The following is a 121,896-nucleotide window of genomic DNA, read 5'->3' as shown; positions in this document are numbered from 1 at the left end:
CCGCCAGCTCATCCAAACAGTATGGCAAATCCCGACGTAGCCCATCACATGATCACGACCCCCATCACTAACACTCGCGCAGCCTATCGCCGGTGTGGTGAAGCGGGGCATGGGGCATACGACTGCCATAAATCTTCGATCCTATTCTGCTGAGAATGTGGCAAACGCGGCACACGGACCGTCAATTGCTGCCGGGATAACGACAAATAAAGCTGGATACTTCATGCCTCATCATCCTGTTATTCGCATAGATAGTTTGACGACCAAATTACGGGTCGTATTTGATGCCTCTTGTAAGTCTTGCAATGGCTTGTCGCTGAACGACACGACCTTATTTGGTCCAACTCTGCAACCAGATCTATTCGAGACATTGACCAGGTTCCGGTTCTATAGATAAGCTCTAACGGCCGATATCAAGAAAATGTACCGACAAATATTGGTCGAAGAACCACATAGAAACTATCAGTGCATCTTATGGCGAGGCAACGTTTCGGAGCCAATCCAAGTGCTACGCTTAAATAGGTCACTTATGGGACAAATTATGCACCATTCCTGGCAGTACGTTACCTGTATTACTTGGCAGATAGGTACGCGGAAAGATTTCCATTAGCTAGAGAGGCGGTGAAGCGAAGTTTCTATATGGATGATATGCTCTGTGGAGCGGATACAGAAGAAGAATTGACAACTTTGACAGGGCAAGTGACTGCATTATTGGGCCTAGGGAAGTTCGAGCTGCACAAATGGCGCAGCAATTATCAGGGAATGGACAACAACACTGACCTAGAGCCTTTAATGCTAAAAACAGAGGACGCAGCTAAAACCTTAGGAATATATTGGTCAAGTCTAGAGGACAAATTCCAATTCTCTTATAACATAAAAATCTCCTCGATCGCCACGAAACGATCAGTGTTGTCCGAGCTGGCTCAGGTATTTGATCCGTTAGGGTTCTTGAGTCCCTTGCTAATCTTGGTCAAAATCTTCATTCAGGAACTTTGGTTTCTAAAGCAGGATTGGGACGAGGAGCGTCCAGCGCGCTACTCAACGCAATGGCGTCGATATATGGAAGAACTGAAACTAATTGATAAATGTTCAATCCCACGATCCTCCATTCCAATTACGGCAGACCTATGCATGTTAGAGCTTTTCGGGTTTTCTGACGCATCCAACAGAGCTTACGGCGGCGTCATTTATGCTCGTCTAAGGGATAAAAGTGGAGGAAGTTCGGTGCGACTAGTAACGGCCAAGTCCAAGGTCGCCCCTGTTAGGGTAACATCATTGCCACGGCTATAGTTACAAGGAGCACTGTTAGTGTCCAAGCTAATGGAAAAGGTTTGCTTCTGTCTGCATTTACAGGTAGAAAGCGTTATTCCACGGATTCCACAATTGTGTTGAATTAGCTATCGTCACATGCCCGTCGTTGGACCACCTTCGTTGCCAACAGAGTGGCTCAAATACAAGAGCTTACACGGGTACAGGATTGGTTCAAGGTCGACACAAAGTCGAGCCCTGCAGATATTGTATCTAGGGGGATTATTGGTGACAGAATTAAGCAAGTCAACGATGTGGTGGAACGGTCCGGACTTTTTAATAGATTCAGCAGATGATCTGGCTAAGTTCAATTGGAGTGAAGAAATAGAAGCCATGCCTGAGGAGAAGAAATGTAAGTTTTCGCTGACAATTAGAAAGGTAGAGAGCAGTGAAAAGGTCGATCTTGTGGGGAGATGCAAATTTGCAAATGATTTCCTCAAATTGCAGCGAGTCTTTAGCTACATTTTTCGCTGGCGTAGAATATTGTTGAGATCGAACTCAAATGAAACAGGCAACCTTACTGCAGCTGCAGCTGTTTACAATGTGCAACAGTTGAGTTTGCACGAAGAATTCACTAAGCTAAAAGAGGAAAAGGTGATAAAATCAGCAAGAATTTAAAGTTTAAGTCCTTTCTTAAGAGAGGAGGAAGGAATAAGTATTATTGGAGTCGGGGGAAGGTTGACCAATGCCGAATCGCCATTTGACACAAGGCATCCCATCTTAATGCCTAGTAACCATATGGCGGTGAATGCGCTCGTTGAATTCACACATCGAAGGAATTTACATGCCGGGGCACAATCATTATGCGCCTTTTTGCGGCAGAGATATTGGATAATCAATTGCAGGAAACTTGCCCGCAAGGTGATCCGTGGCTGCATACCATGATTTCGTCGTCGACCGGTCTATGCAACACAGCTCATGGGAGCGCTGCCTGCCAATCGACTGCGAGGCAATATCTACCCATTCGAGCGAGCGGGACTGGAATTTGCTGGGCCTTTATGGATGCACTTCAACATGCGATGAAAACGCCCAGTCAAGGTGTATCTGGGCATATTCGTATGCTTCGTAACAAAGGCCTGCCATATAGAGATCGTGTCGGACCTAAGCTCAAATGCCTTCATCGCGGCACTCAAACGGTTTTTCGCACGACGTGGATTGAGCTCAGATCTATTTTGCGACAACGCTACCAATTTTGTAGGCGCTTCACCAGAGCTAAACAGAGTCAGCAGCTCATTGACGACGAATGCAGTCAGCGAGTAGTCAAGTTTCACTTCATCCCCCCGCGCTCCCAGCACTTTGGATGATTATGGGAGACCGCTGTGAAGGTGGCCACACAGATGCTGGTGAACTGCACCAACAGTACAGCACTGAACTACGAGGATATGGCGACGGCCATCGCTCAAGTAGAAGCAGTGATGAACTCTCGGCCTTTGCATACATTGTCATCGGACCCCAATGACTTGGAAGCGCTAAGCACGCTGGTCGAACCATTCGACGAAGCACTGTTGAAGCTGTCCATGAGCAACCATTGGAAACGCATCCTGGTGGTACACAACATGTTCTGGCGCCGCTGGTCATCGGAATATCTGAAGTTTCTGCAGAAGCGAACAAAGTGGAACACTATAGCCAGCAACATTCAAATTGGCACACTGGTCCTTATTGCTTAGGACAATGCGCCACCCGGACAATGGCTGCTGGGAAGAGTTGCAGAGTTACACACAGGAGCGGATGGGGTAGTTCGGGTTGTAAGACTCAAGACCAAAATTTGACTCTTTACGCGCAGCGTACACAAGCTCTGCCCACTGCCGACCGATACAGATGATCTTAATGTTGGAAGGAGCTTCCAAGGTGGGGAGAATGTTGACGCCACTTAATATATTATATCAGCTTAATGAACTTTAGCAATGTTAGCATGAATTTGTCAATGAATTTGAATTTGGCGCTAAAAAGAAAATGTACAAGAAGAGAAGCGCAATCGATATTATCGATTAAAACATGTATGAAGATCTATGATCACTAGAATTAATATAGAGAAAATAAACGAACGAGCAAGAACTAACATCGAGCGGATTGGGGAATATCAGGATTGCTGAAGAATTCCACTACGAAACTGTTGGAGGGACTTGGCTCGAACAGTTTCCTTTATATCCTCACAAGTGCAGTTCCACACAAATTAGATCTTGTCGCGTCTACCTCATCATTGACATATATGTGCCTATAGTGTCTGTGCCTTAGTGTAGTAAGAACACCAGTGGAAGGTCGCGTGTGACTTAAAAGTCGTAGCCATGTTAACGGGATTGTAAGGTGGTTACCCAAAACACTGCTGCTTCTTGTGTATATTGGATAGTAGAGCTTGAGAACAGAATTACTCAATTATTGTCGGGAAACGACATGCGATCAGCCGGGACACGGGATCAGCCGGGAACGACGCCTCCTCCAACCCGCGACTAAAGAACTCTCTACACGTCAGCAACGGCCGGATAGTGGCAATGGTGACCATAGGAGGACACGCAACGGAGGCTACCATAGACATACCACAGAGAGATCTCACAAGTTCTACTGGCGCACATCAAGCTGGTTCAACGAGAGGTTCAAATCCCGCTCCTGGTCCTGCCTAACATGTTGGGACAAGTTATTGTCGGCATGGACTTCCAGGTGCCACCGAAACGAGGATCCAATGCTACGAGCTACGAGACCGTCGCCCCAGGCCCACTGAACCCGTGCTTACTACCATCCACGTACAAGACGCCGAGCCCTGATACCAGAAACCCCAACAAATCGCAACGAACAAACGTCCACGACCTAGAACACGGAGAACACGAATCCAAGGTCAACACCAGCAAACAGCAATCAAGAAATCGGGAGAACGAGTATCACGGTCACTACGGAGCAAGCGCGTCCTAGGAAGCCCAGGTCCAAGACAAGCAACAGAGCAAGCACGCACAGAATCCGCAACGGAAGAATTGAACACACGGACACCCTCAAAGTCGACCACCAGCATCGAACAAGGACAACAGCAGCCACCATCCGACAGCCCAGCAACACGGGAAACAGCCACGCTAACCCCATGCTGGTCGGGGCCCATAATTGAACTGATATCCACAGAGCCCCTCAACGCGGTCCCGGAGACCAGGCCGATGACCCCACAATACACCGACGGCCGCCCTGTCGTACCACCGGCCGACGCCACAGCGATCCTCGCCAACCCACTGGAGTACCTTCCGCGTACCGATATGATTCTTAGCGCCATGCACCGAGCCATGACCGTGATCTTCCTCGCCCAAACAAGTCGTTGTTGCGATACCAGAGGCGTCATCGCGACTCACCTGTTTACGTACCAGTCTGGCTGTAGTATAACACGAGTACTACACCCAGCATACCAAAATATCGTACCCATGGACGATACCCAACCCATCGTCGCCCACATAAGCGACTACCAACGGAGGATCGAAACGCCCAGCGCCTTCGAAACAACCCTCCTACCAGCTCTAGCCAGCGGATATATTCAAACTGATATACACAGAGCCAACAAACCATGGTTTAACCCCGGTATCCACAAATAACGGTGTGTCAGCACCTCCGGAAAATAAAAAAGTCTTAAGCAACGCACGCAATTACTAAAATTAAGAAATCTCGATCAACAACTCTACCCCTTCTTGTCCACACACCAATTTAAAACAAACCACCTCTTGTATTATGTCGCAATCAGCGAAGACAGCACGAAATTCTCGGTCACCCACTTCTTGGTGATATTTCACAACTCGGCCTCGAATCATCGACCTACCATTCAGCTATCCCCTTCTGCGATGCAGAGTTATCAAAACCTCATTTCCAAACCCAATTCCCTACTGCAGCCCGCACCTACTGCGATGCAGTCTAAGCAAAACACTTTCCTCAAACCCACTGACCCACTAAAAATTGTCAACGAAGCACCCAGCTTCGACCCACTTTTATTATTACCACAAATATTTTCACCCAATAATCATAAGCTAGCAATAATTAATTATTTCCGGGTCGAAGATCGCCAGCTGCATAAAAGGGCCAAGATCGGCCGAAGAAGTCATCGTTCGTTCTCTTTCGTAGTGACCAGACTTGTTTTTGTTTTGCGCTCCGCATTTGCCTTTTGTTTAACTTAAACAGCCGGTGTTTTTTATCTATAATTTAACTCTCTAACTAATTTACATTAAAATCATACTTTTACCGCGGGTGCATGCCTGATAATTGTGTAAAAACACAACTTATTTAATAAATTTTGTGCGTCGGTTAGTCGTGTGTTTGTGTTGTTGCTTTTCGTAAATACGCCCTCTCATTACATTTAGCCGCTCTTTGTCGTAGTTATTGCCGTCTATCACTCTCTCTATCACCTAACTCTCAATAACTCTTCTTTCGCTCTCGCTCTTTGTAACTTTTTGTGCAGTAACGCTCTCACTTATAAGCTGTTGCTGCAACCACTCTCCTCTCTCATCTTTTACCGATTTCGCTTTAAGCATTGCTCTAAGAATTTGCTCTGCACAGTGGTCTGATTGCTATTTGTTTTGAACTTTTTTTTCCCAAAGTAAAAAAAAATAAAAGACATAAATATGGAATTTTCTGTCGTCTGTGCCAAAAAAAACCTGCAAGAAGCAGATCACCCATGACCAGCTCAATATCCCCTGCTGGCTTTGCGAAAGCGTAGTGCACGCAAAATGTGTAGGGATCTCGGGCCGTGTAGGAGACGCCATTTCCCAAAACAACGGCCTAAATTATAGTTGTGAGGAATGCCGTGCTGTGGAAAACGACATGCGTTCGTTCATGAGGCAGACGCGGAGTGGCTTCAAAGAGCTGATCGTAGGCTTTAAACAGCAATATGATCGGCTCTTGGCCATGAAAACTCAGTTCAGCAGTTTACAGCTGCCGGCATCTGAAAAACTTACTCCGACCACTCCCTTAGTGCAGCGGTTGATTACGTTTGCTACTCCAAGGGCAACGATCGCTGCTGGTGATGCAGATTCGGGAGCCGAATGCGTCACTTCGGAGAGTATGCTGTTCGAAATGTCTGTAGAGTCCGTGTCCAGCGAGTCCGCACCCAACCCCTTAACTATCCCCTCAGTTTCGCTCCCACCAGCTAATAGATGTCCAGGACCACCGGATACTGCCAACACAGGTACTAGGCCTGTGGTGCCAAAACCACTGGTAGGAGTCCCACCAAAGCGACAAGTTTTTGTCTCGCGGCTAGCCCCTGACCTCACATCCAATGATGTGACCGCTTTTATAAAAAGCAAAATAAAAGCCGTTGGCTTAAAGGTGGAAAAATTTAATATTTCTTACGTCAGGGAGATATCTTCCTTCAAGATAAGCGTCTCCCCAACTCAATTTGAAACCATTTGTTCCGCCAAGCTTTGGCCAGAGCATTTGGTGGTTAAAGAGTTTAAGAGTTTCCTAGCATTCAGACCAGTGCTCCATCTCCATCCTCATCTTCCACCTCTACTTCCACCCATCCAAAAAACTAACTTCCTCTCTTGTAGTTACCTACCAGAATGCTAGAGGCTTGCGTAGTAAGCTCAGCACTCTTTTCCTTGAGAGTCTCGCATTCTCATCCCACGTTATTGTGTTCACCGAGACCTGGTTAAAGCCGGACATCCTTAGTTCCGAAGTTTTGGCAGGTCGGTACACAATTTTTAGAAATGACCGTTTGTCTCGACGTGGATGTGGGGTCCTTATTGCAGTGGACTCAAACTTCACGTCGGAACATTTCATGGTCCAGGTTCAACAAGACCTGGAATTCCTGTGCGTAAAACTGATTCTCCCAGGCTTTTCCATTTTCATTACTTGCTCGTATATTCCACCTTCCTCGGATATCTTAATATACGAGCATCACCTGTCCGCTTTAAAAACTGTTTCTTTTCTCGCTATCAGATAAAGACCATATGATAGTTCCTGGTGTTTTTAATTTGCCAGGTACTGTTTGGTCTTCGGTAAACGAGTCTAATAACCTTGTGCCCATGTCACGACATGACTTAACGACGGCTTGCTAGACCTATCCCTGTCTCAAGTCAACCATGTGAAAAATTCCTTGGGTCGATTGCTTGATCTGTGCTTTGTCTCGGATCCGACCATAGCGTTGTTAACCCGAGCCGTTCCGCTCAGTATACCTAAAGACTCCTACCATCCTACATTCGAAGTGTCGATATTGGCCCTACTGTATTGGATCGGCTATCTGAACGTGTCCGCTGCTTTCATAAAGCCGAGTTTACGAAGCTGAATAACCTTATTAGGGATTTTGATTGGTCCGCTCTGTACTTGTGCACTGACGTTATGAAAGGCACAAGCATTTTTTACAATGTACTTGATACATTTTTTGATTCTTGTGTCCCACTTTCTTGTCCGGTTAGATCTGGAAAGCCTCCTTGGTTTACCAAAGAGTTATCCAGTCTAAAAAATTTAAAATCAAGAATTTATAAAAAATTTCGAGAAGTTGGTTCTCCCTCTTCTCTTTCTCACTATGTAATAGCTCGGTCAAATTTCTCCGTTCTTAACAGTCAATGCTATAAAGACTACCTTTCTCGATGCAGGATACGATTTTCACAGGACCCTAAACAGTTTTACAGCTTTGTAAATAGTAAGCGTTGAACGTCCGCACATCCATCCTCGTTATCTTTTCCCAATATGTCAGCAAACAATGATCAGGCAATTGCCGATCTTTTTGCCAAATTATTCCAAACAACCTATTCTTATGAAAGCTACTCTGGTCAGCCGTATCCATACAGCTTACCAAGGTCGAATGGCATCTTCAGCCCCTTGTTAAATGAAAGCTCACTGCTTCATGATCTTCGACTAGCTAAGCCGGTGTTTTCACCAGATCCCGACGGAGTTCCCGGCTGTGTACTTAGGTACTGTGCCGACGCTCTGTGTGGACCCTTGCTTAAACTATTCAGCCTATCCATTAACTCTTCATGCTACAACTTATATCTAAGTTATCCGCTATTCCTAAAATGTTTGAAAAAATTTTAACTCCGCATTTACAACATCTCTGCAAATCACTTATATCTCCGTCCCAGCACGGATTTATAAGGCGACGATCAACAACCAAAAATTGATTAGAGTTTACCTCTTTTATCATTAAAGGCTTTCAAGGTAACTTGCAGACGGATGTCATTTACACTGATTTTAGTAAGGCATTCGATTCTGTAAGCCTTTTAGCACAAAAACTTGACCTTTTAGGGTTTCCGCCTCATCTTTTGAGATGGATTTCTAGCTACCTTCGTTCTCGGTCTCAAAGAGTCCTCTTCAAAAACTCCTTCTCTTCACCTGTTAAGTACCACAGGGCAGCCATCTAGGCCCCCTACTATTCACACTCTTTATTAATGATCTGCCTTCAGTATTAACAAACTTTCGAGTACTCATGTATGTCCAGTATAAGGACATTTCATTTCACTCTTGCTTGCAATCCCATCTTAATAACTTTCAGTCATGGTGTTGTGCAAATATGTTACACCTAAATGCCTCGAAATGCAAAGTAATGACATTTCATCGCTTCAGCCCCCTTTCGGCTCCCTATAGCCTCTGCGGTGGTTCTCTTGAGAGAATTACCTTGGTTGATGATCTTGGTGTTAAATTAGACCCAAAGTTGAAGTTTTCTGAACACATTTCTACCATGGTAGATAAGGCCATGGGTGTGCTTGGGTTTATAAAGAGGTGGTCAAAGGAATTTGACGACCCCTATATAACGAAGACTCTCTACATCTCGCTGGTTCGTCCGATTTTAGAATACGGCTCTTGTGTATGGTGCCCCCAGTACAAAGTACACCAGGACCGTATAGAATCAGTCCAGAAAAACTTTTTACTTTTTGCTCTGCGTGGCCTTAACTGGGATGCAGGTGTGAGACTGTCATCTTATCCTCGTAGATTGCTTTTAATAAACCTTCCAACCTTAGTCGTAGAAAAATGCTTGTTGTGATTTTTATGCACAACCTGATCAAGGGTGACGTAGATAGCCCTGACTTGTTGAGCCGCATAAACTTTACGATTCCTATTAGATATACTAGAAACTTCATTCTTTTGTTCCTTCCGCTTTGTAGATCGAATTATTCCTTGCACGAACCATTTAGGGTCCTTTGCTCGGACTTCAATTCCCCCTTACCACATAATATCAACTGCTAATTCCCTTCCTCTTCTTAAATCACTAATACTAACATACCTTTCCCGTAATTAGTTATATTTTTTAGCTATCTTTGCATGTTTAGCTCTTTGAGTTGTGTTTAGCTCTAATTTTCCTCGAATTTTAGTCTAACACCTATCTTTCCTGCATGCTCGCGATCGGTTCGGTAACACGCGTCGCGCGTCATGCGGCAGCGCCCCTCGGTCGGTTGGGCGGGAGGAGGGCTGCGTTTCTGCCTGGGTTCCGCGCGTAACAACGTCCAGACAAAAAAAAAGCAGGCAGTCCATAAGCCCCAACCCAAGAGGCTGTACTAGGCAGTCCATCAGCCCAAACCCAAGACACTGCACTAGGCATTCACAAACGCAAGACACTATACTAAGCAGTCCACCAGCTCACAACACGACCAGCGAGACCAGCAGGTCTCGAAATTGTAAGCAAGTAAAACGAATAAAAGCATTAATAATAAACAAAAACCACAAAAGCTACCGCGTCATCATTCTTCCCACCTTGCCTACTGCTCTTTCGGACATAGCGAGGCCAGCCCCGAGCCTTTAGTTCCCATACATCTGCAAATTTCTTGTAGAGGACCCTGGACAGGCTGAAGCATATCCCAGCCTGAAATAGGTATCTTACAAATTTAGGGCGGGTGCGTGCAAGCTCTGGACTTAGAACAGCTTAGCTAAGCTTGAGCCAGTGCAGTGCAGCGCACTGCTCTTCCTTTCCGATTAGATCCTTAGATCGTATTTAAACAGATCAAAAGGCCAGGTCGTTCTCCTTAGGAAATTTCTAGGCTGTGGATCCGTTCTAGTGTTCACAAAACTCTTGGCGGACAGGGACAAACGCTGCTTGCAACAGTTGCTGCAATGTGTCCAGAAATTGGATCTTGATGCCATGATGCCGTCAGCCGAACAGGTGTGTAGCAAGCTCGGGCCACTATGTCAGTTCTCGAACTGCCAAGTCCCAGCCAAGCCAAGCCCCAGGGATATGCCATATATTTATTTTAAAATTACTAATACATGCACTTGAACTCGATACACAAAAAATTAAATAAAATTTTTTGGTATTCCGTTTTTCGACAGACCAAAGCAGATCAGCGTCTGCGGCATACACAGAGCCACCAGCGGATTGTAAGAGAGAGGTGCTGCGGGAGAAAGAGGCGCGAGAGAACGCCCTGCTAGAGGAGGCCAAGTGTGAGTTCGAGGAGGCGGAGAACGACACGCGGTTGCATTTGCAGCGCAACGAGGTGGAACTGGAGATCACACGGCAGCGGAACGAGGAGCTAGAGTTCAGCAAGGACGCATTGGGGGCCAAGTACAAGGACTTCCGCGCCGATTGCCTGATACTGAGAGCGGATTTGGGTGCAGCGGAGACGCAATTGGAGCATCTGCACGAGGAGCGTCAGCGAACGAAGCGACAATTGGAGGTACTGCGTCGATCTCTGCAGTTCCAAATACTCGCAGCCAAGAATCCTGAGGACATGGGGCAGCCAGAGATGGAGCATAAACAGCAACTCTTTTCGAGGCGACGCAAGCGGAAGAGTGCTCAAACGGTTCATCTGGAGCCGCATCTTTCACGGCCGAGTGCGCCGCCGTGCGCTGCAGCGGAGTCTGTCGAGCAACAGCTTCTACTCGATGTCTTCCCTTCACACCGTCCACTCGGATACATCGATGCTTTCCTTCCGTTCGCAGCATGCGAGTTTGGAGGCAGCGCCAACTGCCACGGCCGACTACGTGTCCATTGTCCAAACGGAGTCAATATCCACTTGCGTCCAGGCGGTGCAGACCGAGCTCGAGACCTCAGATGTGACCGTGTGGATGTGGAGCAGCGTCTGCTGCTGCTGCCGGAGCGGTGGGGTGGGGTGGCCTATTCCTAAGGTAGAGGTAGCTAATAAATATTAAAAATTTCGAATTAAATCAGTTGCGTGGAATGAGTACGAACCAAGCTTAACCAGCGCTCTCTGTGTCACCCATCTGCGTTGTGTCTGCTGTGTGCGAAGTCTACTTTGTCCCTGTCCCAGCACAATCAACAGTGTGCTCTGCCCGCATATGTAAATTGATTCTCTGTTGCAAGCAGCTAGACAGCTACTTCGATTCGAGGTTTGTGTCGTTCTGAGTACTCTGATTGAATGAAACTGACTGAAGGGGAAGGACCAATCTCAGTGACAAGAGCAGCCTCAGCCTCCTAGATATATTTATTGCAGTATCCATTTCCGAAGCAGCTGGCAATGATTTTCCTTTCATTTGAGAGACATTTCATTTCTGTCGAACGTCTTGGCAATGACACCGAGCCCGTGTCTGTGCCTGTGCCCATGCCCATGCCAGAGCCCTTGCACTCCTAATATTTGAAGTGGCTTATAGCGTCGAACGTATTAAGCTTTCACCCAAAAGCAGGCTACAAGGTCCAAGTCGGGAAGTGCATACAATATAAATATCGCTGTACATAAGCGAAGAAAAAACGAGAAGGAACGTGTGAGTCGCTTCTAGGGACGCGACTCTACTTATACCCGTACTCAGTCAGTATATACATTTTTGAGCTTGATTTTTTTGAATTTTAGAATTAAAAAAAAAATTTTACATTTTACATTTTTTTGCTACATTTGTTATCTACATCTCATCTACAATGTCTATTCTACATCTAACATGTAGATTGTACATGTATCATTTAGATTCTACATCTCCTCCGCTAGGGGTTGCTCGCGCACTGAACGCGGCAGAGTGTGCGAGCGAGAAGGAAAATGAGTTGCGTTGTCGTTGGTGGGAGGGGGAGGGGAAGCAACTGAAAATAATTTCTTCATTCTGGCTATAATTATGATCCGATCTGATTCAGATTCGGCAATCTGGTAGATATGAGCATTCTCTACGATACTGCGGTTTTAGTTTTATCGTATCTTTAAAACTGTGCCTGCCACAGATTTTCGTCCCTTGTGGTGCCGGAAGGGGGCGGGGCGAAATTTTGAAATACACTTGTAGCAGTGTGATATCACATGAATCTGAAAACCAAATTTGGTTTCTCTAGCTCTTATAGTCTCTGAGATCCAGGCGCTCAATAAGACGGACGGACGGACAGACGGACGGACAGACGGACATGGCTATATATACTCGGCTATTGATGCTGATCAAGAATATATATACTTTATGGGGTCGGAAACATTTCCTTCTCTGCGTTGCACACATCCACTTTTACCACAAATCTAATATACCCCTTAACTCTTTTTTGAGTACGGGTATAAAAAAACTCTTGGCGGGACAAACGCTGCTTGCAACAGTTGCTGCAATGTGTCCAGAAATTGGATCTAGATGCCATGCCGTCAGCCGAACAGGTGTGTAGCAAGCTCGGGCCACTATGTCAGTTCTCGAACTGCCAAGGCCCAGCCAAGCCAAGCCCCAGGGATATGCCATATATTTATTTTAAAAAAATTACTAATACATACATTTGAACTCGATACACAAAAAACTAAATTAACGAGGCGGAGAACAACACGCGGTTGCATTTGCAGCGCAACGAGGTGGAACTGGAGATCCCACGGCAGCGGAACGAGGAGCTAGAGTTCAGCAAGGACGCATTGGGGGCCAAGTACAAGGACTGCCGCGCCGAGTGCCTGATACTGAGAGAGGATTTGGGTGCGGCGGAGACGCAATTGGAGCATCTGCACGAGGAGCGTCAGCGAACGAAGCGACAATTGGAGGCACTGCGTCGATCTCTGCCACTGCTGTTGATCTGTCGCCTGTTGGCTCTGGCCTAAATGGGCAACGACATATTCACCGCTAGTCCCAGTGCCCGCCTCTACTCCGGACAGTGTGCTGATATCGATGCCAAACCCGAGGACACACTCAAACAGAGCGAGAGTCCACGGCATAGCTGTGACGCGCGGGAGGTCAGCTTCCTGCGGGAAGAGGTCAAGGTGCTGCGCAGCCAGCTGAAGGATCTCGACGCACGCCACTACGAGGCCATGGAGTCGGCCGACTCGGTCTGGGCTGAACAGGAGCAGGAGCGCAAGGATTCGCATGCGGCAGCGGGCCTGAAGACCTGCCTGGTGCGACTGACCAAAGAAGTTCACGATCTGCTCGAGGCCCAGGAGCAGCTGGAGGTGGAGCAACAGATGGCCCTGGAGAACGAGAAGCGACGCTGCCAGGCGCTGATCGATGAACTCAGTTTCGCCAAGAAGCTGCAGGCGAGCACCGAGGAGGCGCTGAAGCAGGAGGCCGAAGCTCTGCGCAGCCAAATGTACGATCTGCGCAAGAGCTTCATGCACAACGAAGTCACCAATGGGGAGCTCAAAGAGGAGGTGGGCACGCTGGAGAACAAGATCCGGCAGATGGAGTCGCAATTGAAGGAGTCCGAGGAGCGTGCCCGCTGCCTGGAGGATGAGCTGCGCACCAAGGATAAGCTGTGCCAGCGCATGGAGCGTGAAATTGGAGTCTTCCCGGAGGGCTTTAGTCTCGCCCACGAGCTCTACGACAGTCCGGCCAAGCGGGCCAAACGAGAGGAGATCAAGGATTTGCAGTCCGCAAGCCTTCAACTGGGCTGTGTTCTGCGCGACATTGAGGTGGGTAAACAGGAGACGAGTGCCACATGTGGATGAGACTTATAGTTTTTTCTTTTCCCTCTCTCTTAACAGCGGCAGAGCGTGGCAAATATTCCCCCACACAAGGATTTCCAGTTGATAGCATGCAGCGTGAAGCAGCTGGCGGACCAAATACTCGCAGCCAAGAATCCGCCCGAGGTGAGTACCATGTTTTCCTGCCCCTCCAATGAGACGCTCACTGCAGCAGAAGAAGCAGTGGTTGAAGGTGATCTGCGCGGTGTGGGTGGAGCAGCTGTGGGTCAAGTGTCCAGCCACGGGTCTGCCAAAACGCTGCCAGCACTACGCAGATATCGACGTTTGCATGCTGCTGCTAATCCGAGCAAGACCAAGGATAGATCAGAGCAGATCAGCGAGGCTCTCGACAGTCCCAATGGGTTGCTTCTTGTTGGCACGGAGCTTCTCGGCGAGCCTCCTGTGTCCATGGAGACTCTCTGCGAGTTTCCTGCCCCAGCATTCAACGAGGTTCCTGGCTTAACCATGGAATCATTCTTCGTCGCTGATGACATGGAGCAGCCAGAGATGGAGCATATACAGCAACTCGATTCGAGGCAACGCAAGCGGACGATGCCCAAATGTACCGACATCTGTAGCCGCATCTATCGCGGCCGAGTGCGCCGCCGTGCGCTGCAGCGGAGTCTGTCGAGCAACAGCTTCTACTCGATGGCTTCCCTTCACACCGTCCACTCGGATACATCGATGCTTTCCTTCCGTTCGCAGCATGCGAGTTTGGAGGCAGCGCCAACTGCCACGGCAGACTACGTGTCCTTTGTCCAAACGGAGTCAATATCCACTTGCGTCCAGGCGGTGCAGACCGAGCTCGAGACCTCAGAGTGTTACACTCAATGTGACCGTGTGGATGTGGAGCAGCGTCTGCTGCTGCTGCCGGATCGGACGCGCCGATTTGTGGAGCTGCTGCAGTGCGAGGCGGAGGATGTGCAACGCTTCAGGGCCAGTCTGCTACAAATGTGGGAGAGCAGCGAGTCCTTTCGCGAACACATCGAACTGGTGCAGGATCTGTACTGGGCACAGCTGCCGCCACCCGTGGAAAGCTTGGAGGTATTTGCCAGTGCGATGGGAGCTGTGCGCGACTTGGCAGCGACCATGCAGCCGAAGTCTTCATTTACGCTGAAAAAGATCGAGCAGCGTTTCAACGATCGCGTGCTGCACTTGCACTGCGAGATGGCGAAGAAAACCGAGCCGGAAAATCCGGTAAAGGCGATGCAGCAAATGGGTCTGGTCTTCACGCATGTTGCACGACTAAATCCTTTATTCGAGTTATTGGGTATAGCGTGTAATCCGAAAAAGGAGTCAGCCAATATATAAATTTTAATTACAGAGCTGCTGATTCGTTTGTCTATCGGTGCGGCTATCGATTCCTTTCGTTTGTCTATCGGTACGCTTATAGTTGGGTGGGGTGGCCTAGAGTTTACTTTCGCTCTTCCCTGATCAGTGTGCGTGCGCCACCTGGCGGAGTGAGCGAGATATAACGGCCGCATGCTGATTCCTTTTGTGGGTAAGAGTCAAACAAAGAGCCGTAGAGGTAGCTAATAAATATTAAAAATTTCGAATCAAATCAGTTGCGTGGAATAAGTACGAACCAAGCTTAACCAGCGCTCTCTGTGTCACCCATCTGCGTTGTGTCTGCTGTGTGCGAAGTCTACTTTGTCCCTGTCCCAGCACAATCAACAGTGTGCTCTGCCCGCATATGTAAATTGATTCTCTGTTGCAAGCAGCTAGACAGCTACTTCGATTCGAGGTTTGTGTCGTTCTGAGTACTCTGATTGAAAGAAACTGACTGAAGGGGAAGGACCAATCTCAGTCACAAGAGCAGCCTCAGCCTCCTAGATATATTTATTGCAGTATCCATTTCCGAAGCAGCTGGCAATGATTTTCCTTTCATTTGAGAGACATTTCATTTCTGTCGAACGTCTTGGCAATGACTCCGAGCCCGTGTCTGTGCCTGTGCCCATGCCCATGCCAGAGCCCTTGCACTCCTAATATTTTAAGTGGCTTGTAGCGTCGAACGTATTAAGCTTCCACCCGAAAGCAGGCTACAGGACCAGTACCCAAAATGTATCTCAAATTGGGGAGAGAGAGAACGGTTGGGCTCAAGAGCAGCGAGCGGGAGTTCGGCCACCAAAAGAACCAGCAAGGCGAGGGGCACTTCGGGTTCGAATTGGGGAGAGTGGGTCTCAGGTCGTGGATCGAGGTTTGCTCGTTCTGAAGAGTTCTAGTAACGTATAGAGCCGGACAGAAAATATTGGTCCAAGTCGGGAAGTGCATACAATATAAATATCGCTGTACATAAGCGAAGAAAAAAAAACCGTGTGTTTGTGCCAGATTCGGTAGGACCAAAGCTAAAAAAGTGCCAGTTCCCGATCCTCCGCTACTTAACGTCGAGCACAGGGGTGAGTGAAGCAAATGGGCTGTGCATGAGTATGTCAGCCTATATATGTCTGTATGTGCTTGCACAGTGGTGCCGTCAGCGACGAACATGCCCCGAAATTTGGCTTGAAGTCGTTTTATGTTTATGTTTGTGCTTGCGGCAGGGGAATAAATAATCAATTAATTGCAAGCGCACACACAATCGCTTTTGGCTCTGTTTGTAGTATAAGTTTAAAAATGTTTAGCTATAAGAAGTCAGAATTAAAATTGTTTGTTTTAGTAATATAATGAATTGCTAGCGTCCTAATATTCGGGGACCAGCATTTTTCTGCCTTTCTTTGAGAAAAGTGATGTTCTAGACGGTTTGTCAACGATTGACATATCATTCTCGGCGGGTCCAGACAAGGTACCAAGTTGTATTTTAAAACACTGTGCCCAGTCCTTATCTTTTCAACCTATCATTGGAACGGTCCTGTCTTCCAGTGATTTGGAACGAATCCTATATCATTCCGCTTCACAAAAAGGGTTCAAGATCTCACATTTAGAACTACCGAGGTATTGCTAAGCTTTCCGCCATTCCAAAGCTGCTTGAGTTCCTCATTACCAGGCAATTGCAACACCTATGCAGGAGTCTGATATCTCCATCGCATCACGGATTTTTTAAACATCGATCAACATGGACAAACCTTCTCGAGTTCTCTTCTGCAATTAACCGAGGATTTCAAAGCTCCCTGCAAACAGACGTAATTTTCACGGATTTTAGCAAGGCTTTCGACTCCGTGAACGAATGGTTCTTCTCATTCACAAGCTTTCTTTAATTGGTTTCCCCACTAATCTTCTAAACTGGATTTCGTCATATCTTTCTAACCGCACACAACGTGTTTTGTTTACTAATGTGTTGTCGAATGTCGTTAATGTTAAATCAGGAGTGCCACAAGGTTTAACTGAGACTCGGATAGAATCTTGCCACCTTATCAATCGAGGCTACATCTTTTAGACCTCCCTTCTTTGCGCCATCGCAGAATTTGTAACGGCGTTATATTTGTACACAAGCTCCTAGTTGGGCTTGTTGACTCAGAAGCACTTCTTGGTCTGCTTGACTTTTCTGTTCCCCTTAGACCTACCCGTACCTTTCGTCCGTTTCGTTTACCATTCTGTAGGTCTAATTACGCTCAACACGACCCTTTTCGAATTTTATGCTCTAATTATAATAATCTTTATCACACCCTATCCCCTGAATTATCCCTTAAAATTATAGCCAGTAAGATATACCTGTTCTTACAATCCACTAATTTTTAATTATTTCCTATATCCACTTTTTTTTTTTTCCTTTAATTTTAATCATAATGTATGTTAGCAGATAATTGCTAGTCTTCAATAAATAAATAAATGCTGGGAAGGAGGGATCAATAATGGGAGTGGTTAGGAGGCCTCAGGATAGCCTTCCGGAAGGGATGATCGGACTAGCCGAAAGCGGTGATCATGGTAGGGTGGGCATATGTGGTCGCAACAACACCGTGACCTGAGGCTGTATGTATGTAGGTGTCCGTGTGCTTGGTTAGGTGTAGATTTACTCGTGTTTGTGTTTGTACCCAAGTCTCTTGCACGTGAAATATTAATGAAAGTGTTAAAAGTGAGGCGTCTTTAGCTGCAGCAATAGGCAGCAATGGAAAAGTGTGCTACGTTTGTCCCGGAACCCATGGATTGAAAGGGTGTCTAAAGTTTGAGGAATTGTCACCGTTACAACGTTACCAGGAGGTAAAGAAGCACTCGCTGTGCCTGATTTGCTTTAGTAAGCGACATACAACTAGAGGCTGTAGCGGTCCGCGGTGTAAGATTTGCAGCAAGCCTCACCATGAGCTCTTGCATCGAGAGGTACTAGAGGCACCTACGGAGTCAAAGCCCAAAGGACAGGCGGTGCAGGAACCGAGCTCACTACATAGCTCCTTGTTGTCTAGATCGTCCACAAATTTCCTTGCGACCGCGGTGGTTCAAATCAAAGATATAAGCGGAGGATATCGCAATTGCAGATGCGTATTAGATTCCGGTAGTCAATTAAATTTTTTGACGGCTAGGTTAGTCTGATGACCGGGCCTAGAAACGCGCGATTCATCCATGCAACTCAGTGGAATTGGCAATGCAACATCTCAAATTATTGGAGAGGTGCAAGCGACGTTTAAATCAAGAGTCACTAGATATATGGCGACCGAGAATTTTTTTGTGCTAGAGGAAATAACGCAGTATAACCCAACCAGCTCAGGAAGATTCCCGAAGTGGGTTCCACCCAAGGGAGTTACTCTGGCCGACCCTACATTCCAGCCCGAGTATTGACATGCTAGTGGGTGTCACTCTGTTCTTCCTTTCTTCCTTTCTTCCGAGCTTTTTTGGGGAAAGTCCCACCCCAGCCCGCTCTTTGCCTGCTTGTCACACGCCTGCTGCCCCTGCCACAGTTAACTCCACCTGAGCGAGCGAATGAGGTGGTGAGGGAGGGCGTTGTGGGCAGTGGGGAGTCGAGAGCCATTGAAGTGGCATCAGGGGGGGGGTGGCCGTGGGTAGAGTCGTGCTGCAGGTGCGTGCCGCGTTGCCGCGCGTGATTCCCCGTTGTTGCTGTTGCTGTTGTTATTTGTTTGTTGTTTGTTCGAGTGTGTTCCAAGTTTCCATTCTCGCCCGCTGGCTCTCGCACATATACATATATATGTAAAGAGTAAGGGTATCAAGCGGATAAGACATGACATTAATCTTAAGATACTATCGGTAAGATGTACCGATATAAGGTAGAAGGCGATAGCGCAAGGCGATAGGAAGAAGTCGATAGTCAGAGTCGGTTTTTGGAAGCAGCAGCGGAAAGTTGTACGGGAGTTATAAGAACAATTAATCAAGTTGAACTATTTTCTAAATCATGTAATCTCTAACTGTATTTGAACTATAAGCATAATAAACAATTCTATATTATAAATCTTACATATATATATATACATATATATTTTTTCAATTTTTTTTTTACTGTTTGCTGTACGATGCGTGCCACACAGCACAGCGCAGCGACTGTGCTACACGTCTGTACGCGTCTGCTCGAAAGGTGTTTAAACCCGCTTAAAAGCCGCTCAAGCAGCAGGACCAAGGAGCCAAGATCAAAGCAGGCCCACCAGGCCCAGGCCATAACGAGCTGAGAAACTTAACCAAAATCATCAGGCCAAAGGAGCTCAGCTCAGCTTTCACCTGTGCCTATGCAACTGCAACTGCCTCTGCCTCTCATTCTCACTCTGAGTCTCCCCCGATCTGCGCCCAGTGTCCCTGTGGAAAAGTCTGTGTCTGTGTGTTTGTTGTTTACCTTAATTAATGCACTGGCAAACGGTAAACGGACACAGATACAGTCGCAGCTACAGTTACAGTCACAGATACACAGAGACACAGACAACATAATTTGCCTTTGGGGCGCCACTCCAATCCACTCCAAGCTGCAGCCTCGAGCCGGAGAGTAGAAAGAGTAGCGGAGAGGCCTAAAGAGCTTGCAGCAGCAGCAGCAGGAGGAAGCAGGCAGCGGGCAGGCAGAAGGCAGAAGGGCAGCAGGGTAGCAGGAGGAGGAGAAGGAGAAGAAGGAGGTGGCGACTGCCTAAAAGCTTAAAGGAGGAGAAGGACGTAGGACGAGGAGCAGTGCATCTGCGGGCCCAGCTAATTAATATTTTAGCCAAGAACCGAAACAGAACTGTACTGAACAACTCCACTGCTGCTTACATAAGCCACTCGTACTTCAGTTTCTATTCCCATTCCCCAAACCATTAGCCACTTCTGCGAGGCAGGCTTTGCCACTTGCCGCATGCCCCTGTCCGATGCCCAATTCCAATTCCAACTCCAATTCCTTGCCACATCCATTTGTACTTCTTCGTTTGCGAGCCTGATAAACAAAAACTGGAAAATGGGAAATTGCTCATACGCCGCGTTGTCGCCGTCAAAAATGAAACAGTCAAAGGAGGACGAAAATGAAGAGAGAGAGTGAGTCAATGACGAGGAGAATGGGTACGGGTACGGATGGACAGGATACCAGATTAAAAGGAGCAGCAGACTGAGATGAAGCAGAAGAAATAGGCAACCAAAGGGAAGCTGGCCCAGAAGAATCTGTCCAAAAATAAGTTAAGCCAATGAAAAGTCAGTGAATTAATTCGAATAGAAATCATCCGAAGGAGAACAGTTCGTCGTCTATGAAGAATCAGCCGTAGTCGTCGCAGAGCCGAAGAAGAAGAAGCGTAAGCAATAAAGCAAAATGAGAGCCGCAGCAGGGTGCCTACACTGGGTGGGTAAAGTGGTGGTACGGGTACAGGGGCACATTAAATACGTGTAGAAGTACGAGTAACTGCTAAGGCAGCAGCTGAAACAAGAACAAAAAAAAAAGTTGACCCAATTTGCAATTCTAAATCGAAACCAAAGTCAAAGCTATACAAAAATAACAAAGAGCGGCGGGGTAGCGGTGTAGCGGGGGATCGGTTAGTACAAATAGACACACACACACAGAGAGAGAATATTGTTTCAGATGCAAATTTCAGACCTGCTGAGAGCAGTTGGCAGCATTTATTGAAACTCTTCTTGCAGCATTAGTTTGGCAACAATTGTTAGAGAAGAATTCTTCTGCTTTTTCTTTCAAAGTCGCAGTTTTACACTCTCTATAATATTTATATATTTAGTCCAGTTCTCCTCTTTGAGTATTTAAATACGTAAAAATAAAAAATTGCAAAAAACATTTCCTCACCATCCCATCATATATCCTGTTCTTCTTTGTCTTCTTTGGCTGCTCTATTCTCTGCCATCCTCTTCTCCTGCTGCTGCTCCCATTCCACTATGGGGAAAATTCCCATTTTTCGGGTATTTAGTCATTGTAGTAGACAGAGGACAGAAGAACCCGGGTAGTGTAGTACGCTTGGATGTTATAATTGTTATGATTGATTTTTATTTAAATGAAGCTTATATTTATACAAAATCGTTGGGGCGAGTTGCCTCCATGCAGGTGGGAAACAAAGCCCTGTTGCGTAAGGTTCCCACCGTCAATATGCAATATTAGGCGTCAGCTTTCGGTCAGCGGTGGTACCTGCCCAATGCCCGTTACGTAAGGTTCTCACGGTTTAGATGCAGACGCATCACTTTTGGGCAGTGACAATGACCGCCGCCGAAACTGCATCATATTGCAACTTGGCCTTGGGGTGGTGCTTAAATTGGTTAGGCCAAGCACACTGCATGAATACACTACACCTCCCTTTTTATAGGAATAACGTAATATAGTAATGGAGTTATTCTAAGGTGTTACAAGGTTTTACAAAGTGTGTTTGTGTGTGTTTAAATATATTTGTGTATGTATAAGTAATTTTATATAATTATTATTACATTTTTTTTTTTTCTATGCCCATGAAATGGTGAAAAAGAACCAATTGTTTATATTTTATTTTCTTTATATACTTTTAATCTATTTTTGTTTACGTTTGTGGTTTTATTTCTATCCTTTAATATGTAGTTATTCCTATCGTCTATTCCTATTACCTTATATGGGCCCCTATATTGGTTATCTAGTTTATGACCTGTGTCATTTTTAACTAATACTAAATCTCCTATATTTATTTGTATGCTATTTAGGTTCCTGTCATAATATGCTTTTTGTTTGGTTTTTGCTTTTTCTAATAATAATTTTGATCTATTCGTAGCTATCTGTAATCTATATTTTACTTCCTTATCGTATGCTTCATGGTTGTATACTGGACTAACCTTACCTTCTTCTAGAAAGTCATACGTTTGTGGTTTTTTACCAAAAACCAGTTCAAATGGGCAATACCCATGTACTGTTGATGGTGTTGTATTGTAGCAATATGTAAAGTACTTTAGCCATTCGTCCCAATCATTCTTTTCACTAGAGATGTACGAGCGAACATACTCGTTGAATGTTCGGTGTGTACGTTCTACTGCACCGAGTGTCTGATGGTGATGGGCTGTCGATGTTCTATGTTTAATTTTTAATAACTGGCATAATTCGGAAAAAATGCTGTTTTTATATTCTGTACCCATATCCGTTATGAGCGTCCTCATAGGACCATAGATAAGAATAAAGTTATTAAAGATACTACTGGCTACGACTTTAGCATGCTTGCTAGGGATCGGTATTGTAATAAGGTATTTAGTCAAATCGCATAGAATTGTAACGGCGTATTCATTATTATTTTCTGACCTTGGTAGGGGTCCTATTGTGTCGATCTGAACCGTATCGAATGCTTTCGCTGGCGTTGCAGTTAATTGCATTTCTTCTTTGTTGTGTTTGAGAGTTTTGTTCTTCAAACATTTGTCACAATGTTTGATATACTTTTTTATATCCCTTGTCATGTTTTTCCAGTTGTATTTTTCTCTAATCTTGGTAATTGTACGATTGACTCCCTGGTGGCCTCCAGTAATTGGGTCGTCGTGGAATTGTTTTAATATTTGCAAGTATGTTGTTTTTGGCGTTAACGCAATTGTTATGTCTGTAAGGTTTTTATTTCCCATTTCTTTAAATTCTTCTACCCGGGTATATTTAAATATTCTGTCTTCTAAGGACAGTTGTAATTTAGTGACGCCTAGATTACCGGCTTCTAAAGTAAGCCTCTTGAACAATTGTCCTAAGTCAATTTTCTCGTTAATAATCAGGTCATTCACTATAAATTGGCTACAAATTCGTTTTCCCTTTTTGAATAGTAAATTCGGAAGGGTCAGAATGAGCTCGACATGTCGTTTTACTTCTTTTTTATATAGCGCTTCATATATTTTTGGGACCTTAAGACTTTCTTTACCAGTCGTATTAAGAGTGTTTTTTGTTTTTACTTTTTCGGCTTCTGACCGTGTTGTTACTTTAAGTATTTGAGCTGCCTTGGCAGTTAAGTTTTTTAAATCTGATATTTCTATGCGGGATAGCGCATCCGCTACATAGTTTTCTTTTCCTGCTATGTACTCCACCACAAAATCATATTCTTCTAAATCTAATCGCATTCGTGTTAACTTAGACGACGGGTTTTTCATTGAAAATAGGTATGTTAATGGGCGATGATCTGTTTTCACCAGGAATTTTGTACCGTATAGGTATGGTCTGAAATATGTTATAGCCCAGTGAATTGCTGCTAATTCTTTTTCTATTGTTGATTTATTGGATTCGCCTTTTGTGAATGCCTTAGATGCATATGCAACTGGTAATTGCTTACCATCGTACTCTTGGCTTAGTACTGCTCCACATGCGAAACCGCTGGCATCTGTTGTTAAGCAAAATGATTTTTTGAAATCTGGGTATTGTAAGATTTGAGGGCTTATAAGAGCATTTTTAAGAAAATTGAAAGCTGTGTTGCACTCTTTCGTCCATATAAAGGGTGTATTTTTTCTACTTAATCTTGTTAAATTACGAGCTTGCTCTGCAAAATTTGGAATAAATCTTCTATAGTAGTTACAAAATGCAACAAACCTTTTTGTTTCGTCTGCTGATGTTGGTGTTGGGTAGTTTTGAATTAATGTGAACTTAGTGTCGTCTGGCAATATCCCTTTGTCTGTGCATTTATGGCCTAAGTATGTTACTTCGTGACTAAAAAATAAACATTTGTCTGGGTGCAACTTTAGATTGTATTTTCTGCAGATAGTGAACACATCTCTAAGGTTTTTTAACATGTGTTCTTCGGAACAGCCTAATACGACCAAGTCGTCCATGTATAGGAATGCCTGTGCAGGTGATAATCCTGCAAATGCCATGGTCATCATTCTTTGGAATGAGTTTGGGGCTATTTTGAGGCCGTAAGGCAATCTTTTGAATCTATATGTTCCGTTATCTGCCGTAAAAGATGTGACATTTCTTGACTTTTTCTCTAGTTCAATTTGGTGGAAACCAGATGTTAAATCTAAACAGGAGAAATATTTTGATCTTCCCAACTGGTCCAAAATATCATCTATTCTGGGCAGTGGGAACTTATCGGCTATTAGTTTTTTATTTATGCCCCTATAATCAACTACCATTCTCCATCGTTTTTGAGTTTTTCCTGGTAGTGATTTTTTTGGTACTAATAGCAATGGGCTGTTGTATGCTGATACTGAGGGCTCTATTATGTCATCTTTTATAAGTTTCTTTATTTGAATATTTATTTCGTCTTTTTGGCTATGGGGTATTCGATAGTTTTTTATGTAAACCGGCTCATCGTTTAATAGTTTTAATTCCTGTTTGTAAAAGTTGTTTACTGTTATTGGTTCACTCTCCATGGCAAATATATCAACGTATTCAGAACAGAGGGTATTCATTTCCTTTTTTATAAATTTCGGAAAATTCGTATTAAGTTTTTCCATAATTTCTTTATTTTTGTTTATTTTTATGTTTTTATTGTTAATTAGTTCATAATCCTCAAGGTTTTCCGTTTGAATATTTGCATCGGATACTGTGCAATTATTATCAGTTGTATTGATGATTCGGACAAAAGCTTGTTTGCTTGTGGTAATTGTATTTGCAATGAAGATGCCTTTGTGAATTTCCTGGTTCGGTATGAGAACTTCTTTGTGTTCTGAGCATATTTTCATTAAACGGACAACTTCGGACCTAGCTGGAATTGTTATTGTATTTATATGTTGTGAATTTTGCATAGGAATGGCTATGTCTTCGTGAAAGTCGTGTGGTCTCAAAGTTAACCAATCTTGATTATCTTCGTAATCTAGAATGCAATTATATTGGAAAGTCATCTTTGACAAGATGAAAAGTATGTTTTATTAAAATATTGCCGCATATCAAGTCCGCCTCCACTATTCCTAGCGTATTAATTGTTCCTTTCCCTATACCATTGAGGTTCGTTGTAATTGAATTATTTATTTGTATATTATTTGTAATTTCGCCAATTTTGAAAATTGAAATATCAGCCCCTGTGTCTACCAAAAACGTTGATACCGCATTGTTTAGTGAAGTTTTTGTTGATATAAAACTATTGAAATGTAAATTGAACACGAATATGGATTTTTTAGCGCTATTTATTTTTGTGGGGGAGTTTATGCGTTTTCCGCATTTTCTGTACTATCTACAACGCGGACATTTTGGTGGCCTCCTCGTCTATTATTTTGTTGATTATTTCCGTTTCGGTAATAGCCACCGTTATTGTACCGACCGTTGTAGTTTCCGCGGAACTGGTTATTACCACGACCTCGGGTACCCTGGAAACGGCCTCTGTTTCCACGATACCCCCTATTTGAATAGTACATTACGGTATCTGCTCGTCCAGTTGCTTCGGTGCAACTGGTAACGAATTTTGCTACCGCTTCGCTCATGGTCGAGAAAGTTCCAGCCTGCATGATAAGTTTGACCTTATCATTGGTGCAGTTTTGAATCATTGCCTTGACCGCCTGCTGGGTACTATATTTTTCTGCCTGCTCATGTGTCATTCCGTCAGAAATAAAAGCGCATTCCAGAGTTTTTGTTAATTGCTCAATTTCTTTTGTGTACTGGTTAGCGGTCTTACTCATCTGACGGATGTTCATTATTTTGGCAGTTATTGAATCTATTGATTCGCCTTTTACGTTTGTTTTAAGTCTATTTATAATGGATACAAGTGTGCATTCTGTACTAATTAAATTCCTAACAGCACCTTTAAGTTTGGTTTTTACCAATGACACTGCTGTGGCGTCATGTTCACCTTTGATGGTGTTAACCAAAGATAAGGCATCCAGAAAACTTTGTAGGTTTTCTGCCCTACCGTCAAACTCTGGGATGAGTTTGCTGGCTGTATTAAGAAATTCTATTATAGTTTGAGGCATATTTGAACCTGAAGGTTTTTCACCTTCTGAACTATCGTCGCTATCTGAACTATTTTGCAGCAGTTCTCGTGTGAAAACTGCTGGGTTATTTAGCGCGATTGGTATCACTAAATGCAAATGGTGTCTTTTGTTAATGTTCTCAAGGCACTCTGTTAGCCGTTTGAGAACATCTGTGACCTGGCCGTTATGGAGTTCAGAAAGGTTATGGTGGGCTGCTTTTATTAAGCATTTGATTTCGTTGTAATTGTGAACAACGATCTCAGTATGCTTAATTAGCGTTTGTCGCTTAATGCGCTTTGTCTTATTTAGACATTTATATGATTTATCAAATTCCACCCTGAAGTCTCTAATTTTTTGTCTTAATGTTTCCCATTCCATTCCGAGTGGTAGCTGGGTTGCAGAATTTTTATCAAGAGTTAAACTAGATTTTATCTAGTGCATCAGCGCGAGACATATACCTTTTTTTCAGGCTTCTATGATGCATGTTGTAAATTTTGATTATTAGATTTATTGCTGCCATGATTACTAATATTAACAGAAGAAACCACAATTCATTGATGCTATTTGTGTGATCGACAATTTGTATCTTGTTCACCACATTGGCATTGGGGTTTTCTACTTTTGATTGCGTTTTCCCCATTGTAATTATTAATATTTAGTATTTAAAAAAAAATATTTTTTTTTCTTAATTAAAATTTTTTTTTTTTTTTTATTTGTTTAATTGTTTAATTTTAGAAATATTTTTATTTTATCATTTTATTTAATACTTATACATATAAAAAGGAAAAATATTATATATATATATATAAATTTAAGAATTAATTTGGGGTGCTGGTTTGTTTGGCCAGCAGCCGTTTCTTCGCATCGCGAAGCGCCAGTTTGGTGGCGTCCAGCAGCTCTTTGTAGCGCCTCTGGTCATCCGGTGATCCTCGTGCGGCCTTTTCGCACTCGATTAGTAGGCGACGAGTGCGGATCAGGCGAGCCTGTTTTCCTCCTCTCCTTGCCTTCGGAACTGTTTTACTCGGGGTTGCTTCCTCGCTCCTTTGCTGCTTGGCTGTCTTCTGCCTTGCTTTGTATTCCTCGATGGTGAGTCTTTTTGGTCCTGACTCCGGGTACTGCTCCAGTACCTCCTCTATTCCTGGTGGGTCCTTCTGGATAGAAGGCTCCCCTGTCAAGAATTGTATCTCTCCTTCCGATGTCATGAATTTTTATTTATTGGTTAGACCTCGAGTCTTTTTAAGCAAAATGTAGAATGTAACCAAATTCCACCAAGGAGACTATGGACTCGTCTGTGAAGAGCTGCAGCTCCTTGAAGCGGCACAAAATATCCTTCAGGTAGAGGGTTTATGACTTCTTGTCGCCGTAGACGATGGTTCAGCACCTCATCGACACAGGACTCCACATTGATTTTTCTGCTGTTATCGACCTCCCCGGCAGATGCATTGGCACCCTTGAGATTGGTTTCTATATCTGTTATAAACGGTTTGGCTGATATTATTATATTATATATTATTATATTATATATCTGGCGCTATAACGCCGCTGATATATATATAATAATGGCAGGATCGCCATGTAGTAGACAGAGGACAGAAGAACCCGGGTAGTGTAGTACGCTTGGATGTTATAATTGTTATGATTGATTTTTATTTAAATGAAGCTTATATTTATACAAAATCGTTGGGGCGAGTTGCCTCCATGCAGGTGGGAAACAAAGCCCTGTTGCGTAAGGTTCCCACCGTCAATATGCAATATTAGGCGTCAGCTTTCGGTCAGCGGTGGTACCTGCCCAATGCCCGTTACGTAAGGTTCTCACGGTTTAGATGCAGACGCATCACTTTTGGGCAGTGACAATGACCGCCGCCGAAACTGCATCATATTGCAACTTGGCCTTGGGGTGGTGCTTAAATTGGTTAGGCCAAGCACACTGCATGAATACACTACATCATTTTCTCAAAGTATTAAAATTGGTTTTTATACCCGTACTCAAAAAAGAGTTAAGGGGTATATTAGATTTGTGGTAAAAGTGGATGTGTGTAACGCAGAGAAGGAAACGTTTCCGACCCCATAAAGTATATATATTCTTGATCAGCATCAATAGCCGAGTCGATAGAGCCATGTCTGTCTGTCCGTCTGTCCGTCTGACCGTCTGTCCGTCTGTCCGTCTTGTTTGACGCCTGGATCTCAGAGACTATAAGAGCTAGGGCAACCAAATTTGTTTACCAGACTCATGTGATATCACACTGCTACAAGTGTATTTCAAAATTTCGCCCCGCCCCCTTCCGCCCCCACAAAGAACGAAAATCTGTGGCAGCCACCATTTTAAAGATACGATAAAACTGAAAGCGCAGTATCGTAGAAAATAACCATATCTACCAGATTGCCGAATCTGAATCAGATCGGATCATAATTATAGCCAGAATGAAGAAATGAATTCTCTGTTGGTTCCCTCTCCTTCTCCAGCGCTGCTGACGCAACTGATTCTCTTTCTCGCTCGCACACTCTGCCGCGTTCAGTGCGCGAGCAACCACTAGCGGAGGAGATGTAGAATCTAAATGGAACACGTACAATCTACATGTTAGATGTAGAATAGACATTGTATATGTAGATGTAGATAGCAGTTGTAGCAAAAAAATGTAAAATGTAAAATTTTTTTTTTTTTTCCAAAATTCTACAAAATCATAAGCTGTATATACTGACTGAGTACGGGTATAAGTAGAGTCGTGTCCCCAGAAACGACTCACACGTTCCTTCTCGTTTTTTTTGGTAACATATTAAGAAAACTTCAAACTGTAAAGTCCAATACCAAACATGTTATATAACATAGAACTGTTAAGTTTAACAGCTGTTAAAGTCAGCTGTTGCTGTAGAAAAGCACTTGCTTTAAGATTGCAATATTTTTGCAGCCTATTTTCAAAATGCCACTATTCAAACGCGAAACATTCTTTTTGTGAAAATTAAAAAGGATAGCAATTACACGGGTTTTAACTATGTAATGGTTGGGAAGAAGAGCTCGTACTAAAATTTTGGAAGTGTGAAGAAGTCCCTGAACCAGTCGATAAGTTCACAGAGGAAGAAAAACAGTGCAAAGATTGTTTTGTTACGCATGTTAAGTAAGAGGCCTCGCGACATTTAGTGGTAGCTCTGCCATTCAAAAATCCTCAAATTGAATAAGGAGAAACTGATCAAATCGCTCTAACCAGGTTCCTAAACTTAGAGAAGAGGTTGAATCGTAGCCAAGCTCTGAAGGAACAATATGTTCAATTTAATGAAGAAAACAGCCAATTATTGCATTTAGAGGCAATAAGGACTACAGAGAAAAATAAAGTTGAATACTTCATGCCTCATCATCCGGTTATTCGCCCAGGTAGTGTAATGGATAACGATTTGTAGGATAGATGTTTTACCCAGAGATTGACCAGCACGCTATTATTCCGGCTACTGTCTCGTCGGCAAAAGGATGGTATTCTTTTCTTGTCAATTCTGAGACCTACGCGTATATATATATAATTTAAGAGCGTGCGAAGAGAAAACAAAACTGATGCCCGATAGACTCTATTTATACCCACACGTAACACAAACGAACTTACTCTTCCTCAGATGGTATAGAGGAACACGCCCACCCTTCCTAGGTCATATTTTTCCAGTGCTATCAAATCACTATGACCCCTTTATCAAGGCCGAAAACTACAGAGGCTGGGTATCGGAGATCATAAGATATTTTTTTTTATCTAAACATTATAAAATTGATTTATTAAAAGTAAAATTTATATTTAAATACTAAAATCTTAGCTCTAAACATTTATAACTACAATGATTCCCCCAGAAATATTCTGTCTAGTCAAACGTTTCATTTAATTCCCCTTCTTCGAAATTCTCTTTGCTTCCCCGCTATGCTGTACAACAGCTGATCGCTCTCTTCGGAAACCCCGCTCTGGGCTCGTTCCCTTATATGGTCATTGACCTATGTAAACTTATGCTTCTACTAAAATTTGGTATAAATGAAATAGATTCACATCGGTGAAACCGATTAGAAAAATTATAGGCCCTATTTAAATCTTACTCACTCTGTTGCGGTCCATCGGCGAAAGCGCTTTCACGATGTCTGCTGTTGGTTTGGAAGGTTAGCGATTTGTTAAATGGTTTTCACTGAATTCAATATTTCATTTTTTTTCCTTGCCTCCCAAAAAAAAATTCAAACTAAAGAGAATAACGCACTTAAATTTAAACTATTAACTAATTCTCTAAGTTATATCGTTCGAGGTTCTCCCTCCCTTCTATTTCCTTCTCCTCTTTACACGCACGTCGTATGCCGAAAATTCGAACTGCTTATACCTCTCTCTCTCACTTTAAGCGCTCTGTGTGGCACCGTGGGACAAACTCATAATTTTAATTTTTTTTGATAAATTTTCATTTTTTTTCTCTGTATAAATTTTGTTTTCTTTTATGGTTGCCACTAATTAATTATTTTGATCCAGCATCTGAAGGCATGAGAGGAGATAACCTGCACTAGGGAGTTCTCCTCTACCACAGGCCATGTTGCCTTGAATTATTTCTTTTTTTAGGTTAAAAAGAATTTTTTTTCTTATCCTCTTTTATCACTCTAAATGGGTTCTACTTCCACACTTTTCACGCATCACTCGCTTTTCGTTTAATTATTCTGGTGGATTACTGAATTGTTAACGTTATCTTAATCAGAAACCTCGAAATGGGCTTAGCCTATACCGCGCGCTGCTGCTCCACGCTGGAGTCTGTCCCGCTCTTCGGAGCGCCTCTGCCTAGCTCGACTTTTCGAACTCGCTCTCGCTAGCGCCGGCCGTTCCCCTGCATTAAGTTTCCCCGCAGCTTTACATTCCCCTGTTGATTAATGCACGGATGATCGTTTGAGGCTTGCCGCTGCTTTTGCTTGCGTTAAAACTGAAAATTGGGTGCCAAACCTAAACGGGAATAAACAATATTCTCTTTAATTCGACTTCTGCCACCCCTCTCGAAATTTTTTTTCTTGGATTTCCTTCCACTTACCAAGAAAATAATTGAAATTTCTTTCGGTCGACTGCTTCGCCTATCCCGCAATATCACTGATTTGGCTAAAAATTGAACTTTTGAGATTTTTCTCCACTATCTTTCACTTGTTACATACCTCTAGTAGATGTATGTACCACGAGCACTGGTCTTCACTGGTCAGCGTCCACCAAAGAAAAGAAAGATCGCCATTCTGCATCGACTCTCGGAACCTACTTTTCCTTTTCGACCCTTCCACTGTCAACTTTCGCTCTCCTTTCCCCAAATGTACACCTTGACCAGTAGGTGGCGTTGCCTTACCCCTTCCGCGCTGTTAAGGCGCACAGATTTAGAGCCACTGGGTACTTTAAATCAAATTTAAAAAAACCCCCAACAGCTACGGGCACCTTACAAATCCCCCCTGCCAAAATCAGACTTGGGGTAATATGCTAGATCCGTCCATTGACTGAAACCACAAGGCTGATTAAACCCGTAGCTTTGACGCCACTACTGCCGCATGTCTTTCGCATGATACTTTCCAATGCATTTTCCCTGCAGATCTTCCAGTTCATAGATCGAGTTTCCTATTTTATTTCTAACTCTCGCCTTTACAAATACATTGCCAAGTTTCGCATTGTAACCAGCCGGGAAACTGCTTTGCTTGAAGTTTCTTCTAAACACCTCCTGTCCCACTTTATACGACACTATTCGCGATCTCTTATCATACTGCCGTTGATTACGCTCGTTTTGTTTTTGCATAGCATCGGTGGCCTTTTTACGGACTACCTCTAGCGAACCTTCTTTCGTAAATGTTGCGTTCCTGTCTTCAAGCAATTTCAACGACCTTAGAAGTGAATATGTTCCCCCCGATGTAATCATCTGCTGCCCAAATACCATATAATAGGGAGTCGTGCCTATGCCCGAATGGATTGCTGATCTCAAGGCACAACAAATGCTGCTCAGATGCTCATCCCAATCCTTCTGATCCGGTCGGATATACGCTCGAATGGCAGCTATGACCGATCGATTTACGCGCTCCGATGCATTTGCTTGCGGAGCATGCACGGCCGTGAGCGTATGTTTTATTCTGTGCGTTCGCAACAGAGTTTGGAAAGTGTCTGCTCTAAACTGGGAGCCATTATCCGAAAACACGATTTCCGGAACGCCAAAAGTGTGGAAAAGTTCTTCCTTCAGATATTTTATAACCACCTCAGCTGTTAGTTTCTTGACCGGTTTTAGAAAAACAAACTTCGAGTAATGATCTAGAACGATAAATATTCCGATGTGACCGCTTCGTGATCTCGGATACGGACCCAAGAAGTCAATGTAAAGCCTTTGGAAAAATCTCTCTGACTCCGCCGGTGTCCCAATAGGAGGTCTCAAAGTGGCATTAGGTGGTTTTGTTGACTTGCATTGACTACAAGCAGTAATGTATGTTTTAACGTCGTTCACCAGTCCTGGCCAATAATAATACCGCCGGATACGCTCTAACGTCTTATGTATCCCTCCATGAGAAGCCAAGGGATGGTCATGTGCTTTCTCAAGCACTTCCTTTACCAACTCTTTTGGTACCCAAAGCTTCCACGCATACGAATCATGCACCAGATCCCCTGTCGAGTGTTCTGAGCGACGATAAATAAACCCATCAACCACTTTCACATCAGGGAGTTTCGAACTATTGGCTTCTACACGTTCGATTAGATCTAAATAATCGGCTGACTTAAAATGTGGAGAATCCGTATCTACCAATAACCCATGGTTCAACTCAATTGCCGCTATGTCTTCCTCATGGACTCTCGATAAAACGTCCGGAACTACATTTAATTTTCCTTTTCTGTGCTCAATGTGAAATCGAATTAATTTAATTAATTTCTCTGTGCCCTATTTAGCTTTTTGGATACAAAAGCTATTGGTAGTTCCTCTCCATCCTCCGTTTTCTGTACCAATACTCCTCCCACTCCTGATTTGCTTGCATCGCAGTGAATGAAGAATGGCTTAGAGAAATCTGGGCTGCGCAAAACTGGAGCACTGCAGAGTAATTCCTTTAGCTCAACAAAGGCTTTCCTCCCATCTTCGGACATGACAAATTTCTGCTTTTGTTTCAAAAGATCCGTTAGCGGAGCTGAAACCGAAGCAAAGTTGAGAATAAATTTTCGATACCAACCAGCCAAACCCAAAAAGCTTCTTAGTGCTCTTAACGTTTTTGGCAATGGAAAATCGGTAATAGCCGAAATTTTCTCGGGATCGGTCTTAATGCCTCCCTCACCTATTATATGTCCGAGATATTTAACTGATTTCATACAAAAATTACTTTTTCCTATGTTTATCGTTAAACCAGCCTTCTGAATATGCGATGAAACCGTTTTCAGTACTTCCATGTGTGAGTTAAAACTATCCGAAATTATGAGCAATTCATCCAAGTACACGAATACTTCGTTGCGAAGGGAACACGGAATTACTTTATCCATTAGTCTCGACATTGTTTGGGGTGCATTACACAACCCGAATGGCATGACCCTATATTGATACAAAGGTCTACCTGGTATAGTGAAGGCCGTTTTAGGTCTTGAGCCTTTTTCGAGCGGAATTAGCCAGAAAGCATCTTTCAAGTCCAAGCTTGATATAAAGTTTGCTCTTGGCAGTCTGCTTAGGATGCCATCAATCTGGGGAAGGGGATAGGCATCTTTTTCCGTTACTGCATTCACCTTTCTACTGTCCAAGCAAAGTCTGACTTTCCCTGGTTTCTGAACTAAGACAACTGGCGAGGACCATGCGCTTTCCGACTCCTCAATTACTCCTAGATTGAACATCCTGTCTACTTCCGCGTAGAGAAGCTTCTCTACTGCCGGTGAAACCGAAAAATGCCGTTGTTTAATGGGCTTGGCGTTCCCTGTGTCTATAACATGGGTCATAATAGATGTCTTGCCAAGACCCGAAACAGCAAAGGAAGGAAACTGTCCCACTATAGTTTTTAACGCGTCTTCTTGGGCTGGTGACAGGATGTGTTTACCCGGAGATGCATTGATTTCTGCTATCTGCAAAGGCGATGGCAACAGGTTAAAGAGGTTCCAAAAATCTATCCCTAAGTATAAGTCTTGACTTAGAGAGGGAATGATAAATAGCTCTATCTCCTTGGACTCTCCTTTAAACTCTATATTAGTTCTTAATTTGCCTACAATTTGCTGGCTATTTCCATCAGCCGTACTTGCGCTCGACATTATCTTCTTAAATGGTCTTCCGCTACATATGATTTCGTTCGCTAGATGACCCCCCACATCCAGCGCCCGTATCCAACAAACCCGTTTTAGCTTCTTCGAACAATATAACTTTTGCGTACGGACGTTGGTCCCCATTTTTTCTTTTTAATGGAGTTTATATATTTTGCGGCTTTCCAAAAAGCCTTTAGACGCTTCGTGCTTCGCGAGACGGTTTTTATCAGATTTGACTTACAAGGTAAAACTAACTTTCTAAAACTATCTATCTTTCTATGCCAGTAAAAAGGTATTTCTTCCGTTGCTTGAACCAATTCGATCGCCTTTTCTGGTCTTTCCGGACGACTGTCTGCTTCTAATCCTGCTTCGTCGGTTGTCGTTGTGGAACACCCGTCAGCGGACGAGTATCTGATGGGTTCCCTTTCCCGTTTTTTTGACATCTTTGGCAGGATGGTTTGTAAGTATTGGGGATACCACAGCCGTAGCAGAATATCTTTCTCTTCGCTGCACAGTCTTGGCCCTCCTTCCGACAGTTCCAACAAACTAAAGCCATCGCCCCGATTTCTACATCCGCTTCACCCTCTGAAAACTCAGTTGCTTCGTCGCTGATTGATTCCTCGACGAGCTCCGCGACCTGCTTTTTGAGAGGTGCTGCCTTTTGATAACCGTGAGTACGTTTCACTTCTTCCAAAAAGCATTCCCTCTTTCTGCAAATGTCCCGAAAAGTTTCAATCGAATAAAGCTGAATGTTTAAGATTTCGTGTTGAATCTCCGGCCTCAAATTCCTTCGAACAATTTCAATCAAGGTATTGTCCGATAGGGGCTGATCTAGCCTGTCAGTCAGCTTCTGAATAGAATCAAAAAATACCTCAAACGTCTCTTTTTCTTTTTGTTTCCTATCTCTTATCATTTGCCTTATATCGACGTCTGTCCGAGGGTCTCTGAAATGCTTTCTTAAGGCCATGCAAAGGTCTCTCCAACGCACCACTCCAGCAGTCTTGTGGTACCGCCAATAAAAGTCGGAAGCTTTACCTTCAAACAAGGTGTTTGCGTTGCCACATAAAAGAGCGAAATTTCCATCCAGAGTTTGATGGATCAGGGCTTCTAAACGATATATAAAGCTGTCCACACTCAACCCATCTAAAGCTCCCGAGAACCTTAGTTTCCAATTGTTCATGATGTGTCCCACTTTATCAGGCCTTCGAGCTAAGTCCGTCCCAGAAGATCTCGATATAGATCGCCCCGATGGAGGAGATTCCAAAACCTCATTTACCCCAGAGATACCTAAAAGTTGATCGAGGGATGCGTTATCGGTTGGATGATTGGTCGGTGGTTGCTGTTGTGTATTTCCCAAATGAGCTGCGATATTGTTGGTAATAAGTGTTGCCATCTTCTCTGTTAGCTGAGTTAACAACTCGTTCTGCATTGCCATCACCGCTGCGTTTATCTGTGCGGTCATGATGCTTGAGCTGGTTGATGCCTGTTGATCAAGTGGTGGTTCCGTTGAGTTATCCTCGCTCGGATCCCCTACCCCCGATCGCGTTCTTGTCGGTAGCTGAACAGGTTGAAAAGATTTTGTTGCGGTGCATTGTAACTTGCAAGTAGGGCATGTGTTTGTGGCCTTGAAATGCGTTTTAATACAGGACTTGTGAAATTCATGATCGCACCTTGTCCTAAAACTATCCGAATCTGCTATTCCCTTTTTACACAAAGCACATTTTGGCGGCGCTGCCCCCGCTTCATCGTCTGAACGATCTAACCCCATTTTGATAATCCTCTATCTCTCTAAGTATGTAATACTAATTTTAATGGCTTTTAAAAAAAATTATATACAAAATAGGTATATATAATATAGGTAAAGATAAATAAAGATAAAGATTTATAAACGGTAATCCCAAAAAAAACGATACGATAGCAAAAAAATGATCTCCGATATTTTAGCTCCCTGCAGAGCCCTAATTAACATCCGTTATAGTATCACAGTGTACATATAAACAAAGAGGAAACAAAACACACAGGCTGAAATACTTGGTCATGGTAACTTGTAAGAACATTAGACAGTGGAGATTTATAAAAATCACTCAATCTGTTATCAAAGTCCTACAAATTCTCGACTCTTCAGTCCTCAGCTATAGATCTTGGCCAGCTCTCTTACTTAGTCCATCTTTCGTGGTCAGGCGTCCCGTTTACTACTTGACCCGCCTGCATTTCCGATGCAATTGATAAGGGACGTTCGCGTGAGAACCCGCTGCAATAGGTACGATAGAAGAGTGAGTCGTAGCTTTGACTACGATAGATGTGGTCAGCACCTAGCTCTTGGGAGCCAAGTCCGCTGTGATCCGAATCACCTGATCATAGTTGCATAAAACTCACTGGAAAATAGATAGTTCATTCGAGCCCGCATCAGTCATGGTCAGGTAAGAGTCTCTCAGAGGACTCCCCCTGCTATCCTTAGCTTGAATAGGGAATGAAATTTAGCGGAAATTAAAAGTGAATCATCAAGCCGCTTTGATGACACTAAACAGTGCACCAAAAGACAACAAATGACTTTACTGATCTTTAAAATTTATCGTGAAATAAGGAAAGAAGATAGTAGTTGGCCATCAGCAATGTAAAGTGAGCCACTTTCGTTTTCATTTATATAAAACAAAAACGTTGTGGCCCCACGTTGGGCGCCATATATATATAATTATTCTTTTATAATCATTATTGTAATGGATAACGATTTGTAGGATAGATGTTTTACCTAGAGATTGACCAGCACGCTATTATTCCGGCTACTGTCTCGTCGGCAAAAGGATGGTATTCTTTTCTTGTCAATTCTGAGACCTACGCGTATATATATATAATTTAAGAGCGTGCGAAAGCATTTAAAGCCATAAACATAGACATTTACAGAACCGGAGAGAAAACAAAACTGATGCCCGATAGACTCTATTTATACCCACACGTAACACAAACGAACTTACTCTTCCTCAGATGGTATAGAGGAACACGCCCACCCTTCCTAGGTCATATTTTTCCAGTGCTATCAAATCACTATGACCCCTTTATCAAGGCCGAAAACTACAGGGGCTGGGTATCGGAGATCATAAGATATTTTTTTTTATCTAAACATTATAAAATTGATTTATTAAAAGTAAAATTTATATTTAAATACTAAAATCTTAGCTCTAAACATTTATAACTACAATGATTCCCCCAGAAATATTCTGTCTAGTCAAACGTTTCATTTAATTCCCCTTCTTCGAAATTCTCTTTGCTTCCCCGCTATGCTGTACAACAGCTGATCGCTCTCTTCGGAAACCCCGCTCTGGGCTCGTTCCCTTATATGGTCATTGACCTATGTAAACTTATGCTTCTACTAAAATTTGGTATAAATGAAATAGATTCACATCGGTGAAACCGATTAGAAAAATTATAGGCCCTATTTAAATCTTACTCACTCTGTCTGCTGTTGGTTTGGAAGGTTAGCGATTTGTTAAATGGTTTTCACTGAATTCACTATTTCATTTTTTTTCCTTGCTCCCAAAAAAAAAATTCAAACTAAAGAGAATAGCGCACTTAAATTTAAACTATTAACTAATTCTCTAAGTTATATCGTTCGAGGTTCTCCCTCCCTTCTATTTCCTTCTCCTCTTTACACGCACGTCGTATGCCGAAAATTCGAACTGCTTATACCTCTCTCTCTCACTTTAAGCGCTCTGTGTGGCACCGTGGGACAAACTCATAATTTTAATTTTTTTTGATAAATTTTCATTTTTTTTCTCTGTATAAATTTTGTTTTCTTTTATGGTTGCCACTAATTAATTATTTTGATCCAGCATCTGAAGGCATGAGAGGAGATAACCTGCACTAGGGAGTTCTCCTCTACCACAGGCCATGTTGCCTTGAATTATTTCTTTTTTTAGGTTAAAAAGAATTTTTTTTCTTATCCTCTTTTATCACTCTAAATGGGTTCTACTTCCACACTTTTCACGCATCACTCGCTTTTCGTTTAATTATTCTGGTGGATTACTGAATTGTTAACGTTATCTTAATCAGAAACCTCGAAATGGGCTTAGCCTATACCGCGCGCTGCTGCTCCACGCTGGAGTCTGTCCCGCTCTTCGGAGCGCCTCTGCCTAGCTCGACTTTTCGAACTCGCTCTCGCTAGCGCCGGCCGTTCCCCTGCATTAAGTTTCCCCGCAGCTTTACATTCCCCTGTTGATTAATGCACGGATGATCGTTTGAGGCTTGCCGCTGCTTTTGCTTGCGTTAAAACTGAAAATTGGGTGCCAAACCTAAACGGGAATAAACAATATTCTCTTTAATTCGACTTCTGCCACCCCTCTCGAAATTTTTTTTCTTGGATTTCCTTCCACTTACCCGTGGATCTGGCACCAAGAAAATAATTGAAATTTCTTTCGGTCGACTGCTTCGCCTATCCCGCAATATCACTGATTTGGCTAAAAATTGAACTTTTGAGATTTTTCTCCACTATCTTTCACTTGTTACATACCTCTAGTAGATGTATGTACCACGAGCACTGGTCTTCACTGGTCAGCGTCCACCAAAGAAAAGAAAGATCGCCATTCTGCATCGACTCTCGGAACCTACTTTTCCTTTTCGACCCTTCCACTGTCAACTTTCGCTCTCCTTTCCCCAAATGTACACCTTGACCAGTAGGTGGCGTTGCCTTACCCCTTCCGCGCTGTTAAGGCGCACAGTTTTAGAGCCACTGGGTGCTTTAAATCAAATTTAAAAAAACCCCCAACAGCTACGGGCACCTTACAGTAGTTTGACGACCAAATTACGGGTCGTATTTGATGCCTCTTGTAAGTCTTGCAATGGCTTGTCGCTGAACGACACGGCCTTATTTGGTCCAACTCTGCAACCAGATCTATTCGAGACATTGACCAGGTTCCGTTTCTATAGATAAGCTCTAACGGCCGATATCAAGAAAATGTACCGACAAATATTGGTCGAAGAACCACATAGAAACTATCAGTGCATCTTATGGCGAGGCAACGTTTCGGAGCCAATCCAAGTGCTACGCTTAAATAGGTCACTTATGGGACAAATTATGCACCATTCCTGGCAGTACGTTACCTGTATTACTTGGCAGATAGGTACGCTGAAAGATTTCCATTTGACAAGAATTGACAACTTTGAAAGGGCAAGTGGTTGGAATTATTGGGCCTAGGGAAGTTCGAGCTGCACAAATGGCGCAGCAATTGTCAGGGAATGGACAACAACACTGACCTAGAGCCTTTAATGCTAAAAACAGAGGACGCAGCTTAAATCTTGGGAATATATTGGTCAAGTCTAGAGGACAAATTCCAATTCTCTTATAACATAAAAATCTCCTCGATCGCCACGAAACGATCAGTGTTGTCCGAGCTGGCTCAGGTATTTGATCCGTTAGGGTTCTTGAGTCCCTTGCTAATCTTGGTCAAAATCTTCATTCAGGAACTTTGGCTTCTAAAGCAGGATTGGGACGAGGAGCGTCCAGCGCGCTAATCAACGTAATGGCGTCGATATATGGAAGAACTGAAACTAATTGATAAATGTTCAATCCCACGATCCTCCATTCCAATTACGGCAGACCTATGCATGTTAGAGCTTTTCGGGTTTTCTGACGCATCCAACAGAGCTTACGGCGGCGTCATTTATGCTCGTGTAAGGGATAAAAGTGGAGGAAGTTCAGTGCGACTAGTAACGGCCAAGTCCAAGGTCGCCCCTGTTAGGGTAATATTATTGGCACGGCTATAGTTACAAGGAGCACTGTTAGTGTCCAAGCTAATGGAAAAGGTTTGCTTCTGTCTGCATTTACAGGTAGAAAGGGTTATTTCACGGATTCCACAATTGTGTTGAATTAGCTATCGTCACATGCCAGTCGTTGGACCACCTTCGTTGCCAACAGAGTGGCTCAAATACAAGAGCTAACACGGGTACAGGATTGGTTCAAGGTCGACACAAAGTCGAGCCCTGCAGATATTGTATCTAGGATTATTGGTGACAGAATTAAGCAAGTCAACGATGTGGTGGAACGGTCCGGACTTTTTAATAGATTCAGCAGATGATCTGGCTAAGTTCAATTGGAGTGAAGAAATAGAAGCCATGCCTGAGGAGAAGAAATGTAAGTTTTCGCTGACAATTAGAAAGGTAGAGAGCAGTGAAAAGGTCGATCTTGTGGGGAGATGCAAATTTGCAAATGATTTCCTCAAATTGCAGCGAGTCTTTAGCTACATTTTTCGCTGGCGTAGAATATTGTTGAGATCGAACTCAAATGAAACAGGCAACCTTACTGCAGCTGCAGCTGTTTACAATGTGCAACAGTTGAGTTTGCACGAAGAATTCACTAAGCTAAAAGAGGAAAAGGTGATAAAATCAGCAAGAATTTAAAGTTTAAGTCCTTTCTTAAGAGAGGAGGAAGGAATAAGTATTATTGGAGTCGGGGGAAGGTTGACCAAAGCCGAATTGCCATTTGACACAAGGCATCCCATCTTAATGCCTAGTAACCATATGGCGGTGAATGCGCTCGTTGAATTCACACATCGAAGGAATTTACATGCCGGGGCACAATCATTATGTGCCTTTTTGCGGCAGAGATATTGGATAATCAATTGCAGGAAACTTGCCCGCAAAGTGATCCGTTGCTGCATACCATGATTTCGTCGTCGACCGGTCTATGCAACACAGCTCATTGGAGCGCTGCCTGCCAATCGACTGCGAGGCAATATCTACCCATTCGAGCGAGCGGGACTGGAATTTGCTGGGCCTTTATGGATGCACTTCAACATGCGATGAAAACGCCCAGTCAAGGTGTATCTGGGCATATTCGTATGCTTCGTAACAAAGGCCTGCCATATAGAGATCGTGTCGGAACTAAGCTCAAATGCCTTCATCGCGGCACTCAAACGTTTTTTCGCACGACGTGGATTTAGCTCAGATCTAGCGAAAACGCTACCAATTTTGTAGGCGCTTCACCAGAGCTAAACAGAGTTTTCGACCCGCCCAGTCAGCAGCTCATTGACGACGAATGCAGTCAGCGAGGAGTCAAGTTTCACTTCATCCCCCCGCGCTCCCAGCACTTTGGATGATTATGGGAGACCGCTGTGAAGGTGGCCACACAGATCCTGGTGAACTGCACCAACAGTACAGCACTGAACTACGAGGATATGGCGACGGCCATCGCTCAAGTAGAAGCAGTGATGAACTCTCGGCCTTTGCATACATTGTCATCGGACCCCAATGACTTGGAAGCGTTGACGCCCGGGCATTTCTTGGTTGGCCGACCGCTAAAAACGCTGGTCGAACCATTCGACGAAGCACTGTTGAAGCTGTCCATGAGAAACCATTGGAAACGCATCCTGGTGGTACACAACATGTTCTGGCGCCGCAGAAGCGAACAAAGTGGAACACTGTAGCCAACAACATTCAAATTGGCACCCGGGTCTTTATTGCTGAGGACAATGCGCCACACGGACAATGGCTGCTGGGAAGAGTTCCAGAGTTACACCCAGCAGCGGATGGGGCAGTTCGGGTTGTAAGACTCAAGACCAAAACTGGACTCTTTAAGCGCAGCGTACACAAGCTCTGCCCACTGCCGACCGATACAGATGATCTTAATGTTGAAAGAAGCTTCCAAGGTGGGGAGAATGTTGACGCCACTTAATATATTATATCAGCTTAATGAACTTTAGCAATGTTAGCATGAATTTGTCAATGAATTTGAATTTGGCGCTAAAAAGAAAATGTACAAGAAGAGAAGCGCAATCGATATTATCGATAAAAACATGTATGAAGATCTATGATCACTAGAAATTATATAGAGAAAATAAACGAACGAGCAAGAACTAACAATGAGCGGATTGAGGAATATCAGGATTGCTATAGGATTGGCTCGAACAGTTTCCTTTATATCCTCACAAGTGCAGTTCCACACAAATTAGATCTTGTCGCGTCTACCTCATCATAGACATGGATATATAACGCTGTGCCTATAGTGTCTGTGCCTTAGTGTAGTAAGAACATCAGTGGAAGGTCGCGTGTGACTTAAAAGTCGTAGCCATGTTAACGGGATTGCAAGGTGGTTACACAAAACACTGCTGCTTCCTGTGTATATTGGATAGTAGAGCTAGAGAATAGAATTACTCAACAAAACTCTGGCCAAAACGGGAGGAACATTCTTTGGTAAATTACAATATACAGAATGCAGCTCTCGTAAAGTGTGAAGACGTTATTTAACTATCATTACACATTAAGCTGGGGCTAATGAAAAATTTTGTTAAAGCACTGGATAAGGAGGGTGAATCGAAGAGTTACTTAAAAACTGTCTTTCCACGTCTTTCGCTGGCAAAAGTTAAAGAAGGCGTATGTAATGGACCCCAAATCGTTTGCTGAAATATCAATGTGTATGCCACCGGTTCATGTACCAGTAACAAAATGTCTCCGCAATCGGTACTTGAACAAATTGGGCTTAGGAGATGTGAATACGTCAGAGTTTTCTTTTGTACTGATTTTATTTCGTAAAATGCGAGGTTTATATAACCTTTCTATGAGTAAAGTTGCTTACTTAGGATCTTAGATATGTTTAATTAGTTCTAAGTATAATTTCGGTAGGAAAACATGTTAAATTTATTTATGACTAAACAATTACTACATATTCGACAGCAGACTATTCCTAGGGTCAGTTTTATGACGGTCACAATGGTTATCATGCAGATGGTGTGAGATTTGACCACATGCAGGTCTTCCAAAATGTGTTTTATGATAGTATGTAACATATAACGTAGATATATGTTGACACAACGAGCTGATGTTAGTGTAGCGACCAGCGGAGCACGCGCTTGTTCCGGCTTCTACTGTCGTCGGCTGGGGGGGGGTTAAGATCACGGTGCTACCTGCTCGCATTGTACATATACAATTACATTAAAAATTCGCGTGCTGGTTTAACTCCAAACACAAGATCGACTAGACAGAACCAACATAAAGATAAGGAAACAAAGGAAAATTGACTACTTATTGCACTGATATTTATTACTCGGCATGATATTCTTGCGCCAGCTGAGGTGTGGTCGTAATGCTGCGTTGATGTTGATACGACAGCAGACTGCCCTCCCTACCATGATCATCCTAGCCGCAAGACCAAATTAGTGGCCGATGATCCCAAAGACAACCACCACTTTAACCTAGCTCCATACTACCGCGAGGCATGGCTCCCCACATCACGAACAAACTAGGACATATTCAAATTCATTTCAACTTATTTATTATAGACAGATTTTCATTTTCCTAACGCAAAAGCTCTAAAACACTCGGAATTCAACAAAATTCAAATTCAGAATCTACGCAGATAATGACCAAGGGTATGGTTAAGTCGGCTATCAAAAAAAAATATGCTGGTTTGCAATAATATTAGGTAAAAATATAAAATATAAATATAAAAATAAAAATAAACGTTATAAATATTAGTAAAAATAATTATCTAAATAAAAAGCGATAAAATCAAAATATATAAAAGCGTCGCCAAAATTGTTAAAATTGTTCGCATTGAAACCGCTCTCCAATCGAGACCGTCAAACTGCACTTTGTATGTTGCCGTTCTACTTATACTGTGCTCTTTTTCTTACAATGCACATATAGTGACTTTCAAACTGTGAGGGGTACAATTACGGTTCCATTTCATCTGGAACTTGGGTTCTCCCTCTCTTCTCTCTGATACCTTTATGCATGCATAACAAACGAAATAAGTAATGGTGTTTCTTACTCACGTGCCATCCATCTCCAAAAGCGCTTTTATCGATGCGATGCGACGACTCGGCTATAATTGCTGTAACACCAAACAAAATCAAAGAAAAAAACACATCGAGCAAGAAGGGGGAGAGAGACCCAACGGCATATAGGCCTGCGTTAAAAAATTTTTCTTCTTTTTCTTTTCGCCCTCTCAGTAGCGAACTTCTCTCTCTTCTCTATGCACTTTTTACTTCGGCTCTCATTATCAACATGGCGATTACTAATAAGTGGCCGGGAAGAGAGAGACACTTACGAAAATTAATAAAAAGGGAACGACGAAAAAAAACTGTAAGACTGCATATTCTACTGAAAAAAAAATATTTTTCTGACCTTTTCACTACACTTATGATATTGTATGCGGATCACTCGTATGGCAATTATGCACTATCACTATGAACTTATTGCTACGAAACGACAATAGAGGCAAATTAAAAACGAAAAAGGGTATTTTCTTTCCCGACGTGTTTCGGACCAACTTCCGCAGCTTCTCCGTCCCGTCGATGATCTCGGAGGTGCGAATTCCCACTAAATCGTCTCCAAATTGCAAAGAGCTCTTATCTTTGTTTAGTCGCGCATATTAGAATGCGGCGAATTCCCGCTCAGCTGTCTGCATGCCAGCTGCTTTGTTGCTGGTTTTAGTCGGCGAAGCGATCTCTTTTAGTTACTTGGAGTCAGCTGCTAATGAGCCAGCGATGTACTGGGCAATTCGAATTTAAAATTGCACTAAGTGCCAATTCTGCAATTGCACATAAAAAAAAAATGGTTGCCCAACAAATTCTACTGGAATAAAAACTGGCCGACTTACCGCTTTTTGGCGATTGGCACTCTTGTTATTTCCACTTGGTATCTAGTTGCTGCTCCACACTTTTGTTCACTTTATAATTGCTTCGATCTTGTTTTATTTTAAATATCGGGCAGAAACACTGTGAGTTGACCTCGGCGCGGATTAAGGTAGTCGCTATTTAATTGATTTGTACTAGCGACGTAACCTCTTCGGGTGGGAGCCAGCATAGAAAAGACCATGACCGTCGCTGGGCGCACCTACCAGAACCTGATAACAGCGAAAGTGCCGCATCCGCCATTTCCAAATAATTAACATAAATAGGTAGCTACACTTCTCTCACTCCCGATCGTTGCCACCTTGCACCGCCGATTATGACCACTTGTTTATATTAAAAAGAGCAAGTTATTGTTTTAAGTGTTTTGCATGAAATTTTCCTATCACTTTACCCTGCAAATCTTCAACCTCGTAATAACAATTTCCCAGCTTCCGTCTTATCCGACTTTTTATAAAATCTGGTGCCAGTTTCGCACTGAAGCCTTTGGCGAAGTTGCTTTGCTGGAAGTTCCGGCGATATATCTCCTGACCTACGCTAAATGAAACCTCCCAACTACGTAAATTATACGTTCTTTCATTTCGAGAGTGTTGGGCGTGCATTGTATCTTTGGCCTTGTGCCTAATGAGGTCAAACGAATCTTCTGTGCTCACTTGTACCGTAAGATCTTTTAACATCTGTAACTTCCTTAACAGCTTGTAGCTGGCTCCATCGACTACCATGTGCTGGCCAAAGGCGAGGCGATATGGCGTGGTATTTATAGCGGAATGGACTGAGGAACGTAGAGCACAGCAAATGCTACTGAGCTGCTCATCCCAATTCTTTTGATCAGGGCGAACATAGGACTTTATTGCAGCTATAACTGATCTGTTCACTCGTTCTGATGCGTTGGCCTGCGGAGCGTAAAAAGCAGTATAAGTGTGAACAATGTGATATTCCTTCAGTAGAGAGTTAAAAATCTCTGACCTGAACTGCACCCCATTGTCCGAAACGATTGTTTCAGGAACACCAAAGCAGTGGAACACATCTTCTTCCAGGTATCGTGTGACTACATCCGCAGTAAATTTTTTTACTGGCTTTAGAAAAGGAAACTTAGACAAGTGGTCCAAAACGATAAATATCCCTATATGACCAGAACGACTTCGGGGATAAGGTCCAAGGAAATCGACATAAAGTTTCTGGAAAACCCTATCAGACTGACCAGTGTTCCCTAGCGGAGGTGGCAGGGTGCGATTGGGATACTTTGTGATCTTACACACATGACACTTGTTTATGTAAGTTTTTACGTCGGACACCAAACTTGGCCAATAGTAAAACCGTCTAAGTTTTTCTAGAGTTTTATTTATACCACAGTGGGATGCTAGTGGGTCTTCATGAGCATCTTTTAAGGCTTCTTCGACTAATCCTCGGGGTATCCAAAGCTTCCAACACAAATCGTCAGCTATTTTTTCTTTGGCAGCGTGTTCGGCTCGTCGATAAATGTAACCGTCTGCCACCTTCAGATCGGGAGTTTTGGTCGCATTTTCTTCAATTTTGTCTTTGAGGGATACGTACTCAAGCGACTTAAACTGTTCGGACTGAAGATCTACAATACTGACCATAACTAATGACGATAGGTCTTCTGTATTTTTACGTGAAAGAGCATCGGGAACTATGTTTTGACTTCCCTTCCGATGCTGAATCTTAAAATGGAAACCTTGAAGTTTTAAGGACCATCTAGCTAACCGGGAACTGAGATCCGCTTGGGTCATTAGCCATTTTAACGACGCATGGTCTGTAATAATGCTAAACTCTTGTCCTTCGATATATGCCCTAAACTTCTTAACCGCTAAAACTGCTGCTAAACACTCTTTTTCGGTAACTGTGTAGTTTCTTTGGCATTTATTTAGCTTCCGGGACATAAAGGCTACAGGAACTTCCTCATTATCCTCCGTGTTTTGCATCAAAACGGCTCCTACGCCGGTGTTACTTGCATCACAATGTATGCTAAAGGGTATGTTAAAATTCGGGCTATTTAACACCGGAGCTGTACTCATATGCTCTTTTAACAACTCGAACCGCTTTTTGGGCTTCTTCGCTCCAACCAAAACTACGCTTCTGCTTTAAGGTATCAGTTAAAGCGGCCGCTAGTGCAGCGTAGTTCTGGATAAATTTATGATACCATCCAGTTAGGCCAAGGAAACGACGAACTTGCTTAATCGATCGAGGTACCGGGAAGTCGGTAATAGCTAGGATTTTCTCTGGATCGGTACTAATGGTGCCATTGCCAATTACGTGGCCTAAATACTTGACCTCTTTCCGGCAGAAATGACTTTTTTCCACATTTATGGTCAAATTGGCTATCTTTAATTGTTTAGCTACAATCCCCAATACTTCCATATGCCGCTCAAAGGTGTCAGACACGATCAAGACGTCATCCAGGTAGATGAAAACTTCATTACGCAAGTTGGCTGGAATAATTTTATCCATGAGCCTTGACATGGTATGAGGTGAATTGGTTAACCCAAATGGCATCACTGTAAACTGGTAAAGGGGTCTGCCAGGAACCGTAAAGGCTGTTTTATCGCGCGATTTAATATCAAGAGGTATTTGCCAAAAGGCGTCTTTAAGATCTAAGCTCGTAATGAACTCGGCTTTGGGTAATCTTGCCAGAATACCATCAATAAGTGGCATGGGGTAGGCATCCTTTACTGTAAGGTCATTAACTTTTCTGCTATCAATACATAATCGAACTTTGCAGCATACGATCTAACTCGTCGTACATCGATTTTTCTATCGCGGGTGAAACGGGATAATGTCGCTGCTTAATTGGTTTGGCGTCCACCACATCAATCGAATGCGATATTAAGGTAGTGCGTCCCAAACCTTTTATAGCGAACGAAGGAAACTGGCGCATAGTTTTTGCTAGGAATTGCTGTTGTTGTTCAGTTAATGACCTACTTAAAGGGTCGCTCAAAGACGAAACAGAAAGCTATTCAATTTAGAGAGAATTTGGAAGCAATTGATATGCCGTCCATAAGTATATACCTAGATACAAGTCTCCAGACAAGGAGGGGACTAGAAAGAAGGTAATTTTCCGGGATTCGCCTCGATAGTCTACCTCAGTAGTCAGGCGACCAATTATGTCCTGCGATTTACCATCTGCCGTTTTCACTGAGGCCGACAACCGCTTATATGTTGTTGTCTCTATCACGTCTTTAGAAAACTGTCCGCCAATGCAGCACACCGAAGCTCCCGTGTCCAACAATCCAACAACTGTTTTACCTAGTAAGGTGACTTGAGCATACGGTCGTAAATCATGCAGTTTCCCAATTACCGTCTCTAATAGCATCTTGCGTTCAGACCTATTTTTACGATTAAAGGCGATTCTACGTAATCGGGAACGAGTTATACTTTGGAAGGGAGTATAATGATCAATGAAAGGTTTTAAATCAGGGTGGTTTGACGTGGCAGGTATTAGTTTATGTAACAATTGTTGAGTACCATCTAATCGGTATTCGTCCCCTTCGAGACAAACTGTTTGCGTGCACTTCTCTGCGGTGCACGCGCTGCTGAGGTTTTTGTGGAATTTAAGCTGCAACGGCGACAGTTAGGCTTATACGTGTCAGCCTTTTCGCAGCCAAAACAGAAAACTCGCCGTTCTGCTAAACACTCCTGGTAACGGTGGCCCTTCGCCTCACAATTCCAACAAGAAGCCTCAATGGCAGCTAAATCCAACTCTTCATTATCCGAAATCTCCGACTCAGAAACGTAGTCTGTTTGCTGCCCTACCGCACTAATATTCCGATATTTTGGCTTCGGTATGGCCACGGACGGTTTGTGTACCGTTTGCATAAAAATTTCTCGGGTTCGCACAAGATGTCGCAATTGAGCAATTGTGGTTGCCGGTTCATACAGAATTTCTTGCTGAACCTCAGTTAGCAGATTAGCCCGTAAAGTCTCTAATAAAGACATCTCTGACAATGGGTGTGTGAGCTTATCTGCCAAGGAGGCGATCACGCTGTAGAAATCGTCAAACGATTCATTGGAACGCTGTTTACGTTCTTCGATTTCAGTACGTATTATGCGATCAGTGCGAGAATCTTTAAATTGCCCTTTTAGAGCCAAACACAAGTCATACCAACGAATCTGAGATACACTTTTGTGGTATCTCCAGTACCATTCACTAGCCTTGCCCTCAAATAAGTTGCTAGAATGGCGAGCAACCAATTCAAAATTCCCATTCAGGGTTTGATGGGTCAAGGCTTCGACTCTATAAATGAAGTTATCTATAGACATCGAATCCTTCCCGTTAAATCGCAACTTCCAATTTGCCATTATCTGACTTATGCGGTCGGGACGCACCTCAAAAGCTAGTGGAGTCTGACTGGATCTTCGATCAGATTCCCTTGCTTGAACAGAAGCTGAATGAGACTGTGAATTGGACAACAGTTGCTGAAGATTCTGCTGCTCAACGTGTGTCACTGTTGGCATCTGTTCCATTCCGATTGGAGATCCCTCTCTAGCTGAAGTAGTCGAACTGGCTTGTAAGCCTAGACTAATAGCTTGTGTTAATCTATCGGTTAACTGGGCCAATGCTGAGGTCATAGCTAGAGTTTGCTTTGCCATTTCAGCTGATATCGTGCCAGCCAATACTGTTTGCAATACATCCCTCGTAGCTCTGTTAGCCGAAGACGGGGTGGAAGCCTCTACATTCTCCTGATCATTTGCAGGGTCAGACATGGTTGCACCTTCGATTTGTTTGGCTTTCGATCTAGTAAGAAGTGACTGAGCGACTGAAGGTGCTCTATAATTCGAAGTTGATGCCCGTGCGGTGTTAAGATTTGATATGGACGTTGAGCTTCCTACTTCTAAGGCCTGTTTGCACACTGGACAACGTTTTCTTTGACCATTGGCTGAATTAAAGCACTCTGGGTGGAAGGTGTGACCACAACTCGTCACCAATGCTAGATCTTTATTAACGATGTTTTTCGAACACAAATAGCAAAGCGTCTCAGTGTCTTTCAGATTAATGAACTTTTCTGGGCTCCGGTTACAAGGCATTTCTCTCGAATCGAGTAATTGAGTTTATTTATTATTAATAATGCTGAGATTAGTCGGTAATAAAACAAAAAAAAATAAAAGAAAAAAAATATATTCATAAAAATGTATGGGGGCCATGCGATCGTTTTCATATGGCTGTAACGGTTTGTATCAGCTTATCTTGTATGTGCTAGTCAAAATAGAAGAGAATACGAGAGAAAACAAAACAAAAATAGTATAGAACGAAATTGAAGCGGTTAGTGGTAACAAAAAGGTAGCTCACTTAACTCCTGCTACCAATATTCTATAGGAAACAACAGTGATAGCGGGAAAAACATAGGTTGCCTTGGGAGTGAACTTATATTTGAAAGTATCACAATTCCAAAGTGCAACGGTAGGGTATGAGTGTCACACAGCAAGGAATGGAATGCGGCGAATTCCCGCTCAGCTGTCTGCATGCCAGCTGCTTTGTTGCTTGGAGTCAGCTGCTAATGAGCCAGCGACCATTGGGCTGGCAACTGGCTGGACTGGGCAATTCGAATTTAAAATTGCACTAAGTGCCAATTCTGCAATTGCACATAAAAAAAAATGGTTGCCCAACAATTCTACTGGAATAAAAACTGGCCGACTTACCGCTTATTGGCGATTGGCACTCTTGTTATTTCCACTTGGTATCTAGTTGCTGCTCCACACTTTTGTTCACTTTATAATTGCTTCGATCTTGTTTTATTTTAAATATCGGGCAGAAACACTGTGAGTTGACCTCGGCGCGGATTAAGGTAGTCGCTATTTAATTGATTTGTACTAGCGACGTAACCTCTTCGGGTGGGAGCCAGCATAGAAAAGACCATGACCGTCGCTGGGCGCACCTACCAGAACCTGATAACAGCGAAAGTGCCGCATCCGCCATTTCCAAATAATTAACATAAATAGGTAGCTACACTACTCTCACTCCCGATCGTTGCCACCTTGCACCGCCGATTATGACCACTAGGGGCGCTAGCATAAGCTACCACATTCGCCTAGGGAAATTTTAATTTCGGTGGCTCCAAAATCGATGTTTCAAGCGACACTACAATTTCCCCCCTACCAAAATCACACTTTGGGGGAAAAACACCAAAAGTGGGATCCTCGCTTGAACCTGTTTATATTAAAAAGAGCAAGTTATTGTTTTAAGTCTTTTGCATGAAATTTTAATATCACTTTACCCTGCAAATCTTCAACCTCGTAATAACAATTTCCCAGCTTCCGTCTTATCCGACTTTTTATAAAAGCTGGTGCCAGTTTCGCACTGAAGCCTTTGGCGAAGTTGCTTTGCTGGAAGTTCCGGCGATATATCTCCTGACCTACGCTAAATGACACCTCCCGACTACGTAAATTATACGTTCTTTCATTTCGAGAGTGTTGGGCGTGCATTGTATCTTTGGCCTTGTGCCTAATGAGGTCAAACGAATCTTCTGTGCTCACTTGTACCGTAAGATCTTTTAACATCTGTAACTTCCTTAACAGCTTGTAGCTGGCTCCATCGACTACCATGTGCTGGCCAAAGGCGAGGCGATATGGCGTGGTATTTATAGCGGAATGGACTGAGGAACGTAGAGCACAGCAAATTCTACTGAGCTGCTCATCCCAATTCTTTTGATCAGGGCGAACATAGGACTTTATTGCAGCTATAACTGATCTGTTCACTCGTTCTGATGCGTTGGCCTGCGGAGCGTAAAAAGCAGTATAAGTGTGAACAATGTGATATTCCTTCAGTAGAGAGTTAAAAATCTCTGACCTGAACTGCACCCCATTGTCCGAAACGATTGTTTCAGGAACACCAAAGCAGTGGAACACATCTTCTTCCAGGTATCGTGTGACTACATCCGCAGTAAATTTTTTTACTGGCTTTAGAAAAGGAAACTTAGACAAGTGGTCCAAAACGATAAATATCCCTATATGACCAGAACGACTTCGGGGATAAGGTCCAAGGAAATCGACATAAAGTTTCTGGAAAACCCTATCAGACTGACCAGTGTTCCCTAGCGGAGGTGGCAGGGTGCGATTGGGATACTTTGTGATCTTACACACATGACACTTGTTTATGTAAGTTTTTACGTCGGACACCAAACTTGGCCAATAGTAAAACCGTCTAAGTTTTTCTAGAGTTTTATTTATACCACAGTGGGATGCTAGTGGGTCTTCATGAGCATCTTTTAAGGCTTCTTCCACGGGGTATCCAAAGCTTCCAACACAAATCGTCAGCTATTTTTTCTTTGGCAGCGTGTTCGGCTCGTCGATAAATGTAACCGTCTGCCACCTTCAGATCGGGAGTTTTGGTCGCATTTTCTTCAATTTTGTCTTTGAGGGATACGTACTCAAGCGACTTAAACTGTTCGGACTGAAGATCTACAATACTGACCATAACTAATGACGATAGGTCTTCTGTATTTTTACGTGAAAGAGCATCGGGAACTATGTTTTGACTTCCCTTCCGATGCTGAATCTTAAAATGGAAACCTTGAAGTTTTAAGGACCATCTAGCTAACCGGGAACTGAGATCCGCTTGGGTCATTAGCCATTTTAACGACGCATGGTCTGTAATAATGCTAAACTCTTGTCCTTCGATATATGCCCTAAACTTCTTAACCGCTAAAACTGCTGCTAAACACTCTTTTTCGGTAACTGTGTAGTTTCTTTGGCATTTATTTAGCTTCCGGGACATAAAGGCTACAGGAACTTCCTCATTATCCTCCGTGTTTTGCATCAAAACGGCTCCTACGCCGGTGTTACTTGCATCACAATGTATGCTAAAGGGTATGTTAAAATTCGGGCTATTTAACACCGGAGCTGTACTCATATGCTCTTTTAACAACTCGAACCGCTTTTTGGGCTTCTTCGCTCCAACCAAAACTACGCTTCTGCTTTAAGGTATCAGTTAAAGCGGCCGCTAGTGCAGCGTAGTTCTGGATAAATTTATGATACCATCCAGTTAGGCCAAGGAAACGACGAACTTGCTTAATCGATCGAGATACCGGGAAGTCGGTAATAGCTAGGATGTTCTCTGGATCGGTACTAATGGTGCCATTGCCAATTACGTGGCCTAAATACTTGACCTCTTTCCGGCAGAAATGACTTTTTTCCACATTTATGGTCAAATTGGCTATCTTTAATTGGTTAGCTACAATCCCCAATACTTCCATATGCCGCTCAAAGGTGTCAGACACGATCAAGAGGTCATCCAGGTAGATGAAAACTGCATTACGCAAGTTGGCTGGAATAATTTTATCCATGAGCCTTGACATGGTATGAGGTGAATTGGTTAACCCAAATGGCATCACTGTAAACTGGTAAAGGGGTCTGCCAGGAACCGTAAAGGCTGTTTTATCGCGCGATTTAATATCAAGAGGTATTTGCCAAAAGGCGTCTTTAAGATCTAAGCTCGTAATGAACTCGGCTTTGGGTAATCTTGCCAGAATACCATCAATAAGTGGCATGGGGTAGGCATCCTTAACTGTAAGGTCATTAACTTTTCTGCTATCAATACATAATCGAACTTTGCCAGGCTTGCGCACTAGCACGACTGGTGAGGACCAACTACTGTTCGATTCTTCGATGACGCCCAGACTCAGCATACGATCTAACTCGTCTGTTGGAAGCTGCCGAGCTTTTTCGGCAACTCTGACTCCATATTTACAATAATTTACTACGTTGGTTAAGTTTACAAATGTTTTTTATTTTCACGACGGGTTACAAATGGTTTGAGGACGTGGCCGTGAACTACGACTCGATGCGTTCGACGAATCTTTGGACTGCACCGAGAACAGGGCGAAGCAATGCACTACAAGCAGTACTGGCATATGTGCGTGTGTACGGGAGCGTACTGAGAGAGCGATAAGTATAAGCAGTATAAGAGATGATGTATGACTATATGATATTAAGAAGACCTATTATCGGCTGCTGCTCCGACTATACTCCCCCCCGTTGAAAGACTAAGGCTTTTAACAGGATCCTCAACGGGTAGGACGCACAGCTTGTTGACAGCTCGACGAGTGGTTCCAGACGGTGTTTTCAGGACGGCAACTCGCACAGTGCCATCAGCTCCAGCGATGATGTCGATCACCCGTGCTAATGGCCACTTCAACGGCGGCAAGTTTTCGTCCTTTATACAGACGATGTCGTTGACTTGGATCGATGGCTGCGGTGTGCGCCATTTGGCACGTTGTTGTAGCAGAGTCAAATACTCCTCACTCCAACGCTTCCAAAAGATCTGCTGAGCACAGGCGACTCTTTGCCAGCAATCTAGTCTGTTAAAGTTTAGATTTGTAACATCTGGCTCGGGAAACTCCATCAGCGGACGACCAATTAGAAAATGTCCTGGTTTAAGGACGCCAAGATCTTCAGGGTTTTCTGAAATTGCGAGAAGAGGACGAGAATTTATTGCAGCCTGGATTTGGCAGACCAATGTCCGCAGCTCGTCAAAGCCAAAGAGTGACGATCCCAGGGAGCGATATAAATGCTGCTTGGCCATCTTCACTGCTGCCTCCCACAAGCCCCCGAAGTGGGGTGAGCGAGGCGGGATAAACTTCCAATTGAAGCCATTGTTGATGCAATGATTATGAACTGCATCACGATGCTTCTCGCTCATAAACAGCCGCCGAAGGTCCTCCAACTCGTTCCTCGCGCCCACAAAATTGGTGGCATTGTCCGACCAAATGCATCGGGGTATGCCGCGCGTGGCAACGAAGCGTTTGAGGGCACTCAAAAATCCAGCAGTTGTGAGGTCCTTCACTAATTCCAACCAAACGGCATTTGTTGCAAAACAGATGAAGACGCTGATGTAGCATTTTGTAGGCGTTCGAGTGCGGCCATCTGGCTTGTAATAAAAGGGACCACAGTAATCGATTCCAGTGACGCTGAATGCAGGCGAATCCTGCACTCGATCCTTCGGTAGGTCAGCCATTATGTGTTCCACAAGACGAGGTCTCGACCTGCAGCAGATGATGCATTTCCGCAACGCTCGAGCAACAGTTTTCATGCCGCCGATGGGCCAGAACTGCAAGCGAATAGATCCCAGTAGAGACTGCGGCCCAGCATGGTGATGCTTCCGATGAAAGTGGATGATGATGGCGAACGTCAATGGATGATCCCTGGGCAAAATTATTGGGTGGCGTGCATCGAAGCCAAGAGTTGAGTGCCGCAAGCGGCCACCAACACGAATCAAACCAACGTCATCTATGAAAGGCGAGAGAGATATAATGCTGCTGGAGGACTCCACACAGTTCCCCTTCCGCAGAGAACGGTACTCGGGATAAAGGTGGGCGCGTTGAACGATGCGACACAACAAGTGCGATCCTTTGCGAAGGTCTTCAGACGAGAGATCAGGTGACCTTTTCTTGCTGACGAACTTATGAACATATCCGAAAATGCGCATCATGACTCCGAATGAGTTAATGTGCTTAAACGAAAGCGAGATGTCGACACGCCCAGACGACAGCAATACTCGATGCCTAATTTCCGGAAGACTGAGTTCGGGCGAACAACGTTCAGGCCAGCTACTTCTTTCGCCTTGCAAGAAAGAAGGTCCATTCATCCACAACCTAGACTGCAAGAGCTCCTGAGGCGCTGCTCCCTTTGAAAGAATGTCAGCCGGGTTCATTTCAGTTGGTACATAGCGCCAATCCATGCCCCTCGTAAGTTGCTGTATTGCGGAAATCTTGTTAGACACAAACACGTTGAATTTGGATGGTTCCTCTCGCAACCAAGACAGTACCACAGTTGAATCCGACCAGCAATGGATCGGGCAGTCGAAGGTATCGATTTTCCTAATTTCGCGAAGTAAATTGGCTAACAGGAACGCTGCACATAGCTCAAGCTTAGGCACCGTGAGGGTTTTCAATGGTGCAACTCTAGCCTTCGAACAAAGCAAATGTACCTCATCGGCGGTATCCCTAAACGAACGAGCGTAGATACAAGCCCCATAGGCCTGGAGGCTGGCATCACAAAAGGCATGCAACTCAAACCTTGCCTTAGGTTGAAGTATATAACGCGGAAATGTAGCGTTACCCACAGTAGCGAAGTCCTTGCAAAACTCAGTCCAAGCCGATTCCAGTGGCTGAGGAAGACTTTCATCCCAATGCAGCTTGTCTCTCCACATGCGCTGCATGATGATTTTCGCTCTGGTCAATGTGGGTCCAATCAATCCCATAGGATCATAGCACCGTGCAATGGTTGACAACACCGAACGCTTAGTGTGCTTGCCAACACCGATTTGAGGTGCAAAAGTAAACAGGAAATTGTCCCTCTGGGGTTCCCAGATGAGTCCAAGCGCCTTGGTCACATCGCTGCCATCATCGAGCTTCAGAAAACTTTCCCTTTCTGCCTCAGGGACTTCACGAAGAACATCAGGAGAGTTTGAACACCATTTCCTTAACTGAAAATTGCCACAAGCAAGAAGCTCCGTGGTTTGACGCATAATATCCAGCACTTCCTCGACTGAATTTCCTCCAGAAATCATATCGTCTACGTAGAAGTCCTGTAGAATGGTTTCCGAACCCAATGGATACGAAGACGACTCATCCATGGCCAGCTGATGCATAGCTCGAATAGCTAAAAACGATGCAGGCTTAGTCCCATAGGTGACGGTGTTTAGCTTGAAGATCTTTATATCGTCGTCAACAGAGTCCCTCCACAAGATGCATTGGAGCATGGTGTCGGGCATTGAGACACGCACGCACCTATACATCTTACCGATATCGCCTGTAAGAGCAATGGAAAATGTACGAAATCGAAGGAGAGTGTGAAACAGCTTGGATTGAATGGTGGGACCTGACATAAGCAGATCATTCAACGAGACACCAGATGTGGTAACTGCAGAGCCGTCGAATACGACTCTCAGCTTTGTCGTGGAGCTATCCTCTTTAATGACGCAATGATGCGGCAAGAAATATCTGCACTTGTGTCTATCTTCATTTGGAACCAGAGACATATGATCCTTCATAAATGCCGAATATTTCGAATATAAAACTGGATTACGCACGAACTTGCGCTCCAAATTTTCCAACCGCCGCTTTGCTTGCAAGTAGGAATCGCCCAAGGACTCCAGACTTCGCTTCATGGGCAAGCTAACAGAATATTCTCCTGAGGGTAATCGAGTGTGATGTTTGACAAAGTGGTCCTCGCAGTGCAGCTCCTCCTTTGTTGCCCTAACGATTGGCTCAAAGATGTGCTCCACTTCCCAAAATTGACGAACCAACTCATCGAGCCGAGTGCTGTGATTGATGTCATCCGAAGATTGGGTTGCGATGAACGACGAGTTATTGAGGGCCGAGTGCCCGCCACCAGAAATAATCCATCCTAGATGTGTCTTCTGCAGCAACGGTAGTCCAGGCGCCAGCTGAATTTGCCCCACACACAGCAACTCGAAGAAAAGTCCGGCTCCGATGAGCAGGTCAATCCGCTGTGGCTTATGGAACGAAGGGTCAGCAAGCTGGATATTCGACGGTATAGGCCAACTAGCAGTGCTAACTGTGATGCTAGGTTGATGGTCCGTGATCTTCTGGGCAACGACGGCAGTGATGCTAGTGGTGAACTCTGAAATCCGCGATTTCAGAACGAGATCCACCGAGATACCTTATGTTGGGAAGCTAGGATCTCCTATGCCAGAGACAGCGGTAAGCGATTTGGTTGTTCGAAGTTTTAGCTGATTAGCTAGACGACTAGTTATGAAATGCAATTGCGATCCCGAATCCAAAAATGCGCGACAGGGTACGAAAGTTCCAACGCTGTTTTTTACGAGAACGACGGCAGTGGCTAAAAGCACAGCATCAGATGGACTGTGGGACATAAAGGCTTGAGGCACGGAGGGCGATACTGCAACCATGGCGTTACGACTTGGTTGTGCTGGTGAGGCTTCAATTGGAGGAACAGATTGGGCAGCCTCTGTTGGACGAATGAAATGCAAAAGAGTGTGGTGCTTCGATCGGCAAGTGCGGCAGGGACCTGATCTACAATCTCTCAATTGATGGCCTTTCGTAGGCAATTTAGGCATAGCAAGAGCCTCTTGGCTTCCAGGCGACGATCATTCGGCGATAGAATTGCAAACCGTTGACAATTGGCAATCATGTGATGAGTACTCTCGCACAGTTCACAAGAAACTGGAGCGTTCGATGCTACAAATGTCTTTCTTTGATGCGTACTCACGGTTTTTCCGGACTTGCCAACCTGACCATCTTGTCCTTGTCCTTGATCCACATTTTCAAGCGTGCGACATCTTTTTTCCAAGAATCCAGACAGTTTCTCCCAAGATGGCAGCTCTTGATTCGACGAAGACTCCTCCCATCTATTTTGAGAGGCTTTGTCCAGCTTCTGAAGAACAGTCTGCACGATAATGCAATCCGCCACTTCTTCCTTGCTTGCAAGCGACTCCATAGCACGAATATGCGATGTAACTCTGTCGGTCAATTCCCTCAATCTGCCCACCTTCAGCCGTCAGCCTTCTCCAACCCAAATATCCCTCTGATGTGTGCCTGCAAAATAAAACGTTTATTATCAAAGCGTCGCTTCAGAATGTCTAATGCTATGATATAATTAGCTTCATTTATTTCCAACGAGCTGATGGTATTCAGGGCTGCGCCACTCAAGCAGGAACGTAGATGCTGCAGCTTTTCGATAGGGCTCAGCTCAGACTCCTTGTCAATAATCGCGGTGAACATTGAGAAGAAATTGGCCCACTCCGTATAAATTCCACTGAATTTGGGCAGCTCCAGATGAGGTAACCGAGATCGATTAGACATTATGACGATTGACTGCGATTCACTAGAGTTGGCGTTGAATGTGGAACAATGCTTATTGCTCGAGCGACTTCCAAGCTCGCGCTGAAGAATGGTCCTCAACGACAATATCGACGAGTCGAATTTGGCAGGAATTTCACTGGACATTGACTCGAAATCCAAATCCTCCAAACTGGTGTGTGCCACAACAAAATTTGACTTAAGCTCCGTCAATGATTCCAACAGCCCTCGCAAGTCGTATTCATCCATTTGACGCAACTTTTCACTATCCATCTCTGTGCGTATGGACTCTAGCCGATCGAAAATAGCTCTAGCCTTCAGTCTCATGAAGGAAATACGAGATACCGGAACAGGGACTTGGGTGCTGGCTGCATTCGCACTAAAACTTCCGCCCGATGGAGCAGCGCCAAATGTCACAGAATCACTTTCATTGTCCATAGCAAACGATCCACTCTTTCTGCTATTCTTTTTCTTGCCCATGGTTTTGGTTATAGAAAACGGTTGACGCGGAGGGTGCTAGTCGATCACAATTAAATATTATTACGCAACGCGCGAGTTCAAACGAGTTCAAAACGAGTTCAAACGCCTTTGCGTTCACTTTTTTGGCACTTATATATGCGATAGGTATGCACCGGTAAAAGCAACGAAGCGACGACGGAAAACCAACGATTATGCAAAGAGAGATGTACTCTGCTTTCGAGTTCGAATTTCAGAGAGTTATTACTGCAGCCTCTCACAAGAGCTGGCTGAAGCAAACGACCAAAGAGGAGGCGAAGAACACTAACGGACCACGCTTAGAACTCTATGCAGCCAGTCTCGACAGTGCGTTGCGCAGGCTGAAGCAGACGGTGAAAGAGAATACGAAAACGAATAGCGGGCCGCTAGAACTGCTAAGGTCGGTCACAACGACTTTTGGTTCGCTACTTTTTCACAAATGTCATGTTAAACCTTCAAATTTGGATTGATTGAATGGTTTAAACACTTTTAACGCACTGTAAGTCCACGGCGATCACGTCGGGGTCACCAAAATGTTGGAAGCTGCCGAGCTTTTTCGGCAACTCTGACTCCACATTTACAATAATTTACTCCGTTGGTTAAGTTTACAAATGTTTTTTATTTTCACGACGGGTTACAAATGGTTTGAGGCCGTGGCCTTGAACTACGACTCGATGCGTTCGACGAATCTTTGGACTGCACCGAGAACAGGGCGAAGCAATGCACTATAAGCAGTACTGGCATATGTGCGTGTGTACGGGAGCGTACTGAGAGAGCGATAAGTATAAGCAGTATAAGAGATGATGTATGACTATATGATATTAAGAAGACCTATTATCGGCTGCTGCTCCGAACACGTCGTACATCGATTTTTCTATCGCGGGTGAAACGGGATAATGTCGCTGCTTAATTGGTTTGGCGTCCGCCACATCAATCGAATGCGATATTAAGGTAGTGCGTCCCAAACCTTTTATAGCGAACGAAGGAAACTGGCGCATAGTTTTTGCTAGGAATTGCTGTTGTTGTTCAGTTAATGACCTACTTAAAGGGTCGCTCAAAGACGAAGCAATTGATATGCCGTCCAGAAGTCTATACCTAGATACAAGTCTCCAGACAAGGAGGGGACTAGAAAGAAGGTAATTTTCCGGGATTCGCCTCGATAGTCTACCTCAGTAGTCAGGCGACCAATTATGTCCTGCGATTTACCATCTGCCGTTTTCACTGAGGCCGACAACCGCTTATATGTTGTTGTCTCTATCACGTCTTTAGCAAACTGTCCGCCAATGCAGCACACCGAAGCTCCCGTGTCCAACAATCCAACAACTGTTTTACATAGTAAGGTGACTTGAGCATACGGTCGTAAATCAGGCAGTTTCCCAATTACCGTCTCTAATAGTATCTTGCGTTCAGACCTATTTTTACGATTAAAGGCGATTCTACGTAATCGGGAACGAGTTATACTTTGGAAGGGAGTATAATGATCAATGAAAGGTTTTAAATCAGGGTGGTTTGACGTGGCAGGTATTAGTTTATGTAACAATTGTTGAGTACCATCTAATCGGTATTCGTCCCCTTCGAGACAAACTGTTTGCGTGCACTTCTCTGCGGTGCACGCGCTGCTGAGTTTTTTGTGGAATTTAAGCTGCAACGGCGACAGCTAGGCTTATACGTGTCAGCCTTTCCGCAGCCAAAACAGAAAACTCGCCGTTCTGCTAAACACTCCTGGTAACGGTGGCCCTTCGCCTCACAATTCCAACAAGAAGCCTCAATGGCAGCTAAATCCAACTCTTCATTATCCGAAATCTCCGACTCAGAAACGTAGTCTGTTTGCTGCCCTACCGCACTAATATTCCGATATTTTGGCTTCGGTATGGCCACGGACGGTTTGTGTACCGTTTGCATAAAAATTTCTCGGGTTCGCACAAGATGTCGCAATTGAGCAATTGTGGTTGCCGGTTCATACAGAATTTCTTGCTGAACCTCAGTTAGCAGATTAGCCCGTAAAGTCTCTAATAAAGACATCTCTGACAATGGGTGTGTGAGCTTATCTGCCAAGGAGGCGATCACGCTGTAGAAATCGTCAAACGATTCATTGGAACGCTGTTTACGTTCTTCGATTTCAGTACGTATTATGCGATCAGTGCGAGAATCTTTAAATTGCCCTTTTAGAGCCAAACACAAGTCATACCAACGAATCTGAGATACACTTTTGTGGTATCTCCAGTACCATTCACTAGCCTTGCCCTCAAATAAGTTGCTAGAATGGCGAGCAACCAATTCAAAATTCCCATTCAGGGTTTGATGGGTCAAGGCTTCGACTCTATAAATGAAGTTATCTATAGACATCGAATCCTTCCCGTTAAATCGCAACTTCCAATTTGCCATTATCTGACTTATGCGGTCGGGACGCACCTCAAAAGCTAGTGGAGTCTGACTGGATCTTCGATCAGATTCCCTTGCTTGAACAGAAGCTGAATGAGACTGTGAATTGGACAGCAGTTGCTGAAGATTCTGCTGCTCAACGTGTGTCACTGTTGGCATCTGTTCCATTCCGATTGGAGATCCCTCTCTAGCTGAAGTAGTCGAACTGGCTTGTAAGCCTAGACTAATAGCTTGTGTTAATCTATCGGTTAACTGGGCCAATGCTGAGGTCATAGCTAGAGTTTGCTTTGCCATTTCAGCTGATATCGTGCTAGCCAATACTGTTTGCAATACATCCCTCGTAGCTCTGTTAGCCGAAGACGGGGTGGAAGCCTCTACATTCTCCTGATCATTTGCAGGGTCAGACATGGTTGCACCTTCGATTTGTTTGGCTTTGGATCTAGTAAGAAGTGACTGAGCGACTGAAGGTGCTCTATAATTCGAAGTTGATGCCCGTGCGGTGTTAAGATTTGATATGGACGTTGAGCTTCCTACTTCTAAGGCCTGTTTGCACACTGGACAACGTTTTCTTTGACCATTGGCTGAATTAAAGCACTCTGGGTGGAAGGTGTGACCACAACTCGTCACCAATGCTAGATCTTTATTAACGATGTTTTTCGAACACAAATAGCAAAGCGTCTCAGTGTCTTTCAGATTAATGAACTTTTCTGGGCTCCGGTTACAAGGCATTTCTCTCGAATCGAGTAATTGAGTTTATTTATTATTAATAATGCTGAGATTAGTCGGTAATAAAACAAAAAAAAATAAAAGAAAAAAAAAATTTCATAAAAATGTATGGGGGCCATGCGATCGTTTTCATATGGCTGTAACGGTTTGTATCAGCTTATCTTGTATGTGCTAGTCAAAATAGAAGAGAATACGAGAGAAAACAAAACAAAAATAGTATAGAACGAAATTGAAGCGGTTAGTGGTAACAAAAAGGTAGCTCACTTAACTCCTGCTACCAATATTCTATAGGAAACAACAGTGATAGCGGGAAAAACATAGGTTGCCTTGGGAGTGAACTTATATTTGAAAGTATCACAATTCCAAAGTGCAACGGTAGGGTATGAGTGTCACACAGCAAGGAATGGAATGCGGCGAATTCCCGCTCAGCTGTCTGCATGCCAGCTGCTTTGTTGCTTGGAGTCAGCTGCTAATGAGCCAGCGACCATTGGGCTGGCAACTGGCTGGACTGGGCAATTCGAATTTAAAATTGCACTAAGTGCCAATTCTGCAATTGCACATAAAAAAAAATGGTTGCCCAACAATTCTACTGGAATAAAAACTGGCCGACTTACCGCTTATTGGCGATTGGCACTCTTGTTATTTCCACTTGGTATCTAGTTGCTGCTCCACACTTTTGTTCACTTTATAATTGCTTCGATCTTGTTTTATTTTAAATATCGGGCAGAAACACTGTGAGTTGACCTCGGCGCGGATTAAGGTAGTCGCTATTTAATTGATTTGTACTAGCGACGTAACCTCTTCGGGTGGGAGCCAGCATAGAAAAGACCATGACCGTCGCTGGGCGCACCTACCAGAACCTGATAACAGCGAAAGTGCCGCATCCGCCATTTCCAAATAATTAACATAAATAGGTAGCTACACTACTCTCACTCCCGATCGTTGCCACCTTGCACCGCCGATTATGACCACTAGGGGCGCTAGCATAAGCTACCACATTCGCCTAGGGAAATTTTAATTTCGGTGGCTCCAAAATCGATGTTTCAAGCGACACTACAATTTCCCCCTACCAAAATCACACTTTGGGGGAACAACACCAAAAGTGGGATCCTCGCTTGAACCTGTTTATATTAAAAAGAGCAAGTTATTGTTTTAAGTCTTTTGCATGAAATTTTAATATCACTTTACCCTGCAAATCTTCAACCTCGTAATAACAATTTCCCAGCTTCCGTCTTATCCGACTTTTTATAAAAGCTGGTGCCAGTTTCGCACTGAAGCCTTTGGCGAAGTTGCTTTGCTGGAAGTTCCGGCGATATATCTCCTGACCTACGCTAAATGACACCTCCCGACTACGTAAATTATACGTTCTTTCATTTCGAGAGTGTTGGGCGTGCATTGTATCTTTGGCCTTGTGCCTAATGAGCTCAAACGAATCTTCTGTGCTCACTTGTACCGTACGATCTTCTAACATCTGTAACTTCCTTAACAGCTTGTAGCTGGCTCCATCGACTACCATGTGCTGGCCAAAGGCGAGGCGATATGGCGTGGTATTTATAGCGGAATGGACTGAGGAACGTAGAGCACAGCAAATGCTACTGAGCTGCTCATCCCAATTCTTTTGATCAGGGCGAACATAGGACTTTATTGCAGCTATAACTGATCTGTTCACTCGTTCTGATGCGTTGGCCTGCGGAGCGTAAAAAGCAGTATAAGTGTGAACAATGTGATATTTTTTCAGTAGAGAGTTAAAAATCTCTGACATAAACTGCACCCCATTGTCCGAAACGATTGTTTCAGGAACACCAAAGCAGTGGAACACATCTTCCTCCAGGTATCGTGTGACTACATCCGCAGTAAATTTTTTTACTGGCTTTAGAAAAGAAAACTTAGACAAGTGGTCCAAAACGATAAATATCCCTATATGACCAGAACGACTTCGGGGATAAGGTCCAAGGAAATCGACATAAAGTTTCTGGAAAACCCTATCAGACTGACCAGTGTTCCCTAGCGGAGGTCTTCATCTTCCTCCAGGTATCGTGTGACTACATCCGCAGTAAATTTTTTTACTGGCTTTAGAAAAGGAAACTTAGACAAGTGGTCCAAAACGATAAATATCCCTATATGACCAGAACGACTTCGGGGATAAGGTCCAAGGAAATCGACATAAAGTTTCTGGAAAACCCTATCAGACTGACCAGTGTTCCCTAGCGGAGGTGGCAGGGTGCGATTGGGATACTTTGTGATCTTACACACATGACACTTGTTTATGTACGTTTTTACGTCGGACACCAAACTTGGCGAATAGTAAAACCGTCTAAGTTTTTCTAGAGTTTTATTTATACCACAGTGGGATGCTAGTGGGTCTTCATGAGCATCTTTTAAGGCTTCTTCGACTAATCCCCGGGGTATCCAAAGCTTCCAACACAAATCGTCAGCTATTTTTTCTTTGGCAGCGTGTTCGGCTCGTCGATAAATGTAACCGTGTACCAACTTTAGATCGGGAGTTTTGGTCGCATTTACTTCAATTTTGTCTTTGAGGGATACGTACTCAAGCGACTTAAACTGTTCGGACTGAAGATCTACAATACTGACCATAACTAATGACGATAGGTCTTCTGTATTTGTACGTGAAAGAGCATCGGGAACTATGTTTTGACTTCCCTTCCGATGCTGAATCTTAAAATGGAAACCTTGAAGTTTTAAGGACCATCTAGCTAACCAGGAACTGAGATCCGCTTGGGTCATTAGCCATTTTAACGACGCATGGTCTGTAATAATGCTAAACTCTTGTCCTTCGATATATGCCCTAAACTTCTTAACCGCTAAAACTGCTGCTAAACACTCTTTTTCGGTAACTGTGTAGTTTCTTTGGCATTTATTTAGCTTCCGGAACATAAAGGCTACAGGAACTTCCTCATTATCCTCCGTGTTTTGCATCAAAACGGCTCCTACGCCGGTGTTACTTGCATCACAATGTATGCTAAAGGGTATGTTAAAATTCGGGCTATTTAACACCGGAGCTGTACTCATATGCTCTTTTAACAACTCGAACCGCTTTTTGGGCTTCTTCGCTCCAACCAAAACTACGCTTCTGCTTTAAGGTATCAGTTAAAGCGGCCGCTAGTGCAGCGTAGTTCTGGATAAATTTATGATACCATCCAGTTAGGCCAAGGAAACGACGAACTTGCTTAATCGATCGAGGTACCGGGAAGTCGGTAATAGCTAGGATTTTCTCTGGATCGGTACTAATGGTGCCATTGCCAATTACGTGGCCTAAATACTTGACCTCTTTCCGGCAGAAATGACTTTTTTCCACATTTATGGTCAAATTGGCTATCTTTAATTGGTTAGCTACAATCCCCAATACTTCCATATGCCGCTCAAAGGTGTCAGACACGATCAAGACGTCATCCAGGTAGATGAAAACTTCATTACGCAAGTTGGCTGGAATAATTTTATCCATGAGCCTTGACATGGTATGAGGTGAATTGGTTAACCCAAATGGCATCACTGTAAACTGGTAAAGGGGTCTGCCAGGAACCGTAAAGGCTGTTTTATCGCGCGATTTAATATCAAGAGGTATTTGCCAAAAGGCGTCTTTAAGATCTAAGCTCGTAATGAACTCGGCTTTGGGTAATCTTGCCAGAATACCATCAATAAGTGGCATGGGGTAGGCATCCTTTACTGTAAGGTCATTAACTTTTCTGCTATCAATACATAATCGAACTTTGCCAGGCTTGCGCACTAGCACGACTGGTGAGGACCAACTACTGTTCGATTCTTCGATGACGCCCAGACTCAGCATACGATCTAACTCGTCGTACATCGATTTTTCTATCGCGGGTGAAACGGGATAATGACGCTGCTTAATTGGTTTGGCGTCCGCCACATCAATCGAATGCGATATTAAGGTAGTGCGTCCCAAACCTTTTATAGCGAACGAAGGAAACTGGCGCATAGTTTTTGCTAGGAATTGCTGTTGTTGTTCAGTTAATGACCTACTTAAAGGGTCGCTCAAAGACGAAACAGAAAGCTGTTCAATTTAGAGAGAATTTGGAAGCAATTGATATGCCGTCCATAAGTATATACCTAGATACAAGTCTCCAGACAAGGAGGGGACTAGAAAGAAGGTAATTTTCCGGGATTCGCCTCGATAGTCTACCTCAGTAGTCAGGCGACCAATTATGTCCTGCGATTTACCATCTGCCGTTTTCACTGAGGCCGACAACCGCTTATATGTTGTTGTCTCTATCACGTCTTTAGAAAACTGTCCGCCAATGCAGCACACCGAAGCTCCCGTGTCCAACAATCCAACAACTGTTTTACCTAGTAAGGTGACTTGAGCATACGGTCGTAAATCATGAGGTTTCCCAATTACCGTCTCTAATAGCATCTTGCGTTCAGACCTATTTTTACGATTAAAGGCGATTCTACGTAATCGGGAACGAGTTATACTTTGGAAGGGAGTATAATGATCAATGAAAGGTTTTAAATCGTGGTTTGACGTGGCAGGTATTAGTTTATGTAACAATTGTTGAGTACCATCTAATCGGTATTCGTCCCCTTCGAGACAAACTGTTTGCGTGCACTTCTCTGCGGTGCACGCGCTGCTGAGGTTTTTGTGGAATTTAAGCTGCAACGGCGACAGCTAGGCTTATACGTGTCAGCCTTTCCGCAGCCAAAACAGAAAACTCGCCGTTCTGCTAAACACTCCTGGTAACGGTGGCCCTTCGCCTCACAATTCCAACAAGAAGCCTCAATGGCAGCTAAATCCAACTCTTCATTATCCGAAATCTCCGACTCAGAAACGTAGTCTGTTTGCTACGCACTAATATTCCGATATTTTGGCTTCCGTATGGCCACGGACGGTTTGTGTACCGTTTGCATAAAAATTTCTCGGGTTCGCACAAGATGTCGCAATTGAGCAATTGTGGTTGCCGGTTCGTACAGAATTTCTTGCTGAACCTCAGTAAGCAGATTAGCCCGTAAAGTCTCTAATAAAGACATCTCTGACAATGGGTGTGTGAGCTTATCTGCCAAGGAGGCGATCACGCTGTAGAAATCGTCAAACGATTCATTGGAACGCTGTTTACGTTCTTCGATTTCAGTACGTATTATGCGATCAGTGCGAGAATCTTTAAATTGCCCTTTTAGAGCCAAACACAAGTCATACCGACGAATCTGAGATACACTTTTGTGGTATCTCCAGTACCATTCACTAGCCTTGCCCTCAAATAAGTTGCTAGAATGGCGAGCAACCAATTCAAAATTCCCATTCAGGGTTTGATGGGTCAAGGCTTCGACTCTATAAATGAAGTTATCTATAGACATCGAATCCTTCCCGTTAAATCGCAACTTCCAATTTGCCATTATCTGACTTATGCGGTCGGGACGCACCTCAAAAGCTAGTGGAGTCTGACTGGATCTTCGATCAGATTCCCCTGCTTGAACAGAAGCTGAATGAGACTGTAAATTGGACAACAGTTGCTGAAGATTCTGCTGCTCAACGTGTGTCACTGTTGGCATCTGTTCCATTCCGATTGGAGATCCCTCTCTAGCTGAAGCAGTCGAACTGGCTTGTAAGCCTAGACTAATAGCTTGTGTTAATCTATCGGTTAACTGGGCCAATGCTGAGGTCATAGCTAGAGTTTGCTTTGCCATTTCAGCTGATATCGTGCTAGCCAATACTGTTTGCAATACATCCCTCGTAGCTCTGTTAGCCGAAGACGGGGTGGAAGCCTCTACATTCTCCTGATCATTTGCAGGGTCAGACATGGTTGCACCTTCGATTTGTTTGGCTTTCGATCTAGTAAGAAGTGACTGAGCGACTGAAGGTGCTCTATAATTCGAAGTTGATGCCCGTGCGGTGTTAAGATTTGATATGGACGTTGAGCTTCCTACTTCTAAGGCCTGTTTGCACACTGGACAACGTTTTCTTTGTCCATTGGCTGAATTAAAGCACTCTGGGTGGAAGGTGTGACCACAACTCGTCACCAATGCTAGATCTTTATTAACGATGTTTTTCGAACACAAATAGCAAAGCGTCTCAGTGTCTTTCAGATTAATGAACTTTTCTGGGCTCCGGTTACAAGGCATTTCTCTCGAATCGAGTAATTGAGTTTATTTATTATTAATAATGCTGAGATTAGTCGGTAATAAAACAAAAAAAATAAAAGAAAAAAAAAATATTCATAAAAATGTATGGGGGCCATGCGATCGTTTTCATATGGCTGTAACGGTTTGTATCAGCTTATCTTGTATGTGCTAGTCAAAATAGAAGAGAATACGAGAGAAAACAAAACAAAAATAGTATAGAACGAAATTGAAGCGGTTAGTGGTAACAAAAAGGTAGCTCACTTAACTCCTGCTACCAATATTCTATAGGAAACAACAGTGATAGCGGGAAAAACATAGGTTGCCCTGGGAGTGAACTTATATTTGAAAGTATCACAATTCCAAAGTGCAACGGTAGGGTATGAGTGTCACACAGCAAGGAATGGAATGCGGCGAATTCCCGCTCAGCCGTCTGCATGCCAGCTGCTTTGTTGCTGGTTTTAGTCGGCGAAGCGATCTCTTTTAGTTACTTGGAGTCAGCTGCTAATGAGCCAGCGATGTACTGGGCAATTCGAATTTAAAATTGCACTAAGTGCCAATTCTGCAATTGCACATAAAAAACGAGAAGGAACGTGTGAGTCGTTTCTGGGGACACGACTCTACTTATACCCGTACTCAGTCAGTATATACATTTTTGAGCTTATGATTTTTTTGAATTTTAGAAAAAAAAAATTTTACATCTTACATTTTTTTGCTACATCTGCTATCTACATATACATATACAATGTCTATTCTACATCTAACATGTAGATTGTACATGTTCCATTTAGATTCTACATCTCCTCCGCTAGGGGTTGCTCGCGCACTGAACGCGGCAGAGTGTGCGAGCGAGAAGGAAAATGAGATGCGTTGTCGTGTCGGGAGGGGGAGGGGAAGCAACTGAAAATTAATTTCTTCATTCTGGCTATAATTATAATCCGATCTGGATCAGATTCGGCAGTCTGGTAGATATGGGCATTCTCTACGATACTGCGGTTTTAGTTTTATCGTATCTTTAAAAATGTGCCTGCCACAGATTTTCGTCTTTTGTGTGGGCGGAAGGGGGCGGGGCGAAATTTTGAAATACACTTGTAGCAGTGGGATATTACATGAGTCTGGAAACCAAATTTGGTTGCCCTAGCTCTTATAGTCTCTGAGATCTAGGCGCTCAACAAGACAGACAGACAGACAGACAGACAGACAGACAGACAGACGGACAGACGGACAGACAGACATGGCTATATCGACTCGGCTATTGATGCTGATCAAGAATATATATACTTTATGGGGTCGGAAACGTTTCCTTCTCTGCGTTACACACATCCACTTTTACCACAAATCTAATATACCCCTTAACTCTTTTTTGAGTACGGGTATAAAAATGGTTGCCCAACAATTCTACTGGAATAAAAACTGGCCGACTTACCGCTTATTGGCGATTGACACTCTTGTTATTTCCACTTGGTATCTAGTTGCTGCTCCACACTTTTGTTCACTTTATAATTGCTTCGATCTTGTTTTATTTTAAATATCGGGCAGAAACACTGTGAGTTTACCTCGGCGCGGATTAAGGTAGTCGCTATTTAATTGATTTGTACTAGCGACGTAACCTCTTCGGGTGGGAGCCAGCATAGAAAAGACCATGACCGTCGCTGGGCGCACCTACCAGAACCTGATAACAGCGAAAGTGCCGCATCCGCCATTTCCAAATAATGAACATAAATAGGTAGCTACACTTCTCTCACTCCCGATCGTTGCCACCTTGCACCGCCGATTATGACCACTAGGGGCGCTAGCATAAGATACGATCCTTTCTTGTTGACTAGGTGACACGATGAATCCGTTTTATTGTGAAACATTTGTAGTTCACAACTTGTTTCGGCTGAGAACATGGTTTGTTTATTGTAGCACACAAAGTCACTGTTTGCTTCTTGATGACAGTTTTTGAATTCACTCTCTGATAGTTCAATGAACTCGTCTCGATGACTGTTGATTGCCATATATAGTGTTTTTATTTCAAACATGCTTATCTCATTTTTATTTGTCACCGGGATCGGCTTTAACTTGTATATTTCAAGTTTGTTTGCTGACACTAATGGAAATGTCACCTTGATGATTGCATGATCATCTATTATTGTGCCTTCAGCTTTCATCATTTGGTAAACCATGAGCATATTGGCGGGAGTCACTGGAAGTGCTTGTCCTGGCCTTAAATGATCACGTATCTGTTCTAGTTGTTCCTTTAGTTGTCGTGCTGATATTAGCATAGGGCCAATTGTGTTGTGTGGATATCTGTCAAGACATTGATGATTTCTGCTTGCATTCGTTGAAGGTTTGCAGATAATAGAGTCAACTGCGTAGATAATGCTAAGTAACATTGAAAAGCGATGAAGTGATCAGCTCTTCCCTTTGACTCGGTGATAAAGTCCTCAACTCGACTTAGTCTTTTGGAGTTTGATATTTCATCCCGTTTTATTACATTAATTGTAGAGTCAATCAATGATGTCTGATTTTTAAGCAGAGTTAGTAGGTGATTCTCCTTATCTTAACCTTTGCTATCGTTTCCGACATGTCACGGGCATATGTTGAGTCTAATACGCCAAACAGACTGCTTGCGATGTTTCCAATGATGTCCAGCGGAGCTCTTTGTTTCCGTGGCCTTGCTAATAAATTATTTTCAGCTTTCAGGTCCTATATATGTTTGAATATATGTTTGAAATGTTTATACATACTGGTGCATGCGTCTACTTGTAGTCTACTTTTGTAGTACCCATGGTGTGTTATGTCTTTCCAATAAGGCTTGAGGTTGTAATAGACAATGATGGTCCAGTCAGTTGTCGCAAATTGGCTGGATCCTACTCTTTCGAAGTATATATCCGGTTTGGATCCAAACTGGGTTATGTTGATTGATTGCGCCATTGCTAACGGTAAAAGTAATAATATGACAAACATTGTCATGGTTATCGACAGTCTATTCGGCTGTGTTCATTTTCTAGGCTGTCTGTCTTCAGATGCCTCTCCATTTTCTGATGGATCATCTATCGGATGTTTATGTGTGGGTTCCTCTTCGTTGAACAGTGGAGCAACATGCTGAATCTCTCGTTTGAAGATTCTCTTGCCTGTTTTTACTTCAATCACTCGTCCGAAATTGTCCCTGTCATGAAACAATCGAGTGATTCTTCCAAGTGGCCATTGTAATACCGGTTTATTATCTTCCTTTAATATTACCAATGTTGCTTCTTTAATGTTCGCCGACGATTTCCTCCACTTTTGACGCTGTTGTAGATGTTGTAGGTATTCGTTGGACCATTGCGTCCAGAATGAGTGTTTCAATTTCCTAGCGTCTTCGGTTGTTGGGATGGCTCACTGTCGGTTTGTGCGGTTAGGGCTCTCCCATCAGGAAGTCTAATTCCTCATATGTTAAATTTTCCGTCGTCACATTTTTTAAAAGCAGTTGCTTTGCAGATTTTACTGCAGCTTCCCATAAACCGCCGAAGTGTGGTGCACGAGGAGGTATAAATTTGAACTGTACCCCTTTGTTGTTGCACTCCTGTACAATTTGATCCTTTGCCTTTTCTGAGAATATAGCCTTTTTTAACTCTTGCAGTTTGTTCCTGGCTCCTACGAAATTTGTAGCATTGTCGCAATGGAGTACTTGACATTTTCCTCGACGAGAGATGAACCGTCGAAGTGCCGCTAAAAATGCTTCTGTGGTGAGATCGCTGACTAGCTCTAAATGTACTGCTTTAGTCGCGAAACAACAAAATATGGCTATGTATGCTGTATTAGGCTTCTTTCCTCGTATTTTATAGTGGATTTTAAATGGTCCACAGTAATTAACTCCAGAATTGAGGAATGGCCTTGCTTGTGTCACTAGAAGAAGTGCACTCGTGCACTTTACACAGCTCTGCACAATGCTTCTGGCCATGTTTTTTTTCCTTTAAGTATCCAAAATGGTTTCCGTGATGTCAGCAATGCCTGGGGGCCACAATGCATGTTGTCCTTGTGTATTTTAGCAAGGATCAACTTGACAATTGGATCGTTGTAAGGCAGGAGCATTGGGTGTTTGGCGTCAAATGAAATATTTGCCGCTTCCAATCAACCACCTACTCGCAAGATTCCCTCCTGATCCATAAACGGTGTAAGCGAGTTAATCGAACTTCCCTTTTGCGTTTCCTTATGTCTTAGTAAGTGACGTATGTCCTCTTTGAAATCATTCTGTTGTATGTTACGAATGACAATATTCTGAGCTTCTTTCATCTCATTGAATTGGATGGTTTTGCTTGTGTACGTTTTCCTTCCTCGGAAACGCATCATGTAAGCAATTATTCTTATTAGTTTGTTGTATGAGTTGTTGTGCTTTATTTTGTATATTATATCATCCTCCTGGGCCATAAAAACACATACTATTTTTCGCGAATTTAGTCGACGTCATTCCTCTAGACAGTACATCTGCTGCATTATCTTCAGATGAAACATGCCTCCAATGCCTTTGTATTGTTAATTCGTGTAGTAGTAGTAATTCTTTATTTTTTAATTTGTATTAAGGATAAATATAAATAATTAAATTAAATTTTCGAACTATTCTGTTGGCGGGATGCCGTTCGCCCTATTAATATTGTTACTTAATTTTATTTAAGATATTTTCGCCTACTGTAAAACCGCTCTATCAATACATTCTCTCTGTAAAGCAACATTTCCTTAACGAAATGTGCCAGTTCGTGCCAGCCCGTTCCGTTGAGCAGGGCAGTCAAGCCCAGGACTGTTAGAGTTGGACTACCGCAGTGTTTTACTCTGATCTCCTTTAGGATGGGACATGTCGCCAGAAAGTGCATCGTATCCTCCGGTGCGTGCATATTGCACAGCGTGCACTCTGCTGCAGAGAGATTTCTGTATGGGGACGCGTTAAGTGGTAGAGTTTTTGTGCGTTCTCTGAAGATGCATCTATGCTATCTGTGAAATAGTAGTCTACCAGATTATGGGCAAGGCTACTGTATAGAGACCTTGATACGCTTTCACTAGCTCGTTGTGCCCACGCTTGTCTATCCGCCTCGTCTGTGGCTCTGATGATCTGGTCATGCCATGTTCTCCACAATGCAGGGTTTTGAGAATCTATGGAAATTACCCGGACGTTTGCTATCGCTTCCCAGCTCGCGATGAAATCGGTTTTGTGGTTTGTCACATACTTAAGTACCTTGCTTGGGAGTCGATCGTCAGGCATATCCACCACTTTGGTTGCATAGCTGAAATGTTTTTGCAGCGTATATATAAATACTGCCGAGAGACCAGTTTCCAGTTGGATTGCGTACGTCGGCGTGTTTTGTGGAAGTGTAAAGATTTTTTTAATATAAAATCGCAGGAGTTTTTCTGTTGCTTTATAGCGCTCGTGTCCCCAAACTTCCGCTGCATAGCCCATTATAGTTTGTGCTGTTGCCATGTATATTTTATATTTTGTGCTCGGAGAAACTTTTCTTTTGCCAAGCAGCTGTTTCCATGTGCAATTTAAAGCAACCTTTACGTCCGCTAGCTTGTTTTTCACATACTTCTCAAAGCTCATATTTTGAGTTAGTGTGACTCCAAGGTACTTAAACTCACGGACCATTTCCAGTATCTCTCCATTGAGGGTCCACGTTTCGTGCTGTGCCTTGCGGCCTCTGCCATCTTTTATCACCATGACTTTTGTTTTTTCGGCGTTGATTCTTAGGCCCCAAGTTTGGCAATAATTTTGCATGGTGTCGATCATTTCTTGCAGCATGGTGTGCGATTCTGCCAAGATTACCATGTCGTCTGCGTACATAAGTACCTTGATGTTTTCCGTTCCTATATGTACGATATGTCGTATATGTCGTCCACGGACATATAGCAGTGGGCTTAGGAGACATCATTGCTTTACTCCCAGGTTGCATAAGAACCATTCTGACAGATTATTTCCGTTCCAGACCGCGGCCGGTTTATCGCTGTAGAGACATTTTAGTATGTTCAAAATTTTTGTTGATACTCCGTCCAAGCTAAGTTTTAAAAATAAGCTATGTCGGTCGATGGTGTCGAAAGCCGCTTTAAAGTCTATGTAGCAGGTGTACATCTTCTGGTTTCGCCTCTTGTACTCTTTTGCTATAGCCACCAGCACGAAAATGCTGTCCACTGTGCTGTAACCTCTTCTAAACCCTGCTTGGTATTCGCTGAGCACACCATTCTTTTCTACCCAGTCATTAAGACGCGAAAGCACTATTGATGCGAACACCTTCATAGTCGAAGTAAGGAAGGATATCCCCCTATAGTTCGCTGCATCAGCGACATCAGGTGCGTTTTTTAGGAATTCTGCTGGTATCCGCTCGATTCCGGGGGCTTTACAGTTTTTGCTCTTGTTCACTGCTGCCTTGACTTCCCACTGCGATATTTCCAGGTCTAGCTCTCTATTTACGGTGTATGGCAAAGCAAAATAGTGCAATATCGCTTGGCTGTCCTGTAGGAGTAGATTTTTAAAATGCTGCGCCAAGCTGTCCGGTTCAACTCTGATTTGCATGCTCCTGTTGATCCCATTCAACCTCCTGACAAACTCCCAGAAACCCTTGCTATCTTTAATATTATTTACTTCAAGCTCCATATTCCTATAGTGGTCGTCCTTTTTTTTCTGCACATTGTTTTGAAGGCTGTGTTCGCTTCTTGGTACTCCCGCTTCTCATCCGCATTGCCTGTGTGAAGTGACCGTTTCAATATGATCTGTTTTCTTGTATAGTGGGCGGGTTTTTGCATGCAGGCTGCCGCTATCTTTATCCAGTTTGTTAGGGTCTCAATATTAGGTGCTTCGGGTTGGCAGTCTTGCCGTTCGCTTTTCTGTTTGAGTTGGGCTCTGTACTGCTGGCGGTACCTATCGTTCCATTGCAGTTTCGGGAGCAGTTTGTTGTCGTGTGGATTGGGTTGTGCGTGAAGGTCGATTTGTATAGCTAGCGGTAAGTGGTCCGAGAAAGTTTCGGGCACTACTTGCATATCTTCAATGCGATTATGCCACATGCCATTGATAAGACAGTAGTCTATTGTGGACACCGCTTGGCCTCTCATGAAGGTGTACCTTCCGTCCCCGTCGCTTTGCGTTCTGCCGTTAAGGACCGTGAAGCTGTTGTCCTCGCACATCTCTATTACATTCTTGCCATTGGTGTCTACTTTAAGATCCTTTGCTGCCCTAATGAGCATTTCGAATTTTCCTGCGTGGTCTTTACTCACAGGGGTGCACTGATGTGTTCCTATTCTAGCATTAAGGTCACCCACGACCATTACACTAGAACTCGTGGACTCTTGGATCATGTCGCGTAGTTGATCATAATAGCCTTGCCAGCCATTGCAGTTGAGGTCGGGTTGATGCGACTAAGTCTGTGTGGATGCCTCTAAGTTGGCCACCACTTGCTCTTCCTCTAGCTGCCGTTCTTACGGCTGGCTCTCATGACAGAATATGATTTGGGAAGTATGGTTCGTACTGCTGCATGTTTTGGTAGAAAAATGTTACGTATTGGAAAAATATTTGATAAGTATTTATAAATTAAAACGAGAAGGAACGTGTGAGTCGTTTCTGGGGACACGACTCTACTTATACCCGTACTCAGTCAGTATATACATTATTGAGCTTATAATTTTTTAGAATTTTAGAAAAAAAAAAAAAAATTTACATTTTACATTTTTTTGCTACATCTGCTATCTACATCTCATCTACAATGTCTATTCTACATCTAACATGTAGATTGTACATGTTCCATTCATATTCTACATCTCCTCCGCTAGGGGTTGCTCGCGCACTGAACGCGGCAGCGTGTGCGAGCGAGAAGGAAAATGAGTTGCGTTGTCTGGACCGGGAGGGGGAGGGGAAGCAACTGAAAATTAATTTCTTCATTCTGGCTATAATTATGATCCGATCTGATTCAGATTCGGCAGTCTGGTAGATATGGTCATTCTCTACGATACTGCGTTTTTAGTTTTATCGTATCTTTAAAATTGTGCCTGTCACAGATTTTCGTCCTTTGTGGGGGCGGAAGGAGGCGGGGCGAAATTTTGAAATACACTTGTAGCAGTGGGATATCACATAAGTCTGGAAACCAAATTTGGTTGCCCTAGCTCTTATAGTCTCTGAGATCTAGGCGCTCAACAAGACAGACAGACGGACAGACGGACAGACAGACATGGCTATATCGACTCGGCTATTGATGCTGATCAAGAATATATATACTTTATGGGGTCGGAAACGTTTCCTTCTCTGCGTTACACACATCCACTTTTACCACAAATCTAATATACCCCTTAACTCTTTTTTGAGTACGGGTATAAAAATTGACTAAAGATAAGCTTATTTGCTAAACCTGCGATGTTGTATGACAATATATTAATGTGTATGCTGTTTTGAGTATTTGCCGTTCTAGTTTTTTGATTCCCTGGCTTTGGTGAGAAGTCGCGTGTGAGTAATGTCGGTTTCATCCAATGCAGCGCCATAGAGTTCCTTTAGAATCGAGTTAGCTGGCTTTCCTTTGCAAGTGAGCACGTGGGCGTTGTTAAAGGACACCCATTTGCCCTCTACATAGATCTGGTCATTTTTGACGAAGGCCTTATGGTTCTTGTTTATGGAAACCAGCTCCTTTTTCAACTGCATTAGGGCCAGCTTGTTTTCTTGCTGCTGTTGGCTAAGGTCTCTGTCAATATAGACTGAACTACCCGCTAGCTTTTTTCCATTTTTTAATACCTCATTTATCGCCGAAGAATTCTCCATTTCCACCAGCACTCCCGTATTATTGTTTCTTTGGTAGAGCACTCGAGTTTCTCGTACTGATGCGTTCGAGATCGCCATTTTACCCCGTAGCAATTTTTCCACTCCCTCCTTTGTAGCATCTTCCTTCTCTAGGCCTTTGAAAATTAAGTTCCGGGCCTTGCTGCTTTGCTCCAGTCTGCTAAGCTCCTTTCGGTCCTGCTCTCTGTCGCTTTTTAATTGCTGGAAATCGCGAGTTACCACCTCAGCACCTACCCTCACCCTCGCCCCGCAGAAACCACTTCGGCTAGTATAGCAGGCCCTAACGTCAACAACGTCGACTCTGCAACAAAGTTGCACCGGCTCAACTTACACAAACAAATATCAGACCTCAGCAACCAAACATCCGTTCCGATTGAGGAATGGAGAGTAAGCAGATTCTCTGCCGGCCAAAAGAGCAAGGCCAGCAAATTGTAATTAAGTTGAAAACCTAAAAACGAAATATAGAATCAGAATACATTTGAAACTTAACCACTCCGGGCGTACTTTATTCCGCAAACCACCTCATACACCAAATCTCCCAAGAAATCTTAACCGATTCACAAAGATTATAACTGGCGCAGTCGGACACTCTCGTTAAAGGACGGAAATCTGGAAGAAGTAGGACCCTAGAGGACCGAGACAGCGAGAGAGAACCACGCACGAGATGTATTGGAAAATAGCGACACTAACAATCCTGTAAGGAAAGATATCAGAAAATATGTACGTGTGAGTAGAGTGACGTGAAATGGAGGAGAAAATAAAACAAAACGAGAAGGAACGTGCGAGTCGCTTCTGGGGACGCGACTCTACTTATACCCGTACTCAGTCAGTATATACATTTTTGAGCATATGATTTTTTAGAATTTTAGAATTAAAAAAAAAATTTTACATTTTAAATTTTTTTCCTAAATCTGATATCTACATCTACATCTACAATGTATATTCTACATCTAACATGTAGATTGTACAATGTACATATTCCATTTAGATTCTACATCTCCTACGCTAGGGGTTGCTCGCGCACTGAACGCGGCAAGTGTGCGAGCGAGAAGGAAAATGAGTTGCGTTGTCGTTTGCGGTAGGGGGCACGGGAAGCATCTGAAAATTAATTTCTTCATTCTGGCTATAATTATGATCCGATCTGATTCAGATTCGGCAGTCTGGTAGATATGATTTTCTACGATAATGCGTTTTTAGTTTTATCGTATCTTTAAAAATGTGCCTGCCACAGATTTTCGTCCTTTGTGGGGGCGGAAGGGGGCGGGGCGAAATTTTGAAATACACTTGTAGCAGTGTGATATCACATGAGTCTGGAAACCAAATTTGGTTTCTCTAGCTCTTATAGTCTCTCAGATCTAGGCGCTCATCAAGACGGACAGACGGACAGACGGACGGACGGACGGACGGACGACGGACGGACAGACGGACGGACAGACGGACATGGCTATATCGACTCGGCTATTGATGCTGATCAAGAATATATATACTTTATGGGGTCGGAAACGTTTCCTTCTCTGCGTTGCACACATCCACTTTTACCACAAATCTAATATACCCCTTAACTCTTTTTTGAGTACGTGTATAAAAATAAAGAAATAAAATGTAATAAACCCTCAAATTGTGAGAACGAAAAGTACGGGAATACAATGGTGAGCAGTGAAGTGGGCAATCATTAAAAGAGAGATAGTATGGCACGTTGGCCAGGGTAGTGGAGATTCGAGTTATTCGGACCAAAACGAGCATAATTATTGCAAATAAATTGTCAGAGAGGAGTGAGGAGAAAAGAGTGCAAAAGTGTCGTGGAAAAATGTCGGTGGACGGCGGCTCGAGAGGGAGCGGTTCGATCGTGCGAGGTTCGAGCGGCGGTGGGTCGATCGTTGCGGTTCGATCGGCTGCGGTTCGACCGAGTGCGGTTCGAGCGGATGCGGTTCGACGGTGAGTCGGGCAGTTGCTGTCGGTTCGACGTCAAGCCGAGGGGCCGATACGATCATAGAGTCGTGGGTACGAGTAATTGTGCCAATGATCGGGTCGTTGGAGGGGACTACAGCAGCGACGGTTTGGTTCGACGGAGGCAACGCTAAACACTCTGTCGGGTCGAGTCGAGCATCGAACGGTCGAAGACACACACACACACACAACATAGAGACAGGGCCGGCACGAAAAGATAAAGGGCACAAAAGACAATGAATAAAACACCGAAAATGGTGATGGCCAAGACTCCGCGAAGGAGGCGATACAAATTAAAAGATACGCAATCCAAGTCACTCACATGCGTAGGGCAAAGTACTGTAACGCACAGTGCGGACGCCTAGCATAGGGGTGACAGGCAGATGGAACAGGGAAACGCTACCAGGGAGACACGACTGTCCGCAATTGGTTACAGATACTGTAACGCACAGTATTGTGACTAGCTTCAGCGTGTAAGGTAAAGCCACAAAGTAAATAAAAAGACGCACATAAGGCGATCGAATAACTATAAATGAAGAATAAACCATTTCACGGCACACCATGTCATTAGAAAAGTACGATCGGAAAGATACTCATTTTAATCAATTGCAGACTCCATTTCACGAACACAAGGACACACAAGGACAAACTCGATCTAGTATAAACACTTAAGTAACACACACTATAGAATTACACAAGCACACATTATAATTAAGATACGATACACACCTTACACAAATCACTATACACACAAACACTATAAAATACGTAAAATAAGAAAAGAAAATAATCGAAATAGACTATATGTCAAAGGAAAGCAGTAGACAAAGGGTTATTCCGGTAGACACGGAGGCTTCAGCAGTTAGTGACGAGAACCAGGGACAATTAGAAATGACCCAACCCAGCAACACAAAATTGCTCGAAGCGGTTCGAGTCATAGAGTTAGTGGAGATTTTACCAAAGTATGAAGGAAGTGTGGAGAAGTTAGATGGGTTTATATCAGCGGTAGAACAGATATTAGGCCTTATAAAAGGAGAGGAAAGGTCATCGGTAGGAGTTATAGCCCTTAGGGCCATAAGAAGCAAGGTAATAGGAGCGGCAGATAGGGCATTGGAGTTGAATGAGGTAGATTTGAATTGGGACAACATTAAGAAGGCATTGGTGTCTCATTTTAGAGATAAAAGATCCGAGCAGGATTTAATCATGGAACTTACACACATAAAGGAGAAAAAGTTGGACTTAGAGCCACTATATCAAAAAGTGTTGGAGTTAAGAAAGGCCCTCGTCAGCTTGGGTAAGGTGAAAGAACCGAACTCGGTGCTAAGGAAGGAAAGAACCAAGTGGTACGAAGACATAGCACTAAACGCCTTCCTCTCGGCAATAAAAGGGCCGATAGGGTCCTAACAATTAGGAATATCCATGTAGATGACATTTCAAAGGCATACGAAGTAGCCTGTAGAGAGAAGAATGTCTATACTCTAGACGAGCCGGAACAGGAGGTAAAAGAGCACCCGATAACAGGGAACCAGACTAAGGAAACTAAAGAACCTTTGGTGCAAGAGCACGACAGGAAAGAAACTCAGACGCCAGGGGCGCACCGGGAAACGCCAAGTTGGCCACAGTACCAATGGGGAGGGAACGGACAATCATCGTTCGGTATGCCGTTCCCAATGACTGATGGGAGCGGATGGCCAGGTTTTGGGTTCGTCTACCCAATGGGAGGAAACCCCTTCAGGGGAGCTCCCTTTATGCAGAACGAACAAGCAGGGTACACTAGGGGTCCATATCGGAACCAGCAGAATAGGAACCCTAGATGGGGCTATGACCAACAGAACAATGGAAGGCGTTGGGGCCAGAACAATCGCCAAGAGCAATTAGCTTTCCAGGCACCACAAGACGCAGGGAGAAGTGGACAGTCGAGGATGTCTAGAATGACAAATAACACAGGGCAGTCATATAACTCCAATAATTCCAGACAGTCGTATGCAGCACAGCAGACGCCTAGTACCTCAACTAGAGTTAGCGGACAAGCAGCTGCAGTTGGTCAGCTACACAATATTCAGGAAGAGGACGGAAATTTTCTCCAGACAGCCTCGAACAAAGCACAGGGTACTTAGGAGGAAAGAAGAATCAGTCGACCCTACCCTATATAGTGGTTAGGCTAGCAGCAGACAAAAATATTAAAATGCTTATAGACACAGGATCCACATTTTCTTTCATATTACCGGAATTAATACCCGCAGAACACATTAGAAGATTAAAAGAAACAATAAAAATAAAAACAATCGTACGATCCCACGAAGTTCAGAAGGTGACAGTCTTAGCCATGTTCAGAGAACTGGGAGGAGTAGGAGAGATGAGACTGCTCCTCTTTAAGTTTCATCAGTTTTTCGATGGACTGGTAGGAATAGACATACTACAACAAATAGGAGTGGTAATCGATGTAGACAAACGACAACTGCGTACAGCGACGACAGAAACACAGATATGGCAGACGCAATACAGAGCAACGGAGGTATATACGATAGAAGCGGGCACAAAAAGGGTTATACAGGTGCCGGTACAGTTACAGGATGGGGAGTTCTTAATTAACAAAACGAAAGTAAAACCTAATATGGAAATATCAGAAGGCCTGTATAAGGCAACAGCAGGACAGAGTCTGGTAGAGATAACCAACTATTCAGAAGAGGACCAGGAATTGTTTCTAGAGGAACCACTAGTGGTTTCAGAACTCAAAGCTGAAGAGCATATAGAAATAAATAACATAGAAAGCAGAAAAGATATAGGGAATAAAGGAATTCCGTTTCATAAGATAAGAACAGATCATTTGAATGAGGAAGAAATCACTGAATTAAAAAGACTATGTAAAAAATACCCATCGGCATTTTATATGGAGGGAGAGGACTTGTCGTTCACAAACGTTGTCAAACATCAGGTGAGGACAACGGACGATATCCCGGTGTACTCAAAGCCATATAGATACGCATTCACGGAGAGACAGGAGGTGAAAGGACAAATAGAAAACTTGCTGGAACAAAAGATCATTAGACACAGTCACTCCCCATGGAGTGCCCCAGTGTGGCTGGTGGCCAAAAAGAAGGACGCGTCAGGGCAGAGAAAATGGAGAATGGTAGTCGATTATAGGAAACTCAATGAAAAACTGATTAAGGACAGGTACCCCATGCCAATAATAAATGACGTATTGGATGGTTTAGGAAGAGCCAAATACTTTTCGACGCTAGACTTGGCGAGCGGGTATCATCAGATCGAGGTAGAGGAAAAGGATATACCGAAGACAGCATTCTCCGCGGAAGGAGGTCACTTTGAATATGTGAGAATGCCCCAGCGACGTTCCAGAGATTGATGAATAACCTTTTCGGGGAGCTGTTGGGGAAATGTTGCCATGTATATATGGATGACATCATGGTGTACTCCGCATCCTTACAAGAGCACATGAGCGACTTGAACAGAGTGTTCGCAAAATTAGACAACGCTAACTTCAAACTACAATTAGACAAGACAGAATTTTTGAGAAAGGAGGTAGAATACTTAGGTCATGTAGTAACCTTAGAGGGAGTTAAACCGAATCCCAAGAAGATAGAAACAATAAAAAGGTTTCCAATCCCAAGGACTAGGAAACAAATAAAATCATTCTTGGGACTTTTAGGATATTACAGGAAGTTCGTAAAGGATTTCGCGGCCATAACAAAACCACTAACGAGGCAGCTAAAAGGGAAAAAACCAGTACAAATTGACTCAAAATTCACAGAAACATTCGAAACATGTAAAACACTGCTGTGTAACGACCCCATTTTGCAGTTTCCCGACTTCTCGAAACCATTTATTCTTACAACAGATGCAAGCAATTATGCCGTAGGAGCTGTCCTGTCCCAAGGACACTTGGGAGCGGACAGACCGTTGGCGTATGCTAATAGAACATTGTCAGACGCGGAAATAAACTACGCAACGATAGAAAAGGAGATGCTTGCTATTATTTGGGCAATAAAGCACTTCAGACACTATCTATTCGGACAGAGATTTAAAATAGTCACAGACCACAGACCGCTGACGTGGCTAATGAGCATAAAAGAACCAGATTCAAAGTTGGTTAGGTGGAAACTGCAATTGCTAGAATACGATTATGAAATCCTATACAAGAAAGGGTCCCTCAACGTAGTGGCAGACGCCTTGAGTAGGATACAGCCAGAGATTATCATGCTGGAAAACATGTCGGAAGTAGCGACTAACGGGGAAACCATACATTCCGCAGAAGAAGACTTACACCTCGGATTTCCTATATCGGAGAAACCACTAAACGATTATAATATTCAAATAGTAGTAAAAAAGGGAACCCCAGCTAGAATAATGAAGGAAGTCCCCTTTAGGAACAAGATTAGGATAACATGGACCGAGGATAACTTCGAAGAGGAGGCAATAGGACGCAGGCTTAAAGAGATTCTGAAGCCCAATAGAACGGTGACAATTTTTATACCAGACGAGCTGGTTATAGTTATACAGAATGCTTATTGTAAGTATTTTGCCTACAGCAGAATTTATAAAGCCATAAGATGCACATTTATACTACCAGAAATAGTAGAAAGAGACCAGCAGGAAAAGGCAGTCAAAGAACACCATGAAAGAAATAATCATAGGGGAATAGAGGAAACATTAATCCACCTCAAAAGAATCTTATACTTCCCACATATGAAGCCAATAATAGCACAGACGATTAACAACTGCGACAGATGTCAGAAAATGAAATACGATAGGAAACCCCAGAAAATAAAATATAGTATAACAGAAACCCCGGCCAAACCAATGCAAATAGTGCATATAGATTTATACTTTGTAAACAAAAAGTACGTCTTAAAGGTCATCGATAAATTCTCCAGGTATGCGTGGGGATACAAAATTCCAGCTAGGGACAGCAGTCACATCGTAGTCACATCATTGAGGGACTTTATAGCGCTTTTCGGGATTCCTAGTAAAATAGTTTGCGATCAAGGAGTGGAATTTTCTTATAATCTGTTTAAGGATTTTTGTAAGCAATATGAGATAGAATTGCACACAACATCCTTTTAACAGTCCTCGAGCAATGCAACAGTCGAAAGATTGCATTCAACAATAACAGAAATTTACAGGATAATAATAGAGGAGAAAAAGGAAAACAAGTTAGAGGTAAAACACGAAGATATAGTGAAGGAAGCATTTATTACATACAACAACTCGATTCATTCGGCAACAAAGTTTACGCCGCACGAGCTGTTCACTGGAAGAACGCAAAATTTTATGGGTAATGTGGCATTCAGTAACGAGCACGATTATCTCCAAAAAATTAATGCATTCTAGGCAGAAATATACCCAAGAGTAAAGGAAAGGGTAGAAGAACAAAAGGTTAAAAGAATAAAAGCAGCGAACGAAGATAGGCAGGACCCAATAAAAGTAAACACCAACGACACGATGTTTAGAAAAGAAAATAGGCGGGACAAGCTAACACCAAGGTTCACCACACATAAGGTAGCAACCGACAATAATTTAACAATAAACACAACAAAACCACAGAAAATTCACAAGGAGAAAATTAGAAAAGTGACCAAGACTAATGATCAATAAAAATTTCAGATGGGTTGCAGTGATGGAGACGAAAGGAACGTTTGAAATCAGAGAGTTTAAAGAGGATGAGCCTATCGCGCAAATCACATAAGGACCAGCCAGGGTAATACAAACATATAAAACCTTCATACACATAGTCCGACTAGAGGAATATGTAAAGAGCGTTGGCCATTTGGAGCAAACGCTCAGGACTATACAAGAAGATAGTGAAACGAAGGATTTAGTCAGGGCACTTCAAAACAAATTGAGTCTGGTAAAAGGAAAAATAGAAACGATATCTCCCAAGAAGAGAAGTAAGAGGGGATTGATTAACGGATTAGGTTCGGTAGTAAAGGCAATCACAGGAAATCTAGACGCAGAAGATGCGGAAAAATTAGAACAGGAGATCAGAAGAGTACAGGAAGAGGAGGGAAGGTTAAATGAAGAAATAAGTACACGGCAGAACATGGACAATAGGTTCATTATAATGTTTAAAAACTTAACACAACATATTAACGGAGAACAGGTTAGGGTAAACTCTTTTATTAACAACTATAAAAACGGGATAAGTAAAACATTTGTGGAAGAAGACTAAAGAATTTATAGGATAGAATACATTGACAGAATTTCAATCACGATAGACATGATAGCATTGAACCTCAACGAAGTAACGGAAAGCCTATTATTAGCAAGGGTAGGAATAATCCCCAAGTTCATATTAAATAAAGAAGAATCACAGAGAATTACACAGAATTTAGAAGACCAAAGGGTGCAGATATTATCAGAGGAACACATGTACGAATTTTTAGAGCTAAAGGCCATAATGAATGGTACCGACATAATATTTTCAATAAGCCTACCAATTTTTAAGAAAGAAATGTATTTACTGAAAAGAATACTACCATTACCCATAAATAAGACAGAATTTGTAATAGCACCTAATTTTGTAGCTCATAACAACAACAAAATGTATTATTATAAGAACAAATGCCAACAAATAAGGGAACTTTATACATGTAAAAACGACAAGATTGTAATAAGAATCAACGAAGGTTGTCTGAGAAGTCTGATGAATGGGGAGGCAACGGAGTGTGAGACAAAAGATATAGGATTCCGCAGAGAAATTTTCGAACCGGAAAAAGGATATATCGCAATTTTCAATGGCGAGAAAGCGAAGATACAAACGGATTGTGGACCAGAAGAAATATTCAGCGGGTCAGCAATCATCATTTTCAACGATTGCGGAACAGTAGTTAACAACATCCAATGCGAGTCAGTAGAGCAGCTAGAAGTGGGACACATGAAACTTGAGATTCCACAGATAATGTCTTTGAAGAAAAACCGAACAACTCAAGAATTGGGGGTCCACGAACTCAAGATGGAGGACATCAAAACTAACTTGGAAATCGGAAGAATGCGAACCGGAATGGTGATACAGGCTACAACAACGTATGCAGCTCTCGGAGTACTACTGGTGGGTGCAATATGCACCGTTTGTTTTTCAAAAAGGACGACCATTTACGCAACAACTACTTCGAACCCCACGTCCACACCATCGCACACCTTCGCACCAACCATTCCTCCGTTATGGTCGGTAGCTCAGACTGAGGGGGGAGGAGTTACCACCTCAGCACCTACCCTCACCCTCGCCCCGCAGAAACCACTTCGGCTAGTATAGCAGGCCCTAACGTCAACAACGTCGACTCTGCAACAAAGCTGCACCGGCTCAACTTACACAAACAAATATCAGACCTCAGCAACCAAACATCCGTTCCGATTGAGGAATGGAGAGTAAGCAGATTCTCTGCCGGCCAAAAGAGCAAGGCCAGCAAATTGTAATTAAGTTGAAAACCTAAAAACGAAATATAGAATCAGAATACATTTGAAACTCAACCACTCCGGGCGAACTTTATTCCGCAAACCATACAACAAATCTCCCAAGAAATCTTAACCGATTCACTAAAGATCATAACTCGCGCTTTAGAGTCTCATTCTCCGCTTTAAGAGTTTCGATCTGGTCGGACACTGAGTCTAATTGGGACTTTAACGTCCCTATATCCTCCTTTGTTGCCAATTTGTCGAACCGTTGGCCCATTTGGTTGATGGCCTGCATCACGTCTCCCAGCGATATATCGGGTGATAGCGCACTCCTCTTTCGCTTTTCCTGCTGTCCTGCTCCATTAAGTGGCGTACCTGGGGGCATATTATGAAGTGCGGTACTTATTTGCGTCTGCTTTGCACCTGGAGGAGTGACATTTTTGTGGTTCTACTCTTTTTTGTATGTTAAGCTTTTATATTTTTACAATTTATTATTTTGTTGACGCCTGAAAGTATGGTGTGGACAAACTGTCTTACGTTACGGCATGCAGGTTCCGATCCGTGTTATGTAACAGCTTTGACAAGCTTTCAGCGCTTGGTGCAGTCGCTGCAGCAGCTGATCAGTCCCACCTCTGGCTTGTTTTTGTTACTGACTTGTGTTTTCTCCCGCGTCAATTTTCACTCAAGAGGCCCTTTTACCCACTTTCCAGGAGAATTTCCAGTTTTCAGCGTTTGCAACCTGTGTTTTTATTTGCTGATATACGTCCGTGGCTCTTCCGTATCGGTCTGGTATCAAATGCCTGGTTAGTGAGCCTCTTTCTTTATCTGTTGCGCATCAGCTGGCGTTCCGTGTTGTTGCAGGTGTCTCACAATCTGATCATGGGCCGGAGCACGTCACGAAGCACGTCTGAACGGTAGGCGGTACGGTACGATTTTAATTCCTGTATTGTAGCTATTTTTGTAGCTACGAATTTGTTTCGTATGGATGTGACAAAACGATCCTTGAATCAGACCACAAAATGGATGTGACATTCTCAATGGATAAATCTTCCCTTATCTAAGCTGTCAATTGTGCACCCAATACAGCCGCCTTTAGTTCCAGACGAGGTAATGTTAACACATTTATAGGAGCTAAATGTGATTTGGTACATAGCAGTTGAATTGTTACTCGTTTATCCTTATGTAATGCTCGGATATATACGGCAGCTCCAAATGCTTTCTCCGATGCGTCAACAAAGGTGTGTATTTCTGACGATATTGGAATTTCTCTATGGAAAATATGACGTGGTACTTGTATGGTGTTTAATATTTTTAACTCCTCCCTGTACCTTTTCCATTCCTCCTAGAGATGAACTGGAAGCGCTTCTTTGTAGTCAAATCCTTCCTTTGTGAGATGTTGCATGAAGATCTTTGCCTTCATTACCACCGGGGAGAAGAGTACAAGTGGATCGAAAATCTTAAAGATCTCCGATACGACATCTTTTCTAGATATTACATCCTTGGTGGCAATTTCTGTCCTTCCAAAAAACTGGTCTGATTGAGGTATCCAAGTGATACCCAGGGTTCTAATGCGGTAATCTTCATAAGCAGTATCTTCCAATTGTACGCTTGAAGTGATGTCTTCCGTTGGAATTCCTTGAAGCACATGAACGTTGTTCGTGCACCATTTTCTTAACTTAAACCCTGATTTATGCAGTAGTTTGTTAAGTTCTTGCTGTCTCTGGAGGGCCTCTGGTATGGAATCTACTCCTGTTAAGCAATCATCCACATAAAAGTCATTTTCCAGAGCAGCAGCTCCAAACGGGTCTTCCTTTCTTTCTCTTTGAGCGAGATATTGTAGACATTTTGTGGCTAAATATGTAGCCGCTTTCGTTCCATAAGACACTGTTTTTTATACCCGTACTCAAAAAAGAGTGAAGGGGTATATTAAATTTGTGGTAAAAGTGGATGTGTGTAACGCAGAGAAAGAAACTTTTCCGACCCCATAAAGTATATATTCTTGATCAGCATCAATAGTCGAGTCGATATAGCCATGTCTGTCTGTCCGTCTGTCTGTCTGTCTGTCCGTCTGTCTGTCCGTCTTGTTGAGACTATAAGAGCTAGGGCAACCAAATATGATATCCAGACTCATGTGATATCACACTGCTACAAGTGTATTTCAAAATTTCACCCTGCCCCCACAAAGGACGAAGGACAGTATCGTAGAGAATGCCTATATCTACCAGATTGCCGAATCTGAATCAGATCAAATCATAATTATAGCCAGAATGAAGAAATTAATTTTCTGTTGGTTCCCCAGCCCCCTCCTGCCAACGACCGCGCTACTTTTTCTCTTTCTCGCTCGCACACTCTGCCTCGTTCAGTGCGCGAGCAACCCCTAGCGGAGGAGATGTAGAATCTAAATGGTACATGTATAATCTACATGTTAGATGTATAATATACACTGTATATGTAGATGTAGATAACAAATGTAGCAAAAAAATGTAACCTGTAAAATTTTATTTTTTAATTCTAAAATTCTAAAAAATCATAAGCTCAAAAATGTATATATCGACTCAGTACGGGTATAAGTAGAGTCGCGTCCTCAGAAGCGACTCACACGTTTCTTCTCTTTTTAGTCTATAGTATCGCAAATCTTCTGATGGATCATTGCGCCATACTATTGTCTGATAGTACTGGTCCTCGGGATTGATCCAGATCTGACGATACATTTTTTCGATGTCCGCAGTAAATACATATTTGTGCATCCTGAACCTAAGAAATATTGAAAATATTGAATTTTTGCACTGTTGGACCTTTATGCATCAGGTCGTTGAGCGATTTTCCGGACGATGTAACTACAGACGCATCAAAAACTGTCAGGTTTTATGACACAATGGTGTGGGATGAAATAGCGTGATCTTGCTATTTCTTTTGTCTGCATTTCCTTCATATGACCAAGAGCCTCATATTCTTTCATAAATGTAATGTAGCTTGCCTTGGTCTTCGGATCTCGAGCGAGCCGATTTTCCAGGCAAAGAAGTCGTTGTCGGGTCAAGCAGCCTAAATATTATTTCATTATTTCATTATGTTCATTATTTGTACTGTACAAATCATTGTTAATCAGCCTATGTTTATGCACGGCAGCGACCGCTCTTTCATTTTATCTCGCCTTCTTCGCTTTGTTGTTGCAGTTGCAGCATCTAAGCTGGTCTATCGCGTTCCATATGACGTTCGTGCTCGGCTTAGCATCTGCCCGGAACTGCTCTCGTTTCATCGCTCGCTTTCGCTCTCTTTCAAGACTTGCTGCATAGTGCGCTGGCAAGTCGGCCCATTTCCCCTTGCAGCCTGTTGAGAGATAATCTTCGTATCCATCGCATCGCTTTATTATATCGGTCATCCTGACGCCTACTTTCCCTTACCAATACGAAATAAATTGTACAATATTACAACGGCTATAAAACACTCTTAATAGCCAAACATTTGGTGACCCCGACGTGATTGTGCATCAGTTAATATATTCGCGCAATCACAAACTACAATTTAGCATTCAAATAGTGCCATATATTGCTGGTTGTTCGTTGTTGTCGTTTGCCCGCGGCTTCAAGTGTCATCGACCACATATATATACACCAGCCGCTCTTGCATATAAGCATATACGTTTTGGTTGCGGTGCTCTTTCCCGTCTGTTGCGCGCGGTACATTTTTTTTTTTCACCTTCCCGCTAGAAACGTTTTTCTAACGCCGTCGCTGCTATGGTGTTGGATGGTTCAAACGGCAGTGAAACTACCGCTGCGGAAAACAGGGTGATTTTTCTGAAGCGGAAGGCATCGGAAATGTGCGAAGGCCTCAAAAGATTGAGTGCCACTTGGGAGAATGAATTGTCGGCTTGCAACTACTATATGCTCGTGGTAAGGTTGGAGGAGATCGAGGAGCTGCAGGGCACGTTCAAAACCGTGCAGAACGAGTTCGAAGAATTGGATTGTCGAGAATTTAGCAGTGGATTGCGCGATAAGTTTCAAACACTTTTCCGAACTTTGAAGCCGTCAATTTGTCGAGAAATTGCCAGGACTAGCAATCAGATGCCTTCTCATTCCGCGTTGGCTGGAACAAATGCAACTGCTGGATTTGCCTGTTCGCAGCCTCCACCTCGCCGTAGACAGTCCCTGTGGCCTGTGCAATTGCCAACGTTTGGCGGAGGGTATGCAAACTGGTCAGATTTGTATTCTTTGTTTGTTACCATTATTGACAATCATCCGGACCTATCCAATATTGAAAAGTTCCAGCATCTGCGATCTTGCTTGATTCGGCGTTGGAGACAATTCAATCGTTAGAACTCTCGGATGGCAACTATAACATGGCATTAGAGTTATTGGAAAAGAGATTTGATAATCGACGGTTGGTCTTTCAGGCATACATTACTGAGATCCTGGAGCTCCTGGCTGTGGAAAATGGGTCAGTGGCTATGCTTTGGGAGATTTCGGACAAGTTCAACTCTCATATGCGGGCGTTGCAGACTTTGGGTACTCCTGAGCAGATCGCTGGATGCATCATCGTGCAGGTGCTTCTACGGAAACTGGATCCAGTGAGTCAAGCAAAGTGGTAGGAAACTGTAGAAGATACAGCCTTTGTCAATCTCATTCCTTCGTGGGAATCTATGGCCTCGTTCTTAGAACAGCGATGCAGGACATTGGAAACCGTGGATTTTGCTAAGGCAACTTATGCGCCGAGCAGTCAAGTGGGCAGAAGTACAAAAACTAACCCTTCTAGATCCGCATTTGTTGCCACAAGTCGCAGCTCATCAGGATGCGCTTTTTGCAGTGAAACTGCTCACGAAATCCTTTATTGCTCGAAGTTCAAGGCCCTGTCCCCTGCGAATCGCCTTAAGGAAGTCAGGAGACTCTCTCTATGCTTAAACTGTCTAAAAGCAGGTCATCGGGTGAGTACATGCAGCTCTAGCAGCTGTCGTATCTGCGAGCGCAGGCACCACACTCTTTTGCACTTCGGTAGTACTGAAGCTACTGCAGTCCAAACTCAATCAGTGGCACTTGAAACTCTATCTCCGTCTGTGCCGTCTAATCTCAACACTCAAGCATCTACTTCAGCACCTACGTTGTCTCATAATGCCACTGCACCCTCTACTTCATCGTCTACCTCTGCTGCTCTTATTTCCCAAGGATTCAGTAATGATGTTGTTCTGTTAGCCACGGCAATAGTCTTGGTTAAAAATCGTTCAGGAGTCCTCGTTCCCTGCCGAGCTTTGCTTTATTCCGGCTCTCAGCTGCACCTAATAACCTCTCGTTTTGCAAATCAGCTTCAGCTTCGAAAAATAAAATCATCGACTGCAGTATCGCCATGCTCATATCAGAGACTCACCTAACAAATAAAAACTATTTTCACCTCGATGGCTATAACTTCTATGCGACAAATCATCCCGATGGTAAGGCACATGGAGGTACTGGCGTTCTGATCAAGAATCGCATTAGGCATTATCCATTGCCTTCATTTGCTACACCTTATCTACAGGCAACAGCAATTCATATTGAAATTCAAAGCGGCTACCTAAACCTAGCCGCAGTATACTGCCCACCACGTTTCTGCATTTCCGAAACATAATTTGTAACATACTTCGACCTACTAGGTGACCGATTTATAGCAGCTGGTGACTACAATGCCAACCACACCCATTGGGGATCTAGACTTACCAACCCGAAAGGAAGACAACTATATAACGCTTTAATAACCCCACGAAGCAAGCTAGACTTTATCTCTCCGGGCAAGCCCACATATTGGCCCACAGATCCAAACAAGCAACCCGACTTGATTGATTTTGCAGTTACACGAAGGGTGCTGCAAGCTCAGATTAATGTAGATCACTTAACAGATCTATCATCGGATCACTCGCCCATTCTACTTCACCTTTACGACCATCCACAGCTTTCGGAACGCCCACACTTTCTAACTTCTAGCAAAACAGATTGGCTCAAATACAGGAAGTACATAAGCTCTCATATTGATAGCTGCCCAAACATTAATTGTAAAGATGACATTGATAGGTCAGTCGAAGCATTGGTTTCTCAATGTCACTGGCGGCAAAACACTCAACACCAATATTAGCATCTAATAAACTTTCCAACAGCAGTCGTATTTCTAGGCACATTGAAGTGCTGCTACGCGATAAAAGAAGGCTTCGCCGAGAGTGGCAAGCACACAGATCACCTGCATCGAAAGAGCGGCTAAAAATAGCCAACCACCTACTACGCAGAGCCCTAGAAGATGAAAAAAACCGAGCTCAAATATCCTATATGGAGCAACTCTCCCCAACTAGCAAACGATTCCCACTGTGGAAAGCAAAATCAGGCGTATGCCCACCAATCGAGAGTGAATCACCTTTGCGTACACAAACAGGAGAGTGGGCTCGCAGCAACAAAAAGAAGGCAAATACATTTGCCGTCCATCTAGAAAACGTCTTCAAACCACACCCAGCAACGAATAGCTTTGTGCTCCCACCAACCAACAATCCCGAAGCTACTCCGCCTATCATATTCCAAACAGGAGAAGTCACAAGGGTCATTAAAGACCAAATCTCAAAGCAAAAGAAAGCTCCGGGCCACGATTTCATCTCTCCTAAAATGATCATAGAATTGCCGAGCTGTGCAGTGTATTTCCTTACTATGATATTCAACAGCATGATGAAATGGGGCTATTATCCTCAAGAATGGAGGAAATCAGTCATCACAATGATCCATAAAGCCGGAAAAGACCTATCAGCCTACTGCCTTGCCTGTCAAAGATATTTGAAAAGCTGCTCCTACACACCCACGGTGCCATTCCGACTCACCAATTTGGATTTCGCGAAAAACACGGAACCATTGAACAAGTAAACCGTATAACCTCTCAGATACGAAATGCATTTGAAAGACGGGAGTATTGCTCCGCTGTTTTTCTGGATGTCGCACAGGCTTTCCACCGCGTTTGGTTAGATGGCTTAATCCACAAAATCAAAATATTACTTCCACAGAACATCCATGGAATATTGGAGTCATACAGCAAAGAAGTTTCGCAGTACGATGCAAAGATTTCCTCTCTGAATATCATGCAATTGAAGCTGGTGTACCGCAAGGCAGCGTGCTTGGACCGACACTGTATATCATATTCACAGCAGATCTACCGACAAACAGCCTAACAACAACTTCGACATTTGCTGATGATACTGCCATATTAAGTCGCTCCAAGTGCCCAAGAAGGGCCACGGATCACTTATCATCTCATCTCGTGGCCTTAGAAAAATGGCTAGCAGACTGGCGGATACATGTAAATGAGCAAAAGTGCAAGCATGTCACCTTCACGTTAAACAGACAAACTTGCCCTCCATTATGTCTGAACAATATCAACATTCCACAAACCACCGAAGTAACATACCTTGGTGTTCATCTGGATAGAAGGCTTACTTGGCGTAAGCACATCGAAGCGAAGAGAAATCTACTTAAATTTAAAGCTCGTAATCTACATTGGCTAATAAACACCCGTTCACCACTAAAACTGGAGTACAAAGTACTTTTGTACAATGCAGTTCTCAAACCCATCTGGACATACGGCTCCGAGCTATGGGGAAATGCTTGCGTTAGTAATTTAGAAATAATCCAGAGAGCTCAATCGAAGATACTAAGAACTATCACTGGGGCATCCAGTGGAATGAAAATATCCATAAAGACTTAAATGTAAGATCAGTTAAAGATGAAACTGCCAAAGTGAAAGCAAAGTACGAGGCCAAGCTTCAAGCCCATCCTAATAGACTTGCGCAGTCTTTAACTTGGCACACTAGCCATACACGACTTCCCACCCAGCAATAATACTTAGCTAGGGACGTACTCTAAGTAATTAAGTGTAACTAATTAAATAAATATATTAGGCTAAGATTTGTATAGTTGTCGTAAGTCTCTAATAGGGAAGATTCGATAAATAAAATCCCGTAATAATAAAAAAAAAAAAAAACCGCAGTATCTGGAATAGGTGATTCAAACTTCGTCACGGATGGATTTTCGGTCAACATTAGCCTGCACTCTCGCTCGACGGACTACTCAACTCTCATCACTGCTGTTGTAGCCTCTAACATAACCGATCGTCAACCAAGTTTCGGAATAGACACTCACGACTAGAACATTCCAGCAAACCTACCACTTGCTGATCCAGAGTTTTATAGACCTCAGCGTGTCGATCTTTTAATTGGCGCTAGTCTGTTCTACGAGCTTCTTTGTGTTGGTCAGGTCAAATTAAGAATTAAGAAAATAAGAATTGCATGGAACCCATTGTAAAGTCTACGAAAGAAGAGCTAGATTGTGAGGCTCACTTTGTTCAACATTTCCATCGACTACAAACTGGCGATTATTGTGTTCGGCGGCCAGCTAAATATAACTTGGATCTCTTGGGAGAATCGAGAAAACGTAGATTCTTATCTCTCGAGCGGAGGTTAGATCGTCGCCCTGATGTGAAATCTCAGTATACTGCTTTCATAAACGAGTTCCTTGATCTAGGTCATATTTCTTTGATTCCTGCCGAGTCAATCAGCTGCTGCCGCTACTTTTTGCCTCATCATTGCGTCACAAAGGAAGATAGCTCGACGGCCAAGCTGAGGGTTGTTTTCGATGGATCCCCAGCAACTTCATCCGGTTATTCCCTGAACGACGTTTTAATGGCCGGTCCTGTAATCCAACCCAAGCTTTTCCATATTCTCACTCGATTTCGGTCATATGCAGTTGCGATAACGGGATATATTTGCAAGATGTACCGGTGTGTAAGGGTCTCACCCGAGGATAGTAACTTGCAGTGTATTCTGTGGAGGAATTCCATGCAAGAAGATTTGCGTGTGTTTAAGCTGGACACCGTTACTTATGGGACGAAGCCTGGCTCATATTTGTCAGTGCGGGCGATGCATCAGCTGGCAATGGATGAGCAAATAGCGTTTCCTGTTGGGGCTGAGATTCTTTGCCGGGACTTTTACGTCGATGACTTGATATCTGGACCCAGCTCTTAGGATGAGGCTATCCACATTCGTGAGCAAACTACTGGAATTTTGTCGAGAAGTCAATTCCGATTGAGGAAATGGTGTTCGAACGTGCCTGCTGTGCTCGATGGAATTCCGGAAGAGGACAAGGAAACCTTTTTGAAGTTAGACGATGGCAGCAATTTCACCAGAACTTTACGACTTGCCTGGGATCCGGTTTCTGATCAGCTTTTATTCTCGTTTTCGGCCCTGTTCTGGAATACTCCCTTTTGAGTAACTTGATTTTAGTGGACTCTATTAATTTTATTTCTTGTTCGGTTCACTGTCTTTTGGGTACTGAATAATGCCGACGAAGCGGCAAGCGAATACAGCTGTTTTTTCGTCTCTTACATTCTATCCTAATTTCCTTTTGTCTTCGAGATGGACTTAATATATAAAGGTGACAAAATAATATCGGATGCGTTCCTAAACATCCCGGCCCGCCCTGAAACATAGTTTCTGAACGGGGCAATACAGCAATCTTAGTGATTAGTCGGGTAACTTCTCCAGATGGGGTCTTGAGCTTGACTGCTCGAACCAGGTCGTCCTTTCCTGGATAGGTTTCAATAACCTTTGCGATGTTTCATGAAGACGGTGGTGTGTTGGATTCCTTAACAAGCACAACGTCTCCGCCCGTGATGTTAGGGACTGACGTGGTCCATTACGGACGCTGTTGCAACGAAGTCAGGTACTCCTGATGCCATTTTTTCCAGAAACCTTGGTACATAGATTGAATGCTCTGCCAGTAGCCCAATCGGCCCACAGGGATGTGATCCAAGTCAGCCTCAGGTATAGCGGTGTATGGACGTCCAATTAAGAAGTGAGCTGGTGATAGATAGTTGACCTCAGTATCCGGTGTGTAGCAGAGAGGTCGTGAGTTGACCACTGCGCTGACTTGAGCAAGTAGGGTACGCATCTGCTCAAATGTAAGCGTTGAGCTTCCGATGACTCGCCGAAGATGCAGTTTAACAGATCGAACTGCCGATTCCTACTTTCCACCCCAGTGAGGCGCACGTGGTGGAATGAAAACCCATTGGATACCATCATCCGCCAGGGTATGGGTGATCAGGTTGGTGTGCTGCTGTGACGCCAGTAGTGTTTGTATTTCATCGAGTGAGCGTTTTGCACCGATGAAATTTGTGCCGTTGTCGCTGTAGATTTTGCTGCACCTGTCACGTAGAGATATGAAGCGCCGCAGCGCAGCCAGGAACGTTTCAGTGGTGAGATCAGTGGCAAGTTCCAAGTAGATTGCCGACGTGACTAGGCAAACAAATAGGCATATGCGTGGTTTGCGACCCTTGCCATCCTTGAGAAGGATTGGCCCAGCGTAGTCGCAACCGGTGTTGACAAATGGCAGTGCCTGCGTTATACGAATGCTGGGTAGGTCAGCCATTCGTTGCTGTGATGTGTGCTGTCTTTGTCGAAAGCAAGCCAAGCAGTCGTGTGTAATTTTGCGTATGAGATTACGTGCGCCAAATATCCAGAATCTTTGGCAACCAATAACGAATAGTGCAGAAACACCTGGGTGCAGGTCGACTCGGTGCTCGTGTTCCAAGATGAGTTTCGTGACGCGATGGTGTTTTGGCAGCAAAACTGGGTGTTTTTCTTCTGTAGGCAATTGCAAGTGATGCAATCGCCCGCCAACCCTGAGTACATTGTCCTTGTCAATGATTGGTAAAAGTTTCACCAGTTGAGATCGGCTCCGTAATGGTTTCTTGGCAAGTAGAAGTTGGTAGTCGTCTTTGAAGCATGTTTCTGTTTGTCGCAAACACATAATGCGTGCCGTATTGAGCTCCTCAAATATAAGAGATGTGGAGCTTCTGTCCTGAGATTGATGCTTGGTGCGTTCAATGAATCGAACAACATAGCCAACAACGTGGACGAGCTTCAGCCAGGAAGAAACTCGGGCTATTAGTTCCTCCAGCGGATTAACCGATTGTGATTCGGCCAATGTGGACAAGCAATTAGTTTTGACTTCATTTTGTATGCCATTTCCTGAAAGAGATAAGTAATACCTTGAGTTGTTCAACTTTACCATGAATTGATCCCTGTCCCGTAGCCACAAGGGACCAGTCCACCACAACTGAAATTCCATAAGGTCGGCAGCCATGAGGCCTCTGGACGCAAAATCAGCTGGGTTTGTTTTGGAGTCCACATGACGCCAAGCATGGCGTGGGATGGAGTCCAGAATTTCCGAAGTGCGGTTCCCAACAAATGTCTTCAGCTGAGCTGGTGCATATGATAGCCATGATAGAACAATTGTAGAATCGCACCATGCAAAGACAGTGGTGTTTCTCTGTCGTAATGCAGACTTAATTGAGCGTATCAGTTGGCTCAGTAGAAGCGCTCCGCAAAGTTCCAGGCGTGGCAAAGATTGTTGCTTGAGTGGGGCCACCCTTGTCTTTGCAGCTACTATCGATACGGAAATAGAGCCATCGTCGTGTATTACTCTGCTGTACACTACAGCAGCGTATGCCTTGATTGAAGCATCGGAGAATCCGTGCAACTCGATGTTGTCTGCGTCGTTGACAACCAAGCGTGGCAGCTGAAACTGCTGCAAAGTGTCGAGATCTGCTCGCCACTTCAGCCAATTGTCTGCCAGTTTGTTTGGGAGTGGATCATCCCAGTCCAGATTGAGTAACCATAGGCGTTGAAAGAGGATCTTGAATTGAACCACGACGGGTGCCATGAGTCCAAGCGGGTCGAATATCCGTGATACGTCGGACAAGACTTGTCGTTTTGTGCAGCTGGGATTTGCAGATAGACCCACATTGTACGTTAAAGTGTCCTTTCCAGGGTGCCAGTAGAGTCCCAGGATCTTTACTGGTGACGATTGAGTAAGTTGGGTAGAGGAATCGGGGTCCTCTGCTATGGAGTTGGTATTTGATACCCATTTTCCGAGCTCTAAGTTGGCGCAAGACATTAGTTGTATGAATTCGTTTCGATTTTGTAGCAGTTCTTCCTCACTGTTTGCTCCAGTAAGAACGTCGTCAACGTAGAAATCCTCCAATAGGATTTTCGCAGCATTCGGGAATTCGTGCCGATGATCCGAAGCCAGTTGTTCCAATACACGAACTGCTAGGAATGGTGCACATGAGGTTCCGTATGTGACAGTACAAAGTTTCGATGCTTGCTGCTGACCCATATTTGGCGGAACATTTTCACAATGTCAGCTGAGAATACGAATTTGTACATTCTGAAGCGGAGGCACACAGCAAACAGATCGCGTTGGATGCTGGGTCCTATAAAGAGAGTGTCGTTCAAGGTCTTTCCATTGGCGTCGCGAAATGAACCATCAAAAACTACACGTAGTTTTCGACCCAACACAGGGTGGTGTGGCATGTAGAAATGCTGCCCAGCAGTGATTTCGTTTGACGGCAGTTATCGCGTGTGTCCCAAAGATTGATATTCTCGCATGAAATTGATGTATTGGATTCGTAGCGGCTCATTGTGTTGTAAGCGCCGTTCCACCGATTTGAAACGGTTCAGAGCTCCTTGTAGAGTATCTCCAAATTCAGGATGTACAGTGTTGAATGGAAGCTCCACGATGTACTTCCCCTTTTCATCTCGAGTGTGTGTGGCGAGGAAGTGTTTCTCGACCTGTTCATCTTCGGGTTCCAGTTTAGTATGACAGTCGACGCTCTCCAGCTCCCAAAACTTCTGGAGCGACGATTCTATATCGAAGGTTGTGGTAAGTGTAATTGCGTTACGTGTTTGGGGTGTCATGAGTGACTTGATAACCCATCCGAAAACCGATGAAATGGCGATAATATTGCCCCCTTCCTGTAAGTGTAGACCATACGTGTTCGCTACCCAATAAAATGTCGATCGGTTCGTTTGTGCAGAAGTTTGTATCAGCCAATTGTAGATCATTGAACACCTTGAGTGCCGATGCGTCGATGTTTTGCCTTCCCAGTGATGACGAAATACTGCCAAGTACATGGGCGTATACATCCAGATGATCATCAGAAATCCGGGACTTGATGTGGAGTTTGCTGCATCCCCTTGTGGTGTCAGCTTTTACTGACGATATTCCCGAAACCAGAATGCGTGAATGTGAACGTGTCAAGCCAAGAGCGTGAATGCAGCGTTCCGATACATAGGAGAGTTCTGAGCCTGTATCCAATAAAAGCCGACAGGTTATGTATTCTCCCTTTGCGTTTTGAAGATAAACCATGGCCGTGGGTAATGTGCTTCTGCTCAATCCATTTGTTAGTGTTGATGTTGCAGTGCCTTGCGCACATACAACCGAAGATGCACCTTCTACTTGGGCAACGTGACTTGAAGTCACCGCAGTGTTGTATTGAGCATTTGAATTGCTCCCATACTCCTCTTCAGTTTGAGCAAAGTTCCCGATAGTGCTCGATGTAGTACCTTGTGAATGGAGTAAGGTGTGAGGATGACCTTTTTTGTGTTTGCATGTGTATTTGGATTTACACTTGCTGCTCAAGTGACCAGGTTTCATACAGTTGTAACATAAAGCCTTATCTTCACAAACGATCGTCGTTGCGAAACTGTCATGTCCAAAAATTGCGAACAGCCATACAGAATGTGTTCTGTCGAATGGCATTTGGTGCAGTTGCTGCCTTCAACCGCCACCATCGAATGTGTGAACCTTTTTGGTTTGTCCCCTTGCGTAGCTGCTTTGCCGACGGTCACAAGCTCCCCTTTGCTCAGTTCCAATTCCTCGCAACGATCATCCAAGAACTTGAAGAAGTCGTCGAGAGTGGGTGAGTCTTTGTCCATACTGCGTTCAATCCACCTGCGCCTCGTGTCAGCGTCAAGTTTCTCCAGTGCCAGATAGATGATCCAACAGTCGCGTCCCGTTTGGTTAACAGCATCCAGACCACGAACAATCTCGTTTGCACCGTCGGATACCTTACGCAAAACCGCCGCATCAATTTTAGTAGTTGTTGGCAAGCTAATAAATTGTTGCAAAACGTATTTACAATATGCCTCGGCCGATTGTACCTTTCTTTTAGACGCTCCCATGCAGTGCTGTAAGCAGTGTCAGTAATTGCCAAATGACGTACCAAGTTGGCAGCTTCATCGATCAGTAGTGTTTTCAAATGATGGAACTTCTGTGTGTTCGTCAAATGCTGTTTGCTATGAATTGCACTTTCATAGATATCCTGAAAGGCTGGCCACTCTGTGTAGTTGCCAGCGAACCGCTTGATTTGAATTTTAGGCAATTCGCTTTGCACTATTGGCGCCGCACCAGCTGCAGAATTCGAATTCGCCGTACCTCTAACTTCGCCGTCACCATAAGCATGCACGGACATGTTCGTTGTGTTCTGGTTTGCAGCTAACTGCTTGAATAGCTGTTGTTGTTGTTTTAGCAACAATCGCGTCATCCCCAATGTTTCTTGTAGTTATAGTTGCTTATAGAAACTCCTCCTCTCCAAAAGCATAGCATGTGCCTTTAGATATTTCTCCTCGTAGAGAATGTTGTCCTCCTCTGGATCCCCATAACCATCCACTTGTTCGAGAAGGGCTATAGAATCCCCAAGTTGTGAGAACCCTTCAAGCACTTTGGAGCAGCTCTATTCGTGCTGTGACCTCTGTCGCTGAAGTTGATTCCGACCGTTCTACCCAAGCCAAAGCGCGTGTGATAATGGCCTTGAGTCTGCCACGGGTCTTTACCAATGCCCTTAATTGTTCCATTGTTAACAATTATCAAATGAATACCGAAGCACACCAAAAACTGTACAAGAATCCGTCTCGAATGACCAAAGAATGTTCTGGATGCGTTCCTCAACAGGCCCTACAGTCATTTTCGCGTCCTTGCAGGCGTTCCGTTTTATCAACAATAGCTCGGTTTTACGATCCCCTCGGACTAGCTGGTCCTATCATTACAAAATCAAAAATCTTTCTCCAGCAGTTGTGTAAAGAGAAGTTGTCCTGGGATAAAAGCTTGCCATCCGCACTTAATACCTCGTGGCAGGAAATATGCAGAAGTTTTGGCCAGATTCGGCGTTATGAATTTCCTCGGCTTGTGCTCATTCCGAATTTTGAGCTAGAAATTCACGGATTTTGCGACGCCAGCATAGAGGCTTATGGTGCCTGCATTTATTTGTGTCGAAGGGTCAGCGATCCAGCAGTCACTTACTTTGTGCAAAATCTCGTGTTGCTCCATTGAAAATACTAACCATACCAAAGCTGGAGCTTTGTGGGGCGGAATTGCTAGCTAGGCTCATATCTGAGGTAGCAGGAATGAGTGTCTTCAAAGGAAGGTGCTACTTTTGGTGTGATTCGGCTTTTGCGCTTTCTTGGATTCGGGACGAGCCGTCCCGATTCAATATATTTGTCGCAAATAAAGTGGCAACGATACAGAAACTGACTGAAAAAATGGAATGGCATTATGTCCCACATTAAACCCGGCCACATTCTTTCACGAGGACATTCTATCTACCAATCGTGTTGAGTGAGTCATCCCTTTGGACTCATGGACCTCCCTTTCTTTGGGGCTATTCAGATGAATGACCAGCTACGGTGTTGCCTGATAAGCCAATCCTTGAGGCTACGTCGTAAGGTTTTCTTGGCCAAATCACCCTACTTGGACATTGTAGCCAAATCCAAGTATGCGAACTCATTCGCTTCTTTGCAGCGCGTTTTTGGCTACATTCACAAATTTTGCAACCGGATTCGGCGCCCTGGACTCACCGTCTCTGACATTGAGCGTGGAACCCAAATATTGGTGCGGCTGGTCCAGCGTACGCAGCTCTGGGAAGACATGAAATCACTGCGCGCTAGGGGAGTGGTCTCCTCATCCAGCTTACTTTCATTATTGTGCCCTTTCATGGATCATTTTGGACTCCTCAGAGTTGACGGTCGGCTGAAGAATTCTTCGTTGGATTTTGATGGCCGTCATCCCATCATCTTTCCCAGCAATCATCCGCTTACTCTTGCAATTATCTCGCACTTTCATGAGCGGAATCTACACGCCGGTCCTCGAGCTCTGCTGGGATTAATTCGATCCCAATATTGGCCTATTGGTGGGAGAAAGACAGTTAACAAGGCCGTAAGCAAGTGCGTGAGATGCTTTCGATTGAAACCTAGAATATTGAAGCACATCATGGCGGATCTTCCAAAGGAGCGCCTAGACGGTTCTCATGCCTTTGAGATCACAGGCGTAGACTTTTGTGGCCAGTTTTTCTACAACCCGGAGGCACGCAACAAGGCTCCAATCAAGTGCTACGTCTGCGTCCTCATTTGTTTCGCGACCAAGGCTGTTCATCTGGAGCTGATCAAGGATCTATCGACAGTCTCTTTTCTCCACAGCCTAAAGCGCTTACCAGACGAAAGCCACGGCAAATTTGGTCAGACAACGCAACCAATTTTGTCGGTGCAAGGAACGAGCTCGTAGAGCTAAGACGCCTGTTTCTCAGCGATGATCATCAGAAGGCGGTTCTGGATTTCTGTTTGGTTGAGTCTATTGATTGGCACTTCATCCCGCCGCGCTCTACACACTTTGGTGACCTATGGGAAGCTGCAGTGAAGACGGCCAAGTACCACTTCTATCGAGCGCCAATTCGGTTCTTGGATTTGATGAGCTGCAGACGCTGTTATGCCACATCACGGCAGTCATTAATTCAAGACCTTTAGTTCCCATTTCAGAGATTCCTGCCAATCTTGACGTTTTAACTCCAGCACATTTCTTGAATGGCACCCCTCCTGCTTTATTCGCTGAGCCTGACGACACGAAGCTAAACTTCGATCGCCTTGACGCCTGGCAGCGCGTTTCGTACCTTCAACAGCTCTTTTGGTCCCGGTGGAAGGAGGAGTACATCACGTCGCTACAGCAGCGCTCAAAGTGGCGAACTCAGAAACCGAGCTTAGCAGTCACCGACCTGGTCCTCGTCAAGGATGAAAATCTACCTCCCATGAAGTGGCCACTAGCGAGGGTGGTCGAACTACTACCTGGAAGAGATGGCGTCGCCCGAGTCGCTGTTCTGAAGACTGCAACTGGAATCACCAAGCGAGCTGTTAAGCTGGTCTCTCGCGTTCCATATGACGTTCGTGCTCGGCTTAGCATCTGCCCGGATCTGCTCTCCTTTCATCGCTCGCTTTCGCTCTCTTTCAAGACTTGCTGCATAGGGCGCTGGCAAGTCGGCCCATTTCCCCTTGCAGCCAGTTGAGATAATCTTCGTATCCACCGCATCGCTTTATTATATTGGTCATACTGACGCCTACTTTCCCTTACCAATACGAAATAAATTGTACAACATTACCCATTGAAACGCTAGACTTTTTTCTTAAAATTAAATGAGTTTCAACGGCTATTAAAAACTCTTAATAGCCAAACAGTCGTCGTGTCGCTAGATCACGACTCTGCCCCATGCCCCATTTTTTTAAGCGTCTTTTAGCTTTCCAGCCACGATCCATCCTTATTTGGTTTTTTGTAATTTGGGCAATCCTCTTCCAATCGATACATGCTTGTCTTGCATGATATCCAACTTTGTCGAAAATAGCTAATGTAATGCTTTTCGGAAGCTTCCAACGAGACGTGTCAATTGACTGTGCTGGTTGATCTGACACTATGTGTGGCAGCACAATTGTTTCCAGTCTTGAACTGAATTTGTTATGTCTTGCTTTTGATGTTTGTGGTCGTCCGCCAATTCCATTTATTTGTAGATCTGATTTTTCCACTTTCAGATCTAATATTTTCAATGCTCTTTCCGAAATTACCTTGACTTGTGAGCCTGAGTCAAGCAATTCTCTGAACTCAGCAATTTGTCCGTTGTTTCCTTGGATATGAACTCTAGCGGTAGCCAATAGTACATAATTATTTTGTATACTATTTGCTGATGCTGCAGTTTTGGCTTCGGACTTAGTTTCCAAATGGAGAAGAGTGTTGTGCCCTTTGTTGCATTTAAAACAATCTCTTCTTTAGCAATTTTTTTCTGTGTGATCGCGTTTCAAACATTTGACGCACAGTTGGTTCTTTTGAACCCAATTTAATCTGTCTGCGGAAGTTTTCTTTAAAAACTGTGTGCATTTATAGATTTGGTTTGGCTTCTCGCAAAAATAACAGAAATACTCAGCTCCTGCTGAGGCGCATGTGATGGGTTTCTTTACCTTTTCCCATCCAATTGCTTCTAAGGTGAGGAACCTTTGTTGGAGGAACTTCATAAATTCAGATACAAACTGTAACTCTTTTGTGTTTTGTATGATTGTTCATAAAAAGTGTGAGTCTGACGATCTAATTTGTTTGTCAAAAAACATAGCAGAATGTTTTTTAGTGCTGATAATGTTTCCTTTACATTATCGTGCAAAACCTTAATTGATTGTGCATCTTTGGATGTGCTTGGTTGATCCAATAATCGTTGAATCAATGCGTTACTAAGCACTCTTTTGTTGCTAAAACGCTCTTGTCGCATATTCAATGCCGTTGTATAGTTGATTTCTGTTAGCGTAATATGGCGTATTAAATTTTCCGCTTCTCCCGTAACATTGGTTTTTAAATACCACATCTTCTGAATAACGGGTATCGATGCTTCATTAATTATTTGTTAAAAAATGTCATGAAATTGTTGTCACTTTAAGTAGTCACCATCAAATTTAGGGATGGCAGCCTTAGGCAGGGGTAATGTATTATGCATATGAGGAGCAGCGATAAATGGCTGAACGGGGTCTGATTCAGTCATTGCTTGAATTGGTAATACTGCATCTTCAGCTGCAATATAGCTGTTAATGTTATATCCCATTTTCACAGGATCGATGCATTTGGAATGTATTTTGACATGGATTGTTCTAATCTCATTCCAATATTTTATGATTATTGGTTTGAAATCCTTTCGCGTACCAGTTGTCATTCTGTTCATGATCTGCTGTAGATTTTCAAGCAGCACCCTTTGTTCTCGCATCATGGGCTCTATTCCGTTTTTTAAGTAAAGAGGAGGATGAAGCTACAAGGAGCCTTTACAAACTTCAACAAAACAAAAATGAACATCGACATCTTTCACCTGTAATTGATTGAAGTCGTAATCCATGTTGGCCCTCTCAGCTCTAAGCAAAAGAAAAGCTGTGCGGAGAAGTTGGCTGAAACTCGTAGTGCTGAGATTCAAATGAGCAGGCTGCAGAAGATCAATAAGAAGCAGGCGAAAATCCTAAAGGAACACTATGTGGATAAGGACAAGGCGAAGCTCTTCGATGTCGAGCTGCAACTTGACGATTCAGAAAAGAAATCGTGCGAAAATTAAAATACCCTTTGGTCAATAAAATAGAACGTAATTTAACATATTTTACGCATTACAGGTGAAAGATGTCGGTGGTCATTATTATTACTTCAGCTCATGTATGTTGACCTCCTTCTCCAGCAGCATGGCCTCAAAGTCCGACTCCAGGGCGTTGTATCGCTTTGTGATTTTGTCGAAGTCGATCTGTTACCTATCCAGCAGCTCGCCGCTTGGGCGCATTTTTCATTGAGCTGCTTGCACTGGGTGAGGGTCTGCTGCAGCTTGGACTCCAGCTGGGTATTGCACTGCTCCGCCCACTTCTTCTCCTCGCGCAGTTTATCGAGGCGGCTCTCCAGGCTCAGGCGTATCACCTACGATTCCGGTAGATCCTTCGATTGCTGCTTCTCCTGACAGGCAGGCTTCAGCTGCTGCTCCATGCTGCCCGCACGTTTCTGCTCCTCCTCCAGCTTCTTGCGTGTCTCTGCGGACTGCTGGGTCATGTTGTCCTGCTCGTGCGACTTCGATTTTAGCATCTTCTTGAGCTTGTGTATCTGTGCCTGCTGCGGGAATCCCTGCTCCCTATATCCGACAGCGAATTGCTTGTCGAATAGCTATATATGTCTGTATGTGCTTGCACCGTGGTGCCGTCAGCGACGAACTTGCACCGAAATTTGGCTTGAAGTCGTTTTATGTTTATGTTTGTGCTTGCGGGAGGGGAATAAATAATCAATTTTTTGCAAGCGCACACACAATCGCTTCTGGCTCTGTTTGTAGTATAAGTTTAAAAATGTTTAGCTTTAAGAAGTCAGAATTAAAATTTTTTGTTTTAGTAATATAATGAACTGCTAGCGTCCTTATATTCGGGGACCATGCTGGGAAGGAGGGATCAATAATGGGAGTGGTTAGGAGGCCTTAGGATAGCCTTCCGGAAGGGATGATCGGACTAGCCGAAAGCGGTGATCATGGTAGGGTGGGCATATGTGGTCGCAACAACACCGTGACCTGAGGCTGTATGTATGTAAGTGTCCGTGTGCGTGGTTAAGTGTAGATTTACTCGTGTTTGTGTTTGTACCCAATATGTCTCTTGCACGTGAAATATTAATGAAAGTGGTAAAAGTGTGGGTAAAAAGGCGTCTTTAGCTGCAGCAATTGGCAGCAATGGCAACGTGGGCTACGTTTGTCCTGGAACCCATGGATTGAAAGGTTGTCCAAAGTTTAAGGAATTGTCACCGTTACAACGTTAGCAGGAGGTAAAGAAGCACTCGCTGTGCCTGATTTGCTTTAGTAAGCGACATACAACTAGAGGCTGTAACGGTCCGCGGTGTAAGATTTGCAGCAAGCCTCACCATGAGCTCTTGCATCGAGAGGTACTAGAGGCACCTACGGAGTCAAAGCCCAAAGGACAGGCGGTGCAGAACCGAGCTCACTACATAGCTCCTTGTTGTCTAGATCGTCCACAAATTTCCTTGCGACAGCGGTGGTTCAAATCAAAGATATAAGCGGAGGATATTGCAATTGCAGATGCGTATTAGATTCCAGTAGTCAATTAAATTTTTTGACGGCTAGGTTAGTCTGATGTCCGGGCCTAGAAACGCGCGATTCATCCATGCAACTCAGTGGAATTGGCAATGCAACATCTCAAATTATTGGAGAGGTGCAAGTGACGTTTAAATCAAGAGTCACTAGATATATGGCGACCGAGAACTTTTTTGTGCTAGAGGAAATAACACAGTATAACCCAACCAGCTCAGGAAGATTCCCGAAGTGGGTTCCACCCAAGGGAGTTACTCTGGCCGACCCTACATTCCAGCCCGAGTATTGACATGCTAGTGGGTGTCACTCTGTTCTTCCTTTCTTCCTTTCTTCCGAGCTTTTTTGGGGAAAGTCCCACCCCAGTCCGCTCTTTGCCTGCTTGTCACACGCCTGCTGCCCCTGCCACAGTTAACTCCACCTGAGCGAGCGAATGAGGTGGTGAGGGGGGGCGTTGTGGGCAGTGGGGAGTCGAGAGCCATTGAAGTGGCATGGAGGGGGGGTGGCCGTGGGTAGAGTCGTGCTGCAGGTGCGTGCCGCGTTGCCGCGCGTGATTCCCCGTTGTTTCTGTTGTTGTTGTTATTTGTTTGTTGTTTGTTCGAGTGTGTTCCAAGTTTCCATTCTCGCCCGCTGGCTCTCGCACATATACATGTAAGAAGGCTGGGTCGCGCACACAAGTGCAGACCTCCCAGAGAGAGCTGAGAGCAGAGAGAGTAAAGAGGAGATCGCGAGAACGTCAGCCGACGCCGCTCAGAGGCCTCTCGCCATTCCGTGGGCAGTCGTCGTTTTCGTCAGTCGTAAATAAAATCAGTCGTACTTAAATCAGTTGTCTTTCGCTTATAAAAACATATCTAACAAAGCTGTATACATTACTTATATATCTCTTTAATAAACATACATTTAAATACAACCTTTCACATTTGGGGGCTCGTCCTGTTTTGAATGCGCGGTTAGTAATGATAAGTGAAAAAGTTGCCTAAAGTGGATGGAGCATTTTATTGTGATTTCAAAAAAAAAAAACGAAGTAAAGTCGTAAAGTTGTACAGTCGAACAGTTGTGAAATTACAGTATTTGCCCAAAAAGCGAAAAATTGTTGCGAAATTCAAATTTTGTGTTGCGGCGTGCATACACATACGAAAGAACAGAAAAGGAGCGAAAAATAGTTCGGTCAACCTCGTTATTGTCGGGGGTTGTTTTGTGTCGGTGCGTAATATACATACGATCGTCGAAAAGTAACGAAAGAGAACAGTTCGGTTGACGTTGTTGGTCCTCGCTGTTTTGTCTGCTCGTAATACACACACGAACACAGACATTCGGAAAAGAAGAACGAAAGAAAACGGTTCGGTCGACGTCGTTGTTGTTGGTACTCGTTGTGTCGGTTCGCAAGAAGAAAGAAAAGAACAGCTCGGTAGCGTCGCTCGCAATACACACACAAACGTAAAATAAAAAGGAAAATGCCGAGAACCAGACGTACGCCGTCGAAAAAAATCAACGAAGTGGAAACAAGAATCGAAAAGGAGAATCTGCTGCTGCTGGATGAAAATTTGTCCGAGACGGAGCTAGATCGCGAAACCGGGCTGATTCCAGAGGAAAACAAGGTAGCAATGGCTGAGGGAAGCGTGGCAAACATCGACGCCAGGGTGCAACAAATGATGCAACTGTTAACCCTGAAAATAGAGGTAGATGAACGCAGAGATAATCAAGTGAAAATATCGGCGAGTAATTTCGAGAAAATTCTGAGCGACTTCGATGGATACTCTATCCCTGTGCAACAGTGGTTCGACATTTTCGAGAATAATGCGGAGGCTTACGAACTGTCGGATAAACAAAAATATGTTCAGGCCCGAGGCAAGATGTGTGGCGCTGCTAAGCTTTTTTTGGAATCCGAGTGCGTGTCTAATTTTGACGATCTGAAAGACAGATTAATAAGCGAATTCGAAAAGAGTACAAATAGTGCGGATATTCACCAAATGTTGAGAAATCGTAAAATGCTGAAGTCGGAGACATTCCATGAGTATATGCTAAGCATGAAAAAGTTGGCAAGCGTCGGCAGTGCTGAAGAGGAAGCAGTATTGCGCTATATCGTAGACGGGCTGCAAATAAAAAACGAGTTTAAAATCGCGATGCATCGGTGCCGGTCGTAAAAAGCCCTTAAGGAAGAGTATGCCATTTACGAGCTAGTTCAAGGAAAACCCAGCGATGACAAGAGCACAGTGGTGTACAAAAGTAAAGCGACGGTGCCTGAAGGCAGAAAAGAATACTCGTTTCAATCGCGGTTCTCCGGATCACAAACGAATGTCGTGTACAGCTGATACCAAATGCTTCCGTTGCAACGAGTACGGACATATTTCCCGTAATTGTCCGAAGAAAGATGGAAGGGTGAATCTAAGCAAAAGCAAGTGCGTGAGATGCTATCGAATGAAACCTAGAATATTGGAGCACATCATGGCGGATCTTCCAAAGGAGCGCCTAGACGGTTCTCATGCCTTTGAGATCACAGGAGTAGACTTTTGTGGCCCGTTTTTCTACAACCCGGAGGCACGCAACAAGGCTCCAATCAAGTACTACGTCTGCGTCCTCATTTGTTTCGCGACCAAGGCTGTTCATCTGGAGCTGATCAATGATCTAACGACAGTCTCTTTTCTCCACAGCCTAAAACGCTTACCAGACGAAAGCCACGGCAAATTTGGTCAGACAACGCAACCAATTTTGTCGGTGCAAGGAACGAGCTCGTAGAGCTAAGACGCCTGTTTCTCAGCGATGATCATCAGAAGGCGGTTCTGGATTTCTGTTTGGTTAAGTCTATTGATTGGCACTTCATCCCGCCGCGCTCTACACACTTTGGTGACCTATGGGAAGCTGCAGTGAAGACGGCCAAGTACCACTTCTATCGAGCGCCAATTCGGTTCTTGGATTTGATGAGCTGCAGACGCTGTTATGCCACATCACGGCAGTCATTAATTCAAGACCTTTAGTTCCCATTTCAGAGATTCCTGCCAATCTTGACGTTTTAACTCCAGCACATTTCTTGAATGGCACCCCTCCTGCTTTATTCGCTGAGCCTGACGACACGAAGCTAAACTTCGATCGCCTTGACGCCTGGCAGCGCGTTTCGTACCTTCAACAGCTCTTTTGGTCCCGGTGGAAGGAGGAGTACATCACGTCGCTACAGCAGCGCTCAAAGTGGCGAACTCAGAAACCGAGCTTAGCAGTCACCGACCTGGTCCTCGTCAAGGATGAAAATCTACCTCCCATGAAGTGGCCACTAGCGAGGGTGGTCGAACTACTACCTGGAAGAGATGGCGTCGCCCGAGTCGCTGTTCTGAAGACTGCAACTGGAATCACCAAGCGAGCTGTTAAGCTGGTCTCTCGCGTTCCATATGACGTTCGTGCTCGGCTTAGCATCTGCCCGGATCTGCTCTCCTTTCATCGCTCGCTTTCGCTCTCTTTCAAGACTTGCTACATAGGGCGCTGGCAAGTCGGCCCATTTCCCCTTGCAGCCAGTTGAGAGATAATCTTCGTATCCACCGCATCGCTTTATTATATTGGTCATACTGACGCCTACTTTCCCTTACCAATACGAAATAAATTGTACAACATTACCCATTGAAACGCTAGACTTTTTTCTTAAAATTAAATGAGTTTCAACGGCTATATTCGGCCAATGTGGACAAGCAATTAGTTTTGACTTCATTTTGTATGCCATTTCCTGAAAGAGATAAGTAATACCTTGAGTTGTTCAACTTTACCATGAATTGATCCCTGTCCCGTAGCCACAAGGGACCAGTCCACCACAACTGAAATTCCATAAGGTCGGCAGCCATGAGGCCTCTGGACGCACAATCAGCTGGGTTTGTTTTGGAGTCCACATGACGCCAAGCATGGCGTGGGATGGAGTCCAGAATTTCCGAAGTGCGGTTCCCAACAAATGTCTTCAGCTGAGCTGGTGCATATGATAGCCATGATAGAACAATTGTAGAATCGCAACATGCAAAGACAGTGGTGTTTCTCTGTCGTAATGCAGACTTAATTGAGCGTATCAGTTGGCTCAGTAGAAGCGCTCCGCAAAGTTCCAGGCGTGGCAAAGATTGTTGCTTGAGTGGGGCCACCCTTGTCTTTGCAGCTACTATCGATACGGAAATAGAGCCATCGTCGTGTATTACTCTGCTGTACACTACAGCAGCGTATGCCTTGATTGAAGCATCGGAGAATCCGTGCAACTCGATGTTGTCTGCGTCGTTGACAACCAAGCGTGGCAGCTGAAACTGCTGCAAAGTGTCGAGATCTGCTCGCCACTTCAGCCAATTGTCTGCCAGTTTGTTTGGGAGTGGATCATCCCAGTCCAGATTGAGTAACCATAGGCGTTGAAAGAGGATCTTGAATTGAACCACGACGGGTGCCATGAGTCCAAGCGGGTCGAATATCCGTGATACGTCGGACAAGACTTGTCGTTTTGTGCAGCTGGGATTTGCAGATAGACCCACATTGTACGTTAAAGTGTCCTTTCCAGGGTGCCAGTAGAGTCCCAGGATCTTTACTGGTGACGATTGAGTAAGTTGGGTAGAGGAATCGGGGTCCTCTGCTATGGAGTTGGTATTTGATACCCATTTTCCGAGCTCTAAGTTGGCGCAAGACATTAGTTGTATGAATTCGTTTCGATTTTGTAGCAGTTCTTCCTCACTGTTTGCTCCAGTAAGAACGTCGTCAACGTAGAAATCCTCCAATAGGATTTTCGCAGCATTCGGGAATTCGTGCCGATGATCCGAAGCCAGTTGTTCCAATACACGAACTGCTAGGAATGGTGCACATGAGGTTCCGTATGTGACAGTACAAAGTTGTTCTCCAAACCCAATCGATGCTTGCTGCTGACCCATATTTGGCGGAACATTTTCACAATGTCAGCTGAGAATACGAATTTGTACATTCTGAAGCGGAGGCACACAGCAAACAGATCGCGTTGGATGCTGGGTCCTATAAAGAGAGTGTCGTTCAAGGTCTTTCCATTGGCGTCGCGAAATGAACCATCAAAAACTACACGTAGTTTTCGACCCAACACAGGGTGGTGTGGCATGTAGAAATGCTGCCCAGCAGTGATTTCGTTTGACGGCAGTTATCGCGTGTGTCCCAAAGATTGATATTCTCGCATGAAATTGATGTATTGGATTCGTAGCGGCTCATTGTGTTGTAAGCGCCGTTCCACCGATTTGAAACGGTTCAGAGCTCCTTGTAGAGTATCTCCAAATTCAGGATGTACAGTGTTGAATGGAAGCTCCACGATGTACTTCCCCTTTTCATCTCGAGTGTGTGTGGCGAGGAAGTGTTTCTCGACCTGTTCATCTTCGGGTTCCAGTTTAGTATGACAGTCGACGCTCTCCAGCTCCCAAAACTTCTGGAGCGACGATTCTATATCGAAGGTTGTGGTAAGTGTAATTGCGTTACGTGTTTGGGGTGTCATGAGTGACTTGATAACCCATCCGAAAACCGATGAAATGGCGATAATATTGCCCCCTTCCTGTAAGTGTAGACCATACGTGTTCGCTACCCAATAAAATGTCGATCGGTGCGTTTGTGCAGAAGTTTGTATCAGCCAATTGTAGATCATTGAACACCTTGAGTGCCGATGCGTCGATGTTTTGCCTTCCCAGTGATGACGAAATACTGCCAAGTACTTCGGCGTATACATCCAGATGATCATCAGAAATCCGGGACTTGATGTGGAGTTTGCTGCATCACCTTGTGGTGTCAGCTTTTACTGACGATATTCCCGAAACCAGAATGCGTGAATGTGAACGTGTCAAGCCAAGAGCGCGAATGCAGCGTTCCGATACATAGGAGAGTTCTGAGCCTGTATTCAATAAAAGCCGACAGGTTATGTATTCTCCCTTTGCCTTTTGAACATAAACCATGGCCGTGGGTAATGTCCTTCTGCTCAATCCATTTGTTAGTGTTGATGTTGCAGTGCCTTGCGCACATACAACCGAAGATGCACCTTCTACTTGGGCAACGTGACTTGAAGTCACCGCAGTGTTGTATTGAGCATTTGAATTGCTCCCATACTCCGCTTCAGTTTGAGCAAAGTTCCCGATAGTGCTCGATGTAGTACCTTGTGAATGGAGTAAGGTGTGAGGATGACCTTTGCTGTGTTTGCATGTGTATTTGGATTTACACTTGCTGCTCAAGTGACCAGGTTTCATACAGTTGTAACATAAAGCCTTATCTTCACAAACGATCGTCGTTGCGAAACTGTCATGTCCAAAAATTGCGAACAGCCATACAGAATGTGTTCTGTCGAATGGCATTTGGTGCAGTTGCTGCCTTCAACCGCCACCATCGAATGTGTGAACCTTTTTGGTTTGTCCCCTTGCGTAGCTGCTTTGCCGACGGTCACAAGCTCCCCTTTGCTCAGTTCCAATTCCTCGCAACGATCATCCAAGAACTTGAAGAAGTCGTCGAGAGTGGGTGAGTCTTTGTCCATACTGCGTTCAATCCACCTGCGCCTCGTGTCAGCGTCAAGTTTCTCCAGTGCCAGATAGATGATCCAACAGTCGCGTCCCGTTTGGTTAACAGCATCCAGACCACGAACAATCTCGTTTGCACCGTCGGATACCTTACGCAAAACCGCCGCATCAATTTTAGTAGTTGTTGGCAAGCTAATAAATTGTTGCAAAACGTATTTACAATATGCCTCGGCCGATTGTACCTTTCTTTTAGACGCTCCCATGCAGTGCTGTAAGCAGTGTCAGTAATTGCCAAATGACGTACCAAGTTGGCAGCTTCATCGATCAGTAGTGTTTTCAAATGATGGAACTTCTGTGTGTTCGTCAAATGGTGTTTGCTATGAATTGCACTTTCATAGATATCCTGAAAGGCTGGCCACTCTGTGTAGTTGCCAGCGAACCGCTTGATTTGAATTTTAGGCAATTCGCTTTGCATTATTGGCGCCGCACCAGCTGCAGAATTCGAATTCGCCGTACCTCTAACTTCGCCGTCACCATAAGCATGCACGGACATGTTCGTTGTGTTCTGGTTTGCAGCTAACTGCTAGCACACCAAAAACTGTACAAGAATCCGTCTCGAATGACCAAAGAATGTTCTGGATGCGTTCCTCAACAGGCCCTACAGTCATTTTCGCGTCCTTGCAGGCGTTCCGTTTTATCAACAATAGCTCGGTTTTACGATCCCCTCGGACTAGCTGGTCCTATCATTACAAAATCAAAAATCTTTCTCCAGCAGTTGTGTAAAGAGAAGTTGTCCTGGGATAAAAGCTTGCCATCCGCACTTAATACCTCGTGGCAGGAAATATGCAGAAGTTTTGGCCAGATTCGGCGTTATGAATTTCCTCGGCTTGTGCTCATTCCGAATTTTGAGCTAGAAATTCACGGATTTTGCGACGCCAGCATAGAGGCTTATGGTGCCTGCATTTATTTGTGTCGAAGGGTCAGCGATCCAGCAGTCACTTACTTTGTGCAAAATCTCGTGTTGCTCCATTGAAAATACTAACCATACCAAAGCTGGAGCTTTGTGGGGCGGAATTGCTAGCTAGGCTCATATCTGAGGTAGCAGGAATGAGTGTCTTCAAAGGAAGGTGCTACTTTTGGTGTGATTCGGCTTTTGCGCTTTCTTGGATTCGGGACGAGCCGTCCCGATTCAATATATTTGTCGCAAATAAAGTGGCAACGATACAGAAACTGACTGAAAAAATGTCCTTTCACGAGGACATTCTATCTACCAATCGTGTTGAGTGAGTCATCCCTTTGGACTCATGGACCTCCCTTTCTTTGGGGCTATTCAGATGAATGACCAGCTACGGTGTTGCCTGATAAGCCAACCCTTGAGGCTACGTCGTAAGGTTTTCTTGGCCAAATCACCCTACTTGGACATTGTAGCCAAATCCAAGTATGCGAACTCATTCGCTTCTTTGCAGCGCGTTTTTGGCTACATTCACAAATTTTGCAACCGGATTCGGCGCCCTGGACTCACCGTCTCTGACATTGAGCGTGGAACCCAAATATTGGTGCGGCTGGTCCAGCGTACGCAGCTCTGGGAAGACATGAAATCACTGCGCGCTAGGGGAGTGGTCTCCTCATCCAGCTTACTTTCATTATTGTGCCCTTTCATGGATCATTTTGGACTCCTCAGAGTTGACGGTCGGCTGAAGAATTCTTCGTTGGATTTTGATGGCCGTCATCCCATCATCTTTCCCAGCAATCATCCGCTTACTCTTGCAATTATCTCGCACTTTCATGAGCGGAATCTACACGCCGGTCCTCGAGCTCTGCTGGGATTAATTCGATCCCAATATTGGCCTATTGGTGGGAGAAAGACAGTTAACAAGGCCGTAAGCAAGTGCGTGAGATGCTTTCGAATGAAACCTAGAATATTGAAGCACATCATGGCGGATCTTCCAAAGGAGCGCCTAGACGGTTCTCATGCCTTTGAGATCACAGGCGTAGACTTTTGTGGCCAGTTTTTCTACAACCCGGAGGCACGCAACAAGGCTCCAATCAAGTGCTACGTCTGCGTCCTCATTTGTTTCGCGACCAAGGCTGTTCATCTGGAGCTGATCAAGGATCTATCGACAGTCTCTTTTCTCCACAGCCTAAAGCGCTTACCAGACGAAAGCCACGGCAAATTTGGTCAGACAACGCAACCAATTTTGTCGGTGCAAGGAACGAGCTCGTAGAGCTAAGACGCCTGTTTCTCAGCGATGATCATCAGAAGGCGGTTCTGGATTTCTGTTTGGTTGAGTCTATTGATTGGCACTTCATCCCGCCGCGCTCTACACACTTTGGTGACCTATGGGAAGCTGCAGTGAAGACGGCCAAGTACCACTTCTATCGAGCGCCAATTCGGTTCTTGGATTTGATGAGCTGCAGACGCTGTTATGCCACATCACGGCAGTCATTAATTCAAGACCTTTAGTTCCCATTTCAGAGATTCCTGCCAATCTTGACGTTTTAACTCCAGCACATTTCTTGAATGGCACCCCTCCTGCTTTATTCGCTGAGCCTGACGACACGAAGCTAAACTTCGATCGCCTTGACGCCTGGCAGCGCGTTTCGTACCTTCAACAGCTCTTTTGGTCCCGGTGGAAGGAGGAGTACATCACGTCGCTACAGCAGCGCTCAAAGTGGCGAACTCAGAAACCGAGCTTAGCAGTCACCGACCTGGTCCTCGTCAAGGATGAAAATCTACCTCCCATGAAGTGGCCACTAGCGAGGGTGGTCGAACTACTACCTGGAAGAGATGGCGTCGCCCGAGTCGCTGTTCTGAAGACTGCAACTGGAATCACCAAGCGAGCTGTTAAGCTGGTCTCTCGCGTTCCATATGACGTTCGTGCTCGGCTTAGCATCTGCCCGGATCTGCTCTCCTTTCATCGCTCGCTTTCGCTCTCTTTCAAGACTTGCTGCATAGGGCGCTGGCAAGTCGGCCCATTTCCCCTTGCAGCCAGTTGAGATAATCTTCGTATCCACCGCATCGCTTTATTATATTGGTCATACTGACGCCTACTTTCCCTTACCAATACGAAATAAATTGTACAACATTACCCATTGAAACGCTAGACTTTTTTCTTAAAATTAAATGAGTTTCAACGGCTATTAAAAACTCTTAATAGCCAAACAGTCGTCGTGTCGCTAGATCACGACTCTGCCCCATGCCCCATTTTTTTAAGCGTCTTTTAGCTTTCCAGCCACGATCCATCCTTATTTGGTTTTTTGTAATTTGGGCAATCCTCTTCCAATCGATACATGCTTGTCTTGCATGATATCCAACTTTGTCGAAAATAGCTAATGTAATGCTTTTCGGAAGCTTCCAACGAGACGTGTCAATTGACTGTGCTGGTTGATCTGACACTATGTGTGGCAGCACAATTGTTTCCAGTCTTGAACTGAATTTGTTATGTCTTGCTTTTGATGTTTGTGGTCGTCCGCCAATTCCATTTATTTGTAGATCTGATTTTTCCACTTTCAGATCTAATATTTTCAATGCTCTTTCCGAAATTACCTTGACTTGTGAGCCTGAGTCAAGCAATTCTCTGAACTCAGCAATTTGTCCGTTGTTTCCTTGGATATGAACTCTAGCGGTAGCCAATAGTACATAATTATTTTGTATACTATTTGCTGATGCTGCAGTTTTGGCTTCGGACTTAGTTTCCAAATGGAGAAGAGTGTTGTGCCCTTTGTTGCATTTAAAACAATCTCTTCTTTAGCAATTTTTTTCTGTGTGATCGCGTTTCAAACATTTGACGCACAGTTGGTTCTTTTGAACCCAATTTAATCTGTCTGCGGAAGTTTTCTTTAAAAACTGTGTGCATTTATAGATTTGGTTTGGCTTCTCGCAAAAATAACAGAAATACTCAGCTCCTGCTGAGGCGCATGTGATGGGTTTCTTTACCTTTTCCCATCCAATTGCTTCTAAGGTGAGGAACCTTTGTTGGAGGAACTTCATAAATTCAGATACAAACTGTAACTCTTTTGTGTTTTGTATGATTGTTCATAAAAAGTGTGAGTCTGACGATCTAATTTGTTTGTCAAAAAACATAGCAGAATGTTTTTTAGTGCTGATAATGTTTCCTTTACATTATCGTGCAAAACCTTAATTGATTGTGCATCTTTGGATGTGCTTGGTTGATCCAATAATCGTTGAATCAATGCGTTACTAAGCACTCTTTTGTTGCTAAAACGCTCTTGTCGCATATTCAATGCCGTTGTATAGTTGATTTCTGTTAGCGTAATATGGCGTATTAAATTTTCCGCTTCTCCCGTAACATTGGTTTTTAAATACCACATCTTCTGAATAACGGGTATCGATGCTTCATTAATTATTTGTTAAAAAATGTCATGAAATTGTTGTCACTTTAAGTAGTCACCATCAAATTTAGGGATGGCAGCCTTAGGCAGGGGTAATGTATTATGCATATGAGGAGCAGCGATAAATGGCTGAACGGGGTCTGATTCAGTCATTGCTTGAATTGGTAATACTGCATCTTCAGCTGCAATATAGCTGTTAATGTTATATCCCATTTTCACAGGATCGATGCATTTGGAATGTATTTTGACATGGATTGTTCTAATCTCATTCCAATATTTTATAATATTCTGTTATTGGTTTGAAATCCTTTCGCGTACCAGTTGTCATTCTGTTCATGATCTGCTGTAGATTTTCAAGCAGCACCCTTTGTTCTCGCATCATGGGCTCTATTCCGTTTTTTAAGTAAAGAGGAGGATGAAGCTACAAGGAGCCTTTACAAACTTCAACAAAACAAAAATGAACATCGCCATCTTTCACCTGTAATTGATTAAAGTCGTAATCCATGTTGGCCCTCTCAGCTCTAAGCAAAAGAAAAGCTGTGCGGAGAAGTTGGCTGAAACTCGTAGTGCTGAGATTCAAATGAGCAGGCTGCAGAAGATCAATAAGAAGCAGGCGAAAATCCTAAAGGAACACTATGTGGATAAGGACAAGGCGAAGCTCTTCGATGTCGAGCTGCAACTTGACGATTCAGAAAAGAAATCGTGCGAAAATTAAAATACCCTGGTCAAAAAATAGAACGTAATTTAACATATTTTACGCATTACAGGTGAAAGATGTCGGTGGTCATTATTATTACTTCAGCTCATGTATGTTGACCTCCTTCTCCAGCAGCATGGCCTCAAAGTCCGACTCCAGGGCGTTGTATCGCTTTGTGATTTTGTCGAAGTCGATCTGTTACCTATCCAGCAGCTCGCCGCTTGGGCGCATTTTTCATTGAGCTGCTTGCACTGGGTGAGGGTCTGCTGCAGCTTGGACTCCAGCTGGGTATTGCACTGCTCCGCCCACTTCTTCTCCTCGCGCAGTTTATCGAGGCGGCTCTCCAGGCTCAGGCGTATCACCTACGATTCCGGTAGATCCTTCGATTGCTGCTTCTCCTGACAGGCAGGCTTCAGCTGCTGCTCCATGCTGCCCGCACGTTTCTGCTCCTCCTCCAGCTTCTTGCGTGTCTCTGCGGACTGCTGGGTCATGTTGTCCTGCTCGTGCGACTTCGATTTTAGCATCTTCTAGCTTGTGTATCTGTGCCTGCTGCGGGAATCCCTGCTCCCATATATCCGACAGCGAATTGCTTGTCGAATAGCTATATATGTCTGTATGTGCTTGCACCGTGGTGCCGTCAGCGACGAACTTGCACCGAAATTTGGCTTGAAGTCGTTTTATGTTTATGTTTGTGCTTGCGGGAGGGGAATAAATAATCAATTTTTTGCAAGCGCACACACAATCGCTTCTGGCTCTGTTTGTAGTATAAGTTTAAAAATGTTTAGCTTTAAGAAGTCAGAATTAAAATTTTTTGTTTTAGTAATATAATGAACTGCTAGCGTCCTTATATTCGGGGACCATGCTGGGAAGGAGGGATCAATAATGGGAGTGGTTAGGAGGCCTTAGGATAGCCTTCCGGAAGGGATGATCGGACTAGCCGAAAGCGGTGATCATGGTAGGGTGGGCATATGTGGTCGCAACAACACCGTGACCTGAGGCTGTATGTATGTAAGTGTCCGTGTGCGTGGTTAAGTGTAGATTTACTCGTGTTTGTGTTTGTACCCAATATGTCTCTTGCACGTGAAATATTAATGAAAGTGGTAAAAGTGAGGGTAAAAAGGCGTCTTTAGCTGCAGCAATTGGCAGCAATGGCAACGTGGGCTACGTTTGTCCTGGAACCCATGGATTGAAAGGTTGTCCAAAGTTTAAGGAATTGTCACCGTTACAACGTTAGCAGGAGGTAAAGAAGCACTCGCTGTGCCTGATTTGCTTTAGTAAGCGACATACAACTAGAGGCTGTAACGGTCCGCGGTGTAAGATTTGCAGCAAGCCTCACCATGAGCTCTTGCATCGAGAGGTACTAGAGGCACCTACGGAGTCAAAGCCCAAAGGACAGGCGGTGCAGAACCGAGCTCACTACATAGCTCCTTGTTGTCTAGATCGTCCACAAATTTCCTTGCGACAGCGGTGGTTCAAATCAAAGATATAAGCGGAGGATATTGCAATTGCAGATGCGTATTAGATTCCAGTAGTCAATTAAATTTTTTGACGGCTAGGTTAGTCTGATGTCCGGGCCTAGAAACGCGCGATTCATCCATGCAACTCAGTGGAATTGGCAATGCAACATCTCAAATTATTGGAGAGGTGCAAGTGACGTTTAAATCAAGAGTCACTAGATATATGGCGACCGAGAACTTTTTTGTGCTAGAGGAAATAACACAGTATAACCCAACCAGCTCAGGAAGATTCCCGAAGTGGGTTCCACCCAAGGGAGTTACTCTGGCCGACCCTACATTCCAGCCCGAGTATTGACATGCTAGTGGGTGTCACTCTGTTCTTCCTTTCTTCCTTTCTTCCGAGCTTTTTTGGGGAAAGTCCCACCCCAGCCCGCTCTTTGCCTGCTTGTCACACGCCTGCTGCCCCTGCCACAGTTAACTCCACCTGAGCGAGCGAATGAGGTGGTGAGGGGGGGCGTTGTGGGCAGTGGGGAGTCGAGAGCCATTGAAGTGGCATGGAGGGGGGGTGGCCGTGGGTAGAGTCGTGCTGCAGGTGCGTGCCGCGTTGCCGCGCGTGATTCCCCGTTGTTTCTGTTGTTGTTGTTATTTGTTTGTTGTTTGTTCGAGTGTGTTCCAAGTTTCCATTCTCGCCCGCTGGCTCTCGCACATATACATGTAAGAAGGCTGGGTCGCGCACACAAGTGCAGACCTCCCAGAGAGAGCTGAGAGCAGAGAGAGTAAAGAGGAGATCGCGAGAACGTCAGCCGACGCCGCTCAGAGGCCTCTCGCCATTCCGTGGGCAGTCGTCGTTTTCGTCAGTCGTAAATAAAATCAGTCGTACTTAAATCAGTTGTCTTTCGCTTATAAAAACATATCTAACAAAGCTGTATACATTACTTATATATCTCTTTAATAAACATACATTTAAATACAACCTTTCACATTTGGGGGCTCGTCCTGTTTTGAATGCGCGGTTAGTAATGATAAGTGAAAAAGTTGCCTAAAGTGGATGGAGCATTTTATTGTGATTTCAAAAAAAAAAACGAAGTAAAGTCGTAAAGTTGTACAGTCGAACAGTTGTGAAATTACAGTATTTGCCCAAAAAGCGAAAAATTGTTGCGAAATTCAAATTTTGTGTTGCGGCGTGCATACACATACGAAAGAACAGAAAAGGAGCGAAAAATAGTTCGGTCAACCTCGTTATTGTCGGGGGTTGTTTTGTGTCGGTGCGTAATATACATACGATCGTCGAAAAGTAACGAAAGAGAACAGTTCGGTTGACGTTGTTGGTCCTCGCTGTTTTGTCTGCTCGTAATACACACACGAACACAGACATTCGGAAAAGAAGAACGAAAGAAAACGGTTCGGTCGACGTCGTTGTTGTTGGTACTCGTTGTGTCGGTTCGCAAGAAGAAAGAAAAGAACAGCTCGGTAGCGTCGCTCGCAATACACACACAAACGTAAAATAAAAAGGAAAATGCCGAGAACCAGACGTACGCCGTCGAAAAAAATCAACGAAGTGGAAACA

The 121,896-nt window shown here is 43.9% G+C and overlaps 5 protein-coding genes across 8 annotated transcripts; 3 read left to right on the top strand and 2 right to left on the bottom strand.

Moving 5' to 3' along the window:
* Nucleotides 1-10,339: 10,339 nt before the first annotated feature.
* On the top strand, nt 10,340-13,187 carry LOC121403800 (paramyosin-like). Its single transcript, XM_041593125.1, has 4 exons — nt 10,340-10,382; nt 10,525-11,078; nt 11,134-11,298; nt 12,942-13,187. Exons 1-4 carry the CDS (start codon nt 10,340-10,342, stop codon nt 13,185-13,187), a joined length of 1,008 nt encoding a protein of 335 aa, XP_041449059.1.
* LOC111081603 lies at nt 10,496-15,491 on the top strand. 3 transcript variants are annotated; one of them, XM_041593075.1, is made up of 4 exons: nt 10,496-10,868; nt 13,131-13,991; nt 14,064-15,312; nt 15,367-15,491. In XM_041593075.1, exons 2-4 carry the CDS (start codon nt 13,188-13,190, stop codon nt 15,474-15,476), a joined length of 2,163 nt encoding a protein of 720 aa, XP_041449009.1. In that variant the 5' UTR covers nt 10,496-10,868; nt 13,131-13,187; the 3' UTR covers nt 15,477-15,491. The 3 variants fall into 3 exon arrangements, with proteins under 3 accessions (XP_041449009.1, XP_041449008.1, XP_041449010.1); XM_041593074.1 differs by lacking the exon at nt 10,496-10,868 and having other exon boundaries at nt 12,849-13,991; XM_041593076.1 differs by lacking the exons at nt 10,496-10,868; nt 15,367-15,491 and having other exon boundaries at nt 12,849-13,991; nt 14,064-15,365.
* An 11,479-nt stretch (nt 15,492-26,970) lies between these two features.
* Nucleotides 26,971-70,517, bottom strand: LOC121404126. The gene is made up of 2 exons (XM_041592993.1): nt 69,937-70,517; nt 26,971-27,659 (listed from the first exon to the last, which is right to left on the bottom strand). The coding sequence occupies exon 2, from the start codon at nt 27,389-27,391 to the stop codon at nt 27,008-27,010; it is 384 nt and encodes a 127-aa protein (XP_041448927.1). The 5' UTR covers nt 27,392-27,659; nt 69,937-70,517; the 3' UTR covers nt 26,971-27,007.
* LOC121404136 lies at nt 53,960-58,452 on the bottom strand. The gene is made up of 2 exons (XM_041593124.1): nt 58,221-58,452; nt 53,960-57,615 (listed from the first exon to the last, which is right to left on the bottom strand). The coding sequence occupies exons 1-2, from the start codon at nt 58,450-58,452 to the stop codon at nt 53,960-53,962; spliced, it is 3,888 nt and encodes a 1,295-aa protein (XP_041449058.1).
* A 7,421-nt stretch (nt 70,518-77,938) lies between the features above and the next one.
* On the top strand, nt 77,939-86,685 carry LOC121404125. 2 transcript variants are annotated; one of them, XM_041592991.1, is made up of 2 exons: nt 77,939-77,973; nt 84,847-86,685. In XM_041592991.1, the coding sequence occupies exon 2, from the start codon at nt 85,460-85,462 to the stop codon at nt 86,492-86,494; it is 1,035 nt and encodes a 344-aa protein (XP_041448925.1). In that variant the 5' UTR covers nt 77,939-77,973; nt 84,847-85,459; the 3' UTR covers nt 86,495-86,685. The 2 variants fall into 2 exon arrangements, with proteins under 2 accessions (XP_041448925.1, XP_041448926.1); XM_041592992.1 differs by lacking the exon at nt 77,939-77,973 and adding an exon at nt 79,621-79,702.
* Nucleotides 86,686-121,896: the final 35,211 nt, after the last annotated feature.

The sequence above is a fragment of the Drosophila obscura genome, unplaced genomic scaffold (assembly GCF_018151105.1).
Source record: "Drosophila obscura isolate BZ-5 IFL unplaced genomic scaffold, ASM1815110v1 contig_186, whole genome shotgun sequence".
Classification (NCBI taxonomy): domain Eukaryota; kingdom Metazoa; phylum Arthropoda; class Insecta; order Diptera; family Drosophilidae; genus Drosophila; species Drosophila obscura.
Note: the sequence above shows the minus strand (reverse complement) of the source record. Positions and strands in the feature narration are given on the sequence as shown.

Excerpts from the sequence above, each read along its gene's own strand:
- LOC121404126 (XM_041592993.1), bottom strand. The coding sequence starts at position 27,391 with ATGACATCGGAAGGAGAGATACAATTCTTGACAGGGGAGCCTTCTATC.
- LOC121404136 (XM_041593124.1), bottom strand. The coding sequence starts at position 58,452 with ATGGAGTCGCTTGCAAGCAAGGAAGAAGTGGCGGATTGCATTATCGTG. Across the intron at positions 57,616-58,220 it reads CAAGTCCGGAAAAACCGTGA|AGTTCACCACTAGCATCACT; the intron begins GTACGCATCAAA and ends CGCGGATTTCAG.
- LOC121404125 (XM_041592991.1), top strand. The coding sequence starts at position 85,460 with ATGATAGCATTGAACCTCAACGAAGTAACGGAAAGCCTATTATTAGCA.
- LOC111081603 (XM_041593075.1), top strand. The coding sequence starts at position 13,188 with ATGGGCAACGACATATTCACCGCTAGTCCCAGTGCCCGCCTCTACTCC. Across the intron at positions 13,992-14,063 it reads GTGTTCTGCGCGACATTGAG|CGGCAGAGCGTGGCAAATAT; the intron begins GTGGGTAAACAG and ends CTCTCTTAACAG. Across the intron at positions 15,313-15,366 it reads TCCTTTATTCGAGTTATTGG|AGCTGCTGATTCGTTTGTCT; the intron begins GTATAGCGTGTA and ends TTTTAATTACAG.
- LOC121403800 (XM_041593125.1), top strand. The coding sequence starts at position 10,340 with ATGCCGTCAGCCGAACAGGTGTGTAGCAAGCTCGGGCCACTAT. Across the intron at positions 10,383-10,524 it reads TAGCAAGCTCGGGCCACTAT|ACCAAAGCAGATCAGCGTCT; the intron begins GTCAGTTCTCGA and ends GTTTTTCGACAG. Across the intron at positions 11,079-11,133 it reads AGCAACAGCTTCTACTCGAT|CATGCGAGTTTGGAGGCAGC; the intron begins GTCTTCCCTTCA and ends TTCCGTTCGCAG.